Here is a 141,319-nt window from a genome sequence, read left to right as displayed (position 1 = left end):
GGCCAGTCTAAAACTTGAACATTTTCGCCCGACAACCACTGTTTTGTGTAGCGCGCAGTGTGTTTTGGGTCATTATCATGCTGGAAAATCCATTCATCTTCATACAATGTTTGTGCTGTCGGAAGAAGGTGACCATTTAGAATGTCAACGTATCTTTCTTTTGTCAAGTTTCCCGTGAAAACACACAATGGCGTCACTCCGCGAGCCGATATGCCACCCCACATGTGAAACTTCGGACTATGTTTTGGTTGCTGGTAGATAGGTTTGACAGTATCTTTGGTCCAAATTTTCACACAATCAGGGAAAAGCCAAACAGAACTTTCATCCGAAAAGAAAACATTGTCCCAATCTTGATTTTCATGAGCCCGACACCAGTTTAAATGTTTTTCCTTTTGTGCATCTTTCATCAACGGCGAGGGAATTCCACGTTTTTTCACCCAATTAAGTCTCTGTAATTCCTGCCTAACTGTTTCATTGCATACCTGAGAACTTCCTCTGCTAATCATTTCATTTCTGATGTTCTGAACGCTTTTCAATTTGCCCCTACTCACAATCTGCCCAAGTCTTCTGCGATCCACAACTCTGAATTTCCTAGGCCGACCTGCCCCTGCTTTGTGCTCTATCCCGGTTCCTGTTTGAATATTCTTCAAAGTTCTGTATATTGTAGACAGAGGAATACCATGTCTACAAGCTAACACTTTAGCATGAGCCTCACCCCTTTCAAAATCATCTAGAATGAGCTTTCTTTTCTCTCTTGCTGTAAATTCTGCCATGTCAACACAGGAAGCCGTCTGCTCAGACAAGGGAGATAACTCTTGACGTAATGAGCTGCCTTCTAAGCCTTCAGAGTTGTCTCCCTTATTTAGTATGCTTAGTGCATAGTGAAAGCCCTTTTTCCAATCTTAGCATCATTAGAAAAAAACAAAGATTTTCTCAATAATTTCTGGGAACACTGTAAGTGTAATACTATTCGAATATGTTTTAAACCAAACTTAATGAAAGTGTCTTTCTTAAACATTCATTTTGTTACACTACTATTTTTACATCTATATGTAGTTTTTTTAATATTTGTATGTTTGTATATGACTACTAGAGTAGGTATTGTCGAGGGCAAGCCTAGGTTAGTTTTACACCTGGGAATACACATTGCGTGGAGCCGAGTATTGACGTTGAACGTTGACACTTGGTATTCTTTGTCAATAACGTATTTTATACAGACACAACAAATAACTTTCACTTTTATTACACAATGCATTGTCAATATTTTTACAAAAAGAAAACAACTCGTGGCGTACAAAGGTATATAGCAGCATTGGCAAGAAAGATATGCAGTCTTCCAAAACACTGTCTATGATGCCTGGTAACACAGAGACCTAATATAGAACTTCATCCATCTGATAGCTACATTGTGAAGGACCCCCAGAGTGGCATCTGTGACACGACAGACTGGGGACCGGCGATGCTGGTACTGATGATGTCCTGTCCAAGAGCCAGTGAGGACAGGAGACTGAAAGTAGAAATGATTCAAACCGTCAACTCCAGCAACAGCTTCCTTTGTCTACGGACTACGATTCCAGAGGGCGTAAAAGGTATAAATGGTAAATATGTGTATAAATGGTAAATATGTGTATAAATGGTAAATATGTGTATAAATGGTAAATATGTGTATAAATGGAAAATCTTGGCATTTCCTGCTCTTCCTGTCTCACTCGCCATTCCTGCAGTTTCATTTAATCAGTGCCAGTGAATATATAGGTGATAAGACGTATATCATGAGATAGCATCACATAGCTTGATAAACAGCTACAGGTTTAACCGATAAATACCGCCGACTTCCAGGAATTAACCAGACTTTGATGGCTAAACCTTCATCGGTTCACTTATGTTTGTGGCGATTAATGTAACAGATACAGACGTTAGTCTCTGGAGCTGTGCTGACGAGACAATGCAAAATGTCCTCAGTGATTACGTAACTCAATGTTCTGAAATTCCACAAAATCTCAAAATTGTTCAAATTGAAGGAACTGAAACACATTGGACACAATCGTTCTACATATAGCACCTGTAGGTCTGTTTGGGTCGGACAAGGTGTTACAGTATGCACATGGTCTGTTATGTCTGGATTACCAGTAGTAATAATTTATAAAATAACACATCCTTCAGTAGAAACACATCGAAATGCAATGTTCATGTTCCCGGACGTGAAGCAGACTGATACTGTTGCATCGTGACTTACCAGACACTCAGCACACAGTCAAATCCTGCTGCGTTTACTTCTGCATCTTCTCTGTATCGTCTCTCACTTCCTTCAGGAAAGGTATGAGATCTGAAAGAAGACATGGCAATTAAAACACAGACATTTCTATAGTGGAAGACGAAATTAACTGCGATATGGACTAGAATACTATGGACTATATAATTATTTACGATTAACTACAGGTTTTGGTTTTCTGAAAACAAAGACCAGGGCAGGATCTCGCCGTGTATGCATTACTTGACAGAAAATATCGCAGGTGAACCTAACAACTAGTTATGCGATATGGACTAGAATACTATGGACTACATAATTATTGACGAGTAATTACAGGTTTTTGGTTTTCTGGAAACAAACACCAGGGCAGGACCGTGCTGTGTATGCATTACTTGAAAGAAAATATCGCAGGTGAACTTAACAACTAGTTTAGTACATAAACATCCACAACGGAGCCATAAAGGCAAACCGTTTATATCCGGTATTTTCCTATTCCTGGTTTTAGATACAGATTTGTATACGTTAATGATGACACAACGTGTCATATATCAACTAACTATATGGGACATCCCAACACTTACGTAAAAGCAGAAAATGGTAGCCTTTCATGCAGAATACAGACAAATATATACCTGATTTACCGGTGTCCTTATACGCGAGGCTCTTGGGTGCGTCTGATTTGGAAGCTGTCACGATGTACCTACAGGCACAGACGACGTCTTACAGAAAATCATCTTACAATGAGGGGTTTGGGACAATAAAACGAATAGTGTATATCATTCACACATTCATTTCTCACCACAGCATCACAGTGTGTCAATACGATTAGTTTGAGAAGATTTTGTGGAGATTGCAAGGATGTCCAATAGATCTGAGGTACTTCTTGTCGTTGTTTAATTCAAGAAGGTGTAACTGAATGCTGTTGTGCCGTGAATTGGTACATTGATCTTGTTGATATTTCGTAACTCATGTGGAGTTGATACTTGTCATGTCATTGTACAAGCAAATACGGCTGATGAAAAATATTAGTAACACTGTGAAATGCACAACGCTTTGTAGACTTGCTTCTGTTGGAGAGCGATTTATATCCTGCCTCAAAATATGAACCCGATCTTAAAGCAAGTTTAGGAAGATCCATTCCTATTCGCGTTGTTTTAGTTTTCGTGACTGCTATCACCACAAATCCATTCCAATGACAGATTTATGGTCTGTCTAGAAAATCTTATTAAGGAAGAACCATTTTTTTCACAAGTTGAGAGACAAACTGAATATTTTCAACACGGGTTGTCACACATCTATTTCTGACATTCGGGTATTGTCTCTGATGACAATGGTAGAACCTAGTTTTCTTTTTCTAGTTTATAAAGGAATCATACTCATTACACTATATCTACATGTGATAAGACACCATAAATGACCTATAAACGACCTACGATATACCTACTTGGTTACGACCTGTATGTGATAGGAACGGTACTGGGTGAGTGCGGAGACACAACCGCTGTATGCTTTGCTCAGATTGGCATCTTTGGCCTCTGCCACTGAAACGGGAAGCATAAGGAAATGCAGAAATATGTAACATGCAAAACATTTACTTCAAGACACAAAAGCAAAATATCAAATCACATCTTACCAATTTGCGGTACCTTGCGCGGCATTTTCGTCAGATCAACGAGCAGTTGCTTGTGGGCGGGGATCATGTAGTTGCTGATTTCATCCATGAAGGCCTGTTTGTCTGGAACATACAGGACACACCATGAGACTCTGTGACAGAGGTGTTCACGATCAACTGACAGTAGGCACACATCAATTACATGCTGGGAACACAAATGTACACATACGTTCCCACACACTGATCATCAGATCGATCTCAATAACATGTACCTGGAGTATATGTCTTCTGATAAGTGTTATACAAAGATGGCTGTTCACAGACAAATAAGCCTAGAAATACCTGTCTTCAAAATGAAATATAGTGTATGATATTAACAGACAATCTGTTTTAGGAATGGTTTCTGATGAGTAAACCATAACTAAGTGTCATATGTTGATGGGTGTTGACACCCAACTTACCTGTGGAGTGTGTCACTCCCAAGAGGTTGTCAAGGAGCTGCATTGCACTACTCTGGGCTGCACTACCACCGATCATCTGTCAATAAATATCATGTCGGTTATTCAAGATGGACACTTCCGGTTGCCACTTGATCTTACCTCACGTGACCTCGAGTGCTGTCAGTGTTCAAGACAGTTATGTATTCAGTAGATGCTACGGACGGGAAGTACTCAGTCGTCTGAAATGTCACCACCATATTTATCAACAGATATTATGGTCATAAGCCGTATCCTCTCCAGTCTTACAGAACCGCCCGACCAGCCTGCACAGACTGCGTCAATCGGTTTACAGATTTTGCATTTGAATATACTAGCTTTTAGATAACATGTAAATAATAAGATAGATGTATAGACAAAGGGACAATAATCATTCACAGATCTTGAACATACATTCATATATTGCAGTTCCTACCTTGATATTGATTACACTTTTACTTACCGTCACTGGTGCATCTGATACACCCTCATAGACAAGTCCACCGCTGATGGGGCTGGCTGGTCCACCAAATCTATGAGAAACAGTTGGTCATAATCATTTATCTTTGTTCCATATCACTATTTGTGTTATTGCTGTGATCATTAAAGATTATGTAATAGATGTGTTAAAGTTAACCTACCCCCCAAGGAATGGGCGCAGAACGTTGTAGAAATGTTCAGGCGTTAAATTATCTGAAAATAATTATAATAAAAGTTAATAGTATTTGCGACAGTCAAAGCAGTATATACACAGACAGGCAGTTTATTCATCATTTTAGGCCAAAAGACCCACAGTGCAGTTACATTTGTTCAAAATTTACATAACTGTCACGTTTTACATCTCTAAACAAACACACTTTTCAGAAAACGAGCAACAGAGGTAATAAGAGTATACGTTAATATTGATCAGAACTAACTCAGTGTGATGTCTGTATCCGTTATCCCTCAAACACCAGGACAACTTTACAGATTGTTCCAGAGAGGCAAAGCCATGCAAACCTTCTCCAAGCGAACAGAAAATGAAATACCAGTCCCAACAACAGAGGAAGACCTCACAGGCGCAGCTTACGGCGTAGTCTTTCTGTATGGTGAGTCGCATATCGTTGGAACTTCTAGGTCAGACCCAACAGAAGCTAATGAACACCAAATCTCCTAGAAGAATTAATGCTCCAAGTGCGCCATCTCTGACCACAACATCATTTGAGACGAAACCAATGTAACCACCAGCAATCAGACCCATTACAAGATCAGAAAACTCCAAAAAGCCATTCACATCAAACGTCTCCAACCAGCCCTAAACAAGACCAAGTATTATTACGTCCTTACCATCAATATATCACTCAACGATCTAATTCCTCTTCACGATGCCCCTTGTTACCACTTCGTACCATAAACGTCCATCTCATATTGTATTTACATCGACCATGTCTTTCATGAAAACACCTATCAACATTATCAGCCTGTACCTAACAAAATTATACACATGTATATAAATCCTTTATCTACAGAACTTGACATGAATTTGCACGAACCTGCTTTTAGCGTGCACACCCAAACGATATAATTACAGTAATAAAGAAGTTGAAAATCCCTAGAGCTGTTCCCTTGTTCCTTCTTCACACCAACTTGTAAATATCACGGTGAATTGACCGAAAGACGTTATGCACGGGTTAACTTGTGTTTATTATTGGGTCTGCTGTGTAAGTGGGTCGGTTTGGTTTTTTCTAAGTAACAGTAAATGTTTCAGAAACCTGTTTCATGACACAACGTTATCTCTTCGCACAATACTATGACTAAAAGCGCATTTGAGCAAAGGTTTGAAAACGTTATTATCAATATTATTGTTGCAGTTAGTGGTGGTATTCTAATGATCTTCGCAACTGACTCACCGTTCATCTTTGCCAAGGCAGCCTGCATGTTTCCGATGGTGGTCGTCAGTTCCGTCAAGCCGGACGTCAGCTTGGCCTTGTCGTTTGCCTTAGCACCATCCAGTACATTCTGCACTGACTGGAACACACAAATATCTCAGGATGTTAATGTAAGTACCGTACAGAGGTACTTCTAGAATGCCAGTCAAACGGTTAATAAGTGATCCAGCTAACAACAAGTGATCAAGTTAACAACAAGTGATACAATTAACAACAAGTGATCCAGTTAACTACAAGTGATCCAGTTAACAAGGGATACAGTTAACAAAGAGATACAGTTAACAACAAGTGATGCAGTTATGCCACACGTTCCAGCCCTGTGTGGGAGAAATATCAGAAGTAAACATGGCATAATGTGGTGAGAAACCTAATGTCATAGTTCAGGGAAGCCACCAATCTTGGCGGGTGAGAACGTCTCACTCAAATGGACAATGGTCACCTTACCACCTTGTCTAATTTGAGCTAGACACAACAAGTATTTGCTTTAAGATTAAAGAATATATGAATACATGCCATCCATGGTTGCTTAAACTCACCTGGGCACCTTTACCAAGAGCAAGCTCCACGAGTCCGCACACCTTCAAGAACCACTCAGTGCCGGCACCGCCAGGAAGATTATACATGACTTGGATGTCCCTAGCAGAGACAGAGATACACGCTGTATATATACATTCTTGGTTAATATGTACAGTTAACGCTGGTTAGTTCGAGCATGTTTAATGAGGTAGATCCCACCTTCTGGACAGTTATTGCTGGGGAGGTTAACATGCATACAAGTTGACAGAATCCGTGCGCATAGTTTGTTCAACAGACATTTGACATCTAGGATGTTTTGAAATGGGTCCCATTCGGGATTCGAACCCTGCTCTCACATTTAGGCACCTAATCATCGGCACACTCAATCCAACTAGAGTCTGCGCCCTACTGAGATGGTGTCATCCCAAATACTGCAATGTTGCTTTTGACAACTTTCTAAAATTGCTTCTTAGTTTCGATGACATGAGACGTGCCATTAGCAGATTTCATAGGCCAAACTGTGTAACTATAATATGTAGAAATTACAAAGTGTCCACACATTCTGAAGTGTATACCTACATAAGGTAGGGATGATACTGCATTAAGTTAGTCCTGTGGAAACTGCAGACATGGGATGGCACAACCATATCGAGTTTGAATTTCAAACTCAATTCTTTCGTATTTCAGCACCGACACACACTGGTTTCGCTTGAACGGCAAACGTTTACATTATAGATTATCCAGTTCACTCACTTGAACCTAAAGTATAGTTCAAAGCTACGTTAGACTCAAATCGTCCAATTAATCGCGCGACGTTTAACTCACCCGTTCTTAACTTTGCAGTTTGTAAGACAAACATCGCCATAAGTCAGGACAGGTTTGAGACCCAGGTCGTTTGACACGTTCCACAACGGCTTGGCAACACATTCCGGCAGCCGCTGGATACACATCAAATGTGTCATAATAGTATCCCAGCACACTCAAATACAAAATATACAAGTCAGATGCGGGTAGACACCAAATATATACGCAATGTATCAATGTGTAGCCACACCAGATTCCAACAGACACTACATACACCAGCAATATATCGCTGAGGACATGCAACAGCTTCAGATAGACTCTAAATATGTAAGCAGTGTATCACCTTGGAGCCAGAACAGATTTAGGTAGACACATATATAACACTAATTTATCACTGTGGAGCCACAACAGATTTAAGAAGACACATATATAAAAACAATTTATCGGTGTGGAGCCACACCAGATACCGACACCAAACACACAAGCAATGTATCACCGTGGAGCTACAACAGATTTAGGTAGACACCAAATAATCAAGCAATTTATCACTGTAGAGGCATAACAGATTCAAGTACACACGAAATACACAAGCAATGTATCACCGTGGAGCTACAACAGATTTAGGTAGACACCAAATAATCAAGCAATTTATCACTGTAGAGGCATAACAGATTCAAGTACACACGAAATACACAAGCAATGTATCGCCGTGGAGCTACAACAGATTTAGGTAGACACCAAATAATCAAGCAATTTATCACTGTAGAGGCATAACAGATTCAAGTACACACGAAATACACAAGCATTTCAGTGGACTCATACATAGCCATATATTAACCAGAAATACTAACAGTATGGCGAAATCACATCATTTGATTTACATTTCATATGTAAGCATGCATATACATTTTCATATGTAAACAGTAGCACAATGTAATATTGTAGAGATCCTGGACATACAGTTAGCACGATGTGTTTAGACAGTCTTATACTTGAAACAACCTAGCAACAAACTATTTCAATAATGTATGACATCAATGTGATGGATTCTCATCCAATTCTCTGACCAGTGAAAGGTCTGATTAATCCATTTAACTCAGATATTGTATAAATCCAGCACCGGAACCATTTCCTCAAATGGAAGAATTTCTTCATTTCTCGATTCCGACCGAAAATGTCGAATGAATCACAATAAGATTATATCTATGTTCCAGGGGTACAGATGAAGGTATCCTGGCACACTGGTGTAATAATGGTTTTGCAGCCATGGTTATAAGGTCGTAACCCTTTATCTTCTGATTCAAAGCTTACAAGATGTGTGATCATTAAGTGCCGATTCGCACCTGAAGTCTAAGCTTTGTAATGCCTTGTGCAAAGATGAGGCACTGGCAATTACGAGAATCGTTCAGCTCTATGTTATTCTTTGTAAGATCATAAAATATATGAATATAAGAATGAAACTAAAAATCAGCGTTGACACCAGCTGTTCACGAAAAGTTCCTCGTTAATATTGTTATAAGTAAGCCATTAGCTATGGAGCTCTGAGATAATGTCGCCCAAACTATGAAAGTATTTGATATAAAGATGTTAAAATATATTTACAGATGTCTTACCTGAACTGCCCCACCTTCCCCCTCCTGCCACAGGTACCCGGATGTGATGAGCACCAGCTGCAGATGCGCCAAACGCTTTTGACGGTACCCGGCCAACTTGGAGGAATCCAAAAGGGGCATCTGTAACACGAGACTGACTGTAGAACAATTGCTCAATTTGGATTTCTGAAAATTGACTTCAACGTTTACTTAATCCTCAAAATCTGTGAAAACATGAAAAAGTTTGTCAGGTTAGATTGAGTGGTTAAACTGGGGCTAGACTTGATGATTAAAATACAAGTTAAAATATACTGGCTAATATATACAATTAGATACTCCTACATGGACACGTTCAATGATAGTGTTTAGAAATGGAAACTTACTGACAGCATTTAATATGCAAGATGTCAGACACTGATCACTACAAGCGGAGTCTTGATGTGAGCTCATCGTCACATTCAAAATTTGCCAGTTTCATGAAGCAAAATCTCGAAAGTTGGATTCTGTTTAAGACTGTTACGTTTAGTTATATGATCTGTTTCAAGTAATTTAAGGCAACGAAACACATTTCCATGATAAGAACACATAAAACGTCAGGGCCAGAGAACGACTAGACTTGATTATCGGCAGAAATATATCTCACGCATCACAAGGGTCATGTCGACCAGAAGACTTGACCACCGAAATCAGTGATTGTCAAGGAACCCGCTTAAAGGTAAATCTCTACTTACAAAGTCTACTGCGACTATATCACGGGGATCTGTTTTTGAATCCCAGTGGCAATTAGTGATGACACCAGGAGTTCGCCCACACTTACAATAATGTTACAAAACAACCCACCTCTTTCACGGCATCTCTGAACTTGTGACTGACTACAAGGTCTGGCAATGACTTCGCCAGGCGGTTCCAGGGCTCGAAATAATCAGGCAAAACATCCTGAAAACCAAATAATGTTTCTGTGCAATAAGCAGTGAAAATAGTTGATACCTAACTTCACATTTCCACCGTTTTCTGTGACAAAATCCCCTAACCACCAAAATTGAAAAAGCTTCGAATGATTTCTTAATAAAATGTAATTAATTATTGTATCTAAATATATGACACTTAACAGAGACTTAAAAGTTCTTATAATGTTCTTACCTGCAAAGGCTCCAGTAGAAATCCGATGTCCTTAGACACATGGTACTTGCTGAGCTGAATGTCTGCCATCCTCTCTGTTCCGTTGTCTGGTGCTAACTGATGTTCCTGAGAGTCGCCTCTTCATAAGAGACTCGGGTCACCTTGACTCAAGTTGTGGTGTGAAGGTTGAACATCACGCGGATCGGACCACCGTGGTGTTAGTTGTTATTTTCAACGATTCACAGCAGTTTTTAATAGAAGAAATCCTCTGCCTGGGGTTGGCCTTTACCAGGTTAATTGTACTTCTTAACAAACTGTTTGTTTGTCCTGAGTGAGTAAGATGGGTTTTAATGGCGTTGAGTGCTCTTCTCTGACAAGTCCGCTGTCTACTGTAGAAAGGGACGGTGGGGCGTAAGCCTCACTTTTCTTGAACACGTCATCAATAATTATATAATTCACACAGGTAGGGCAATGAAAATTGAACATTTTGAATATTTTTTACTATTTCCATCTTTCTATGTCCATCTTTCTATGTCCGGCACATTTAGATTTCCACCTTTTGATGTTGGTCAGCATGCATGTTTACCTGTGAGTGAGAGAACATGGATTAACGCCAAGTACATTACAAGTAATCCCAAGATGACAGACCTCGAAGATGGTACCTACTCTGGTGATATCCACGATGAGTATATAGTGAGTGTTATATCTTGTAAATATATAACAGCAGCTGCAGAGAATCAGTATATTATATTATAACGTGATTACTTATGCATGAAAGGAAAAGGTGTGATAGAATTACATTAAGAGAATAAACAAACATTTTAACAGACAAATGTATATGATTTCAGTCTCTTGAGTTCAGTGTAGTTTATACCAAATATCTTACGGTTGTTAATTGACACACATGAAAAATTACGTTCTTCCAATTATCTGGAGAAAAACGGACTTGATTTCAAGGTTGCCCTTTACATAGCCAAACACTGACTACATTACGACTGCATTAGACTTATCAGCTGATAGGGATATATATTGTCAACAGTCAACAGATTGTGGCTAGATGTTTGAAAGAGTACTCAGAGATGATTCTTTAATTATAAATTAGTTTTTGACATGCAATGAAGTATGCGATATAAACATAATAGTTCTTTTTACTTTGTTTTGCTACATTGTTTATTAAATGGTTGTAATACTAAAGCAAACAATATGAAAGTGTGGAATGGCTTCTGGTAACATATCTAATTGAAACTTTAAGTTCATGTAAAACTATTGTCGTTCTTCACGCCAACTGAGCTAACAAGCCACCCCACACCATAAGGCTATTGTATGAGTTATCCTTAAGAACCCCTTCGCTCTTTTATCATCATGCGACACGGATAATGCAGTATGTTGGAGGAAAATATTCATTCTTTATTCCATAGAAAACTAAAGAAATTATATATGAAGTTTCGTTGGAAGACCCTTCTGGTTATCATTGTCCAAAGGACCTGTATGCTATCTATCTCCGATACATATATGTGCAGGGAGAGGATTGACTCAGGTGAATGGTGCCACAGGAATATCCTGTGTATGTGTATGATATGTAGACTCTACCCAGATCTCAACATTTTAGTTTCAGACTGTGTCTCTCTACATGTCTCGACATTCAGTACATGCAGATCTTATAAGCATCTCCAAATATTTACAAAAAAAAAACAGAGCATCTAAACGTGCCATCCCTGTTACTACTCACTGACTATATTTTACACTCAGTCACTCACTTACTCAAGCAATTTTTCAATCACTTACCCACTCTCTCATTCATTAATCACTTACTTAATCATTCATGAACTCTTTCAACCACTTACTAAACCACTGAAACACTCATTAAGTCTTACTCGGCCTCTCACTAAAGTCCTGCGATGTCACTCGATGTCTAATCCACGCACTAAGTCTTACTCATTCATTTACTAAGACTCAACCACTCACTAGATCTCACTCAACCACTCACGAAGTCTTACTCATCTACTCACTAAATCCTTCTCACTGACTTTTTGCTCACTTATCCATTCGACCACGGACTCAAGCAGCCATTCAACCTCACACTTTACACCGACTCACTCATCCGCTCGCTAAAGCACTCGTGGACTCAACCGTTGAAGCATCAACTCATTCACACAAAGACTCACTCACAGACTCACCGGCTCAAACATATACCCTCTCGGCCAAACAGTTAACCCAGGCACTCATTCAGTGACACTCACTGTAGTGTAAGAGTGTCTCCACATACAGTAGAACCTCGGTAATCCGGACACTGCCGTACTTAGTGAAATAACTGGAGAAACAAACTTGCTGATTAAAAAGTCATGAAAAAGGATTAATCTCTCTTTGATGAAGAGCATTTATTTTTGTTGTGTCCGGAAGACAGGGTTTCCCAATTAGCTAAGTTTCACTGTAACAGTACCTATAACCAAATATGCATACGGTGTATTTACGCTCCGCGTGTATCAGTTTCACGAGACGTGAACTAAGGTCGGGGTGAGAGTGAGGAGGGGCGGGGAGGGGACGTGGAACAGTTGACGGCATGCACCTGCAGGAATCTGCACGTAGACGCGCACGTGAAATAATGTTCCTCTCTTCCTCGGTTTTAGATGTCTGGTGAAAGATCAGTGGCGCCTGTTTCCAATATTTGCACGACTGTCATGCGGACCCTGCGACCAGTACGGCTGGGAAATGCCGTCAGAGGCGGAGGAATTGCTGTCTAAAGTTTATGATATCCTACAATGCTGAAATAAAAATACAGTTATGTTTAGCTCAAAATAAAATGTCCGAGATGTGTCCTTGATAATAAAGAACAATAACACAGAAACAGAAGTAAGAATTCCAGAGAAGTAAATGGCTTTAAGCGTAACCGGTTGTGAAAAGAAACATTGTACGTTTTTTTATGGATAAATATACGGATTTACATCCTACACTCTCTATCACTGATGATACCGACACAAAGTGACATTTACTCGAGGATTTTGGTTCTCCAGCTAAGAGATTTCTGTATATTTTTTCTAAATTTATCATCGAAGAACTTGATTATTGTATTTCAGTGAAATTAAATCATTTCCTTGAATCATGACTATCGCAAACGCAACTATGAACAAAACCGACAGAAATTCATGGTTCAGTTCAGAGCTATCAAGAATGCAGCATCGAAAAATACCGACTAGTGGAAATATTGATAAAGAAAATAATAAATTAATATATACTATTCTATTTCAAATATACATTTATAAAACAATGATCATAGAACTTGTCCAGTTATGAACTGTAATCCAAAGCTGTACACTGCCCTATAACACGTGAAGCTATGTCCCGGCACTTTGTTATCCATTGCTACATGCGCCAAGCCCGTTCTCTCAGTACCAACCACGCGGCTTTAAAACACTATCAAACAATGATGAGTTTACAAAATTATGTTGTCGAAAAAGTGAGAACAAAGTGACCACTGGCGGTACACGATACAAACACATGAAAACACAAGACAAGTATTCATCTAAACAAACCTATTGTACAAACCAAAATAAGGAATTAGTTTGGATAAGGTTCTTTTTCAGGATGTTTCGGATTTGAAACTTGGATCGTCTTGAATAGTGTCACCTTAATTAAACAGATCATTAGCATGGGCTGTGTGACGTTCTATACTGTAATATTGGCAGGAAGAGCATGATATTAAATGCTTCTCATGCTTAAGTTGTTGTCCACCCACTGCTAAAAAACATACTAGTATAATCCTTTTCCATAACATATGTGTGAATTTGATGAATGAATAAACATCCTTCAACATGACTGATTTTCATGTGTGTCCATATACATTTTGACGATGTAAATGGCTTCCAAAGATGTAGCTTCCACATTGTCCTGGACAAATGATGACGATGGGGTAACCTAGATGTTAAAGTGTTCGTTCGTTACGCCGACGTCCCAGGCTCCCTACATGGTGACAGTGGGTGAAGCCCATTTCTGGGGTCCCGGCTGTGAAATTTCTGGAATATTACTAAAACGGCGTGAAAACAAATTCACTCACTCACTCAATCCCTCCTGGACAATTGATGGCGTTATAATGGGCAACTGAATGAGCCCATGGGCGATTTGGTTTCACTGTCGGAAGAAAATATTTTGCTTGAAAATATGAATAACTCACGATTCCCTAAATATTATAGCATTCTATCGTATTCTATGGCGTGGATACACGGTTATGATCATCTGACTGTTTAGTCCTCGACGTTTCACAGATCGGTCTGAATTTGAAACATTGCTGAGAGTGGCGTTAAACAAACCATACTCATAAATAAAGATATCTTTAACCAAAACTGTAAAAAAAACCTTGGTTGCAAAACCTATTCTGTGGCATATCACACTACTGATTTGAAACAAGTGCAATAATAACCTTCCTCGATATTATCATCCAAATGTCCTTTTCGTGCTGAACCAGTTCCAGCAGTTATAAACCCTTCCTAACCTGTTACTATCACTTCTGGTTTTCTGAATGTTAATCACCAAGCCAGGATCCATCAACAGATATCACCCTCGGTATATTATACCCCTCAACAGAAGTTATATTCACATGCGTTGCTGCCCCTGTTTATATGCAGTCTAATATTAGTTAAACCACATATGCTTGCCAACCGCACAAGAATGCATATATTTTGGTTAAAATGCAAAATCAAAATGAAATATGTCCACATGTGTTTCTTGAGCCGATATGGCAGTGTTATTTGTGTAGCATTATGCTGTCCTGACGGGAATGTATGCGCTTTGTTGAAGGATAGAGGCGTCAGAGGAATGGCAGGACGTTTAAAGCCACTGCAGATGTCCATCGCTTGAATCACGATATGCTTTCTACTTTCATCATCTAGTACATGTAGGCAGGTCCGCTGTTGTTGCATCATATGTTGGCTGATCTATGCCGTTCCTCACGTAGACGTCAGGTTCGCTGCCCAGCAGACAACGTGTGTTTCCCGGCTGTTGTTTAATCTTTGTTGTTAAGACATGCTGTGAAATGTTGCCACTGCAAATTTGTCACTGTGAGAGAAGGAATGGGGCACACCCTGTTTGTGTACCTGTAGATATTAGTACGTGAAGCAAAGTTTTTAGCCTGATGATGCAAGTGTAGCCCATATAGCTCACTTGGACAATATGGGTCAAGGTTGTGAGATGGTAAATGAGACACCCAGAGAGTGTCGCTGTGTATTTGAATGGGCGAAGAATTGTTTCTGTTTACAAATGTGCAGTTGACACAATATCAGTTCTGCAAATGGCCTGTATGCTGGGTCCAATGGTTTTGTTTTGATTTGTTTGTCGCTTATGGCCGCACTCAGCAATATTACAGCTATATGGCGGCAGTCTGTAAATACTCAAGTCTGGACCAGACAATCCACTGATTTGCAGCATGAACATCAATCTACGCCCTTGGGATTTGGTGATATAGACTTTAGCCAGGCCTTGGACACTTTTTGGAGAGATGGTTTATTATCTAAAATGGTTAAAGGTAATATAGGCAGCAGATGTTTTAGGATGACTAACAATATGTATCAACAAATTAAATCATGTGTAAAGCAAGATAATTCTTTTTCACCACTCTTCCATTCACTGTAATACTGGAGATAGACAGGGTGACAACATATCTCCTTTCTTATTTGCACTTTACCTTTAATGACATTGGAACCTTTCTATGTGAACACAATATGAAGGGACTCGGTACTGTAAATTACCCTACTGAGGAACAGCTTGACGTGTATGTAAAATTATTACCATTATTGTATTCAGACGACACAATCTTGTTATCTGAAAGTGCTGTAAAATTACAATTAAGCTTAGACAATTTCTCAACATGTTGCATATTGTTAAAGTTAAAGATATAGAACCAAGATTGTAATCTTTTCCAAAGACTATGTAAAGAACAAATACAGGTTTAAGCTTTGTCATGAGGACACTGACGTTGTCCGAGAATATAGATATTTGGGACTTCTACGTAATGGCAATGGTAAGTTTACTAAATTAATTAAGATACTTGAAGAACAAGCAACAAGAGCAATGTTTTCTGTTTTCAAAACCATTAGGGAGCTTGCAGTCCCAACTGACTGTCAGCTGAAACTTCTCGATCAATGCATTTTACCAGTTTTATGTTATGGGTCGGAAGTCAAGGGGCATGAAAATGCAACTTGTTTTTAGAAAGAACGCATTTACAATTTTGTAAATATATACTTAAGGTAAGACAATCTATTCAAAATGTTATGGTCTGTGGGGAGTTCGCAAGACACCCAATAAAAGTAATGATTAAAACAAGAATCGTAAGCTACTGGTGCAAAGTCATTACATCATCGCATAAGTTACATCATTTAGCGTATAGTGTAATGGCTAATGTGTCGATCTTTTAAATGTTGTGAAACGTATATTTCAAAATGTTGGGTTATTTTATCTAATGGCAGTCTCAAAGTTTTCCTTCCGTTTCCTGGCTGAAAAATGCTGTTAAATACTCACTTGTAGATCGGTATGCGCAATCATGGAATGCTGACCTTCAAAATTCATCAAACGGAAAATATTACTCCCTATATACGATTACTCTCAACTGAGAACCAAATTTAATCAGCCTCCCATTGAAACAAAACTGCGAACATGCAATCACAGATTACCGATTGAAACCGACAGACGGTGTAATATAAAAAACAGAAAATAGACTATGTACAATCTGTAACCACAATGTTATATGTGACGAATTTCATATCATCTTATCATGCACAACTCTAGATAATGTAAGAAGATGTATTCTCCCTAGATATTTTTGCAATAGTCCCAATATTGATAAATATATTTTCCTTATGAAATCTGTCTATTATCCTTTGGTAACAAATTGTCTTGTTTAACGAAAATTGTATTACCCCTGATTTAGCTACACATCTGTATTACATTCATATGCATAGGAGCCATAATGGCACATTGTACCTATCAAAATATATGTATATTCTCTATATCGCTTTGTATGATTTATGGGAATAAAAATCCTGATTCCTGATTCTTGATTTCTGAGTCAGCGACCCTGACCACCCGATCCAGTTAGTCGCAGCCTTAGTCGGTTTCTTCCATTATATTTTGTACTGGCGATTGGGTACATTTCTTTCACAGTGCAGTTTCGAATCCAAAATGTACCGGAATTTATACTTAAGTGAGAACACGTTTACTCAATGATGTAACATGCTACCAAATATACCTGCCATCAAAGTATTATTAGGACTTTTTAGACCAGTGTGCCAATCGGCATGTTCCAAATGTGATTAGTTTGTCATGTGTTAGTACTTAATGCTAAATGATAAGTTCACAATGCGTAAGCGGTAGGCTGAGATAGTGAGGCGACTTTTAACCTTCTAGTGCATCACACACCGCATGGGTTGTATGATCCCCAGGGTGCCGAGAACAGGGAGCACGTGCACAATGATCCATTGATCTGGGTAATACTAACGTAACGCTATGGGCATTAGCTTGATGAATGGAATAATGGCGCATTGTGACTGCACTTATTATCTTACAGAAAGGAGGAATAGTGGCAAACGGTGTAGAGCGTATCAGTATGTATTCTCCGGCCAACGGGCCTTTTGTGCACCTGTGAAAATCAGCAAGTGTAATTACATGTTTTGTGCGGAGTTTATCTGACCGGATGCTTTTATATAGACCATTGGTATGCAAGATTGCAGTATACGCTAGGATAGCCGTGTACGATTTATATTAATCTCTACCTCGGTATCGGTGGGGGTTACCAGCAGCTTATGTAAGGGGGCAACAAATGGATCGGTTGGTCAGGGGTGTTATCATGAATCGTTATGAATAGTTGATCAAAACATCAGTCATTGGATTGTCTGATCCAGACTTGATTATTTCTGCTGTATACCTGGGATATTGCTGAGTGCAAGGTGAAAATGCCTGTGCAGGGCTCAGTCGTCAAATGCGCCGAAAATGGCTGGGTTGAGTTGCGTCCCTTAGCCGTGCCAGAGCACTGTGGCCGTGGATTAGAAATCATACCTGGATATGCTTCTTTAATCATCAACTCAGTGCCCTTACTTGTGGGGATTTTCCGATGTCATAATCACCCAGGACTTGCATCACTCTGAGCTTTCCTCCAACAGCAAAGCTAACACGCAAAGAAAACACTCCAAGATACAATGGCATTCAGAGGCTGGATTCGGGTGATAGGGGAGGTTGGCGAGGAGGCAGATTACAAGGAGGACACCTGCCAATCACTCGGCCCACGCATGTCAGTGTGTACTAGTCGTTGTGCTGCTTCGTATAATATATACTCTTCAAAAAAAGTAGGGGAACTGTACTTTCAATGTACGATTGTCGAAATTGAGTGATATATGGGATTGAATCAATGTTGATACAATAATAATGGATCCTTTGAGAATGAATCACCACATGGATTTTATTCAAAGCAAAGCTGTTCGTTCAGTTATCCCCTTTGTTAGGTTACTGGAGTATGACATGACAGGTTTACAATTTTCAATCAGTGGTGTGTGATTTCACCCTGAAAACCGTGACCATGCACAGATACAAGAAAATTATGGGAACGATGGTCTACAGATGATTTCTAATCGTCTGCATAGATGGAACTGAACCTACAAACCCGACGTGCACGCGTTATCCCACGATTAACGAACAGAAACATTGCTGGCCGACGCCTTGTCAAGACCGCGACAGGACTGGGCCAGCCATCACAGAGCAGACATTTCGTTTTCAGCTGAATTAAGGTTTACTTTAGATCTCTCCGACAGAAGAAACGGCGTGACATGGATGGAATGAGAGTGGTTTTTCGCCGTGAAACGTTAGACAGAGGGTCGTTTTGGGAGTAGCTCAGTAATGGTTTGGGGTTGGATCATTCTGACTTGCATAACACGTTAACATGTTATTCAAGGTTGCACTACAGTGGCAACATCCTGGAGGCAAACATAGTCGCGTTTGGCTGCCGGCATGGACGTTGAGCTTCAGAACGCAAGAGCGCGAAGGGCTAGTATTGATATGGAGTACCTCCCACTGGAGAGACAAACCACCTTACTGTCGCAAGCGCTTTGTCTAGACTTGTCACCTATCACACATGTCTGGGGTATTCCTTGACGGCGTGTAAATGTTTGTGTCATACTAAATGTTAACAATTTTAAGGTGTCGCGTAACATCCTTCGCGGAATTCAAGAAGTGCTGCAATGTCCACACGCATCTACACAAATGTATTTAGTTTTTAGTCATTTCCAGGTTTTCATGTTGCACTATGAGATTGCCAGGCACTGACCAGTGAGACAGGTGGACGACAGTGTTGGTTGGTCGACTGATCTTTTTTTTTGAACGCCGCAATCAATCAGCAGTGTAACTTCAGCTATAACCGGCAGTTTGCGAAGTCACGAAGTGTGAAGTATGTGTTCCAGGTTGCTGATATGCATAATCAGTCACCTGTGTGTGGCTAGTCATGCAGGTAGGCTAGAAATCCTACATTGCGTTTATTGGGGTCAAACGTGTGAAAATGTAAAGATACGTAAACATACGCATATAACTGCATGCAAAGTTGCATATACTTTGAAATGCATACGACAATGTATGCAGAGAATCGTGCGTCTTAATATCCACGAGTGTAAATATGAGTGTCTATGTGTGTGAATGTGTAAGTATACACGTAAGCACCCTGTTGAGAAGAGTATGCACACAAATGGGGCTACACACAACGGAAGACATAGTCAGTGTATTAGCTGGTCTTACATTACGGATTACTTTCTTGACTCTGAATCCGCGGGCCACTGCTGATTCAGCTGGTCACATCATGTTCGGGTGTGTCTGGCGTAACGAGGCCTTCCTTGACGGCAGACAGTGAGAGAGTGACATTCAGATGGAACAACGAAACCGTGTGGTGCAAACTCTAGCCCTACACTTGTCGAATGAATCCAAGATTGGGCGGGCAGCAGTGAGAAAGGTTCCCCCAAACTATGATATAGAGAACTAAGGTGACCTGCGATTGTTTTCCTCATGAAAAACCATATATATTCACACACATGCAACTCGTACACCGCGATCAGTTTCACACATGCCATGAGGAATGTTTGAAGGATTTTAACGTATAATATGTGGGGAGGGAGTTCTTATTACTTACAGAAGCTTACGATACCTTACGATGGGTCACTTATGTTATAGACAATGCGATATTTTTCGCGTTTGCCTCATATTTGGAACATTGTCTTTGCCTGCTTATTACAGCACAGTAAAGCTGCTTTACGCATCTTACTTCTTAAGTTCTTCTTTCTATTACATAAATATTTACAGCAGCTTGAAAAAAAACCTCCAGATTTTGGCGTGTGACGTGCTTCGTCAACCTAGCATATGTACATCATTTAGTTGAACTACAGTCGAGTCTGTTTTGAAAAGCACAAATTTCTCATGGATGTAGAAAGAGTTTTGTCGTTTCCATTTGGTTTTGGCCGAAATAGTTATTGAAAGGGCATCGGGCTACCATGACATCTTAACAGTGACCACCTTGTACGGTTATATAACGTGTCGTGATATTTTACTGACAGTCAAACGCCGCACCAAGAGTATTTCAGTGATATAATGAACGACCAAGCCCCGCCCCCTACCAGAGTAGGTTGCAAGAATCCAATCATAATCACAATCAAGTTACTTACTTGGAAACATATTATGAGTTGAATGTCACCAATTACAGTACTCGGATTACGAAATTTTGCAATAGCAGGGCGACCTGAATTAGGACGTCTTCACTCCAAGAGTAAAGACTAGTAAATAAAGTCAAATAAGAAAGGTTCTGCATATTGTGCAAAATTCGTAACATGTTGCCTGCTCCAAAACATATCAGTGATATTTGCAAAGGCATAAACTCGCACACATGAGATGTACACATAAATCAAATACGCCAGCACAGCGTTCTTTCGTAGGAACCGAAATGTCAGCACTAGTTTGAAGTGAATGCCGTGCACCAGTCGGCAAACATTCAGCTTTACTCAAAAACAATCCTCACTGAAATCTCTCTTCATATTGTGATGCTCCACGAGCATAAAACTCAAGAGATTATTTTTCTTCGAAGATCAGTGTCAAGTTGTCGGGAGATGAATCAGGTTAATGGATTATTAATTCTAATTTCAAATTCAAATTCTGCCACTAAGCACTGAAACGACCTGACGGTGCTTTGTCCAGACAAGTTATTTGATAATGGTCAGATGGATCATATCATCATGACTACGATACTTTTCCATTCGTCAATAAACTGTCACCTAACTTTTGTTGGGGTGTACCTAACAGGATTGGCAAACCAAGGATTATCGGTATAAGACTCGTTGGTTAGCTGGTTTGTTATTTAATGCTGAGCTACCTGGCGGGGTCTGTATGTGGAGCCTGGGCAAAACAATCCATTGACCAACAACATGAGCACCGATCATTGCAATTAGAACACGATGACATATGTCAACCTAGTAAGCGAGTCTCACCATCCATAATAATCGCTGCCCTTTACGACAGGTGGATACCGAATACCAATTCTAACGCAGATTGCCACGGGTCCCCAACATAGAGAACCGAGTCATGCCGTCCTGACTTATTAATTCCTACAGCAACATCTACAGAGCCTAATGTGGTTGTGGCACAGCTGAAGCCAAATTGCACAAGTGGTTCCGTTGGTTCCGTTGCACTTACGCCAAAGGATGCTAACGCTTCGACAGAAATGCATTTGCACATTGACAAATTGGTCATTTTGGCTGCTGCGACTTCGTTATGAAAATAGTGAAAGGCTGCCGTGGAAGTGTTTTCCATCCTTGGTTGTCTAGTGTATGTACGTGTTTCTATCCAATTCATACATACAGAAAACACAATAAACCAACGTGCTTATAAGTGTGTATACTACGTCCTACTGGTCACATTGCCCGTTATGCAATGCAGATGGTTCAGGTACGTGATTCAGTGTTAGTCGAGATAAAGAAGTACAACCACAAAGTACCAAATGATTTCGGCATTCCCAGCAGGGTACATTGAGAATGTTACTGTAGGATAGCTGCCTTGCAAATAGTTTTGAGTCCCTCACAATCGGTCAACCCTGTCCCTTTCAGATATCGGTTGCTCACATCTATTCTGCCGTGGATACTACTGATATCAGGCCACCCCAACTAGTCTGCCTTTTCACACTACCGATAACAGACACTATGCCTCAGACCAACTTTTCATGTCTGATTTTACCCCAGTGGGTGCCAATCTGCCTTGTACACCCACTGCCTTGAACTGAGAGAGGCTGGGTCCTGCCTATCTCAAACCTGCCTGCTTTGAACACTACTGATATCAGCCTTTGTTCACCCAAGGGTTCAAACCAACTCAAAACTGACTGTCAAAATCAAACAAAGGTCATCTTGCCTTCATCTCTTGTCCTTTTCAGCAAAATATTACTGCTTTGGCTGTTGTAACATTATGTTAATGAGTCATAATGAGTATGAGTCATAATACTGAAATTCATGTCTAAACCATAGTGCTATCCAAAAGTGCTCAGCTGGTTTAACACAAAATGGTTTAAAACATTTAGAGAATGGATGCAAATAAACAGCATGTGCTAACTAAGACATCATAACATGGAAATAAAACATCATATTGTTTTATAAGAAATTTATCGTCATGTTCATTATCAAAATGTACAACAATGTATATATAACAATACTTTCCACAAATACAGGTCAGCAAGTTATTCTGACGTTGATTCTTTAGACGGCACCTTGAGTTTGAGTGTCAGTTTTGACTTTCTGAACTGGTTGTCAGAACCACTGCTCTCACCACCTGGGGAAGAGTATATATGTGAGGGAGTATACGTCACCTTAGTAGAATAATTGGGATCAGATTTTGCAAAGTCAAATGGGTCATGATCTTTGGGACTTTTCTGAGTCTTTCGTTTACGTTTATGCTTAGACTCTTTGTCCTTATGTTTTTCAACAGGTTTTTCCATATAACCTGGTTCTTCCCTGATAGACACTTTATCACGTTTAATTTGCAATTTAAGTCCTGGCTGCCTTTTAATTTTCAACTTAATTCCTTTATTAGCATCACTGATACTCGTGACTGCCATAGTCTGAGGTTCCTCGAAAGACTCCTCCTCTGACTTTTCCTCTGATTCCTCAGACTCCTCGTCCCACTTCCCTCGTTTCCCTGAACCACCTTCCTCTCCACTCAAACTATGCTCACTGTCTGCTTCACCATGCACTTCTTCCTCCTCCTCTTCCATCAAGAAGTCATCATCGTCTTCTTCATCTTCATTTGGGTAAGTCACAGGAGGCTGCCGAGGAGTCCTGCGTCGAGTGTCAGGAAACAAAATTCGCTGTGATTCCTCATACAACCTTGTTTGTTTTTCAATTTCTCTTCGCTGTTTTTCTTCATATATCCGCCTAATTTCATCCTGTCTACGCTGCTGTTCCTCTTCATACAGCTTCCTCTTTTTCTCTTCCTCCAGACGCAACCTCTCCTGAATCACTCGCTGTCTTCTTTCTTCCTCTTCTCGTTTCATTCTCTCAATCCGTTCTCGCTCTCTTCTCTCTCTTTCAATCTTCTCTCGTTCACGTCTTTCTTTCTCTTCTCGCTCTCTCCTTTCCTTCTCCAGCTTCTGTTGTATGCGCACCTGTTCCATGAAGTCTTCAAGAAGTTGCTCCCCACTTTTTGCTCCCTCTCCCTCAAATAACTTGACAATCTCCTCCTTCTTCTCTATCTTGAACATGTGTCTCTGCTTTGGTTCTGGCATCCTCCTGGACAGTGAGTCCCCAAAGTATTCATACAATTCTTTGTATATCTCACAAGGAGTCTTTTTACACACAAAACTTTCTGTCCCACTGTTGTCTGGTGTACCTGAGTCATCTGCATCAGATTGGAAGTATTGCTTTTCAAAGTCGTTGTTTCTACGCTTTAACACTAACTCTGCAGCAAGCTGAAAAGAACAAAAAACAACAACATAAGTGCTTCAGGGGTTAAAGCATTTTCTTCAGTCATTAAACCACGTAATAACAATAACTGCACAATAATCAGGAAAGATGAAATGTGGTTTAAGGTCAAGATCAAGATAACTGCACTTACAAATGTGGAGTGTGGCTTCACGTATTACTGAGGACTTCATCATGCTAGCCCACTGAATTAGCCTGCCATAGTTCTGCATGAATACCTGACTCAGACACTTGTGAAGATCAGGGGCTCCTTTTAAGAAGCAACCTTTACTACGGTTAAGCCAACTTCCATTCTTTTACACTGCACTAAGGTTACCTTAGTGACTTACAAGCACCTTAGCGCTTGGTGAAAGGAGGCCCAGTTTGAGAACTGATCCACAGCAGGATCCACAGCAATCAATGTCTGTTTGAAGAGGCTACTAAGGTGATCAGACTCAGTCACTTCATCATTGAACCCCCCACCAGTGATGAGATCAGTGATCATGATCGCCATCACTGCACTGTCAGATCCAGGCTCTATCATTTACAGACTGCCATCATATGTAACATGTCATACTTGGGATGACACTTTCACAATAAAGAGCAGATTCTCATACTTTCATAGTTTGAGATAATATAAGCCCAAATATGACATATGTTAAAATTGCTGAGCTTAGCCTTAAACAACAAACAAAGCATGCCAATCAGTCCTTGCTTCATCCCAATACTGGCAAGTGCCACTGTTTTATCTGTTTTGGTATGTATGGGATTCTTGTTGTTTTTCAACATCAGTGGAGTAATATCCTAGCTACTTGGCAGTATTCTGTATATGACCAAAGTCTGGACCAGACAATGTGCTGTTTGAACCTCAGACCTTCCACTCTACTGACTTGAGCATAGTCTGACCTGCACATGACAGATGTAACGATGGACATGATGACTTGATATCAATTTTGTAAACTGTCTCCATGACAAAATGACTTTATGAGTAAGTTTCAGTTTTATGCTGCTCTCAGCAATATTCCAGCAATACCACAGCCATACATTGTACCCACATGTGTCTTCAGCATGATGAGCAAACACTTTAACCACTAGGCCACCTGACCGCCAAACAATTGGTGACAAATATGATTGTGAAAGCCAGCCATGTGATACAAATTCACTGGGGTATCTACTATTCTGACATATTGAGTCAATGAGATATTGAGATCAGCATGTCGATGTGTCATTCTGTGACCAGCATATAGATGTATGTGCCATACTGTGATCTGCATGTTGATGTATGTGTCATACTTTTATCAGCATATCGATGTATGTGTCATACTTTGATCATTATATCGATGCATGTGTCGTTCTGTGACCAGTGTATCAAGACGATATGTTCCGTATCACTTCACCCTACACGTACCAGTAGTGCTCCATGCACCTTGAAGGCATCAGCCCTGCTGATTGCGTTGCTCACAGACAGGTCCTCCATGGTGGCACACAACCTCGGCATGAAGGACGACAAGTGGGGCAGGATTATCTCCTCTACTTGCTGTGAATGACAGAGAGAAGAACCTGTCACATTCAACAGATCAAACACAAAGCTATTTACAGTCAACTACTTTTAAGCCACAATAAAATATTTATTAGATTTGTATGAAATTTTTCTTTACAAATATGGCTGAGAGACGAAATCCATGTTCATGTTAGCAAGATGGAACATTTATCAGAAAAGGTAACACCGTGAAAAGCTATGCCACTATCACATTCCAACCATAGTAGCATTATATTTCCATTTTAGCATTTTCCCATGTTTTTGTCTGCACAAGATAAAACTGCAAATGAATCTGGATGGGAGGGCTTCTGAAACAATGGAATCTCAACCAACAAGGTCACACCATTACCAACATCACAACATGTTCTCGGAGTACATCTAGCTTCAGTAAGTTGGGCCTAATCAACTAATCACAAAGCCATCATAGCACTATGACTGTCTTAAGTGTATGTTAAAGTATGGGAGTATTATGATCACCCAATACTGGATTTACAATCGCCTTGGCGCTACAATCGTGAAACAGCGCCCAGAGCACAACTTAGCACTGGTGGGCTGTAATTATGAAACAGTTCTTGCATCTTTTAATTTGTTAACTAACAAATCCTGAATAAATCTGACAGAAAAAAACCACATTAAACAATTTCTTGTCTACTTTAATCAGTACCAGTTGCAAAGTCTGTAGACTAGGCTATTTTCATTGTCAAGATGTGCTCACCTTACAACCTAGAGACAACAGCCCCATGATAGCACCGTAATGTGAGCAGTGGGGCTTTGTGTGATCATGAATGGTCTCCTTAAGGTTCTTCTCTGTGTTGTAACGTAGATGGTTTAGGGGACTCGACCAGCGACTGAAAGTTGAACACAGACGGATGAACAGAGAGAGAGACAAGACCATTCCCCAATAACCTGCGACAATGTCCACATCAATGGAAGACAGGGTTTTTGTTAATCTCTCATACATAACACTATGGTATATATATAACTTTATTCAGTAGGAAGGCCACAGGCCCATGTACAATGTACGATACAATATAAGACGATTGATGTGCACAATATTAGTAACAAAAACAATTTTTGTATACATTTACAATAATAGTGTGTTGCGTCGCATCAAAGCTTCCTTAATATATTTTGCATACATGTATAAATAGTTGCTGTTTTCACATTGCAGAAGGCGGGTTAGAGAGTTGGAATCTTTACAGACAATATTTAACATATATCTTGTTTGTAAATCATTGTATTGTGGGCAAATAAGCATGAAATGAACCTTGTCTTCTAAAATATTTTTACAAAATGGACAAAATCTTAATTCTCTTGGGATATTATTCCTTCTGCCAGTATTCTTTGTAATGTTTAATTCACCTAATCTTAAAAGTGATAAAAAACTTCTTAAATCTCTATTATATAAAGTTGACATTTATGATTCCATGTTAAACACACTCTTTACACATGAATAGACCTATAAATTAGAATGTTCATTTAACATAGAAAATATACACTGGATGTTACAATCTTTGACTCGTTGAGAAAACTGTTTAACAAATTAGTCAGTGCTAACAATATTCTGAAAATTCCATGCACAGCTAAAACCATAAATATTCATCAATATCTTCACTTCAGTGACCCATGACGTGCGGTTATTATCGTCCATTCTTTTTAACATAATATAGGTATGTTTGGGATATCTAGTCCCTTCCATAATCAGTAGTTTACACCAGTATTTAACACATCTTACTGTAGAGTCACAGCAAATATAATGACGGCCGCATTCAGCTAAAACAGCTGCATTAGTTGTGTTATTACCAACACCAAGAACATATTTACAGTATTTCACATGAAATCTTTCGAGAATTAACCACTCTTGAAAACCCCATATTTGTCAGCAATACAATATGATAGGCTTAATTTGTGTATCAAACATCTGAAATAGGACAGTGGGAGAAAGGTTTTTTAATTTATGATGAAGCTGTTTGATAGGAAGGTGGGCTTTATGAGCTTTATGAGCAAGAGTCTGTATGGCTTTTGACCAAGATAGGTATATTCATTGAGGACTTGCAGCTTTCAGAAATAGCTATGAGTTCATAAAATGAAACAGGTACTAGCATGAGAAGATTGTGAAGCATTTGACTGTTTCATATTTATCTTGAATAAGTATATGCACGAATTTGTATTAAGTAGTTCCAAATGATGAGATAGCATTAATCATACCTAAAGATACACACAAAGATCTTGTATCCAGTGTCCACTGACTGACATGGAAGCTACTACTTAATAATGAATGTGGACTGTTGGGTACAGCCAAGGGAGGCAACTCTTCACAGCAAATTGCAATGACAAACTATACATGAAAATGAGCACACTGAAACCATCATACAGTATCACTAAAAACCCATTCAAACCTTCTGTAGTCTGTCAGTCATGCTTTGGGCACAGCTTTTAATAAATGCTATCATATGATTCATTGTTAGTGAGACATAAGTTGGTCACAGGCGGCATATAAAGAAAGAATCTTTGTAATTATGCATCATTAACTGTTATGCATCCATGAGGATTAAAATTATACAATGATGTTCCTGAAAGTGACCTATCTATAAGCCAACATGTTTAAACTAGTGGTACATATATCACATGGTGCACAGTATACCTCTACATGTTCAAAGATATCTTATGTGTCTATTCCAGGATGAGGGAGTAAGTGAAAAATGGACTACTCACGTCACAATCTGAGCCAGCAGCCTGGCAGCATAGTCTCTGAGTAGCCAGTGGTCATTGCGAGGGTAAATGGAGGCAGCCAGTGGCTCTAGGACACAATACAGCACAGCCTGCACCAGCAGATTCAACTGAAAAACAAGGATCCACTCTCTTAAAATGTGACTAGATCCCCTAATATTTCAACCACTATACAACAAAGCATGGGGAAACAAAACACCTCTGGTAGGAATTTCTCCTAAAGTAAAATGTCTCGGAAGTCAGTAACTCTCACCACTATTTACTCCTCAGAAAGGCTGAGCACAGTTTACCACATCAAAGGGATAAAAAGTGCCACCAAGACATTGCACAGATTAACACACATTCCACATTACTCTTTTCTGGGATTTACAAAGGTTCCAAATTTAGTGCCCTTAGCAGGAAAGTTTTAAAAAATATTTTGCTGATAACTGGTCACATTGAATCATTGAGTCACACTGAGTTGAATCGCTGGGGACCAAGTAGTAAGTTTGACTTAATGATGCATTTGAGATACAGATTTGCCTAATACATGAAATTATGAAAACAAATAGTATAAAAATATTTTTCTTATCTGTCCGCGTTATTATTGTTAGAGTTTCATAACATTTATTCCACATACAGAGCAGAATGGCTAAGAAGCAGGGGAGGTAACTCTGTAAGAATTCCATGTGGCGGACACGTAATTCAAGAAGTATAGATAACCCCCGTTCCTTCACTCTGTTGAACCAGAAGCTGGTACGGAGGCGAAGAATGACCTGACATACAAGTTGCACTTAAAATATTGAATAAAATATATTTCACGAGATTAATTATTAAATATGGGGTTTTAAATATGAGAGCACAACTAAGTGTACCTTTGATGATGGCGATACTTTATTTTGACATGAAAAATATTTTCCGAACCCATGCATGGGAAGTATGTTGCCAATCTTTGCTTGCTGGTCACTGAAGACTGGTCATATTCTTTATGCTGCGCAACCCCATTTGCGCTACAGTTTTCCTGTGATTTAATTGACAGTCATAAACCAGTTGAATAAGGACGACAGTGAGCGTTAGTTTCTTGTTCAGTTATCATTACCAACATGATACACCGTAACTATGTCATAACCACATGTTAGATGGACTCCTATAACACCATGGGGCACTTGGTACCTGGTCCTGTCCCATAAGTCTCTGCATGGAAACCAATAATTTGTTTCAAATGACAAATTTCTCAGCATGATCCCCATTCTCTTAAAGTGCATATACTAAATAGTCCAAATACAAAGTATGAAAATGATGAACAGCTTGTTAGTTACATCCATGAAAATTGTTGCCTTGAAAATGCAATAAATAAATATTGTAAACAATCCAGATCACATATGTCACAAGTTAAGTTCATGTCTGGAAAACGTTTACAAAAAGAAATGTCCTACTTTTTATCAATTATGCTCCAGAATAGGACCCCACATCTTGAAATCTAAAACACTGCCTTGGGAATGTAAAAGGACTAAACATTTAACAATTCACCAGTTTATTGTAGGCTTGATGGACAAATGATGTTCAGAACATCTCACTAAGAAACATTCAGGGTTCCTGAGTTATCAGTGGAAGAAACAGCATGTAGGACAGAAGCAAGTGTCTAGGGGCATACTTACATATGGCTGTGGTTCCAGGTAGACATTAGGGTTGTGGACAAGAGCCTTCACGGTATGCAGTAGCTTGGTCAGCTGACACAAGTCATGACTCACAGTCTTCACCTGCAGTCAAGGAATACCGTATGAACACTGATGTATAAACCACAGAGCAATATTCCAGTTGTATTACAGAAACAAAGGGGTTGATGTTATGAGCAACATCCAGTGCTCTCTGACACCACATGATTCATGTGAGTGAGTGAGGTTTTACTCCATTTGTAGCAATATTCCAGCAATGGCGGGGGGACACCAACAATAGGCTTCAACAATGTGCCCATGTGGGTGTGAGTGTAGAAGTGAATGACTAAACGAACCCAGAACCCCACAACCTCATTTCAAACAGTGCTAATGTTCATCGCTGCAATTAAAACTTGCTCTCTCTGTGTGTCAAAAAGAGTCAACAAACAGTGAGAAAGAAAAAACCCCAAAACATCACAGTAGTGAAGAAGCATGCTGTAGGAGGTGATCTAGAAAAAGGCACAGCTGACTTACCCCATTGGATACAAAGTTGACAAAGTACGGCAATAAAGGCACTATGTTGGGATTTGACTGAAGATCACTGAGGGCAGTCTGCAAGAGAGAGACAGAACTTGAAACAAGCTGACAACTACTGACAACATAATTCTTCACCAAATCTGATCTATTGCAGCCTACAAACAATGATACTGGCAACATATTAACAGTATGATCCAGGGTACACATGGTCAAGATCCCATAATACTTATACACCTCCTACTTTCATTGTATCAACATCACAAGCAAAGTCCGACAGAATTGTTCATGTTCCCATAGTACAAATAATACACCCATATAATTTCATTGTATTGACATCCCAACAAAAGAGAGAAGTGGTATTTTTCCCATGGTAATTATACGTCCTTGTACCTTTGTAGTACTAACATTACAGGAAAAGACTGTGTTGGACCTGTTTTCATAGTATTCATACAGCCTCCTAAAGACAATGTATCAAAATCATGGCCTCGGCCATGTTCTATCTATCTTCATGTTCTATCAGTGGTTATACACACTCCTACCTTCAATGGGTCCACATCAAAGCCTAAGATAGGCTTGGTCATGTTCTATCAGTATTTATACACACTCCTACCTTCATTGTGTCGACATCACAGCCTAGGATAGCCTTGGTCATGTTCTCATAGTACTTCAACAAATCATCGGAGACCTCCTTCTTTACATTCAGCTTTCCTACAATGTAAATGTCAAAACATCCATATCCATTAAATGTCCTGTTTAGAATAAGCAGGAAGTATAGAACATCTGACAACATTTAAATAAGACATACTGATACGGTTATTATGCTCAGCTGTTCAATCCTCTTTTTCATATTTCTAATGGTTATCAGAACACTCATAGGATGAAATGAGAGACAAAATTGAGACATCTGAAGATGTGAGAAGCAAAGCTGTGGAAATGGCTGATTGTATTAATGTTAAGTGACTTCTTACCTGCAGCAGGTTGACTTGAAGAGGCGGTTTTCTGGACTCCCTCCACGACAAGCCAGTGAGCTGAACAGACAAATGTGTTGTAACAAACTTATACCATGTTTCATATTAAAGAATGAGACCTAGAACAGGATGTCCAATATAAAAATATTATGCCAGTCACTGAGTAAGTGTGCATTCTCAATCTCATCCTCACCTCCCTGGTGAGCTAAACCTCACATTACCAACTCCACGTTTCTGATGGTTATCCATTTACAAGGTATGGCAACAGGAAAAGGTGTTTTCAGCCGGAAAACGTAGTGTTAAAGGATTGGGTGGGAGGTGGGCCGAGAGCATTTGATAGAGGAGATGAGTTTGCCAATGACACAATTTATAAACCAATTTAGATATAAATTTGGCACCAATTGGTGGGAAAAAGTCATCCATGATCTACTGCTGGCTGAACATGGTAGGTCAACAGAGGCTAATTATGAACATGGGTATTTGTCTCAGGCTACACATGAGCAACCTGTGCTCCAAGTGCCCAAGACCCTCACCCTTCAACAAATCTCATGACCAATGTTGCCTAACATCACTAGATTGATGATCAATATTGCTAACAGGCAAATTCTTAAATTATAGTTGGATCCTACGGACCAGAGTCAAAATTATTGAGTTGTTTACTGGACACAGAATCCTTAACATATTATATAAAAATGGAATGCACAAAGAAAATTATTACATCCAATAGGAATGTCATGATCTTGTACCAACTGAAAGTAATTCAATACAGAGTCATTTCAAATTTGCCATAGACAGGCTTCACAGTCTTGTCCAAACACATTAAAGAACCATTTCATCAACTAACAGTTACTGTACATGCACAAGTTTAACCACTAGAGGTCGAGCACTGTATTCAGTACTGTATTGCGGACATTTCCCTTCCCATTTCTTAACCTGAGTCTCCCACAAGTTACAGTTAGAAACTTTCAATCCCCTGATTATTTTTATAATAAATTGCTCAGGTAAATTCATGCTGACAATAATTTTGATTTTGTTCATTTCACTTTGTGGATTATTCACTTAGGACACATTTAGCTCATGTTCAGTATTATAATAATAATAATAATAATAATGGATAGCATTTATAGAGCGCTAATCTCCGAAAGGACTCTTTGTGTATTTCTCTCACAAAAATTGAATGGAAAAGTACACATTAAGGGAAAGCCTGTTTAAATAAGAATGTTTTTAAACCAGTCTTGAATGAACTTAGAGAAGGGGAATTGCGCAGTTCATTTGGAAGAGCATTCCAGACTGAAGGGCGCACTGTATTTGAAAGAGCGCTGTCCTGCTGACTTTAAGTTGTATTTTGGGACTTTTAACAGTTTCTCACTGGAAGAACGGAGAGTTCGTGGAGCCTTGTATGTAGAAAGTTCTCTGGACAGATATGGCGGCAGTGAACCATCAAAATGGCAAAACACAAGTGTTGCAATCTTGTATTTGCATTGAAATGTGATAGGCAGCCAATGCAGATGCTGCAGCATGGGAGTTACATGATCATGCTTCCTTCTCTTCATCACGAGACGAGCTGCACTGTGCTGTATTCGTTTGAGTCGAGCGATCTCGTCAAGAGGGAGACCAAAGAAAACTGAATTGCAATAGTCCAACCTCAAAGTGATAAAGCAACTTACAAGTCTGGTTGCTGCATCTTCAGTGAGATATGGTCTAATGAAAGCAAGTCGGCACATCTCAAAGAAGCAAGCACCTGATACACTGGTGATGTGGTTGTGGAGAGTTAGTGATTGATCTAGGTGCACTTTTAGATACTTCACACAAGGTTGGAAGGGAATATCACTCTCCCCTACCACAGCTGACTCATCTTCAATGAGTTTTAAATGGTTTGGTGCACCAACTGGCATAAGTTCTCTTTTTGTTCATTATCACATCTGATATTTGTTTCATCACGCTTTAGAGCAATTTACGACAACAGATATTGGATATTCAAATACTGTGTTCATAATTTATACCTGGACCACTGTGATACCGTACCATATCAAAGACCGTACACTCTCAAGTCATGAATCACAGTTTGCTTTTAATCTTCATAAAGATGATGGTTATTGTCATTCTCACATACCTTTAATGGTTGTTTCTCCAATGTGTTTTGGAATGTGAGTGTTAAAGGCAATATTGGCCAAATTGACATCCATGTCTTCCACAAAGTGAAGGTCACCATCTCGGGTTTGCCGGAAACTGGCAGGTTCCATCGATCCATGACCTAACAAAGGCTGAAAACACAGAGTCAAGGTAGCCAATTTGTAGCATGTATCATACAAATACTAACTAAGATCTGTCACACAGGTGAACAAATGGTCACATTTGATCTCAAAGTTATGTTCATCATGCACATAGACCTAATGATGAGTGAGTTGGTTTAATCACCAATGTAAGTCCACCCATTACTGTTAGTTGCACTGACAAGCATGTGATGCTGAAGGTCAATTCTAACCTGAACTTTCATCTCTCTACATCTTGATGAAAACCACGGGCAGGTGCAAAAATGGGGATCTAGCACAATGAACGATCAAAACTTCAGAGCAACAACAAAAATGTCTGGATCGTATAAAAGCATTGCAACATGAATATTTTCACTTTTGAACTAAGCACTTAGTGTGCATGGTGAAAGAAGTATTTTCTCTACATACTTGAACATCACTTTGCCGAAGAGCTTTGTTGAAGTCTTCTGTTGTCATTCGTTTCCTCTTAGCATGCCGCATAAATTGGGTACAATTCTGCAACACAATACAAACTTGACTGAAATCAACAGAATTCTGAATTCTAGAATCGGTTTTCACTATATTCTATTTTCTGCAATATTTTACATGAATGGTCATGAAATTATTCTGCATATTTGCATGTACAGAGGAAGCTTTGACTTAACTTACACAATAATGAGAGTATAAGGACAATAACAAGGACTGTTTGACAAGATAACATTAAGTGAAATTAACAGGTGCTTACCATGGTAACTTCTCTCAGTCGGTAGCTGACATCCTCACCAAGCAGCGCAGCAGCAGCATCAGGGAGGTCAGCATGACCTGCGGCTTCTGCCATCATCTTCACTGTTTCCTTCGTGATGATGGCATACTTCTTTTCATCAAATGGCTTCTTCTCCTCAGAGGGAGAAGTCACCATGGACTCTGCATTCATGGTGTAGACTGAGGTTGGCTTCTGAATATTTCAAACATTAAGTATCAACATTTCATGGAAATAGTACTTCAGTCAAGACTTCAGTCAAACTAACAAGCTCACCAAAATCAGCTCAGTGACTAAATGTTAAATTTTGACTGGTGGAGTTGAATGTTTTGAGTATGTATGTGAACGTGAATGTGTAAAGTTCTTTAAGAAAGATAGCTGTGGCATTGTATGTACAAAGGGCTGTCGATATGGGTGAATTAAGACGAGCTGTCGTTTTACTGATACATGGCACTAGTTCAGCTAGATAAAATAACATGGCACATGAACAGGCATATGCATGGCTTTCCTAATTATTGCCTCTGAACACTGTCCATAATTTCTGCGCCCGGCTTAATGATAATGGACTAGAATATATGACGACGTTCTTGAAAGGACATATCCACTAGAGTTGGCATTAATACAAAGAGTAAATGCCTACATTCTCAGGAGACGTTCAGTCAAAGACGGACGTAGAAATCACAGAGTTCAACTATCATGTCAGTGTTAGTCGGAAGATTACGAACTTTGAGAATGGTATTTTACCTTGCTATATTTCCTTGCAATATTCTACATCTTTCTGCAACCACATAACCCTATTTATCTCCTGGATGTGAAATTAATCTTCAATTTTTAATTGACAGTTCCTGGGCACGCCAAACTGCCGCCATTGTTGCAAAGTGTCGACTTCCGGTTATGATAAAATCCGGACAAGGTAGTCTTGGGAATTCTCATCTCACGAATATATGATCTGAGTAAACCTCTGTTGGAAGAGAATGAGATCAAGTGACTAAGCACAGCTTAACCTTTTCGAAATCCATCGATTTAGTTTATTTGTGGAGTCTCACTTTCATATCATGTTTAAAAGTTTTCGATCAAACAGACTCAAACATGTTTTCGTCTAAAACCTTAATGATAACACGAATGTCATTGCAACCATTTGTTGCCTCAGTAGGTCCACTGCATCGACGCCAAAACTGGACACATAACGGATGAAAGCCTATTTATGGAATCGCGTCGGTGCCACAGGATAAAGAAATATAATCTTGGGTACTTATACTGGGGTACTACCTGAACTTGAAAATTATGTATTTTATATGAACATATAATAGGGGAACGTTTCGTAATTTGTGATGATTTCAGTAATATTTGAAAGTACAAAAAGGCCAAATTGAAATATAACATGATGAAAGACATTTATATAAACGCATCTTCCTATGTGCCGTTGCTGCTCCTGAATCTTCTCGATTGTTCTCTTTTGTTCAGTCTCAGACGATTCCACCCACAGCACACCTTCTCACTCACCCACAGGCTCGCGCGCTCGCGCGCATTCTTAAGCACTTACTTACTCTCTCTCTCTCTCTCTCTCTCTCTCTCTCGCTCGCTCTCTTCAATACCTTTAAAGTGCACTGTTCAAAAACAAAACAAAAAAGAGAAAAGAAATAAATGATCCGTTTTTATCATTTTTAGAGGAATTTATTCATTTAGTGAAATTTCATATATTTACAGTGGTGAAAGAGATGAAACATTCGTATGTCTACATAGGCAAAGAGTTCACCAACTCAACAGCAGCCATTGTTATTGTGTTTCCGTTTATTTGAGTCCACCAGATGGCGTCAAAGTCAGTACTTTGCGTGGCCACAATCAGTATCGATTACTGCTCGGCACCGTCTCGGAACAGACTGGTTAAATCGGAGAAGTGACTCTTTTCGGAATTCTCCCCAGCTCGATCGTCGTCGAATCCATCCCACAAAGTTGCGCCGCTGCCATATAGCTGTAATATTTCTGAGTGAGGTGTAAAACTAAGCTCATTCACCTGCTCACTCTTTGAAGTGTGTATAGGCATTGTACGGTTCAAAGAAAGACAATTGTTCAAAATATTTTCCGTATGTGTGTTCTGGTCCGTTTGGCCATCAAAATGCCACCAGGAAAGATTACTTGGAACATGTGGATGCAGGAAAACCTTTTACGACCACCGCTGATGAATCGACAGGGTAAGGTATAAATTGTATCTTTTGTACTGATATGATGCTCAAAAGTTATTCGACATCTGCAAATTAACCACGCTAAACAATGATTTTATTCGTTATAGAGACACTTGTTTCAAAGTGTACTGCGTTTTACTAAGTCTGTAGATAGTACGGCGGTTCGTTTTTCACGATGTACTAGTTTTTCACTTTTACTTTATTTTACTAAATTTGAGCATGTGTTAACATTCAGAAAATACATTTCTCCACGCCGTACATAGCCTGTCCTCTGGACTGACTGGATCAAAGAAGCTGATACATCACAAACTAAAAAAACAAATTGAAAGAAATTTCTCAGAATTTTTTCGTCAGTTAATTTCAGAATGTGGAGCGCAGTTTATTTATTCACGCTTTTGATGGTTGCCATATTTGGATACTCTGCTTCAGTATAAGCTGTAATCCCTGAGATTCAGTAGAGTATACCATAAACAAATTGTATTCTTGTGGGACTCAGTGTTGCAAAATGTCTCAAAACGATCATGCCTTTCTCTTACAATGCACATTTTGACTCTTTACACCTCTCATTTGGTGTGACTGATGAAGAGGACTGAACTGTAACATATATGTTAGGATAGTTTAATAACTATTTATATGACTCACTGTGTGTGAAGACAGCTTTAACAGTGCACATTCAAGCGAGCTACAGTGACCCGGAAGTATATTAATCACCCAAAACTTTGTTCCAGAGGATACATAGCTTTATTTGTGTGAGCTTTACAGACATCGGGCGAAAATATCGGCGTTCATATTTTTCATACGATGCTCTTGGGAAAAATACCACTTTTCTATGGTGACATGACGTCATGCACAATGCTATCTATATATAGACGGTTACATCAAAGATGAATTTCTCCACTAACTTGGGGAAAACAACTGCAAAATGTATGCAGATGGATTGCACGAGTATTATGCATCTAATTGCCCATAGAGCATGTGCATATACCTTTCACATGAACAGGTGCGTCTTGCTAAGAATTCGCCAATTTTCACCGTTTTTGAACTCATGACAATAATCTACACACACACACACACACACACACACACACACACACACACACACACACACACACACATACTATTACACATGTGCAAAACCGCTAGACATATGACACATTTGTGGCGTCACAATGCTAATACCTCTGTCTCCAGTGATATTAGACTTTGCTGGACTGGCAGTTTCTATCTAACTATGTTGGAGAGTAATGATCAGAATATTCGCTTCCTTGAAATGGCATTTTTATTAAACTCGTGAAAGACTTGGTATCAAACTCGTTTACTAGTATTTGATATGAAATCATTAAATTGTTTAATAAAATTGGTATTACACTGAAGGTCGTTCAGCATCCTCTATGTATGACATTGGCACTTATATAAATAGAGAATACTAAACTACGTCCCGTGCAATAAGTAGAGGATACTAAACTACGATCCGTGTAATACTACTTTTGTTAAACGATTGAATGATTTGATACTAAATCTTTCACGAGTTTAATGAAAATGTTATTTCACGGAAGCGAGTTTAGGATTCTGTTTATTACTTCCAACACAAATTGATATAAACTACGGCTACAGTGCGAGGACTCGCAGTTTTCTTATTCAAACAAGGTCCTGGCCAGTATTTTCGAAGCTCTCTTAGCGCGAAGATAACCGTATGCTAATGTTAATGTATGGCACTTACGACTGTCTTCGGGCTGAGAGAGCCTCGAAAATATCGGCCCAGTACCACTTCGACAGCGGCATCACCATTGTGACGTCATACATCTATCGGTATTACACTAGTGTAATATTGCCGTAAAATATTACACTGCAGTATCTTCCACGGGCGAGTAATAAACAGAGGATACTAAACTCGCTTCCGTGTAATACCATTTTTATTAAACGAGTTAATGATTTGGTATCAAACGAGCGAAAGCGTTTTGTTAGACGAGTGAATGATTTGATACTTAATCTTTCACGAGTTTAATAAAAATGATGTTTCACGAAAGCGAGTTTAGTATTCTGTTGATTACTCGCCAACATAAATTGACAGAAACTGTCGCGAAATTTCGTACAGTGTGATCACTCTCAGCTTTCCACGAGTCAAGCAAGGGCTAGTAAAATTGCGACATTAGCATTAGCATTAGCATCGGCATTAGCATTGTGACGTCACAACTTTGAACCATTTTGACGTCATACGTCAAATACTCAATAACACCCGGAAATTGGTCAACACATGATGTTTATCGACATTGTAAACAAAAAGGTGAACCAAAGGGGTTTTACTGTCTGCACTCATTTACATCGAGTATGAGTACAGCAGTGAAGTGTCATCAACTGGTCGTTTCAGCTAGTTCCCATGGTAGCATCTGGAGTTGCTCATTTGTGACGTCATTCTAACTTTACGTCACAATATGATTTGAATGACGTCACCACTGTTGATGACACAACAAAACAATTGTTTACGTGTCAATACGTAGTGAATAGTCTTGCAGTTTCCGGGAATCTAATACCATTTGATCATGTTTTTCAACCAATCAGATTACAGAACAAAGTGACTTTTGGTTATGCCGTTGGTTCCAAATGCATTCCCGTGCTTCAAATACTCAATAACACCTGGAAATTGGCCAACACATGATGTTTATCTCCCAAGTATCTTCAACGGGCGAGTAATAATATCCTCTATGGCTGCATATTTTGTACAATATGCCTAGACAATGCTATGACACTGCTGCACTGCAAAACTAATAACAGCGTATTGATGCCCAACACTCAGTACGTTCAGTCACTACAACAACATATTTAGTTTAACCCCCTGGATGCCACAGGGACATATATGTCCTTCCTCTACATACCTCACTTGGAAGTCCAATAAAATTCTAAATATACCACGCATATATAAATACTACACAGTTTTGAATTCTGCGGAAACTTCCCAGTTTATTGATACCATCCACTATCATCTCAGACCAAGCTAAAGTGCTGAAAATCGCCTTTCAAAATAGGCTTCATCGTAAATGTCGCCATTTTTCAAACTGTACAAAATCGAGATTAACAGCGTTATTTGCAGTATGTTTTGAAATGTGAAAATCGGATAATTACTGGGAGTAATGAATTTCAAAAATAGCATATTAATGATCACTGATATCAAGTTTTCATGTAACCAGGAATGATAATTCTGAAACGTCACCGATGTACCCAGAATCGGTTGGGATGTTTTCGAAAATACACTTACACGAACGCCGAAGTGCGCTTTCCGCCATATTGGATAGTGTTTACAAAATGACGTTTCGAGAAGGCCGGTATTGAGAAGCCCATTACATCATGTATACTTCATAGTTAGCTGCGACAAATGCATCATTGAATTCCCCATATATCTTAGAATCAAATTACAAATGGTCTTTGTCACCAATACCAACTGTCTAGACAAAACGAAACGAAATATATTTAGTATGAAAACGAACGCTGTGCTCGAAAGACAGTGCTTGACTGAAATGTAAACAAAGAAAAATTCCAATTTTACACTGCGTAGCATTTTCGGAAATTTCCCAACATCCAGCTCTCTAATCATTGCTTACAATGGCTCAATACGCTTAGTATATTCAGGGGAAGAGTATCGTGGCAAAAAATAGCAAATTGAAAATAGATACAATGAAATAATTTGGTAATTCATAAGAAACTGTCAAACTTTCAGTGCAGCGTGACGCCATGACTGACGCAAAATCACGCAGAACGACAACGGTACTTATCGGCATTTCTGGCTTGTTCCGTCATTTACAATGTAAACGATAAGAACATATCACAATACACAAATAGTCAGAATAATTCTGATTACTTACATCTCACATTTATATACAAAAGATCCCTGAATCAAGCAAAAAGTCGTCGCAAAATCCCGTGTACCCTTCTCAGCGAAGCCGCCATTTTGAAAGAAATCGGTCATCGGTAGTGATGTCATACGTCAACATTGTTGCACATATTAGGCAATTTCTTTGAGGTGAAGGTCGGTTGAACAAGAGTAAACACAAGGCCCATACCATTCCGATTGCACTTACAGTATTGTGATGTATATTTTGCGCATCGTTCAGATATTTTTTCATGAAACTGATTTCAGTATCTACATATATCCATGTTCAACACCATATCATGTGTGGATATAAGGTATCCGTTTTTATTCTTTGAAAGCTTTTGATTGTTTGAATAATATCTACATGGGAAATTGACTCAGTAAGTGTATTATACCACATTTTAAGCCTCTACACAAGTGTTGGAAGATCACACGTAGCCATTACTGCAACATGTGCTTTAGTTCACGTGATGTGCAATATTCAATACGTTGGGACAAATATTGCAGTTACATATGAACAGGTTAATAAACAGCGATTTAATTCCAACTTAAAAGTAAAACGGATAATATTAATGAAAATGATTTGTACATTTTATCAAATGTAGGGGCACACATACTACTGTTTAAAGGAATTGTCTTGTTCATTGTATTGGTTTGTGTCGTTTTTATAGACAAAACTATTATGAATATTAATTGACCAGGTGCGAGTTTGTCAAAACGTTTCATGATTCATTATCATTGTTTTTCGATAATAAAGTCAATTCAAATGCGATTAAAATATATCTGATAGCAGAATGTCTAACTCAAACAATATTTATACGGAAATTGTTAAAAATATATACATCAGGTCAAGTCTTAATTTCGACAAGCATTACGTCCATTTTCTAATACTTCTTTACAGAAAAAGCGATCTCTTTGTACCTTTCATTGCATACTTATGAAGGGAATTGATTTCATAATCATGAGAAGAAAAGTCTTTTTCCTAAATGAATACTCAATGAATATTCAGGTGTTGTGAAATTTTCATTTAAGCTAAATTGATGCTAGGCAGGTGCGCGTGTTGCTCACAATAAGATATGTAGTAAAACCGTGTAATTGTTGATATATTCAGGACACTATTTCAGTGATAAAACCATTCATTTTATATTTTGGCTAAAAAGTGTTGAATTCTGACACAGAAGCCGATATCTTTTACACATTGAATGGAAATTAGGTTAGATATATACTAATCAGCAACCAGAGTAGTCTTTTTCCGACGTCACAAAATGCACAAAAATGCTGTGACGTCAACTAAAATGTCGCATTATTTTCAGTTATTTCATTACGTTTGAAAATGTGGCTGTTACTCTGTTAATAATGATGGAAAACTAATAAAAATACATATACACAAACAGGAGAATATGGGAATCTAAGAACTAAAATATGTATCGGATAGGGACATCCAAATCGCTATTGCCTGATTTTTGATGTCGTACACTTGTATCTTTTCTTACAAATTGTGAAACTACCAAAAGGTATCCTCTCACATTGGGGAAATTTGTATTGGAATAGTTTGGTTCACTGTGAACAAAACATCACGAAAATATACTGTCCATATCCACAGCAAATTCTCTCCATGTGATCGGAGTTACATTGACCTAATGTAAACCATAACTGAGTTATGCCCCCTTATCTTTATACGTGCATGACCTCTCTGTCGACGTTTGACGTCATAGTAGAAAATCGATTTTTGACATTTATTGCGGGTCATTTTTGATTTTGTGAGTATGACGTTATGCATTAACACATACATCCATTTCATATACACTCATGTCGTTCAGATATCAAGCTGTATTTTCTTCGCTCACACTTTCCGTAAAGATGCCAAATTAAAAAAAATCGTAGCAGAGTGCTTTTATTGGTGCACGATAAAAAACTGAGAAATTTACTGTTTTTTAACACACACAAAAGTTTTGAACAACTTTTAGCAGTGTCTATTTCTCAAACCCCTGAGGTAGCCGCAATCATATTTATACCAACGGATAGGAAATCAAATATTCTACATGTCTGTGCAATTTCATAGCCGTACGCAGAACCTGGGCCACGCGATCGCAAATCTCGCTCACGTTCACTAATCAAACTTTATGAAAATGTGCGCCTGAAAAAAAACTCGGCATCCAGGGGGTTAAGCAACTAAGAAAAAATGCCTGCCTATGTTTTCAAAGTGGAACAACATCTCCTTTTGTAAAATGAGTGAACGGTCACTTGGGCAAAATGTTTGTTTTTTTTTGTTTTTTTCAATTTCACCTCTAGTTAGCCGAGTATCGTACAAGGGCATACCCCTACACATAGAGATCATTGGAAAATCACGTAATATATGATAACTTTGTAACAAGCAAACGACATAGCGAGGACTGTGAGGAGCTTTAAGTGCAGGCCTATGTCTCGTTATAACGTGTGTGGGCTGAAGGGATCCATAATACATATTTTTGATTATCGATATGAAAATTGTGTCATTGATGTCATCGTACATAAACTTTGTGATGAAAAAAACCCCTACAATACCCAGAGTGGGGTCGTTATTCACTTTAACGCCTACAGTACGGTGTTTAGTTAGCATTCTGTACATCTCCACTCACCAGTGATGTGAAACGTGTGGATTTCTTTTGGAACTATTTGGCATTTGTGCTCAAAGTAATTAAATAATCATCGAACATCAACTGATATTTAGCTAACGACTTTCGATCCCTGTTCTCTTTTCCGTCAGTGAACCCTATACATGTACCTATATAGTTCCGGATAAAAGCAAGTTCATAAGCTGAAAAAAGAAGCCAAATGAATGAATCGGGTAGTATGACCAATGAATGAATCGCGTAGTATGACCAATGAATGAATCGTGTAGTATGACCATTGAATGAATCGTGTAGTATGACCAATGAATGAATCGTGTAGTATGACCAATGAATGAACTGACAGAAAAATACGGATTAGAAGAAGCAATACCAGTGCGTAACTGACAAAATGAATCGAAAGGAAAATGTGTAAAGTATGTTTCTTAGTGGATCCTGACACAGGAATAGGACCTCATATTTCCCATACATACGTACATAACTGTTCAAACACTCTTTAAATCGAATTACATTGTGCTTTATGTACAAAATGTACAATGAAGCAAATATATATGCGTGCTGCTTTGCACCATTTTCATAGACATCGTCAACGAAGGTGCTGAAAACCTTCTTTGGTTATGGCAGAGTGACGAGGTGCAATTTGTGTGTGGTTCCATGTCGGATGGGTGATCTCAAGAGAGAGGAGAAATGTCATATCAATTACGCTATGACACCATGCACCATGCTTGTGGGATTCTACAGAAATTCATGTTTCTTGCAGTTCGTCTAGCCAGGCTGTCAAGCTTGGCTCGGAGATCAAGGTCGAGGTCAATGACCGGCTAAGTTAGACCTCTGCCTGACCATTGTGATTATTGTCATGAATAGTGCCTTCTGTAATTCACGCCCTTATCCAGAGGCGTAGACAGGATTTTGACAAGGGGTACTTGGACACTTAGACTACCGAAGCAAAACAGGAGTCCCAGTGAGGTGAATGAGGAATGTCCAAACTTGCTTCAGCTATAGATTTCGCATTACAGTAAGGGCTGGGTGGAATTGACTGGGTGATCGACGGACTGATACACGTTTCATCCTCTCAGTCTGAATGCCTCGCAAACCTAGCTAGAGTGTAGGTTTACTGCTAGCCTTGAAGACACAGGGTTGATTTACTGCATGTAAGACGATAAGAGCTGACGCATGCTAATTCGGGGTGTCGAGGGAGGCAATATGCCGTTTGAGGTTAGTGTGCGCAGAGACCATATAATAGGTCTCTGGTGTGCGTTGTATGATTGAATACATATACATGTAGTGTATACAAACAATATACGTGTGTGATGGAGTATATATAGTCTATACAAACAATATACGTGTATGATGGAGTATATATAGTCTATACAAACAGTATAAGTATATGATGGAGGATATATAGTCTATACAAACAATATACGTGTGTGATGGAGTATATATAGTCTCTACAAACAGTATATGATGGAGTAAATAATTATAGTCTATACGAGCAATATATGTATGTAATGGAGTATATATAGTCTATACAAACAATATACGTGTATGATGGAGTAAATATAGTCTATACAAACAATATGTTCATATGATGGAGTATATATAGTCTTCATTATCACACGCGGACTAACAAAAACATATTATATACTCATAACAAACATTCATGAGTCGTACAATATGCAGTAGTTAATGACACGTGACAAGCACTACGACCAATGAGCACGTGCAGCTGGTGCAGATTAAGGGGAGTGTCGCTTCAGCAAAAGAATTCTAAGCACAAGCAGTCAAGCATGCAGATGTGTACTGGCACAGAGCCATATTTAGTTTGCTTCTTACAAGTTTACAAATGGGCTGAATCGTCTTATATTGCATGGGAAATAGTAGTTTAATCACGATCGAAGTACATGTCTGTTGTGTGGATTCGGTCTGCTGTTGTGTTGGTGAAGTCTTTGTCTATGCAGATATGTGAATTTTCCACCTTTTAGATGAATGAAATTACATGAAATGTAACAATAAATTCTTCTAAAATGGCCCAATTGTTTCTGTATTAAAAGAGAGTAGTTTTAGGCCAAAGTCATCGAGAAGTGAATTATTAAGACAGACAGACAGAGAGAGAGCGAGAGCGAGAGAGAGAGAGAGAGAGAGAGAGAGAGAGAGAGAGAGAGAGAAACAGAGAGAGAGAGAGAGAGCTGCACTTAAGGGCACCACACCACACGTGCGTCCTTAAGCGTGTGTGTGTGTGTGTGTGTGTGTGTGTGTGTGTGTGTGTGTGTAGGGCTGTCTAGTTACTTAAACGTATTTTGTGTTTTTTGTATTTTGAAAATAAAGGAACATTTTACATCCATCCGATACCCCCTACCCCTCACCTTCACACAACAGCACCCTTATTTCAGTTTATAAAATGTAACATATGTGCTCTTGATTGGGCAAGGACGCGGTACGTGGTCACTCTACCATGAACGCCATCTCATTGTGAAGGTCAAGGTCGGTGGGGGCACGTGATAGGCAATCTATATTTACAACGGGACTGTCACTGATGCATTCGAGCCGGTCGACTGAGGAGGCGTGAGGAGGTTGTGGGTACACATCTCGTCTGGACAAAGGCAAGTGCACCTCCGCTAACACCATTAGATTAATCTCTCTGTACAGATCATATGTTGATGCAGTACTAAGCGCGTGTTGATGCATTTTTATACACATGTTGCCGCGTGTAAGATCACGATTTAGCACTGAGACACGCATGAAATCCACCATATCTTTCATCCTTTGCAAGGCAAGTAAATTCACCATTATGAAAGAAGCTTGTAATTCGACTGTGCAACGGTTTATTTGTAAAGCGATCACTGAATACATTATCATATTGTGCCAACAGAAATGCCATTTTAAATAACAGTAAATTATTATTCTTGCCTCTCGGATTTACCTGGTGAGAGTTACCTCCCTTATTGTGCGCTGGCTTCATCTGTTCAGAACAGACAGAATCAACATGTAATTTGGGAACCGTAATTTGTTCTATGGAAATGGTTCCTGTCATGTGTGTATTCCTAAGTTTAGGTTGTTTACAACATTCTGTTGCCTTAGAAGATGCATTTTGCTATACAAAGCTAAAAGTTTGGATTTTCTTCTAACTGAAAAAAATATATTAAAACAAAAAACCACTCACAAAAACTCACAATGTATAGCTGTTTAGCTTTTGTACTGAAACTCATAGCTGAATGCCTAAAGGGATGCTGTGTATGTAGCCAGCTATATATATACCCAGCTCTGCAAATGAAAAGTATTTTTCTTAAAATACAAAGGGCAGCAGGGTACACTAATGGGTAAAGTGTTAGCTTGTCACGCCAAAGACCTGGGTTTGATTCCCTATATAGGCACAATGTGTGAGCCTAGCCCAGTTTTGGTGTTCCCTGCCATGATATTGCTGGAATATTGCTAAAAGCGGCTTAGAAACCAGCAGACTGACTCACATTGAAAATATAAAAACTTGGAAGAAGATAAAAAAATTCTCTGACAAATTACTTGACATTGTTTGATGAACTGTTAAAAGCTGCTCACTTGAATACAGACATCTCTTATAACCTTTGAGATGTACCCTTTATTAAGCATGAAATGTTTGCCAGCTGTTGTTAAATTATATAACTGACAAGCACTGGGAATGTTTATGCCCTACAACCTGTTCTATGGAAGTAAATTAAAATGTTAAAATTAAATATACCTTCCTACTTTTTCTCTAGAATTACAATCTTATTATCATGATTAGTCTCTCAGTCATATGGATATTCATGATTAAGGCAAGTTGTTTCAGTATGACTTTGTTCAACAAGACGTTTTTAAGTGTTGAGCAGATTGTGTAGACATTTCTGAAAATCTACATAAGGAGTATGCCAGTTGATAATGTTGTTTAATATGTATCTGTTAATGCAGGCATACTTGATTGTGCTTTCTTTGGGTCAGCTAAAATTTGTGTTAATGGGTCTTCCAGTTTGTGAACTCGTCAGCCAATATGGACAGCGGAAAATCATTTTGCAACAGGAAATCTGTGTGGACGAGATATTATCTAGAATCAGATTCATGACAGAGACAGGTTTCCTGAAGGTTCTATAGAATCAGCTACACCTGTCACACTTGACATCTACTGACTTTGTGTCACTGTCAGTGCTGTCTGTATGTCAGCATTGAATTACACTTTTACAGATGATCCGCCATGTCTGCATGTATTCAGTTCTATGTATGGATGGAATTGCTGCAAGAAGAGGATGGGAATCTGTGATGATGTTCATATATTGCTTCAAGTTATTTTGGACACATATTGTATCCAGTACATACGAAGTTCAAGAACTGACACAAACATGATATTAATAATTAACATGTGGGGTTGATGTTGTAGCCTAGTCATTATGCATTCAGTGGTCACCCCAAAGACCGATGCTCGATTCCCTACATAGGCACAATGTGTGAAGCCCTTTTCTGGTGTTGCTCGCTGTGATATTGCTGGGATGTTGCTAAAAGGGGCATAAACTACCTCACTCACTTCCTATTTTACATGTCAGTCCTTTCACAGCTCCTTGAAAACAGTAACACCACAAGCAACGTTTTATGCAAGTCAGCAATCTTCATGTGGTTCCATCATGTTTTGGTGGATGTCTGACAGGGTTTGTGGTGTACGTCTGTTCTCATTGTTGTCATGGTAACAGTTAAAGAAGACACAACTGTTTATATCTGAATACATGGATGTACTGGGGGAAAGGTTGTTATTGTTTTACATGCAGGATTGACACCTATTGTTCATGATCATCAGTGCACAGTATTGTGATGATCATCAGTGTACGGTATTGTGAGTGATGTTCAGTTTACAGTATTGTTGATGGTCTTTGATGTACAATTTTGTTGATGATCTTCAGTGAACAGTATTGTTGATGGTCTTTGATGTACGGTTGTGTTGATGATCCTCAGTGCACTCCACTACTGTTTATAACAGAACAGCCTCACTGTGTCATAAAGCTGCACAAGTGATGTCTTCTAGGTAAGTTGTGTTGATCACATCAGAAACTGGGTCACTTATGTCAGCAGTGAAATGTTGCACTGACAAATATGATAGCAGAATTTGTTTTCATTGTTGGTATAGGTTGGGTAGTCAACAGGTTTCCCTCTTATGAAATCAGTCAAGTGATAAGAGGAGCAGAGTTAAGGTGAAGCGATGTGAACTTTGAGTCATTTAACTGTCTGAGAATATATGGGTCCAAAGTTCACACCCTTGCTCTCTTTGACCAAGATAAAAGGTATTGACCAACTGGCATCATCACCTGTGTACCGTAGTGTCTCTCATATATGTCCCTTCAATCAGTGATAAATATGTGTATAAAGGACTAGTTTAACTCGGGAGTAAGCTCAGCATGATTTTTTCAGGTGATGTTAGTTATTCTGTCATGTCATGAACAATTATCAGTAGCTATGAAATGGAGGATTCTTTGACATCGTTTGTGTGATGCAGCAATATTGATGGAATATGTATATGGCTTTCATCCTACATATGGCATTTGTTGCCTGTAGTATTTGAGTAGTCACTTTATATGCCTCCAAACACACATCAGCAGACACTGGGTACCTGGTAGTATTGTATGGCAATATCCTGTGAACCTTTGAGGCAACTTGGTCAGTGTACTCCACAGGAAGCTGATACTGACTTATCAACACTTCGATCTATGGACCAGTGTACTTGAGTAGGCCTATTATCCTGCACTAGTGTATATAATCAGGTGCATTATATAAGATGGGTGCTATTTCTAAAGATGGTAAGCTCTTCTGTAATACTGAATCTAGTAAAAGACCTTCTGAAAAACATTTTTTTAACTGATACCTAGTTACTTGTGTTATGAAATGGGAGTACCAAGAAAGTAATGGTTATTGTCTGTGTTGTAACACTACAGTCTGGCCTCGATACATGTGGAGTTGAGTCTAGCTGAAGCATACACGTTATGCAATCTTACCTAACAGATGGCCCTCAAGCTGTTGTCAATGAGGATCATTTAACGCTATTCGTTGTATGTCTTGTTTCATGTGAGAAGGTATAAGTACAGTGAGCACACCTGGTTGTTGAATCAAGTCGTTCAGTGTTGACTGATGCCATCAATTGGTCCACACCAGCATGTTGTCAATGTTACGTAATGGTGTTGATATTTGATCCTTGCTTCTGCATTTCCTAAACAACAATGGCAAATATATATCATTGATATATAGCCCTGTTCATAACTAGGAATTACTGGTAAAGTGTCAGACCTATCCTGTTCCTTCAATAAGTCTTGCATCATCCTGCATTGGCAACAGGCATAGGTAATTGTAGCTTGAAAAACTTCATCTGGGAAAGACATTTTATTTTTTGCACTAGTAGCATTTTGGAATCTGGGCAGAAGAGTCATTTGGTTGTTAATTCCACACTCACAGCAGTGTGATGACAGTCTATAAATATTTGAGTCTGGACCAGACAATCCAGTGATTGACGTCACAAGTGGAATAGGCCATGTAATAGGGACAGATGGCATAAAGTCTTCCAACTTGACCGTCGAGTCCGAAACGTCACTGGAGACCTGTAAGTATGTTTCACAGAATCTCTACATTTTCCCCCCGAGGTCCTTGTTGGGAGTTGTTGTAGTCCATTTAAACCAGACTAACAAATATCAGGTATGAAGGGGTGTTGACTGGCTGAGTTTGACATCTCACTCACTCACTCTCTCATCCTTTGTTTTAGTGAACTTTTATTTTCTTGAGAACACACAATTCTGTCACATTGCTTGTGTTTGGTAAGAATGAATTTAGCTGAGACTGATATTTTCCATGAATGAATTGTACTGTACATCGGGAGTGCAGCCACCATTGAAAATGAAATAACATGTCAATAACACCTGAACATGCTGAGTCCCACATGCATGGCAGAAGTACGTACGGACCCATGCAAATGTCTTCGGACACTTGACGTAATTTCCATAGACTTAATTTAGTGTAGTATAAATGAAATTTTCATAAGACCCAAGTCAAATTTTGCACATTTGTGGGGAATCATCTTACCTACAATCACAAAAGTTAAGTTTAATTTTCCATTGCTTATTTATCCAATGGCAATAATTTAATGAACATGTGTACAATAGTGTGAACTTCAGCATGGCGGCCTATAGGATTGTGCATTGTCAAACGTCTGAATACTTTTTGCTCGGGTCTGTACATGATTGCCACAGAACATTATTTTGTGCACCATTGTCCCAGGCACTACTTTCCAGCTGATATTAATTTCATACATGGAAATCAAGCATTGACTGGACGCAGTCAGCATGGCTCTGCTCAGTGGGGAACATATTATCATAATCATGATAATATTCATGATAGTCAGTATGGTCAGTGTCATATTGATATCAGACAGTTGCTTTCATGTAATTAATAATTAGCCCCTCTATGAGGTAATGGGGGTAAACAACGTTCATTGCATCCATCCATCTTTCTGTCCCGTCCTTCTGTCCCGAAACTTCATCCAAAGCATATCCCTTAAAGTTCACATGCAAGGTTCACCAAACTTCACACACACTTTTGCCGAACCAGTAGACACATATAGAGGAGAAGACGTTAATGCTTTGGTTTGAATGCGAGTTTAAGTTTGAAAAGATAACTTGAGATACTTTGACATTGGATTGGTGAACAAAGCTAGCATTTTCTGTGGTTATTCAAACTTGCCCCATTCTGCCATGACTTGATTTCTTTACTATGCTAAATGGCTGATGATAGCATTCTATTTTGTACTATCATCTACAGTTGTTGGGTCAATAATGGGGTAGTCTAGTGGTTAAAACATTTGCTCATCACATCAAAGACATCATTTCCCATATGGATACTGTGTGTCTCCTGCTGTGATATTGCTGACCTATTGCTAAAAGTGGTACCAAACTAAACCCACTCACTCACTCACTCTACAATTGTTTGCTTGTTAATGATTGATTAAGCAGTCAGTGAATGAAGTTACTGTTGTTGACCTGTATATTGACGAGTATTGACATGTGTTTTTGATTCATGTCCATTAACAGGAGCTCTAATTGGGGAAAGTACAGTCTCATTCCCTGACTGGTTCTGTGACCTGCATGTTTAATACATCATTTATGGTAGTGGTTTTTGCGTGTTTACGAAACTCGCCACTGTCTTATATGTAACAGTCCAACTGGTATCAGAGAGAGGAGCGAACGTCTGGAGAAACATGTCTATCATAATCCCTGAGAGGCTCCGTTGAAGGTAATGGAAGAATTGCAAGGAGTAATTTAATTACTTTGGTTGGGTCTATTGATTATTTGTGCTTGTGTGTGCTTCTGAATGACCTGGTTTGAGAAAATCTTTATTTCATTTGATTAATTGATGATGATGGGTGGGAGTAGGTGTTTAGAGGAACTGGGTCTGTTGAACACAATGGGGATAATTATAGTGAACCCTACAATCATGTAGCAATGATATGTTTTCTCAGTAATCTCTTGTAGTAGTATTAATTTGTCAAATCTATCTAGAACAAAGTTTGGTTTTGGTATAGAAACCAACATTTTACTTTGTGATTTACAGATTTTTACTGATAAATACCTTCTTTCATATTTTTTTTTACCTGCATTCTGTTAGTAGGTCAATAATAATCCTTTCACCATTTTAAAGCTGACAGTAGCTTAAAAACAGTGCCAGCATCTAAACTGAAACTCACTCTGTGCAATAAATAAGAATGTTGTCCGTAATATTATATGCTTCAATGCATATCATTCATAATTAAATATTTTTAAGTTGCATAGAAAAAAAGAATGTTTGTGTTAATGTATTAAATTATGTTAAACCAAAATGAACAGCACACTTTCAGTTGCCTCTCAACAGTATATATTTGCAAGGTATATTTCAGGTAGTTGTGTTTATGCACTGGAAACCAGTCATGCATGACCTCACAGTGAGGCAGGCCATGATGGTCAAGGTCGCCAGGTCTTTTAGTGAGAGGTGGTATGATTGTGTTTTAGCAGCTGTTTGGAGACACACAGTACATAGCAAGTAGCCAAACCAGTCAGTTTTTTATTGCCACACAACATTTCAGGACTCGATTTAGTGCTTTATAACATGTACTGGTAACATGCACAATAATACATTTCTTTCATTACATACTGCAGTAAAACTACTGTAACTGGAATTTGGCTGGTGCAACTAAGTTTATATGTTTGGTTGCACTTGGTGCAAGTATTGTAACTTCTCTTAAATTTAGCCCTGCATTTGTTTGATGGCATTAAGTCACAGCATGTATTTGCACTGTACTGGTTAAAAGTGAAGCTAACCTTGAAGAGGACATCTGTATTGTTATACAACCAGTCATATTGTTGAGAATATACATAAATAAGTGTATTTTAAGTGAATTAAGATCTCCCTGTTCAGCTAATCTTTGATAGATATTGCTTTTTGTACTTGTTTGTACTCTGTGTACTCTGTGTTTTGTACTCAAGGGTACAATTTGTGAGCTCATTTTTGGAGTCCCCTGCTGTGATATTGGTGGAATATTGCTGAAAGCAGGGTAAAACCTTGCTCAATCATGAAGATGTATACCAGTTACCATCAAGACTGTATTTTGCTAGTCAGCTGTTGGTACAGAGGTTTGTGCTTAGCTCAGGTAACAGAATTATTGTATATAAACTTATGTAATCTACAAAAACAAATATCCAAAGAGCACAAGAAAAATATTAATTTGTTCAAATAATCTGGTTGCTCATGGTCATGGTGACCAGTCACATGTCTGACTAATAACTGCGCAGGGTATGAGATAAATACAGTCCAATGTCTGACTATTAATTACATGGGGTATGAGATAAATACAGTCCAATGTCTGACTATTAACTACATGGGGTATGAGATAAATACAGTCCAATGTCTGACTATTAACTACATGGGGTATGAGATAAATACAGTCCAATGTCTGACTATTAACTACATGAGGTATGAGATAAATACAGTCCAATGTCTGACTATTAACTGCATGGGGTAGGAGATAAATACAGCCAAATGCATGTAACCATAATAGAAAGAAGGTTTTGACGGCTACAGATAGAACACCAAGGATATATGAGTGAGTGAGTGAGTTTGGTTTTATGCTGCTCTTAGCAATATCCCAGCTATGTCACAGCTGGGACACCAGAAATGGGCTTCACTACGATAAATGAGGCAGTTGAAATATATAATTTTATATATACAGAAGTCACAGTAATGCGAGTATGGTGAGAATAATATGAGAAAATCATTTGCAGTCTGGGCTAATATATGAGTGTTGCCACCTGTTGGCAGTGTTGCAGGTGAAATTCTTGTTTGTGACAGCTTGTTAAATTCCATATTTAGAATATGTTACCCACATGCAGTTGTTTCAGTATATGAAACAGGGCCGGGTAGTGTACTGGTGTTGTTCAGGACAAGGACAGAGGTATACTTTGGTGTTGTGGCCACTGTGCACTGCTTGTATCTGTCTAGACATCTGAGATGTTGCTTTATACTCATGTCATGTTCCTTGAATCATGTTGTGTGAGGCACCACACTTTGCAGACTTGTATCACCATACTTCTCATGCTGGAAACTGAAGGTCAATCTGTGGGTCGGTGGGTCGGTTGGTCGTTCGCTCACTCACTCACCATGTGTGGTGTGGACTTGTGGTGTGGACGCCAGTAGTGGAGGTGCACTGCACACATAGACTGATAGGCAGAAGTAGTTTATCATGTTATGGCTAGACTCCAAATGTCTATTGTCAGCAGAGGGTGAGGTCAGTGACCTCATGGACCAACATGCGCTGATAAGTCCAGTCAATAGGAGACCTTCCAACATGGATAGTGAATGTATAAAAGGTGGTCAGTGGATACAAATATCTTGTGAGACTCTTTTTGGTAAAAATTCTTAAAAGTTTAATTAGTGGAAAAAATTCAAAACAACACTGTCATCCTTATAAGTGTGATCTTCAAGGTGTCAGCTTAATCTTTATAAGTGTTATCCTCAACTAGTCAACTTTTTTTTTTTTTTTCACTTTTAGTCAGGGTACAGGTCACATGTTATATGTTGTTATCGACAAAACGGAAGAGTATACAGGGCTGGATTCAAATATTGCTATCCTGCTTGCACCAGGCGGGTGTAGCCTATGACAAGATCTCAGCCGCACCATCCAAATTTCAAAACTACATACTTATAATGTTCGACTTAATGCTGATGTATTTCTCAAAGATTGACTTGCACCTTGTGCAGGTTAGATTCATAAGTAGGTTCGTTAGGTAAAATTAGTGCTAGTGCAAGCAACAAAGCATTAAATCAAGCCCTGATATGTATTCACAGGTATGTGATGGTGTTAATGTCATAAACATACAAGAATATTGCTCTACAGTCTTTGCTTAGGTTCAGCTTTAGATGTGGACTATATCCAAGCAGGTAGTGCATTACTAGGCAAATACAGTATGCAATGATGACAAAAATTTTGTAAACTTATCATATGAACAAGTTGTAAATGCTATACATTTTGAAACATGATAGTACTGGCAGCAGATTCTAAAGATATTCTTTTGGTATGGTATTATTCCATATTTTCGGTTGCGAAAGATTGTTTGTTTAGTAAGAAGCAGAATTATATTCAAAGGATCATTTCGATTTGCCTTTAATCCAAATAGTATGGTTTGTGGGGTTAGTTTAATTCTTATTCCAGCATCAGACATGAGCCACTCTTCAATTTTCTTCCAAAGTCTATTTATCACATGGCAGTCCCAAGAAAGAAAGGTGTAAAATAGTTTCATTGGAAATTTTACAATAGCTACACACTGGGGTGAGTCACTGGCTTTTATTTTATGTTGATAATAGTTCGTGCCTAAGATATTGTTAATAATTTTCATTTGGAACCATCTTAATTCTGTACTTTGTGTACATCTAAATGGAATAATATTGTAAGTTTTCCAATCTGATTCATCAATGTTAGATGCAAGTATGGTTTCCCATTTTAAATTTGAGGCTGATTTCTTGAATTTTGACGGGATAAGAGTGATATAAAGCAACTTGCTTCCCTCAGACTGTAGCAGTTTATGAATGTAGTAAGGTGCTATAGGCAGTTCTAATGTTATGTGGTCTGAATTAAGGGTGGCAAGATTGTAATATTTTTGTAGGAGTTTAACACAGCTGATCATACTTTGATAATATAAGAAATTGGCATTGCAATGAAATTTAGTTACAAATTCATTAAAATCTAAATATTTTCCATCTTTATCCAGTAGATCTTTTCTTGTACCAATCTGCATCATTAGTTTGTTGTTGAACCACAAAGGAAATGTCAGAAATTCCTCAACACATGGTGATTGTTCCAATAAGGTTTCAGTGTAATCTGCCCAAGCCAAAAGTACATCACTCCAAAATGGATTGTTGATGTTATCTGCATATTCTCTTATTTTGCTTGGACCGATTTCAAAGAAACGTACAGGTGGTGAACAGAGATTTATGGAGAAATATTTTGTAGGTTTGAGTCTTTTAACAAGATTCTTTTTATCCAAGAAAGTTTTTGTGATTGGATTGTTCTAAAGATATGCGATACTTTAATTCCTCCATCTTTATGTGTGTACAATACATTTTCACTCAACTAGTCAACTTAATCTTCATATTTGTTATTCTACAAAAGCCAATTTAATTGTTGAATTTGTTATTCTCCACTACACAACTTAATTTTTATGTATACATGTTATTCTCAACTTATTAATGTATTTTTTGTTATCGTCCACAAGACGACCGAACTGCTGTACCTGTTATTCTCCACTAGTGAGCTTAGTCTTTATACTTGTTATTAATATTATCTACTGGTATAACATCCACAAATAGGCCAACAAAATGCTTTTCGTTCCTGTTACAGGACATAGTGACATGCTGAAAACAGGCAAAGTATAGCATAGCCATGTGCATGATGTGAGAACAACCAAACTTTTGCAGAAGAAATCAGAAGTGTTTTCACCATTTTGAATCTTTACAGGAGGTTCAAGACTATGAATTTGAGTTAGGTCAGGGTGATCATAGCAAGTATTTTCAGCTGACTCGGTATGCACTGTTGCACAGCAGTATTGCAACTCAATGCATATTTCAGCCTGTACCTGTGACCTTGACCGACTTCCTTGTTGAATGTATGAACATGTACAGCGTCAAGTCTCGCTGCCCACATTACATAATAAAACAGGGGTGCTCTCTCTCTCTATTTTTCTTCCTCTCTGCACCACTCTCTCTCCCTCCACCTTTCTCTTCCTCTCTGTCTCTCCAATTTCTAATTAAGACTGCATGTTGGTTTCAATTTAACATGTTATGTATGCAGCACTGTAGACATTCCACATAATGGAACATCTGTTTATTGTATCAGGTCACTGTTCAACTTCAGCAGATATCTCTTGCACATCATTTAACAAATGCTCCACAGTGAGATGTAATTATTGCTTGATCACTGTGGAAATGAACATTAGGTGTTTTGCCTTATGCTGTTCGAAATACAATAACTTCACCTTAATTAATAATTTGATCAGTCAACAGTGGCAATTGTAGATTCAGCCAAATATCAACATTTCTTGTTTATTTCAGTGTCAGCCATTTCTGATTAGTATTGGGACATTAATTTTCGTCCTAACGTTTTGGAAAGTTTTGTCAAGCTATTTCTGTCAACATTGCAGACATTATTCTCTGCACAGTTTTACACAATGGAAAAATCAGCTTTTACTAGTAAGATCTGCAGAGTGGTTCTAGCCGCAAACCTCAAGTATATAACCTTGATAAAGTGACACAATAGGACAGAGTTGACTCAACAGGACAGTAATATCAGTGCATGTTTGGGTGAGATAAACACACAATGTCACAGGAAAGGAACTGTCATAGATGAGTGTCCTATCATGTTTTCAATGGGCCAACACAGAATTTTGATTCCATTGTTTCTTGTTTTTTCGCATAACATCCATGCAGGTTTCTAATGCCAGTGGATAACCCCCTTGTGTGTTTGTTTCTGTATTCTGTGAAGCACTACTGGGGGAGTTCTGTGTACTTTGTATTGCGTCATCAAATTGGCACTTGGCTTATAGTACTCATCTATTGTTTTCAAAGTGTTTTATGTACTTTTGTCTATTACCTAGAAATGTTGAAACAGTTATTAGCGAAGGATCATGTTGGTGTCATTGAGGTGTCATTTTGCTATCTCTGTTGGAAACATTTTCAGTCTTGTTATCTTTGAGTTTGAAACAACAATGATACACAAGTTCTCACAGTAAGGTGCAAAATATCTGATTCAAAGCATACATGCTTGCACTGAATTTAACTAAAGCACTAACTCATTGCAAAAAGTTTGAAGTAGACAGTCATTCATGAGATACATTTGAAAATAAAAGTCAGATGGTCAGAGAAGGCTCTTTCCAGAGCAGAAGTCTGCTAGTTCAGAACACATTTCATTCAGGGTTTCATATTTTGCATTTCCCCTAGGCCTTCCAATGAAAATGATCCACTTCCCTGACCTCCCTGCGATGCAGGGTTAGGGGTGTACACCTATTCAGTGCTGACATCAACATACCGAACATTTCATTCACCCTTGAGGGTGTGATATTGTCCAGTAAGTATGTTGTCATAGTCATCAGTTAAATTTAGTTCTTCAGAATGTGTTACAAATTATGTGAAAAGGTTGCAAGGGTTGTTGGATAATTACTGTAAGGCACATGTTTATTCTAGTAGTAAAATCAAGGGTTAATCTTTGACATCTCCAGGTACCTATAGTCTCACGGCACTGTCACTCATGGGCAGATAACATCTACACTGATAAGGAGTAGCCAATGGGAGATTAATTGAAAACTCATGGTCTTTTTTCAAGTTTGCACTCTGTCAGTGAAACATGAAGGGAACTGACTACCTGCTCTGAAGTCCTTTGATGACCTGCATCCAGGTGGGACCCACCCAACCAAGTATCTGAATTTCACGCATTAGCCTAATTCTCTTTCCTCCATGCTTCGAAAGTACTCACAGCCCAGTCAGCTGAGATAACATACAACACATGTATGTTGTAGTGTCATCCCACAGATTACACCCTTACCTTGTCAGTCTGCTCTTGTGGACAAGGATTCCTTGTTCAGGCCAAAAGGTCCTTGGTTCAAATCCCAGTTGGATGTCTTACGGTTGCTACAATGCTGAAATGTCCACTTGATAATGTATATTGGATGATTCCAAGCATTGCTACGTATGTGCTATGATGTAGACATTTTATATAAAAAGTTATTTTAGACAAAAAGAATATGACATTTCATTTATTGAAATTTATTTAAAGGTCACATGCAACGTAAAACACAACTTTGCAGATTCTGGTACCTTTCGGTATGCACTTACAGAAACAAATCATAAAAAATGCCAATTCAACCTATAAAGTTGAAAAAAAACTCGATGAAAACAAGCCCGCGAAATCGGAGTTCAAACGTTTCACTAAATTCCCCCCAGCGCTGGGGGGAAAACTGGTTTCACCAGCTGTGCTGCGCTGCGTCCATAACGCATGCGCAGTGAATAGATTCGCGGAGCTTGAAACAGCATGCATGCCCAGCGTCTTAGGTCGTGAGCAGTAGTCTAATCTTGGTTGTGTACACAAACAAGTAAATAATCTACTCGTTACGTAAAACAAGTTGTTGATTGTGGTAAGCAGTCTTTGTCACAGAGAAAGCTCAGTGTCTGGCTTATTCACACCTGTATGTCTGTCTGCCTGCTAAAGACAAAATGCAATACACAGCTTCAATCACTGACTACGTGCAATTTGAACTTAACACCTATCAGACTATACGACATAAACAAAATAAGTTGAATTATGACTCGTGCACCCGAGTCCCGTGTCTGCCCCATTATGTAATTAGGCACGTGTTATACACATGACATGTTTTTATGTCTGTGGGTTGCAAACAAACTACATTCATTTTTTTCGGATGACTGGATCTGACAGAAACTGGTGCAAACTCTTGTCAGTTTCAAGTCCTGCTTTGTACTTGGACGAATGACAAATTCCAGCCACGAAGTAGTTTACCATCTCTACTGACATGATTAATTATTGGATCGAGCGCAAATTCAGAGAACATGTATTTTCAAAACCCAACATCTCTATATACATTCTTCATGGATAGCGACTTCTTTTCGTGTATATGATTTTGTTTGACAACAGTATATGAATCCATACTGAAACGACACATCAACTACACAAAAAGAAGTTGTTATCCATAAAGAATCTTACTTTCTTGTGATTCGCCGTACTTCTAAAATGCCCATCAAACAGATCATCTTTCTGTACACACAATGAACCCTCAGCATATCAGCAAATGAAACAGCCAATCGGAAGCCGTTGTTACACTTGAGTGCATATCCACCCGGTATGACTGGGTTCGGTCTCCCGAGGGCTTCGTTTCGGGGGTTGTAAGCCCAAGTACAAAATATTGCACTTTTGAATCGCGATTGTACGCTTATAATTGTTTTTATTTGTATTTTAAAAAGCAGCAATGTATATTATATGTCATGAATAAGTGATAAATGTGTTTTAATTATGTTTGATTTTTTGGTTGCATGTGACCTTTAACAAAGTGTGTCCATGTGTTTACTTTACACTTTAATACTGAAAACAATGAAACTTTTTCTAGACTGATTTCAGTTTGGAATCACTTTAGTTTCTTCACATTGCTAACTTTCTGACACATTTTCTCCTGAACTATTTACATGATTTAGCAAGAAATGGAATATTGCATCGACACGATCCCAATATTCACTGGGATTTCTGAAGAAACTATTTTTTCATGTTTCCATGGCAGCAAGTTTGACTTCCACTGAAAGTGGTGGTCATACTCTTTTCTCGGGCAGACGTTTAAAACCGTTCACTGTAAACTTGATAAACAGAAAGTAAAGACAGATTCTCTCCACTATGGAAGTTAAATAGAACTGAAGACCCATGTCACCTCACAGGTCCACATTTTCTGTTGTCTGAGAAATATGTATCCACAAAACATTGTGATGTTATTTGTTGTGATATCTCCAGCTATATCTCCTGTTGAGATAAATTTTGGATGATAAATATAATTAAGAGCTGTTTATACATAAAACAATGATTGATAAATACTGAACAGCAGAAGAAACACTACGTTTCTATTTATTTTAGTCAAGTTCTTTAATAGATGACAGGAACGCTTACTTCTATGTGGTTTCATGTTTTCAAAACTTGCGTTTCTTTTGATGTTCAGTATACGTAGTCTGAATGTGTAAATAAACAGACTAATCTGTCTTAGATGTTGAACGTGTTAATCCATACTCACATAACATGTGATGCTAACTTCAGGTACAGTCTGCATACTAACTCACGATGCTGCGGCTCAAGGCCCGAGCTGGTCAGATATGCCAGGCAGCTGGTCAGCTGACCCGTGTGGTCCAATCAAGTCCTCTCAAGGCCACCCAGCCCCAGGCCCTCCGATATTACTCAGCAGAGGAATCAACCACAGTACAGCCCATCAAGAAACTCCTTGTGGCTAATAGAGGTGAGTTTTGACCCGTTCACAATGTGTCATCCCGGGCCATAGGTGGTCCAATAGTCTATCATAGCACTTTGCTGATCTTCTGAAAGTAGATTTCACTTACGTATTTGCCATGATTAGAAACATTGGTTTGTCAGCCCGATGGCTGTCAAGTTTGTATCCAAGAGGTGTAGAATGTAGTGAAAGTGTGTTTGAACCAACTGCGCCTTTCGTTTGTCAGCCCGATGGCTGTCAGGTTTGTATCCAAAAGCTGTAGGATGCAGTGAAAGTGGGTTTGAATCAACTGCAACCTCATGAGCAGCATACCATGCTGGATAGTTCAGTGGATCCGGTGCAAGTATGGTCAAGTCCCAAGTACAGGTTTGTGTATTGGTTTCACTGATGTTGTAAACATGGTATCCATGTAAAACCTGCATCTCTTTAAATTCCCATCAAACAACTTGGATGTGTGAAAGTGAAATTCTGAAATTGTGTTGTGCTGACATGGTGAAGCTGATGTGAAATTCAGCTCAAATACTTCGCATGATAAATAACTATTTCTTCTTCTTCAATGGGGACGGTGGGGTAGGTTAGTGCTTAAAGCATTTCCTTGTTCTTACGTGGGTACAACATGTGAAGTCCATTCATGGTATCCCCACCATGATATTGCTGGAATATTGCTAAAACAAAAAGCGATGCAGAGCCATACTCACTCACTCTTCTGAAGTGACACAGATTTGTAAGCATTCTTACTAACACTTTTGATTTAGTTTATACCTATATTGGTGATGTGAATACAAATTTTAACTCACTCAATAGTTTATACCTATTTATATAAACTTAAAGTGTGCTTCTCACTATACATTAGGTCTTCTCATGTTTTCCAGAATAACCGCATTTGAGGTTTTTTTTGGGAGTAAGACTGCTTCCCAGGTTTTACTTTTCGTTAGTAAGACTGCTTCCCAGGGCTTACTTTTCCTAACTTTATATGAACAACAAGATTCAAATGATCCATGAGTGTTTGAAATCAACTGAAAAATATCGTTCAAGATTATGGTCAGAATTAATAAGTTTTCCGACGCGGGATTGGAACTGCAATTCTCTCATCCATAGGCTGACGCTCTACCGCACGGCCACCGGGCCAATGAAGGTGGACGAAATGGTGGAAGAGTTAAATTATCTAATTATAGTTACTGTCATTACATTGATTTTATGTGCGCTTCAGTTATTGTTAAGGAGCTTCATTAAATGATCATCTACATCTGTCATGCTCGAAGGATTATACTTCGCTGTTTTTTTTCAAGGTGAGATTGCCATCCGAGTGTTCCGAGCATGCACAGAAATGAACATCCGTACAGTGGCCATCTACTCCGAGCAGGACAAGATGCACATGCACCGACAGAAGGCAGACGAGTCCTATTTCATTGGCAAGGGTCTTCCTCCAGTAGCTGCCTACCTCAATATTCCAGAAATCATCACTGTCGCTCAGGTTGGTTCATCTCCCAGATCTCTTTATGACCTTGACCCAAGTTAGTGCATTATGACCACACAGGCGAGTTCATCATCATCATCACTCAGGTTAGTTCATCATCACTCAGATTAGTCCATCATCATCTCTCAGGTTAGTTCATCACCGTCTCTCAGATTAGTTCATCATCACTCAAGATAGTTCATCATCATCACTCATGTTAGTTCACCACCATATCTTAGGTTAGTACATCACCATTGCTCATGATAGTACATCGCCATCACTCAGGTTAGTTCATCATCACTCAGGTTTGTTCATCATCATCACTCATGTTAGTTCACCACCATATCTTAGGTTAGTACATCACCATTGCTCATGATAGTACATCGCCATCACTCAGATTAGTTCATCATCACTCAAGATAGTTCATCATCATCACTCATGTTAGTTCACCACCATATCTTAGGTTAGTACATCACCATTGCTCATGATAGTACATCGCCATCACTCAGGTTAGTTCATCATCACTCAGGTTTGTTCATCACCATTGCTCATGACAGTACATCACCATCTCTCAGATTAGTTCATCGTCATCACTCAGATTAGTTCATCGTCATCACTCAGGTTAGTTCATCATCACTCAGGTTAGTTCATCATCATTCAGGTAAGTTCATCATTTGTGATCTCCTTAGAGTATTATGCTCATTATGCTCCAGTCGACTAGCTCCATTAAACTAATTATGTAGTAAAACCCAAGTCACTGCCACTTAGGATTAATGTATATATTTCATACATTTAGTTGTTTTCCTTGTTTAAGCATGTATGTATATACATCAGTTCTGTGTGTCCTCAACAGGAGAATGATGTAGATGCCATACATCCTGGCTATGGGTTTCTGTCAGAGAGATCTGACTTTGCCAAGGCATGTACTGATGTTGGGATCAAGTTTGTTGGACCCTCTTCAGAAGTGGTGAGGAAAATGGGAGATAAGGTGGAAGCTAGACAAGCTGCCATTGAAGCAGGTGAGTCATCCTCTTGGGTTCCTGTTAGTAACATGACAGGGGATTGTATTTTTTCAGTGAAAAAAATATTGGTAGCCATCATGAATTTGCTAGTTATGCTTCAGAGCCAGGTTGATCCTGTCCGAGGCAATGCTGGGAAAGAAAAGAAGCTGGATAAGCTTATCATGCTTAATTCTTTGTGTCCATCGATATCAGATACATGAGTAAAGGTTACAACTGTACAGGTTTCTGCACAGGAGAAGGGGTAGGGTAAGGCGCATAGAGTCCATGGGGATTCTGTGTCAGAGGAGATGGCTTACAATCAGTTTACAAGATGGCCATTGGAAATTACAACTTTTCTAGTTTGGAAAACCTTATATGATATATTTAAATTACTCTCGCCATACCTATTCTTTCTTCAACATACGAGCATGGACTTCTTGATAAATGATTTTAACAAGATCAGGGGAATATTTAGCTAGGGGGATAATGTTTTACTGTATGTTAATGTTGTCTGTCTCATGCATATCATTTTTAATGTGAGAACAGTCAGTTGCCATCTATACATATTTCGGTCAGTCAGAGAGCTTCAGTCGTTATGATGTTAGTCAGTTAATGGTATATCTCGTGTAGGTGTCCAGGTAGTGCCAGGAACACCAGGCCCGGTGTCGTCAGCAAAAGAGGCTCTCGAGTTCTGTGAGCAGTATGGACTTCCTGTCATCTTCAAGGCAGCCTATGGCGGTGGTGGGCGTGGAATGAGGGTCGTCAAGAATATTGAGGTGTGTTGTGTTCTGATGGATGTGTGTGGTTTCTGGTGTATCTTGTACGTTAATAAGTTTTGTAAATTGGTCTGATCAAAATTGTTTGACATTACGTAAATGAATTAGAACAATTGTGAACCAACTGAATATAAACTTATGGAACAAAATAAAGAAACACATGGCAGCACAAGTGTTCCTGTACATTTTTCCAGGTTTCTTCATGAGTGTGCGCTGTATGTGAAGAAATCTTGAGGAAAATGAAGCAACACTTGTGTTTTCATGTGTTCCCTTATTTATTTCCCTATGTATATTTGGGGATGTTTTATCTCTATATTTTCATTTGTTGCTATGCTGACAAGTTCCTGTTCTCATGGGTATGTGTTTGTGATAGGATGTTGAGGAGAGCTTTGACAGAGCGTACTCAGAGGCATTGTCAGCATTCGGAAATGGAGCCCTCTTCCTGGAGAAGTTTATCGAGAGACCAAGACACATAGAAGTCCAAATCTTAGGTATGTCCTGCATTAACCTGCCTATAGGGCACCTGCAGTATTGTGGTACACAAAAGAAGGCTGTATCTCAGTGTGCTGGTAAACCTTTAGCAAACTGCAGAAACTGTTAAGACCATGACTTCAAACAGTTGCCTCAAATCTAAACATGGATGAACTTTTATCAGTGAGAAAACATGTACAGTGAAATCGGTCTATATCATACACTGACTAATACAGATCTTTCTCTATACAGGACCAAATTACAATCCTGAATTTCTTCTTATTACCAAGTAGAATCTGCTTGTAATTATCACTTGCCATCCTGGATGAAGTTCTCACTGTCCCTCACACGTCTTGGTGGAGCATCAGTGTGCTTTATGTGATGGGGTACTGCCTGAGCATGGATTATGACTGAAAGAAAATATGTGTCTGAATAATTAACAGAATAAATCTGAATCTCAGGAATAACTATGACAGTCAGTCTCTTACTTGCACAATACAAGCGTGTTTTATTTGGTTGCAAAATTTATTTATTCTAAGATATTAATCAGATAATTCTTGAAAGGAAGTGAAGTATGAAATGACATGTTTTTAAAAAAATTGAGGATAATGATACACATGGAAGAACAGTAACATTCTTAGTATGAATTATCTAGAGCAAGGAAAAGGAACAAAGTATTTTCAACAGTATGTATTAGGTGTTAGATGATATTTTGATAGTGGTGAAATAAGTGTTCAAATTTTGGTCTACAGAATACTGAAATATATCATGTGATAGTTTAGTCCATTGCTATGTCCACAATTGCCTGTGGAATATATGGAAAGATAGATCTGCATATTCCACGCTTTGTTTTCAGGTGACGGTCATGGGAATGTCATCCACTTGTATGAGAGAGACTGCTCAGTGCAGCGGCGACATCAGAAGGTGGTCGAGATTGCTCCGGCACCCCACTTGCCTCAACACCTACGTGACAGCATGACTGCAGATGCTGTGAAACTGGCACGTCATGTTGGATACAAGAATGCAGGGACAGTAGAGTTTTTGCTGGACAAAAATGGCCATTACTACTTCATCGAAGTGAATGCTCGTCTGCAGGTGGAACACACAGTGACAGAGGAAGTTACAGGGTAGGTGAACATGTTTGTGATGAGATGGGATGCTCTTGTAGTGTATGTCAACAGCGTTCGAAACACAAGACATCTTCTCATGGGTTTACTGCTGTGTTTCAGGGGTATTGTGTGTGCAGCCAACCAAAACTCTTCTCTTATTACATGATGTGGACATGCACCAATTAGAACTCTTCTCTTTTGTCTAAATTAAAACTGAAAAATAATCTGACTGTGCGTATAATCTTCTACAGTTACATTGAGACATTGATGGCTGAGTCAACTCAGAGTTGCCATGATGTTACTGTTAAAAGGTGTCATTGGAGACAAAATGTTTGAATATACTGTTGTTATATACAAACTCTTTCAGTCACTCTCTTTTAAGGCTTTATACATCTTTTACCAAAGGCTTGATTGTCATCAAATTCTGTAAATTCTTATAGTTTATGGATGTGACTCACGGTCAGTTCTATCCCTTAGGATTGACCTCGTTCAGTCTCAGATCCGTATCGCAGAGGGCAAGTCTCTCCCAGAGCTTGGTCTCCGCCAAGAGGACATCCGGCTCAATGGAGCAGCCATTCAGTGTCGGATGACTACAGAAGACCCTGCTCGTGGGTTCCAGCCGGACACAGGCAGGATTGAGGTGGGTGTATGAGTGTGTTCAGTATGTAGAGATTCCCTGACTGGAAGAACACCCATGGAGATACAGGGTTGAGATAAATCCCCAGCATCCAGCATGGACTAATAAAACAGGATTCATTCCCCTTGCTAAGTTCTTCTTTCTGGAATGATATACCTAGGTTGTTGTTTTTTTCCTGAAGAAGATGATCCTAGTGTACACGTTATAGTATACACACCTAGCATATACTTTCCCATCTGTAAACATTTAGAGGTGAGTTGAATTCTCCTTTACATCTGCATGGCAGACAGGTGAATCGGGTGAATCAATCACTGGTTGGTTGATTGTCATTGCACTTAAATGAATGAGACATTCCTCATGCTATCATTCACAGTATTTACAGGTCAAGGTCATATATGTTGAGAGTGAGATTATGCAGTAAAAACACTTTGAACGTTGTTGAGAAATTAAGTGTGTTCCTTAACACTTGCTTTTATTTACAAATTTAATAATGTAAGAGATAACTTCAAGGCTGCTTACTGGAAGGGAAGTAAGCTCGTACTTGGCGACAGCATTGTCCCAAATGTGTATCATTATTACTACTGACTGTTGTTTTCTGTATCCGTGTGTGAATATTTTACTGACAGAGTGATATCAATTATGGCAGCTGTATGAAATCAGTAAAATGTGGCCAAGTTAAAGTGTCAGGTGAGATCTTGTGCCAAGCACTTCTGTGTTTGTTTCCCTAATAGAGAAGAAACTGGAACATGAACTGTGTGTCCAAAATACCCAGAGGCATTACCCATTATATAGTGATGTTGGAACAAGTTTTCTTCAGGCCAGAAACAATACCTATGCTGGAGTGTTGTTCATAGTTTAAATACAAGTTGGTGTAGGTGCCTGGTTTCATCTTGTCATATCTCTCTATAGGTATTTCGTAGTGGAGAAGGTATGGGAATCCGCCTTGACAGTGCGTCTGCCTTTGCAGGGGCAATTATCTCCCCCTACTATGACTCTCTGCTGGTCAAGGTCATTGCTCAGGCCCGTGACCATCCATCTGCATGTTCCAAGATGTTACGAGCTCTCAAAGAGTTCCGTATTCGAGGTGTCAAGGTGAGATTTCTTTCTGACAGTCGAACTGTAAGGAATTCTTTCATTTAGAAGACAACTGGAGATCAAGGAACAATTTATTTACATGACAGTACTGAGAATCATATGTGTTGCTCATTCAGTATAATACGGAAAATATTAAAACTACTTAAGGAAAGTTTGTGAGGATATTTTCTGATCATTCCGGAATGTATACTAGTTCATTAAATGATAATATTTTCTTATGATCACAGGCTAGAAATGTTACTCATATTCCTTGTGAATGAGAATTGTTTTATATTAGAATTTTGAATTCATGATATTAAATTGTATGTTTAATGATGATTACATTCATGAATAAATGTGACTGTCTTGAAAACTTGAATTAAATATTGTAGGGAAAAGCTGATTTATTTCTGTTTTAGACAGAGCATCACTGGCATGTTTAAGACCAAGCAGTCTGTAAATTTCCCTTCTCACTGGGCAAATGATCTGTTGGCAAAGTGCATGCCAGATTGGATGAAAAATATTATCTCTGCTGTATTCTTTTTCAGACTAACATTCCATTCCTCCTGAATGTGTTGGAGAATGAGGAATTCCTCACAGGCGTTCTTGACACATACTTTATTGATGAAAACCCGCAGCTGTTCAGCTTCTTCCCGAGCCAGAACCGGGCCCAGAAGCTCCTGTATTACCTGGGTCAGGTGATCGTCAACGGGGCCTCCACCCCGCTAGCTACCAATCTGAAGCCATCAGAAATCAACCCATCTGTACCTGAGACTCCTGTTGGTAAGTTGAGCCATTCTGTATTGGAATGAATGCTTTCATGGTTCAAAGGTATGTTAGATTGCAGTGAGTGGTTTTGGAAACCTTATTTAGAGGTGATTTAGAGCTGATTTAGAGGTGATTTAGTATTGATGTGTGGTTCTCTTGAGTCATAGAAACATCTAGATAGGTTTGGTGACCTTTCTTTAATAATCATTGTGATGATGTTACCATGGTTACCTTGCAGTATAATCCAAAAAGACTTCTAGTTTACTTTTAAGTCAGCAGTTAATTTAGTTTTTATCCAGTTTTCATTTTCATTTCCTATCCGATAACCAACATAGAATGAGCGTAATTATGTAAAACAGTAGAACTTTTCTATTCTTCCATTCATGGTATGAGTTCTATGAATGTAAATCTGAAAATATCTGTACAACTTTCATCACTGCCAAATTTATTGAACTTATTTGTCAAAGCTATTAGTTGAAGGAACTGTATTTAATATTTGATGAATTTATAATGTAATATCTTAACAGGAATATAAATTTAAAAAAAAAGAAATATTTGATGAATTAATGTGATATTCTGCAATGTTTACAGGCTTCCAAGGTAAGTGTGGAATTTATGAGGCAGTCTCTGTCAGCATGTTTTTGAAATATGTTGAACTTTTTTAAATCCGAAATTACAATATAGATGTGCTTCATTAACTGTGTTTTTGCATTAGAAAGATTTAGTTATCCACCAATGATACATTACCCAATAACAATAAACTTTAATTTGCTGCAATAAGCCTCATGGTTTCTCTCATTGTCAGTTTGCATGGTTTCTTTTGTATTGTCTGTATAGCGTCTGGTATTTAGGGAACAGTGGTGCCTTTTGATGTTCAGAATCTTTCCTATTGTCTATGATAACACAGTGAAACCTTGTTTCATGAAGTTAGATAAACCCACAGTTGACGACAAGTTTTGGGGTAAAGTAGGTCTGCTTGGACAGAGCCAGCATAATTAAATGTATGTTGTTGTTGTCCATTCCTGCTGATTCCAGGTTACAAAGATTTGTACGTAGTTGTAATGGGCACAATGTTCTGTCTCCAAAACAATAACAGTCATGTACACACTTTACATCAGATATGAGTGGCAGACTCTGACTGTGTCTTAATGTTCAGTGCAGATTAGAACTTGTTTCCTGATCCCTGTGTGGATTCTGTTATAGAATGGCTCCCTAATGACCTATGCTTGTTGTAAAGTTTGCCAAAGGGATATGATGAGTGGGTAGGCCACATACTGCACGTTTAATCAGTCAGTGACTTTAGGAGGATTTAACTCTTTACCGGCTTCCATCACATGGCTATTCTCCTAACAAATGCTTCCCAGTGAATACATGAATAGTAATAACTTGAGTACTAGTCCTTATTACTTATTCATGCTTACAGATCTAATAACTATGACACAGTTTTATATAAGGGAAGTCTGCCGGTCTGTTAAGGCTTCAGTTTCATTGAAATCAAATGTTTGACACTGCTTGCAGATCTGAGGACAGCTCCACATTTTCCTAACGTGATGAATTAATTTCTAGTTACAACGTTTCACATTATAATGTAAAACTAAGTGTAAAACCATATTGCATGTTTTCATCTATGATGGCTCTACGTATTTACAACATGTCACAACTATCACTACGTGTCTGAAATGTATGCATAAATTTTGTGTCAGTTTGCAAAGTTAGCAGGCTAACATATATTATGACATTTACTTGTAGATAATGTTTCAAATGTGCTGTATTCTGTTATGTCAAATTGACAACATTGTTAATGATTTCCCTGGATGTTTCTCGAAAGGTACAATTTTCACAGAATATGGATAACCCAATAGACTGCTCACTGACCCCTTTTTATACCTATAGGGGGCTGTGGAGTAGCCTAGTGGTTAAGTGGTCGCTTGTCACACTGAAGACCTGGGTTCAATTCTCTGTATGGGTGCAGTGTGTGAAGCCCATTGCTGGTGTTCCCCACTGAGATATTACTGGAATATTGCACAAAGTGGTGTAAAACTAAATTCACTCACTCTCTAGCAATGACCAGTTACATTACAATCCGTTTTAAATTTAAGAACAATGACAATACAGACCTGCAGACCTTCCTAGCTTGAAAAATGAATTAAATGCTTTATCTAACAAGGTTTCACTGCTCCACTGAGTCATGAATAGGGAATCAGATTTTTCATCTTGAAAGTGATCAGTGCATACAGAAGGTAAATAGAGTATAAGCATTTTGAAAGTTATTTCTGAAATGTTAAAAATACCAGTTGACCTACTGCCCTGTTGGTAGTTCATTGTATCCTAGCATCTGTTAGTTTGTCCTGCTTTGAACTTTGATGTCACCTCTTTACCTGATCTCAACCAAGGTCAAGATGAAGATATGTAATGGCATACAAGTTTACAACCTAACTGGCTCAATCAAACTTATTTTCATTGATGAAACAAGTTAATGAAACTGCCAACAGAAATCAAATCTGATTTGAGATAGGATTTTTTTTTCTTCCAACCACATGGGAGGAGGAGATCAGTCATTAGGATTCTAGTATGATGATCAGTCGAAAGATAGGTGATATTTTAATCATGACATGTTCAGCAACTACTAGGATGAGAAAGTGGGTTCTATTCTAGGTCCAGAGGAAGACAGCAGGTGTTCAAACCAGTGAATGTTTACATCACATAAAACCACATTGTTAACTTTATCTATAGCAATAATGTATTCCTTTCTTCCTCTCAAGGTGCTGGAAGGGTTTGTTAACTGTTGCAGCCATATTGGAATACATTCAGATATTCATATAAATATTACTGGTTTTAATGTGATTCAAAATGTTCATGCTGAAAATATAACTTAGTGTTTCATATGTTGACAGAATTTGCTGTCAGAGTTTGTCATTTCTTGCTGTCGGAGTCTCTAACTTCCATAATCATATTCTACCTGTACAACATCATCTCATCTTCATGGTGGTCCTCAACTTTGCCTCATTAAGTTGTGTTTTTGTTGGGTCATCTTATGTACAAGACATCATGCCATTATTTTAAAAAATCCATGGTATTCCTTGTCTGTCTGTAACAAAATATCCCAGCAGTGTAGCTTTTTCTGATGCTTGGAGGGTATAGTGACTGATCCAGTTTGATCCTATTTCTGTGTGGTTTTTACCTTAATATTCAATCATGTCATGTGAAAATATGATGTCTACAGGCACGCAACAAACCGTTTGATTCATATAAGTCTGAAACATCGCAAAGCCCTATATTTAGATAGTTTTGCGGGTTGGCCAGCTGTCAAAGTAAAAATCATACATACATTTTGGTAGCTATGGTAACCACCCGGGTTCATTATCTATGATGATAAAAACACACAGTTGATTTATTTGAATTTGTAAGCTAAAAACAACAGCTTTGCCATTGGTAGAGACATCTGAAAAATTTCTTACGTAAAAAAACCTGATTACACCTATTTACTCAAGTACAAAACAAATGAATGTATGTATTTCTTATGTAACAACAAAGTTGGTATCCTGAAAACAGTTTCAGCCCATCTTCCTTGCTGTAACTCGTGTTTGATAGTATAAACCTACACGTGTTATTTGTCATCATTCACTTGATGGTCAGTTAATCATTATAATGAATTTATAACAGGTTTAATTAGTGGTGACACCACTGAGATTACTCGACAAAGGTTCCAATTTGGCATTTCTCCTGACTGATTGTTTGCTCATTATTGGTTAACTAAATTACTTAGAATGGCAGACATCATACAATAAGTTGCCAGGTGTGCTATCTTGAGTGACCAATGAGAGGTTTATCAGTTTTTCACCAATGTGAAAGACCTGAAATCATGTGTCACTTTTTCGCAAATTAGACTGTTGTAAGACACACGACATAGAGCAGGATTATTTACCAGCTGCAGATGAATGGAATATCGTTCTTTTATATGGATATTGATGGATACATTCCTGAACAAGGTAGTAGCCTGATATTGTTGCTATAACATTAGTCTGTTTTAAATTCATTATGTGCATTTTGTTTAAATTTAATTGTTGTTGCATTCAGCAGAATCTATATGATAGAAAACACACAATAAATCATGCATAGGGCGTGTGTGAAGTAGGATCCACATTGGCAGAGGTCAGGAACCAGTCTTGAATTCTGGGATATGATCCGGCTACTCATGGGAGAAAAACAATAACAAAAGGAACAACCAGTCCACGGAAATTGGTCTGCATCAGTGCCCCTGTAAAGCTCTGGTGCTGAAATACAGTTGGTTTCCCAGAGATGTGCAAGAACTTAAAGTTATAAGGAAACCCCTGAGCTTTGACTTTATTGTTGGCTCTGTCGGCTCTGTTGACAGATGTAGTAACCTAGGTCTCTGTTATGATAGTGTGCATGTCTCTACTGTGTCATCAAAACATGTCCTATTTTCATGATTAGAAGATTGATCTCTAAACAGGCTAAATGGTTATATGATGGCTGTTACTTTTCATCTATTGAATGGTAAAAGTGCAGTAAACTTTAACAAATTCAAGGGTACATCAACCCATGGGACCAGTGAACAGCATATCTATCTTACTGAACTCCTCAATGTTCATTTTGAACTGTTTGAAGCATGGGTATCGGATCATACACTTCAGGCAACATGTGTGAATCAGTCGATTAGAATCTTGCATTTTGCTGATTTTCCTGCAGACACTGTGTCAGTAAAGTCGCTGTAACTCCCCTTCTTAATATTCACAGGGACTACATTTGAATGTTTTGTCAGCATTTATTTATTGGAATTTGATGTAAATCTTTTTGTAGCCATTGCCAGATTTTGCAGATGAAAGCAGATTTAGAGTAATCACTCTTCCATTGATTTGTATTTGCAAAACATCTCATTTCTGTGCATCATGTGTAATTCAGTGTCATTCGAGGTAGAGATGTACTACCATGAATGGGTTGCCATTGGCAGCAGGGTACTTTGAAATGTACCTCACTTGTAAGTGGGGTACATTGAAAAAACTAGAAGAGCGCTTAGTGTATCAGAAAACAACATTTATGTGTGAAGTAAGATCATTGATAATTGTAATTTCTCACTGTCTCAGTGACGTTAGGCTTCTGATGCATTTGAGTCCAGTACTTGGCCACATCTTATCCATGTGAGGAGATCAATATTGGAAGATGTTAGTTTTCCATATCTTACACAATAATTTCTTCTGTATTAATATCAATTAATTTGTTAAGTATCCAGAGTAGATAATACTAGAAATGGAATACGTCACTAACATACATCACTAACAGCACCAAGATGTACTGTGTTAGGTTGCATTTGTCTGTGAGAGATGTGCACCACAACTCATATTTGTAGAACCTGTTTGGGTTATAGCTAAAATTGCATCACAGCAAATTTGTTTGGTGAAAATGACTACCGATTTCTGAGGTGAAATGGCACCATAAGATTTATAGCTGTTTTTCAGTTCAGGTAAGTTCAGTTTTGTCCAAATGGTGATGGTTTTGCCTGGTGAAGTTTTGTTGTGGTTACATTTTAGCCTGAACCCAACTGTTGTAGGTAAGCTGGTGTGTGTGTGGGGAGGGGGGGATTTGGCACCTCATCTGATAATTTCTTTTGCTACATATGTAGTGGTATGTTCGTTATTACCGAACTTTATGTGGATTTGGTTTACTTCATTTCATATATTTGATCATCTAGGTGGAAAAACTCTTCAAGCATGCTTACTTTTAGTTCATGTGGAGAAATATGATTTCAGTTTAATGGAGTGATAATGTCCTCAACTGGTTTACTGTTATATGCCAATGAGTAAGTTCATGAGTGCCAAGAATGTTGTGTAGTCAGTATGTAAGGGAAAATCAATCATATTTTGTGGTAGATGCACACCAAACATTATAAAACTTTGTCTGACATGGCGCTGCTTAACTTTCATTTCTGCAACATGCCAGGCAGATTGACCATCAAGTCATTCAGTACTATGGTCAGCTGGTTGATGGGTTCTTTAGTATCTGTCAGAAAACTCTGAAGTGCCTTTAGATAAACAGTGATGGAAAGAAGTGAAGGAGGAACAGGCATTAACAGCCACACCAGACTCTAGGTGAGTTCAGACAAAGATGTAAATGTATTTGGGAGACATCTTCAGGCTTGTTCCTGTGTTTGCAGCCACTAAACCACCCCAGGGATGGAGGGACATCCTGTTGAAGGAAGGACCAGAAGGCTTTGCCAAGAAAGTCCGGGAACACAAAGGGCTGTTGCTGATGGATACCACCTTCAGAGATGCCCACCAGTCACTGCTGGCAACACGTGTCCGCACACATGACCTCAAGCGCATCTCACCCTACGTTGCCCACAACTTCAACAACCTATTTAGCTCAGAAAATTGGGGAGGTAGGAATTACAACTTTCTGAAAATAAACCTGATTACATGAATGTTTTCTGAGGAATCCTTGTAATCTTGATTTGTCATTTAACATGTAATAGTCTCTTACTTAATATGAAGAAACCTTATTGAAGAGGACAAATTTATAGTTTCCTTGTTAACAATTATCAATAGTTCGATTAAGGGAAAATGAAATTTGACTGATTCCAGTATTTATTCATTTTACAGTTGAAACATCCATAATACTCAGATAACATTGAGCTTTGATCAGGTAGATTCCTTGGAAGCAGCTGTGACAGACCAAAAGTATCTGCTGGGAATTGAGTTGAAGATAATGTGTTGTTAAAATCTCTTCTGGTGCCGGTAGCTGTGATGATTAACATTTACCTGTGTCTCAACATGCTCACAGAGTGATAAGATGATGAATATGGCTGCAAGCATTATGAAAATGTTGTTGGACTTAAACTCATCACGAAAATCTTTAATGCACCCATTAATCCAAATTTCATATACAATATGAAACGTAATATGCAGAAAGGACAACACGACTGGCTACCTTTACTTGTAGGAATCTAACTTTGTAGGAATTTAACACAATTATTCCCCAGGGATGATTAGCTGTGCCTGTTCTGTGTATGTTACCTTGTTTGTTCAGGTGCTACCTTTGATGTTGCCCTGCGGTTCTTACATGAATGTCCATGGGACCGGCTGGCAGAGCTCCGCAAGCTGATGCCAAATATCCCCTTCCAGATGTTGCTGAGAGGTGCCAATGCTGTTGGCTACACCAACTACCCAGACAATGTGGTCTTCAAGTGAGCGCAGGCATTACAAATTAATGATAGTAGCATTACATCCATTTTATACAGATCACATCCCATTTAAGCATTTAGGATTGTGTGCATTCAGATTTCACTCTCAGCTGCTAGAGAAGTAACTGGCATATACTGCCAGTGTCTTGTTAGAAGTATTGACATTGCCTTCTCATCTTACTGAGTACCCATATACTGTGACAATCTGGAACATGAATCTTATTCAGTCATCCTGTTTTAGGTTCTGTGACCAAGCTGTCAAGCATGGAATGGACATTTTCCGTATCTTTGACTCTCTCAACTATTTACCGAACATAGTGGTGGGAATGGATGCTGTCGGACAAGCAGGTCAGTTTCCATAGCATCAGGATTTGTTGTAGCCATGGCAACATGCTCATTAAACTGGGTAAAATAGGATTATGTTTTCATTTGTCTAGCTGGGACAATTATTTTCTGTTGGTGTATGACATTTCCTAGTGAATGGTAAAAAAGTCCAGAAAATCTTTCTATTTTACTTTGCTTTAGAAATATATTGGTATGGGGACATGTTTGAAAGTTAGTGATATTTTACAGCAAATCAGTGGAAACACTGCATTGACATCAATCCAATTCATAACTCTCGTGATGTTTTTGTAACATGTCTAAGAATTGAGCTGAAAGAACAAGTAAGAATTTAATTCCAAAATTTCAACTACTATAAGCATAATTTGTACATTTAATTCACTGTTCCACTGTGGTTTTTGTGCTACAGTTTTTGGCACCTTATCCTTTACCACATTTATATGATAATCATAATCGAGACCCCATTCTTGTAATGTTCTAATGATGGTCGTAGTACCATAATTATTGTAACCACAACACACCATGTTACATGGACTTCCGCGGGAACATGCTTATTGTGACTGTCAAGGTGGCAAGATAATTTGTCGTGGTCGTTGGCATATATGAAGGCCTTGTGCAAGCTGATCCATTCTGGCATCACTCTTAATAGCCCACACCAGCTGTATCAAGCTGTGATCTACCAAAGGAGATCTCTGTTGTAAAGCATGTAATTTGTACATTCGTTGATTATCTGTTTTACATATGCTATGATCCCATGCTACCAGGTGGTGTGATTGAGGCAGCTATCTCCTACACTGGTGACGTGTCCGACCCCACCAGGACCAAGTACAACCTCGACTACTACGTCGACCTGGCGTCAGAGCTTGTCAAGGCTGGGACACACATCCTCGGAATTAAGGTAAGGCAGTCACTGGCTGTGAGTTTATGTCAGGCAACGACACGACGTTGCTAACTCTTGCCCTGAAGGGATGCAGGGCAGAGAAGGGTAAGGATTCAAGGCACAATAGGACCTCAGTATCTCTTGCTCTGTAAGGATGAAGAGCAGAATATGACCTGAGTAACAATCGGAACACATGTTTTATTTGGTGTTACATGTTCTTAGTAAAGTGCAGATTCTTGTACTGGGTCGTGTCCCATGTGGGATTCCAACCAACACCATCGAAGTCACACACCTAACCTGCTTAACCAACATGACTCCCATTCCATAATTCTCACTCTGTATTTTGATTGAGTGTGGTTCGTCTGTAGACAGGTGATCCATTATGTTGTCATACCTTGACAATGTGAGTAGATTGTCCGGTGTTGAGTACTTCTTCTCTCACCCAAGTAGGGTTCCATTGTTGGACGTAGAGCTAAAGCTGACACACCAGTATTGCAATCCACTGTAAGCCATTCAGTAGTGACAAGACTACATGTTGTGTATGGTGGATCTCACATGGTGGAAATATTGCTCATTTGTTTCTTTACATGAGCAGACAAATGAACATATAGTTTGAGTATGCTGATGATACCTTGACCTTGACCTTCCAGGACATGGCAGGTCTGCTCAAACCCCAAGCTGCCGAGCTTCTAATCAGTACCCTCCGAGATAAATTCCCTGATATTCCCATCCACGTGCACACCCATGACACTGCAGGTGCAGGAGTTGCATCCATGTTGGCTGCAGCTAGAGCAGGAGCAGATGCTGTAGATGTTGCAGTAGACTCCATGTCGGGAATGACGTCACAGCCGAGTATGGGTGCCATTGTTGCCGCCACAGAGAGGACAGATCTTGACACAGGTGAGTGGGCCCAGGATGCTGTTGACTTACCATCACCATATTTTAAGTAGCCCGTAGCCCTATGAGAGTTCTTAACATACTTGCCTACACTTTATTTACTCTGAATGTCTTGTTGAGGTGACATATGAAGTTTCTTGGTGTGTTTCAGTGCACACACTGAACCCCTGTTCGTAGTTCTACCCTCCCAACTCCTTCATTGCTTTTGAACAAGCTTCATTCACATTACTTCCTTTATATCAGGTACAGTTAGATAGTCAAGAAGTTATAGTATTAGTGGATAGGGTTTGATTCTTCATATGTGACACATTGAGATAAGCCCCTTTTCCACTACTGCCAAGGTCAATCGGATCCATGCTCTCTCCACAGGCTTTCGACTGTAGGTGCTAAGCTAGGACCAAGGGCTGAGAACAGTTGTTATAACTGTGTCTGTGTTATATGTTCCCATCTCTAGGTGTGAAGCTTGAGGATGTATCAACATACTCCGCATACTGGGAACAAACCAGAAATCTGTATGCCCCCTTCGAGTGCTGCGTCACCATGAAGAGCGGCAATGCTGACATCTACGTCAATGAGATCCCAGGTGGGTGCTGACAGTGTTATTGTTGTTAACTATATATATCTACAGGCTGGTTATAACTATCAGTGGCATGAAGCAAGGATACAGTAAGCTGCATTCCATTTCTTGATGTCAGCATTGTGTTATATATCAAGTGGTGGAGGTGTACCTAGGACCATGATGCCTGTATTTACCTGTGTGTCCACTGAGTGCCAGCACTGAAGGATGCTGTTGTTTGTTTCAGGTGGTCAGTACACCAACCTGCAGTTCCAGGCCTTCAGTCTGGGGCTGGCTGACCAGTTCGAGGAGGTCAAGAAAATGTACTCTGTAGCCAACAAACTCTTGGGAGATATCCCCAAGGTAGGTGGACCGTATGGCTGGTGTGACAACTTAGCTAGATGTGGGGTGAGGTAAATGCCTCAGGAAGTCGTCGTTGGATTAGCAGGGCAACATAGGTAGATGTGGGGTGGGGAAAATGCATTGGGAAGTCGTCATTGGATTAGGAGGACAACATCACCACATGTGGGATGAGGTAAATGCCTTAGGAAATCATCATTGGTAAAACAGGGCAACATGGCTAGATGTTGGGGTGGGGAAAATGCCTTAAGAAGTCCTTGTTGTATTAGCAGAGAACATGGCTTATGTGCAGCTTAGTGGGGAAAATGCCTTAGGAAATCCCCATTGGAGTAGTAGGGCAACATGGCTAGATGTTGGGATGGGGAAACTGGCTTAGGATGTCATTAGTGGTGAAGAAGGGCAACATGGCTAGATCAAGCAGTTGTGTAATAGTACCCATCTTCGAATGTGCATACCACACAACATTCGATTGTTTGCAGTGGACGGTCAGGTGTGTAATAGAACTTGTCTTTGAATGGGCGTACCAAGTAGGTGTGTAACAGAGCCTGTCTTCAAATGTATGGACCAAGCAAAGGATGTCCATAGCGCGACCCTCGATACTTCTACTTGGTGCTGGGAGGTGTGGATCAAATAATACCCCTTAGAAGGGGGAATGCAGTAGATTGATTATACAGTCGTCTGTTGCAATAACACGCTTCGCGATACCGAGGATTCGGTTAAACCGCAGGATAATGCATGGCTCCCAAAAGTTCATGTCTCATACACATTGCGTAATGAGAGAAAAGCAATGGCCTAGTAATATATCTCCGGGTGTTCTCCATATCTAATTGAGGTCGTAAATTACTCCTTTAGCTGTTGCTCGATTATCTGTTGTTTGAGTAAATTAATGAGATTAGCCCTTTGAACTGTCAAAACTAATTTGAACATCAATCTGAAATTTCCCTTTATTTGGAAAAAAATGACAGCGCCAGTTTGACAGCGACAGGTAAAACTACTGACCATATCATACCACATTAGCAGATTTGGATATTAAAGTTCGGTCTTACCGAAAGAAAACACAGAAACACTTTTGTAAGTTTTATTTTCTCTGTCACACGCTAGTTTTGTAACCATTCACAGATGCACATACTGTATGTTTTGTATGTACACACGCACACGTGTACCAAATGCAATGTATATATACGCTCTTGTTGCTGGGTCTTTCACTTGACCTATATTCATGTGAGCAATAACGTGGGTGTCTAATAACGCGGGGGGTTGTCCATGGACCCCGAGATCCGCGTTATTGCGAGGGACGACTGTACCTACTACTTATGTGCAGGTTGGTAATACAGGAATTCCTCCATCAGACATTAGTGTTCAGTTAATCTTTGAAGAGGAAGTGTTTGATGTATTACTTTCCCCATAGATGACAGGAAAGAAGAAAGATCTAAGGGACACGTTTTTGTTTCAGGTGACTCCCTCATCCAAGGTGGTGGGAGACATGGCACAGTTCATGGTCCAGAACAAGCTGACTGCTGAGATGGTTGAGGACAGGGCAGAAGAGTTGTCTTTCCCCAGCTCTGTTGTGGAGTATTTCCAGGGTTACCTTGGCAAGCCACCAGGTGGCTACCCAGAACCACTAAGAACCAAGGTGAAAACATGACCATATAAACCTGCTCTCCATCAGTTGACCTTGCTTCTGGTCAGTCTTTTGATTTCATGCACAGGTTGTTGTCTGGTGACTCCAGGAACTTTCTGGGCGAAGACGTAACCTAATAGTTAAAGCATTGCTCATTACAGTGAAGATCAGAGGTCGATTCCCTGCATGGGTTCAATGTGTGGAGCCCATTTCTTGTGTTCCCCGCTTCAATATTGATAAAAGCGGCGTTAAACTGTAATTGCTCACTCAGGAACATCTTATTATACAGATTTGGTATTTGGGAAATACATTTTTTATATTGTAGACCTAATGTTGATTTTGCTTTGTAATAGATTCTGAAAGGTGCCAAGACATTTGATGGTCGCCCAGGAACGACTCTCCCTCCTTTAGACTTCGGCAAGCTAAAGGAGGAGCTCATAGAGAAACATGGCCCTGTGGTGCGAGATGTGGATGTCATGAGTTCAGCGCTCTACCCAAAAGTCCTCGATGACTTCATGGAATTCCGTAATAAATATGGACCAGTTGACACGCTGGATACCAGACTGTTCCTAATGGGACCCAAAATCCCAGAGGAATGTGAGGTAAGATATGTGCAAACCCACGAAGGTACATTTTTAGGGTTGGTTTTAAGCTGTGTGAAGTGAAAGGTGTGTGAGGTTAGAAGAGAGTTCACTTAGTTGAAAAGTATGAGGTGAGACATAGACTCAGCCAAGTGAGATGTATTTGAGATATGTGTGAAGTGAAATTTGTTTGAAGTGTAGTTGAAGTGATTTATGTGAGTTGAGAAGCGTTTAAGATGTGTGTGAAGTGAGATGTCTGCAAATTGAGATGTGTGTTCAGTGAGGCAAAAAGTGACAGGTGAGATATAATCTCATCCAAGTAAGATGTATTTGAGATGTGTGTGAGTTGAGATGAGTATGAAGTAAGATGTATTTGAGAAGTATGTTTGTTTAGAGGTGTTTGAGATGTGTGTCAGTTGAGATGTGTATGAAGAGAGATGTATTTGAGATGTATGTAAATCTACATTGAACATTGTCAAAATGTAGATAATAATTGGTTCAGATATTTTCCTGACAATATGGCAAGTACGAAAAAAATAAACTGCATAACCTGTATTGTCTTCAATATCTCCAGGGTATATGTTCCGATGTATCTCCACTTTACCTGATATATCTCCACTATATCTCCACTATACAAAGTGCAACTCAGATCTGGGGGAAATCATGGAGACAAATTGACAGGTCCAAAACTTTTAAGAAATATGCAAGACGTCCTACCTCTTTCAGAGTACCTTGGCATGATCGTGTTGTGAAGTTTAATTGGTAATTTAAGAAAGTGATTGGTATGCTCAACTTCCCAACGTAGACACCTGGTATACCCAGGAGATATTGGTGTTGAATCTATATGGATTGGTTAAGTCAGGTGGTAGTGTTGAGTCAGGTGGTGGTGTTGAGTCAGGTGGTGGTGTTGAGACAGGTGGTGGTGTTGAGACAGGTGGTGGTGTTGAGTCAGGTGGTGGTGTTGAGACAGGTGGTGGTGTTGAGTCAGGTGGTGGTGTTGAGACAGGTGGTGGTGTTGAGTCAGGTGGTGGTGTTGAGACAGGTGGTGGTGTTGAGACAGGTGGTGGTGTTGAGTCAGGTGGTGGTGTTGAGACAGGTGGTGGTGTTGAGTCAGGTGGTGGTGTTGAGTCAGGTGGTGGTGTTGAGACAGGTGGTGGTGTTGAGTCAGGTGGTGGTGTTGAGTCAGGTGGTGGTGTTGAGACAGGTGGTGGTGTTGAGACAGGTGGTGGTGTTGAGACAGGTGGTGGTGTTGAGTCAGGTGGTGGTGTTGAGACAGGTGGTGGTGTTGAGTCAGGTGGTGGTGTTGAGACAGGTGGTGGTGTTGAGACAGGTGGTGGTGTTGAGACAGGTGGTGGTGTTGAGACAGGTGGTGGTGTTGAGTCAGGTGGTGGTGTTGAGTCAGGTGGTGGTGTTGAGACAGGTGGTGGTGTTGAGACAGGTGGTGGTGTTGAGACAGGTGGTGGTGTTGAGTCAGGTGGTGGTGTTGAGTCAGGTGGTGGTGTTGAGTCAGGTGGTGGTGTTGAGTCAGGTGGTGGTGTTGAGACAGGTGGTAGTGTTGAGTCAGGTGGTGGTGTTGAGTCAGATGGTGGTGTTTCTTGAGTTCCTCAGTCAGTATTAACAGCTAGTGACAGATTGTTATGTAGTGTTTCTGCATGCAGGTTGAGATCGAGCGGGGCAAGACTCTTTCCATCAAGACACTGGCGGTAGGGGATCTGAACAAGAACGGTGAGAGGGAGGTGTTCTTCGAGCTGAATGGTCAGCTACGGTCGGTTCTTATCAAGGATGAAGAAGCCATGAAGGTCAGTAGGCAGATCCTCATCAGACATTAGAAATCAGCCATACAAATGGAACTTGTAAACCTGTACAGACACATTTTAATGGCTTAGAACTCAGTTTCCTCAAAGGTTGGTCCAAATGGAGGAATTTGTCGTCCCCAAAGTGTTCTGCCATTGGTTTCTTGATTTGTCTGTTGCTCAGGCATAATTTTATGTTGGTAAGAACAAGACATCTTCTGTGGGTGAGTGACTTTAGTTTTACACCGGACTCAGCAATATTCCAGCTATATGGCGGCGGCCTGTAAATAATCGAGTCTTAACCAGACAATCCAGTGACCAATAACATGAGCATCGATCTGCGCAATTGGGAACTGATGACATGTGTCAACCAAGTCAGTGAACCCGATTCCGTTAGTCGCCTCTTACGACATGCATAGTCACCTTTTATGGCAAGCATGGGTTGCTGAAGGCCTATTCTAGCCGGGGCCTTCATGGGTCTCATCCTCTGTAGAAATGATAGTCCGTGTACACATAATCACTTGGTGACGCACACTCTCACTTACACTTACTCTCATACACATGTATAGGAGCTTTGCTTTGTCTTGTCTGTAGGAAATGCACTTCCACCCTAAGGCTCTCAAGGGAGTGAAAGGCAGTGTGGGGGCCCCAATGCCAGGGTCAGTCATAGACATCAAGGTGAAGGTTGGTGACAAGGTCGAGAAAGGACAGCCAGTGCTGGTGTTGAGTGCGATGAAGATGGAGATGGTTGTCAGTGCACCTGTTGATGGTGAGGTCAAGAGTATTGCTGTTACTGATGGCATGAAGCTTGAAGGGGACGACTTGTTGATGGACATCGAGTGATTGGTTGGTCTTGGATGACCGACAAAAGAAACACTGACCAACAGAACTGACCTGACCATAGGTTCTTAATGTATGAGGAATATTATCATGATGATGGTGTTGGGAGACTGGCCCAATTCAGCTGGAAACTGTCATGGCCTTCATAAAGTGATGGGTGAAAGACTGTTGGTCATCAGATGGCATTGTTGTGACAGATGTTTTAACACGGTCAATGATTAGAATCATGGCAGACTAACCTGAAAAGGAACACAAGTTTAACAGATTTTCATTCTTTTACAATGCTTAATCAGTTCATTGTGTATTGCTAGATATCAGTTGTATCGTATGACAAAGGAAGTTAATGTACAAGTGTTCGTGTGCTAACAGTGTGCATCGTAGACAACATTAGAGCTCTAATGGCAGTGAGGAGTGCCGTGAATTTAGTATGCAGGCAGTCAGAGGATTTGTCCCTGGTTATATCCAGCCTCTCTTGAGGTAGACCTATTGGTGTACTGATCGATATTATGTCCAAAATCACGAACCCAATGAGTGTTTCTCTGACTAGTTCTGTCAGCTAGCGACAGTCTGGTTATAGCTACCAATGTAGCAGGATTCCAATGTGTGGAACTGACCTGATATTACCAACAGTCTCTTGACAGTCATTTACAGCAAATATAGGAAATATTCATATACACATACAAGCCATTATGACTATTTTTGTATGTCTGTACAATACAAATACAAACAGACCTTGGCGAGAGGTTCACAAGTCATAAGTAGTCTTGTGCTGGAATAAAGTGAAAATGAATGTGATAAAGTAATGGAAGTTTTGGTGAGTGAAATGCTATTTATCTCTCAGTGGGTGCAGTTTTTACACCATGTTCCTGAAGCCAACTATTGCATGGCATGTGATCTTGTTTACATTATATTTTATATAGACTCCGTTAAATGGAAATAGTTCTTAAGGGAGTGCAGTGTTGCAAGATACTTCTTGAAAGTTGTTTGGTTTTTGACAGATATGTTTTAAGCTTGTTACCTATTTGTTGTTTCCAGGGACAGTTGTGGGCACTATATTCACATCTTGGTGACACTTACTGGAGTTGTGTCGTTAGATACTGTGTGACAGTAGAGAACGTGGGAATGTGTGCTGCACATACCTTCCTCCACAGAATTTATGTATTCACAACATGGCCAGCTTAATGGTGATTGGATGGTTGTTGAATGATTGACACATGGAGTGTTTGAGTGACAGATATGGACGTGTGTGTGATGTATCGGACCAGCTGAGTTGTTGAACGCAAGTGGTTGCAGCAAGTGCAATGTATATTGATGATCTACAGAAATCCATGGTGTTCACCAAGATATTGTTCAGATGATATCTTCATGTCATGTTCATCGAAACATTCACAGCCTGTAATGCACTTTATGCTATTCATCCTCAGCTCAGACGTTATTAGAATATTTTCATGAAAACATTGTTACTTAGTATGAATTCATTTGTGAGATAAAGTATTCACTGAATATAAATTTTGATATACTGTTACAACACAAGTTAAAGAACACCTATGAATTTAATCAGCCGTACCAGATGAACCTCGGCTGAATGAAAAAGGGAGGAGTTCATTAATTTCTTCTGGGCAGAATGTGTGTATTCTATCACTGTGTCAAGGTGTATTTGCTTTTTAAAGGGTAAAGCATCTCTCCTTCCTTTCATCCATATTTTCCGAACGTAGTATATGTCAATATGTGCATGTGTACGACGTCATTGAATGATGTCAACAGTACAACTAAACCTTGCTTAAGGATTGGAACAGTGTGTTTCCTTCATGGCTGCTAATTGTGGTTGTGTACTTCAGAGGAAGCATTTGAAACTGTTGCAAATGAGACTGACATGGAGTTAGTCCAGACTATGTCATGATATTGTCATGGAAACAAATAAAGAGACACATGAAAAAACAAGTGTTCTTTATTCTCTTCCAGGTTTCTTCACAAGTTTTGCACTGTTTGTGAAATTCTAGACAGAATACTTGCACTTTCATGTGTTCTCTTATTTGTTTCTATGAGTATATATCACTCCAGTAGAGGTGAAGAAGATTCAGTTTGTTTTACTGTAAGTTATCTGTCATGGCATAACTACTAAACAGGGTTGCCGTGGAAATATGGAACATTGGGTGTTCCTTAATTTCTTGTGAGTAGTATGTAATATATTTCAGTATAGATTTACTGTATGTCATTGTGTAAACAGATCAGAAAATAAATTTAGGATATAGTCTTGTGTAATTGTTATTTCATATGGAAATATTAGTGAGTGCTGTATGAGACTCCACTATACTTGAACCACATACTATCCACATAGTCAATGTGATCAACAGTTCCAACATCTGGATAATTGACAGTCTAGTTTCTATTCACTGACAGTATATAACTATATATATAGGCATATGTTTTGATTACCCATTCCATTTTTTTAAATTATCTTTATTGTTTGGAAACATGGAAATGAGTATTAATATTTCTCTAATATAACAACAGTACCCAAATCAAGACTGATTTAAGCAATCCATCAGAGAAAATCTTTAGCAGGATATTAGACATATACTATACATATATCAGACATTTTGATAGCACAACTAGATCGTTATTTTGCTTTATACAGCATATAGATGGTATAGTGTTGTATATATATTACCAGCTATCAACTCAAGATCAGAAGGGTATTAATATTAATTGTTAAAAGCTTACATGTAATCACTAAATTATGACAAAATTATGGGACACGGAAAAGTCTTCATGATATATCACAGCACGCCCCAAGGTGTAAAATGACTTCCTGGTATCAAGAGTAGGAGTCATGGATGTGTCCACTTCAAGCTGTGTGTGCCCTTGGCATGAAAAGTTGTTAGTCAACAAGCCTCCTTGGCATTGTGGTAAGGAGTCATGGATGTGTTTTGGGGAGTCAAATAGGCAGGTTTTCTGCATCAGGGGAAACACTGTCACCGTCTCAGTAGCTGTTGAAGCTAAAATTATCTCCCTTCATTGACTGTCACGTGCTGCTAGGGGTCACAGTCAGCTAATTCTGAATTTTATAAGGACAAGGTGACACTGTATGTATTTTAGTGTTATTTTGTGATGCCAAATATCCCAAAATATCATCTGATAAATGCTACACATTCTGTTGTTGCTTCTGTGGAACCAAATTACCTTTAGAAGTTAAAGACAAATTATCAGACTTGACATGGAACATTTCACACAAAACCACTGCAAAGTAAGCACGATATGTGCTGTATAGTCCCGTCAGCATCACAAACTCTGTTGATGTGTGTTGTAGGCATATTATGATTCCCCAGCAAATAGCTGTGTTTTCTGAAACAGTAAACCTTTTAACCTCACTACTCCTGAAATCCATTATCTCAGACACGTCTATATTCTGATATGGTCTTGTCCATGGTTTGTTGGATGGGATACTATGATAACAGTGGAATATGATAGTATATGAATACTCGATCATATGAATTACTTCTCAGTGTTACAGTCAAAGCATTGGTTCCAACTAATTTCCTGTGTGTATTTCAGGATTATTTAAGGACTGACTTCAACATGTTTTTGCACTTAAACTAAAGTACAAGCAGCTGCTCTGGGCTACCCAATCAAATCGATTAGAATCCATTGTTATTGAAGTGATGTTTGTTGATTAAAAGTTCCCCTTTCATCTGTGTCAACAGCCTATGCCAAAATGACATACTTGTTTGACAGGCATTCAAGAAGCTGGTGAGTCAGTGATGTAGACCGTAGAGATAAGATCATCTTGTATACTGTTATTCAGTTACATGGTGCTGTTAATGCCAAAACACACTATGTATACACACTTTTTTGTTGTTACTTTGATTATGGTGTAAGAGTATACATGTACACCGAAACGTTGCTTTGTGCAGTAAACAAGAAGTTGTCTTGCTTAGTCATTTGCTGTTATAGATGACTTACTGTCAATAACATCCTAGACATTCTGTTCAATATTCATGAAATTTCAAAATATTCACAAAATATTCATGGAATATATTTATTGATTAAAACTCATGCCTTTTCCCATACTGAGAAAGAAAGGGATTGACATTTACACAAGCATGGGTATGTTTACTTGATGAGTGACTTGTGTAACACTTAGCAAGAAAGGGATTGACATTTATACAAGCATGAGTATGTTTACTTGATGAGTGACTTGTGTAACACTGAGCAAGACCTTGAAATAGTTATGATGTATTTTAATTTGGTGCTATATTTGAGTGAATGAATATTGTTAAAAATGTCTTAAACAGCAGTGTGTCTTTAAACCATGATAAGTTCAGCCAACACACTACCAATAAAAACACATAAAATTGGGCCGAACAGATCGATGTTTATGTTCAGTGTAAATTCTGCCATAAATTTATCAAACAGTTTACTTTATGATTGAATGTATTCATGTTTTGAATATCAGTTTGGTTGGATTTTTCTAAATCATGGTGTTTTTTTTTCATTATTGTGGTTAGAAATATATAACTGGTATGCATGTAAAGTGTCAAAAGAGTTTCCCATGAGGGAGACAGTATTAACTGGAGTGACCAGACAGTTTATGGTCATTCCTGCTAGAATAGACATATGTAAAACTATAGGACAAGAAGAGTGAGGGCAGTTTGAATTGTGGTGAGTTTGGCATAACATAATGAAAACACTGTTTACTCCTGTAGGTGAAGCTCAATGAGGAGCAGTCATAACACCCGCATGTTACAGCTTTGGCTCCTAATATCTCAGCACCAGCACCAGCTGTATAACAGGTCTTGGAGTAGTAGTATTCAAGCACAGCTCGGAACTCACTTGCCTTCAAGTGGTCCTTGTTCACCAAACTAGAAGGCAACCCTTTTGTGGAGTTGTGTCCCTTGAGTGTGTCCAAAAGATGTGACTGTGAGTTTGTATCAGATTGTTATGTTCTTGGTTGTGAGCAACTTCCACATGTAGTATTTTGTGGTGCAGAGTTGTTTGCAAATATTGAAAACCTTCTGTTACAATTATACTTGTCTCAAGACAGTATTAGTTAACATTAATGACATTACACTTCAGGAAATGTGAGGTATCAATACTGTCGTCTCATCAGATCAGGATACTGTTACATGGATCAGTATGAAATCAGACAGTATTTAATTCAAAGTATTATGTGTTAGACTGCTTAATCTCAATAAAGTATGTAGAACAATGTCCTGTCTGTTCTTTGGTGTGATATTACTACCTGGGACCAGTTCCCCAAAGTGATGTTTCTGTTAAGACAATCTTCACACTGGCTTCTTTTGTGGAAATATGATTGTAAATTCCAAAATACAGCATAAGCTTCTTGAAGCTGTAGCGCTAAGATTTCTTTGTGGAGTGGGGCCATGTTTTCTAGCAAGGATACTACTTACCATTGTTTTGTATGTCGGTTTCATGTATAATACAGCTGTAATCTGGCTAATATTTGCATAATGACTTGTAAATACCCAAGGCTGGACAAAGCAGCTCAGTGATATTATCAAATGTTGCCAAGCATTCAGGGAAGGATGAGACATGATCACACTAAAAGACTTTCACAGGGTGTAATTTCTTCACCTTGTCATTTTCAGAACCTACGAGGAGATGTCAAAAAGTTTTGAGCCTTGCCCTGAAAAAGCAAGATTTTGGAATTCATACTGATTTATTTTTCAACATAGTCCCCTTCCAACTTCACACACTTCTCCCATCTGGTTTGCCAATTGCTGATTCCTGATCTGAAGAACTCCACATTTTGGTCCCCTAAACATCCCTCCACAGCAGCGATATCTCATCATCATCCTGAAATTTCTGGCCCCGGATGTGTTTTTTCAGTCGAGGAAAGAGGTGGAAGTCACTAGGGGCTAGGTCTGGAGAATGGGGACGGTGAGGTAAAAGTTCGTACATGCCCTCGCGCGCATTTTCCATTGCAGCTCGACTGGTGTGGACTGGCGCATTGTCCTGGTGAAGAAGAATCCCTCGCCGCTCCTCTTTAATGGACTGGCGTACCTGCTTCAGAAGGTTAGCAGAGTGCTCTCCATTCATTGTCGTACCATGAGGCAAGTAGTCGATGTGGATAACACCTTTACTGTTCCAAAAAATAGTTGCCATAACCTTCTTTGGGGACCTGGTCGATTTGAACTTCTTTGTCCTTGGAGAGGTGACATGTTTCCATTCCACTGACTCCTGCTTGCTCTCAGGGTCATAATGATGAAGCCAGGTTTCATCACAGGTTACAATTCTAAAGTGAAAATCTTCTGGGTTGGCATGGTAACCCAAGAAAGCTTCATGTCATCAGAAAGCATTCTTGGGACCCATCTTGCACACACCTTGAACATGTGGAGAATGTCATGGAGTATGCTGTGAATGGATCCATATGAGAGCCCGGTTGCATCTTCTAACTCGTGCAGGGTGATACGATGATTTCCCAACACTAGTTGATGCACAGTGTCAATGTTTGCTTGGGTGGTACTGGTTGAGGGTCGTCCTGGACGGGGGTCATCATCTCAGCTCTCTCTTCCTCGGTGAAACTCTTTCACCCAACATTTGATGGTTGCAGTAGAAGGGGAAGACTCCTTGTAGACAGCAGCGAGTCGCTCTTCAACCTGCTGGTCGTGTTGCCCTCCAGGACAAGAGACTTTATTACTGCTCTATATTCAACCTTGTCCATTTTTCACATTCACTAGGGGGTATATCCTTTCTACAAGGCACTGCCATTGAAGAAATGCATCCAGCTATGTGATCCTACTTGGACTATGTAGCTAGGACACTAATATACGTTAGGTGCCCTACCTATTACAATTTGTCAAGTATAAATATGCAAGGCTCAAAACTTTTTGATATCCCTTCATACATCAAGCACCACCTGGCGTAAGGTTAGGCTGCCCCACTGAATGTTTAGTTGTTCATAAAATGATGAATGATTCTGTCTCAATTTTGCATTACCTTTATTAATAAATTTCAGTTATGTGGTTACTGCTATGTTACCGACTTATGAGTACAACAAGTCATACGAGAGAAACATATTACTCACAGTCACTTACTTCCCATTTGAACACATGATGACAGCTGGATTGAATGTTAAGGATTTATTGTTACCTGCACCGGGTGCTACCTGTCATACCTAATCACATTCTGTGTCACCTTCTGTCACCGGCATTTGTGTACAATGATGCATCATGGGTAAACATGGGTGATCTAGTTTATTGAGAACTAATAACTTTGTTTAGTCATATATGTATTTATATAAAACAAAACAAGTCATGAACTTCAAGGATGTGCATTGTATAGGGAAATGGCCTCCGTATCTGATTGTAAATTTAACCAGCCATGCTCCAACGACCTACGTCTGAACATTCTGACCAGCAAGTATCGCTTTCAAGGTTGCCCGAAGTGGAGTGTTGGAATCTCTCTTCTGTCTAACCATTCTCATCTGAGATGGGATCTTGTTTAGATACAGACTTTCCTCCTGTGGAAGTCTAAAGTGTCGCAATTAGGTTTGATAGTGAGGTTTTCAACAAAGTATCTGTGATCTTTTGATCACTGGCACTTGTTGCATCACCATTTGGGGCTGACCATGACCCTTACCTGTATGTCAGAAGAAGAAAAAAATCCCCAACAACTTGTAAACCCAATTTCCGAGGGTTTAGTTGTTCTAGACCTGTTCAATAACTCCTTGTCTCCTATAACCCCCATCACTTAGTTACAGCTCTCCTTGGATTTTGGTATTTTTAACCAATACCTTGGAGCTGTGTTTTAACTACAATTTGACATCTGGTTAAGGCACATTCAAATGAACTTTATGTATATGTATTTCAAAGGGACTTTACTTCCATTAATTTATGTTCAATTCATTACTGAATTCTTATAAGACATTTTGCCATGAATGGAATATTCTAAACATAATAAGATAGAAAATATATTAATACCTGATGGCACTTTATTATTTGAACTGCGAGACCAAGGTTGGACAGTTGAATTTTATCAACTGCATTTTAATATGAAACAAGTGATTTTTAAATTTTTTGAAGCCATTGTGTTTTGAATCATGAATTGAACTTGCAAAGTTACATATTTTTGTAGCATTGCCACAAACTGTGGTAAGGAGACTACATAGGGCCAGATCGCTGTGGAGTGTAAGAAAAAGGTCTCTCGAATCAAGGTGGATTTCAAGGACTCAATGATAGGATTGTAGGCTGGATTGTATCCCTATAGCCTTTTTCCTGTTTTCATACCGAGTCAATGCATCCACCTGGAGATGGGTTCAGCACCTTGTTGGTCTCTGCCTGCCACTGGGCAGTGATGGGTAAAATAAGGACTGGTTGGTTCGGAGTCCGTACTATAACATGTCTGAGTGGAGTATTCGTGCTTAGCTGCCGCATGATATCTAAGTGAACTAGCACTATTATTTCAGTCTGTGCTAGTACAAGCAGCCACACTTACACACGCATGCACAGTCATACGAGGGACATACTTTTCAGCATGACACTGGATACCATTTCACATATCTGCATATTATGCATGTACCTGGCTATAAGTTAGTTACAGTTCTATATTTTGGACCTGTGTCTTAACTTCAATTTCACATCTGGACAGTCACATTCCACTGTACTTGTAAGCATGCATAGTCATGTAAGGCTTCGTTCACAAAGAAATCTGCTGATGACGTGCAACACTAACGAAAAACATCACAACAGTAATATATAGATATTTTATTAACAATTAGTCAAAAATATACATTCAGTGTAATATACGAATAAAAGTTACCGGTATGTCACAGTCAGTGCACTGGATAGAGCATTAGTTAGATTCATGATTCTAGTGTTCACTGAACCAAAGGAATCATGGATGTTAGAAGACAGGAGAGAGATATGGCTGTCACACATGATATGGCAAGAAGGGGAAACATCCACTAGTTGGTGCGCTTGGAGGAAATATGCGTGCATTTGTTAAGCTTACCTACAGAAAAAAGCATCCGTCTTTTCTCTCTTAGACCGGTCTTTTCACTCATCAGTTCCACGCTGTTTTTACAACTGTCACAAATGTTATCATTAGGTCATACTAGTTTTTCCCTTTCTGTCAATTTCAAGGTGTAAATTAATATCCCTTTCAAAGGAAAATCGAACTAAAACTGTCAAACTATATTCATTGTGGAGATACACAGATAATTGTTACTTCTTTTCACCAACATCTGACAAGCAGTTGGGCAATCCACAAAACATGACTGAAACTTGACTAAACTTACCATTCTAAATATTTTAGCTTTCCTTCAGCATTTAGTTTGCAAATACACTTTTCACATGTCAAACAGAAATGAAAGATCCTTCTACTCTAAATTTATACATCTAATCGCATTAGGTAAACTGGTTCACATTTAGCAGTGAAAGCAGGCCAAGAATGGTTACTTGACACAGTAAGCTCTAGAACAGCCATGGAGTCAGCTGTGTGGGTGCCAGGGATAGAAAGCAAAGCCACTAACATCAACAACTGGCCAAACCACCAATCAGCCTTTCAACAACTGACACAAGTATTGTAGTAGGTTGGCTAACACAGAACCTCTGAAATGAAACCATCTTTTCATAGGAAATGCAATCCTAAAAGTATCATATATACAGTAATACAACAGAGAGTTTCTTCTGATCAAATTATTGCTGGGAATTTCACAAGTTAAGATTCATATTGCCAATCAGAGAAACAAGCTTGAGAGTGTGTCGGGAACATTTATTGCCCATATCACCTTTCTCTTGATACACACCCTTCCATTATCACTTCATCAATGTTACTATTCAGTTTTACACGTAACTGAAACAATGTCCGAGTATATTGTATGTCACATGTTCAACACAGTTATCACAGTGTAAAAGCCGGAGACAGTGGAGGGGCAGGATGTCTGGACCTTGTGATGGTAGGAAAGGCTCACCAAATGCCACTACTGAACACACTTGAATGGATGCTGAAACTGAAGTGATGTATAACTGATATGCACAGAAGAGTTTCAGATGGTGAGACGAGAGTGTTTGCTTCAAGCCACTAAGACCACTATATACTGATATTAAGCCAACGTGATTAAGCCCTGTGGTCCAAGTGAGATCCCAAGAATAGTGATGGTGATGACAAACCTTGCACATAATTAAGGAGAATCAAACCCACATTCACTGTGCAGTGTTATGGCCCCTGCAAAACACAAACTTATGTTTTGTGTCACTCATTACCCATGACAGCTATAATGAAACATGCTTCTGGTCAGCCATTACTGTGACTGGGATGCCATGAATAAGGAAACCCAAGCAGGAATACCTGCCATGATATGATGTGATATGTCCTCAAACATTACAACGTAACTGAAAAGGCCACACATATTGGTTGCCTGGAAAATATATTGGATACCAAACAATGACATCCTAACCCATTTTAGTGTCCCTTATAACTGCATATGTCACAAGTGAATGCTAAATATCACAAGCATGCTGCAGAATAGCACCATAACATGCATTATTAGCTGAAGGCAAGTTGCATTTTCAACACACACACACACACAGTACATAGCATGTGCATTACTTCCTTATAGTACCATCCACATATCAGCATAAACCAGGACCCCATGACAAAGACAACAGTATTACAAGCAGCTGGTGTAAAGATGCTGGCACTGCAAACATCTAACATATGACATATATCAATTATCGTGGACTTCTTAAGTGCAGAACATCGAAAACTATAACAGGCAATGTCATTATCGCAATCACAATCCTAAACCACAAAGCGGTCAAATACCAAAAACTGTCATAAGTTGTGATAAAATAGGGTGATTATGACTGCTTTAGCGCTAAGATTACTTTGTTAAACTAACTGATCTTAGCCCTATGCCAATCGTAAAACCCAATCTTAGCGTGATGTTATGATCGGCATACCGTTCCACTTACAGATCTTACCAAAGTCAACCGTAATGTTAGGATCCAAAATTAAACTTGCTCATGAAACAACTTAGGATTGCTAAAATCAGTTGTAGAGAAACCCAAATGACAGCTTTCATTCTTCTGTAGGAAGAAGAGAAGTTACTGGAATGGTACCCATGACCCTGATGCTCTTGTACATCACTACACCAAAAGTGGTATTTCACATTTTATGGGATGACAGTATTAAGCCTGTGGTCTCATTCAAACACTTAACTGATCTGTTCCACTGAATCTCTTGCTAACTGTAATAAGTTAGCAAGTGATTTATCCACGTTTGATAACACATGTCATTGTGTCTTAGCTCCACTTTGGCAGAAAAGCCAGAAATAACATTGGTCTCAGCAGGTTTATCACTCAAAACCTACAAACATGAGCAAGGAGCAGTCCCGCTTAGGATCATAAACAGTGTGAATCTGTGGGTGATTCGAACCCATGTATCACAGCATGATGGCCACCACAGGGGAGAACTAGAACTAATTTGTTCATTTACCGATTGCATCTAGGTTTGGTGGTACTGATAAAAATGGAAAAAATAAAACATGAAGGGACAGAACTCATGGATACATTCTCTGCCTTAGGGGAATCAGCTTATACTGCCATTCAAAGACATAAAAAATGAAGTCAAAATATACAGAACGTAGGAAAAAGGTATCCCATAAACATCAAACATTCTACTCTAAGTGTAATGGTTAAAAACAGTAAATCTTTAAAAGGAGACAATGTTGACTGGCATCTTATTCTTTGTCCTACAGATCTTGAATCCAGCATAACTACATCCTACATGCTTTTGCTTGACCTAAATGTACAGCAAGACACATACATCATAATAGGAAAACAGTATATTTTCTTCTTCTTCTATCAAACCTAAAAGATCCATATGAAAAGAAAATGAAAAGAAACAAAAACCCTAAAATCAACTGCAGTCATGGCAAAACGTTTTTGTATGCGAAGGTTGATTTTCATATTTTGATAAAGTGTACTTTCATGGATGAGAATTAACAGTACCCCTTTTTTCTGTAATATCCTGCTTGCATGTAGGGAGTTGACTGAGGATAAACATGCATGCTTTATACTTTGAAGATCAAATTATCATGACCACTGCCATTATGAAAAGAAATTTGACCAAAAAGCAGCTCAAATGGAATGTTGTGAAATGTAGGACTCAACTGCTGGTTCTTCCGTTACTGACCAATGTATTTTGTCTGCAAATGCCCAGATAGTAAGACTTTTACAGACCAAATTTGCTGACAACATATTTCTCAGTAAGTGCTTAAGTGGAATTACTAATCCATTTCAGTTGAAGTGTACCACAAGGATGAACTGTAAAATCCTTCATATACTATTATCCGTTATTCCTTGACAATAAATAACTTACACACCTGACTGCCAACATTAACACTGTCTTGCTTGCGTTTGGTCATTACAAATATCTGCTAAGATATCACAAGTTAGTTGTGTTAGTATCGTATTATCAGTTCATAACTGGTTCACGAAAGAACAGAGTCTCTGAATTAGTCAACAATATAATATTCTTAAGTCCAATATGGCTGTTGTCATGCTAACTGTCATCTTCTTGTTTGCATCCATTTCTGCATCGGTTCTGTCAGTTAATGAAGAAACCGGATGCTCATCTTCTGTTCCACATCAACACGCTCCATTGCCTGCAAGTCAAGGAACATGTTTGAGCATTGTTTACATGATACTGTGGTAACTGTGCTCATTAGGATAATAGTTTAAGTGCAAAACGTCTTCTTAATCAAAACTTCAAATTTATTCCTAAAATAACTGGTTCAATATGAAATATAAACATAAAACTGATTTCATGAACATGTCTTCACATTTGGACACATATGAAAACAATGGTACCTGACCGTAAACAGATGTGTCTCATGAGCATTTAACCCAGCGATTTTCAGTAAGCATTTCCCTGAAAATAAGTAACATCCCATGCCAGCAGGGTATGGCCAGCTGGGTATAGCCACCAGAAAACCAACAATCAACCAAGTTAGTGAACCATTCCCTGCTGCTCCACAAAGCATTTGTAGTATTAAGATGACCATAACTCCCATGCTTAACATAGGCATACAACAGTCCTAGCGCTACGATCGCCATGATGAATAGGGCCCTGTTCTACAATGTACGTCTCATGACAAGCAGGAGAGACACAGGCTCAATATAGAAGACAAACAATGATCCACACACATGCCCAGTAAATATCTGACCCTCATTTCAGTATATTTAACTAGAGACCTGTACTCTTCTTAGAGACTCAAAAAGGTATCACTGGTTGGATCAGGCCCTGATCTACTCAGTGTAGCAGTCCTAAGAGACACACTTGACCATACGCCACACCACATTCCTGCAGATGTATCCCCAGTAAGTATGATGGCAATATTCTAGTTTCTGGCTGTATCATAAAAACCTCAGGACCAAATTACTTTCTAACAACACAAGGCTGACACGGACCATCTGATTTTCATGCTAAACTGAACACTACACCAGGCATATATAAAATAATACCAACATCAGTCACTCTACTGATCCTCTGTATTTAACTGTAGAAAACACAATCACGCCACTCAGAATCACATCTAACAACGTCATGTTCTGATGGTAACATTACTACTAGCGAGTTTGGGTTTATGCCATTTATAGAGGATACTAAATGATCTTCCGTATAATACCATTTTTATTAAACGAGTGAATGATTTGGTATCAAACGAGCGAAAGCGAGTTTGATGCTAAGTCTTTCACGAGTTTTAATGAAAATGGTATTTCATGGAAGTGAGTTTAGTATTCTGTTTACTACTTCCACACAAATTGATAGAAACTGTGGCTACAGTGTGAGGACTTCCAGTTTTCCTCGAGTCAGACAAGGTCCAGAACCACTGCAACAGAGGCGTTAGCATTGTGACATCATAACTCTGACATCATGCATCTAGTGGTATACAGTATTCCCAGAAATTATTGAGAAAATCTTTGTTTTTTTTTCTAATGATGATAAGATTGGAAAAAGGGCTTTCACTATGCACTAAGCATACTAAATAAGGGAGACAACTCTTGAAGGCTTAGAAGGCAACTCATTAGGTCAAGAGTTATCTCCCTTGTCTGAGCAGACGGCTTCCTGTGTTGACATGGCAGAATTTACAGCAAGAGAGAAAAGAAAGCTCATTCTAGATGATTTTGAAAGGGGTGAGGCTGATGCTAAAGTGTTAGCTTGTAGACATGGTATTCCTCTGTCTACAGTATACAGAACTTTATTCAAACAGAAGAATATTCAAACAGGAACCGGGATAGAGCACAAAGCAGGGGCAGGTCGGCCTAGGAAATTTAGTGTTGTGGATCGCCGAAGACTTGGGCAGATTGTGAGTAGGGGCAAATTGAAAAGTGTTGAGAACATCAGAAATGAAATGATTAGCAGAGGAAGTCCTCAGGTACGCAATGAAACAGTTAGGCAGGAATTACAGAGACTTAATTGGGTGAAAAAACGTGGAATTCCCTCGCCGTTGATGAAAGATGCACAGAGGGAAAAACGTTTAAACTGGTGTCGGGCTCATGAAAATCAAGATTGGGATAATGTTTTCTTTTCGGATGAAAGTTCTGTTTGGCTTTTCCCTAATTGTGTGAAAATTTGGACCAAAGATACTGTCAAACCTATCTACCAGCGACCAAAACATAGCCCGAAGTTTCACATGTGGGGTAGCATATCGGCTCGCGGAGTGACGCCATTGTGTGTTTTCACGGGAAACTTGACAAAAGAAAGATACGTTGACATTCTAAATGGTCACCTTCTTCCGACAGCACAAACATTGTATGAAGATGATTGGATTTTCCAGCATGATAATGACCCAAAACACACTGCGCGCTACACAAAACAGTGGTTGTCGGGCGAAAATGTTCAGGTCTTAGACTGGCCCAGTTACAGCCCAGACCTAAACCCAATTGAGAATGTGTGGGGAGTCATGAAGGACAGAATAAACCAAAAGGGACTGAGAAATATTGAAGATATGAAGGCCGAGGTGGTCCAATATTGGGATACCCTGTCACACGATTACCTACAAACTTTGATGGGTAGTGTGCCTAGGCGTATTCAGGCATGCATTGCTGAGCGAGGAGGTCTAACAATGTACTAAAACAAGACTGAGACTGTAAAAGGATGATGTTTTAACATGTTTATGTAAGTAAAACGCCAGAAGTTAATAAACGTAATGAGTTACATGACGCAACATGATTCTCAATAATTTCTGGGAATACTATAAATATTACACTGCAGTGTCTTCCACGGGCGAGTAATAATCAGCAATATTACTGCAATATCATGGAAGGGAAGACAAGAAATGGGTTTCACACCATACCCATGACAGGAACTGAATCGCGGCCTTTGGCGTGACGAGCAAATGCTTGAACTACTGGCCTAACCCACCACCCTCTGACAATGACCTTGGACAACCTTACCTTCACAAACTCCTGGAAAGATATCATGGTGTCTTTGTCCTCATCCACCTCCACGATTGTTCGGTCAGCAATGCTGCTTAACTAGAAGGCAGAAATATAACATTCAACTTACAAAAAACATAAATACTAAAACTCCAATAGCTTATCAACAAACAGTCCATCTAATCACAAACTGAACAGAGGTAAAACAGGATTGAGGTGGGACTTCTCTAACATTTATGCAGGTGCACCATGACTACAGTAACATTTATGTAGGCGTCCCATGACTACAGTAACATTTATGTAGGTGTCCCATGACTACAGTTACATTTATGTAGGTGTCCCAGTCCATCGAATCACAAACTGAACAGAGGTAAAATAGGATTGAGGTGGGACTTCTCTAACATTTATGCAGGTGTTCCATGACTACAGTAACATTTATGTAGGTGCCCCATGACTACAGTAACATTTATGTAGTTTTCCCATGACTACAGCAACATTTATGTAGGTGTCCATGACTACAGCAACATTTATGTAGGTGTCCCATGATTACAGTAACATTTATGTAGGCATCCTATGACTACAGTAACATTTATGTAGGCATCCCATGACTACAGCAACATTTATGTAGGTGTCCCATGACTACAGTAACATTTATGTAGGTGTCCATGACTACAGCAATATTTATGTTGGTGTACATGACTACAGCAACATTTATGTAGGCATCCCATGACTACAGTAACATTTATGTAGGTGCCCCATGACTACAGTAACATTTATGTAGGCATCCCATGACTACAGTAACATTTATGTAGGTGTCCCATGACTACAGTAACATTTATGTAGGTGTCCATGACTACAGCAACATTTATGTAGGTGTACATGACTACAGCAACATTTATGTAGGTGTTCCATGACTACAGCAACATTTATGTAGGTGTCCCATGATTACAGTAACATTTATGTAGGTGTCCCATGACTACAGTAACATTTATGTAGGTGTCCCATGACTACAGTAACATTTATGTAGGCATCCCATGACTACAGCAACATTTATGTAGGTGTCCCATGACTACAGTAACATTTATGTAGGCATCCTATGACTACAGTAACATTTATTATACAACAAATGCTGTATGACAAAACAGATTTAGAATGTTATCTGAGATGTCAATTCTGTGTGTGACCTCACCTGTTCTTCTGAAATGTTGGCCCCTACCATCATGTGTAGGACAGACAGTAGCTCATCCTTGGAAATCCGGTCATCTCCATCAAGATCATACATCTTGAAAGCAACTGCAGACAAGTACGTAAGTTTAAATATAAAATACCCCATATATGGAATGATGTGAAAGTACTTATTGGGAGTAGATAACACACCCTTCTACAGCTAAAGACCATGTCTGTGTGAGGGTTATATCACACGTGTCCTGCATCAGCGAAGCATATATAACAATATTACCTTTATCCTTCTGTCAGCCAATAAGTATTTAAAATTTAAATAGGGAATTTGGATAGAGAATATGACTTCCTTGATATTGTATGACTGAAGTTGATCCAGTAATATTGGTTGCATATGAAAATTCCAAATTGAAAAACATTGAAGTTTGGTTTTCAATCTCACAAATGATTTTGAGTGAAAAATAATGTGTCGGGAAATTCTGAACTAAAGTACTGCCAGAAATAGTAAAAAAACCCAACAAACTTTTGTTTACATTTAGGTCTACAATTTATTAAATATCTGTTAAACTAACTTCAGCCTCACTAAAGTCTCGGAGACAGGAAACACAAAAAAACACAGACCATGGATCGATGCAAATTAATGTGATGATATCGTATTACAAAGCATAGCTACATCATAAACGAAAGCGGACATAAAAAATAATAACTTTAACACTGAAACTGTTTAGGATGTAGCTACCATGAAGTCTCACTTTCACTGTAAACACAAACAGGTACAAGGTGTCTTCTCCAAAGCAAACCAGGACAGGTGTTGCAGGTGGACACGGTTAGGCTGGTGGATAGAGATATCAGCTAAGATATCATAATCTTTTAGGGGAATTAAATGGGGAAGTAAATGGCATGTCATAACAATTTACAAACAATTTCTGCCGATCCTGTGGGTGGTGATGCCACCTATTTTGAGACATATAATATGATGGCTGATTGAAGTTTTTCTATGGCTATCATACTGATTTACATGTGAACATAAACTTTCTGAAAGATACACACGTAAGATGTCAATCAGCAGATGAGACATATTCAACACAAATGAAAAAGCATAAAAACTGTTTGAGAAGACCCGCTGTGCCTGTAGGCAGGGCATACATTTCATGCCAGGCAAGTCAATGGTTTGTCGTCATACCTGGCTGAGCGACCCAATTGCCATCTACAGTCTGACCTATTATTTTCAGTTGTTATCCGTATACTGGGTATGGCCCATTAAGCATCCCACTGAATGCCCAGTTAGGGAAAAGTAGGTTATTTTTTCATATGCTATTTGCAGTTGTGTAAACTTTAGGGACACTGAGTAACAACCAAAACAAATATTTTTTTCAATTCTGGACAGGGCTTCTCAGCATAACTCATTCCTGTGTTTTCTGTCTTCCAGTGGATGTACTCTATTTCCTGTTACACTAATACTTTAGCGTTGAACATTCAGGAGTAAGTGAGTTAACATTTAACGTCACATTGGCATTATTGCAGCCGCATTGTGACTGAACATTTAGGAAGCAACACTGGCATGATAAAGCTGTGTTTGAAAGAAAGCACTGAAGTCTGTTTAGAACACAGTGTACATGGGTTAACACACAGATGGGAGTATGGATGAATGGGCTTTCTGTACATGGCGGGACTATGTATGTGAGGGTTTTCAGTAGATGGGGACTGTATGGATGTGAGGGTTTTCTGTGGATGGGTTGGTCTATGGTTGTGGCTGTTAGACTGGTATTTGTGTGGGTTGAAGTAAGCATGGATGGATGTAAGCATGGATGGATGTTTTCCCTGGGATGGTTGTGTGAGTTGAAGTAAGCATGGATGGATGTGAGCATGGATGGATGTTTTCCCTGGGATGGTTGTGTGAGTTGAAGTAAGCATGGATGGATGTGAGCATGGATGGATGTTTTCCCTGGGATGGTTGTGTGAGTTGAAGTAAGCATGGATGGATGTGAGCATGGATGGATGTTTTCCCTGGGATGGTTGTGTGAGTTGAAGTAAGCATGGATGGATGTGAGCATGGATGGATGTTTTCCCTGGGATGGTTGTGTGAGTTGAAGTAAGCATGGATGGATGTGAGCATGGATGGATGTTTTCCCTGGGATGGTTGTGTGGGTTGGATGGAATGGAGGACTTACACATCAACTTTTCTTCCCTTGTGTTCAGGATGTTTCTCTCAGACTTTGCCTTCAATGGACGGAACCTGGCCAGGACATTCATGAACTGCCGGAAGTTGACCTCAGTCCTGTAACCATACAGGAACTTGGCATCAAGTATCAAAGAAAAATGAGACAGCAGTGAGTGAGTCAGCCATTATGGCAGAATTTCACTCTCACTGACTTTTGGTATAACAAGTTCACATCAAGTGGTTGTTACTGCATGTACCAACAACAACTGGGCAAAGGAAAGATATTAACAATATATGGATGAACGACTTCTTTATCACAGTGGAACAGACATTTCATTGTAGGTTGTAACACAATTGTCAAGCAAGTGAGGCTATAATATTTCCCCACTCATGAACTTGAAATACTTTTTGTATTATAATGCAAGCATTACATGGATATATATTTAAATTCACGATCAGGAACATGTGATCCATCACACAGGTGACAAAGAAGTCATGAAGGTAATCACTGATGTATTTAGGGCATAAACCAACAAGACAAGTTGAGTGCAGGTGACATCATCAGTATTTGGTCTAGATGACTCTCTTAAGCATTATGTCAATCAAACTGCATACCAACAACCTGTGACAGCAAATAATCCCTGGGCATACATCATTATACATTGGGTAAACAAGATGTTGAGCAAATGTTGAGTGACCACTGTGGCTTATGCCACTGTTCACCTGCAAACAGGATATGATTATGACCTTCCCTTAGAGAAAGTTGTTGCCAGCCATCAGGTCCATGACATTGCTACTAACCATGTACAAATATGTAAATGATTATTTTCACATCATGAAGATGTCTTACCACTGTTTAGCATTACAGTATTAAATAGCAGAGCTATCACTGAGTGCCTCACAGCAATACTGGTAATAACCACAACCATACAACTACAAAAACAAATATTCAAAAAATGTCATGCATAGCATACCTGTCTTGGAAGAAAGAATGCACAATTCTGTCTCCCAAAGGGTTTATGGCCAATTCTGGTATCCTCAAGAAATCCTCCCGGCTGCAAAAGTATGTTGGAAATCAAGTATATATGAAAATAGCATTTCATCCATAGTATTGCACTAAGTACCTCGATGAAGATGATTGATCTATATGTGATAGACAGATAGCACTGACAGCACATCAAGTGTAAACAATATAGGCCTAAAGGCTTGGACCATAACAAGTCACTATACAAGGTTTGGTAAACCGATGATTGCTTGATTTACCCAAAGGATTAGGCCATCATTAACTGAATACAGTTACAAATATTATGTCAATAGCATGTGTTATTACACTGTCCTTGGTAGTGAACAAAGCAGTCTGTCAAAGAAACATGCATGTAGCCATAACATAGGATATTTTACTATTAGGGTTCCTGGGTTTCATAATGTGAGTCAAATGAGGGTTCTGACTGACGGCTTCTTTGTTGTTTTGGTAACTTACCTAAGTACTCCATTATTGGACTTATCAAGGTTGGTAAATCTGCCATACAGTCTCACGATCTGGTTGTGGGAAACTGAAACAAATCAGTTACTGCATGTGATCCACAATGATTGTACAGGAGATCAATAAATGGTTATCATGTGATTAGCCATTAGAATCAATGAAGTGACCAAGTCAGCTAAACATTTACATTGATTTTAACACACACAGAATGAATATCAAACTAAACCTTTCACTGAATATGCTGAACATCCTATTATGTCATAAGCTGAACAAGATGAAATATTTAATAATGGATTATCCAATGTCAGAAAGTGCAATGGTGACGTGTCATTGTTATGGAAACATCTGCATAACAACAGTGTTTATCTCACCTCACACATAAATGTCACTCCTGATTGGCTGAGCCAATCAATGTACCCTGTACAAGCGAGTAACATTTTCTGTTAATGATTGGAAATGCTAAACTGTGCGAATTCATTTGGTACTTTGAGTTAGTAGTGTTTGGGCTGTTGCGTAACTGTGGTACATGTGTACTACTTATTATGATTCAATATGCGTGCTTCAAACTGCCATTCCCACATCAATATTTAACATGGCACACAGCACAGGTACAGTTGTGTTGTGTCGGAGCGTCCATAAATAAAGTCTGAAACGCATTACAAGTTTGTTTTCGCTTGGTAAATCAAGCAAAACTTAAGTATGTCATTGCTCTCTCTTGCTGACCTCACCTGGATTGCAAGTTTAATAAAGAAAGTGAATTCACTGAGTCATACTAGTAACTAGTAGTGCATGGGTAAGACGTAACAGCAATTTGACAGGTTCACTCTCACCTAGCCAGTGTCTACCCAAAAAGATTGCACTATGGCTTAGTGAGAGATGTGTGCCAGCCATAGCATTAGCCACTGAAGCATTAGCCTTTGTTCAAGATCTATAGTTTGATCTACAATGTGAGGCATTATAAGAGGCATGCAAGTGTGTGTGTGTGTGTGTGTGTGTGTGTGTGTGTGTGTGTGTGTTTGCAGTATCACAGCAAAAGAAACAACATTTCACATAAAATAGCATTTATTTACATGTTCAGCCATCATTTTTCATTATTTTCTTAATGCAATACATCTTTTGAATAAAGCATGAAATTACATTTCGTTTAAGTCATTCATGTAACATTGAGTCATGTCTAACAAAGGAATGAACAGAGGTGTCCTTGTAGAGAATGTCCAGGCCACATATCCCTTGGCTACACCACCATACACACTGCATGTAGTGGAAAAAACACCCCTTTATTTCAGATGTTGGAAACACTGATGTCTCAAAGTTCGTGAACACTGTTGTTGGTGACAAAGGAACAAGGGAATGGGTTCTGAGGAAGGAGAACAGATGTTCAAAGGTTATCTACTTCTTTTAGGCTACAAAGGCATATGCTAGAGGGAACATTTCAGTTGACCTGGGCATGATCTGTGTGATGAGCTTGCGGCCCAAACTTGAAATCCAACATCTCTGAAGACATTCTCGAGACCAAATATCATGTGGGAAGTAGTGGTGGTCTGATCAATTGGAAAAATTGAAGGTTGCTAGCAGTGACCTTATGACCAAGCAATTGAACATGTTTTCTAATCGAACATAAACAATTTGGGAAGACTTGGTCCCACTGCCCCCACCTACTCTTGTACATTTCCAATCATACAATCCCCTGTTCATCACCTGTAAACACCATCTAACTGTTAAATGTGGGCTCCTATTCAGTGCTAAGTAACAAATTAAGTGCTAAGTGTTGGCGTCCATTCAGCACTAATTAACCGATTCCAGTGCTGCCTTCCACTTGTCCTTTGCCAATCATGAATCAACACCATTCAGCTGTTTAGTCTTCCACTGTTTAGTCTGCATTTTTGTTGTCTTGTTACTTTAGTGTTGATACATGTGCATACTGTTAAAAAAAATTCTTTGAAATAGGTAAGTAACGCAACAATGTCGACATGGTTGACAGTTGACTATGGCAAAGATATCGAAAAAGACAGGGTGTAGGAGCATAAAGGGTAATTGAGAAGATCTGTGTGAAGTGAACCTCTACTATTTAACGTCAACATCTGAATGACATTTTTAGCATATTGCCAAAATGCATGTCTCAAGATCTGCATGTGCAGTTGTGATTTCTTCACTTGACGATGCTGATGGGTGGCTGTAAAATGCCATGAATCAAATCCAATTGACAGATCGAATTGTTACAGTGTATAGTGTTAAACATGTTTAGTATGTCAAACACAATGTCAAAATGCTAATGGCCACATGGAGGTGGGTGCAACACAGCAAGATTTTGCCAACAACTTAAGTGTTTCCAGACAAACCATCTCCTACCTGTGAAACCATTCAACGTCTTACTGCTTCTACATGCCACCGTTGTGAAGCAGTGATTCTGGCTCATGGTGGGCACACACTGTACTGCCTCCTCATTCTCAGACTTGTGAATGATGGAGATTTTTAAAGACCATCAATCTTCAGATTCATTTGTAAGCATGAATATCTTACCTTTCAGTGTACCAAAATAAATCAATCTATGCATGAATAAACACCAATGGTAAAAAAGAGCTTTTTAAGAACAGTACACCACCTTCTGCCTCATGCCACTCATTAACCTGATAAAGGAGTAAGGATGTACTTTGAAAGACAATTAAGAAGTTGACAGCCATAAAACTTTCTCAATAATATTACTATCATGATTATTACGCTAACATTTGTATGGCACCCATATTCAGTTCAGCTGCTCAACGGCGCCTTGTTGAGCACTGGATGTCCATCACAACGGCACATTGTATTTTCAATCTCAACTCGCTGTGGATCATACAACTCTTGCTGCATACCTGGCAAACTGAATTAATGAGGCTTTCTCATGTTTAAGAGGTATCTATACACAGCTGCAAGGACTGGGACCCACAGTCACAAGTTTGTGTACTGTACACTAGGGGTTGTGATTACACTGAAAGTGTCTGCACACAAAGCTGACTCAAGGTAGATTACACCCAGTCATGGGTGGGCTTGATATTGGCTTTTCCAAGCTTGACCACTGTGCCCCCACATATATCTTTCGCATATGTATCACTTCTAAATGCCATTTAAAGACATGGCCATTTTTGAGATACAAACTATGTTTCAACACATATATGGAAAACACTACCAACAGCATTTTGCAAAAGACCCCACACAACTGAAGGCTGGTAGGCCATGGGTTCATTTTTTTAAATGCTTGAATGAACACTGTAGCAATATCAGAAATACTTGAACGAACACAGTAACAATATAAGCCCAGATTTGACATTCCACAAGAATGCAATGTGTAATGGCTTTTCTGGTGATGATTAATGTAACCATTAATTGTGATAAATTCTGAACATTAAATATAATTTTCACAAACCATGGTCTGGTCCAGTGTAATGCTCAGGAGCAACATCATACAAACATATTATTGCTATCTGAATATAATTCAAGTAACCAATATATTAATGTGTATGATATTCATATTCACTTTTTCTATGTGTACATGCCATGGGATGAAAACATAGATTTAAGAAAAACCCAACAACACTTAAGTACCAAAGTTATCTCTCCCAGCTCAATCCGGATGGAAGCGAGAACCAATATATTAACGTGTATGCTATTCATACTCACTTTTTGTATGTGTACATGCCATTGGATGAAAACATAGATTTAAGAAAAACCCAACAACACGTAAGTACCAAAGTTATCTTTCCCAGCTTCATCCAGATGGAAACGGATGTCATTGATTGCCTGGGTATGTTCGCGCAAGTGCAAACAGTTGAAACGCATTCATAAAATGTTATTATTATATTATAAATAATCTACAAATATAAGTATTAAATGAATGGCCATAATTAATCTACTCTTATATTTTGCTTAAAAATTCATACCCAAAGGAAAAACTAAAGGAATTTAGATAGCCAGTCTAAAGAGGATGTCTTTTGAAATAACCTAAGCTAATTGATTCAGTATATTGATTGTCACACATTGTCACACTGCTGAACAGCAATGATTGTCACATGGGATCAAGGAACCAATGATATTATTTCTAAATAGTCTACTTCTAATGACGTATACCATACCCGTTTATCTTGACAACAACAACAACATTTCTACAACAATCTTATACATGGAGTATTCATCGTGTATACAACCCGTTCATGGCTATCGCGTCGGTTAACTTACTTTCAATTACTGTATTGAAAGATCGATCTTTTTACATTGTTCTCTGACGTTAGGAGGATATTGTTTACTGTAAGAATATCTGACCAGACGACCTTATACCCTGCGTGAATGCTTTCTACTTAGTGACACTTACATCCAGTTTCGCGTTGTATTTCCTCGATCTCTTCTTGTTGAAGCTGACGAGATGAACGAACACCCATGATGTCGGCACAACTATGACGAAGAAGGAAATGTGTCAGTATCCTTCCACGCGACAGCTGCTAAATAGGGGTCAAGGTCATATGGCGCACGATGCTCTAAACACACATTTTCTACACACTATATATTGGCAATATTGTGTGTTGATAGATTACAAATAGTACAGAGAAACATCACATTTTCGTATGATCATAAATGTTTTTTAATTGATATGATCAGAGACCATCTGTTATAAGGTCTCTGATATGATTACTAACGACAGGTCTTTAGGACATCACTGCAAATCGTGCGAATGAGAGAAGCGGACGTACAATTTCTAGCTAAATGCGGGATGCTACGCTCCTCTTCGTAATCGTACAATGTACATCGGGTCAACGGTACCTGTAAATACAAGGCCGGAAATAACTTTTCTTAATAAGGGTGATTGAAGAGCAAGGGGTACTAGGAGCGGTGGGGAAGCACCTATACATGTTCGAGGGCGCGAAGCATCTGAGGCAAAATGGCTCCATTTACGTAATCTCCAATTTTGTATAAAATATTTATGTATTGTTTCACCAGCCAGTGTTTGACTGTGTATTCATTGTTTTATTTGTAATTCTTCATTCTGTTCATCCTGTCTGTTGGAGCTATGTGGATTGAATGCAACCATTCTTCTAATTATGTCTGCTGTTTGTTAATTGACATCGCGATTGCAAAATATGCCTTCAATTTATAGGATTGTTACAGTCATAGGTAATTAGGTTTGTCATTCTAAGATAAGATAAGATAAGATAAGATAAAGTTTATTGTCCTGCAAGGGGAATTTGTCTTGCACCCAAAAGAGCAAAATCAAAGCAAACAACAACAAATAATTTAAAGTACATGTACACAATGTCAAGCTAATCAGAATATAATGCTGAATCATAACGGAGTCAAAGTACATAATATACTAATCACTCGTGCTTCATCATAGAGTTGTCTGTTACCAGTTTGTTTGTTTTTTTTCTGCTTCGGAAGTCAATTATCATTTCCTCTGTTTTCGTGTTTAAGGAGAGGAAATTCTCATTCTGGTACCCATGAGTTGTCAGATTTGTTGCTTGCAATCTTTGCGTCATTATTTATTAGTGTGTTGGTGTTTCAGGGCTGCAATGAAAGTATGTGACATTCAAAAGAGTGATACTTTGAACAAAAACTAATCTATGAAAATATATTACGGGACAGCGGAATTCTCTCCTGAAACAATTATTTGATTTCAAGGAACACAGACACGACGAGAATTTAACCCTCTTCAGTCTGCAAAACCTTTTCTACTTTGAAATCCAACGTGGTCAGGCGTAGGCGACTTTCAGCTGAAATCTAACATATCGGACTTCACGCTGGAACCTTCAGATATAACTGTGCCACAAGCTGTTATGTGCACCAGAACAAGGTCGTGGAATCAACCAAGTCATCGGGCAGTATCAACATACCCAAACGGGACAAGAATCACTGCTTAGATCAGGTATCATGCACTCAACACCACAGCTGTTTCTGACGGTACAACCAAGCAACAGGTCGCCCAGGCTCAACGTCTATCACAGATGCACTTAGTCCGGACATTGTTGATTATACAAGTCAGGTGGTGTAGCCCATGTACCAGAGAGGGCTTGTTTTGTGGTAACTGGTAGCTAAGGTCATCCATGTTTCCGGTTGTATTGAAAGGAGTCCTGCCAGTACCCACTGATGACAATAGTTGTCTGGTACCATGTCTTAGCTACAAAATTAACAGAAAGTCAGCAATTAAACCAGGGCAATAGGACCATAAATACTCCTCGTCGATTAAATGTGGATCAGTGTGTAACGTTGAGACAGCCCCCGACTTGCAAGATTCAGCAAACAGTCCACCCAGAGACGATATGCTTCAACGTCCCCGCAGTTTACTAGATTGCATCCCATCCTGTAAACGCCAACGAAAAGTTCCATCTTTTAGTCGCGTGGAACAATATCCCCCTCATTGTTCCCATTTCATCTCAAAAGATTCAAAATGGTGTTTGTGAACGTCCAGGTCCTACCTTAGAGAACATTAATGTTTACTCTCATTTGTTTGTCGACAATCGATTATATACAAGTTCATAATTGTTTCTCCAGGGGTGACTGTTTGACACCATCCCCACAGTTGAAGAGGTCATCATCAAGAACAGAGATTTATTTCAGGACCATTTTCCCCAGTGAGTAAGGAACAGTCTTGTGAGGTTCCACACGCGTACACGCGTGTTGTAGAAATATATACACCAAGCCACAAACAGAGGCTGCCGGAATTTATATCTACGCTCGTGTGACAAATTAAGACGACCTTTTGTCCGATGCTTGGCTGAGCTCTAGCTAAATGTTAATCTCTAAGCTGTTAATAGTCACATTTTCCCAACCTGTTCGATCTGCCAGCTCTTAACAGAATTTGTCCCATCCCGGAATAAACAGAAGCTGAGTTTTGAAAGTTCCCCAGAATACACCATAATGTCAGATCCCACAGGGTCGTTTGCTTACATAGAGACGTTAAACTAGACATCTCTCTTTACCTTCACGAGTTTCCAGTGCACCACGACGGAGAGTTAAGAAATCCAGTTGCCCTAAATGTTGTAATATCCGACATCATGCACCATAAGAATGGAAGTGATTGTTGTTCGTTCGCAGTAGCTAATTCTATTGGATTTTGATTTCCCCTTAATGCTAGCTGTAGACTTTAAAGTAGCTTATGACACACCTAAAATGCGACAGCATCTACACCAGTGCTTCCAGTGTGGCTACCTCATTCGCTTCCCCAAGGCGCAATGCAATCTTCCCACTAGACTACGATTGCTAAGGCAATAAGCTGGTATCCTCGCATAAAATACTTTGTTATCCAAGTAACCTCGGATCGCCAGTGAATACGTTGTTACATATGAACTGAAGTAGAACCCGTAAACTTTCAGATCTATCCAGTTGTACTGTAGCTGCAGTCTTCTTGTAGCGTGTGACACAGTCAATTGTTCAGTGTGCTGTAAGGGCTTGCATTACCGTTGCATTGAACTTGGCGTGAGTTGGTTGGGATGGGTTTGTTGTCTTTGCAAGGTGTAAGTAGAATCTAAGTATTCATATAAACCTGAAGCGTATTTCTCACTATATATTAGGTCATCTCTTCTTGTCCCAGAATAACCACATTTGAGGTTTTGGTTTTACTTTTCGCTACAAAGACCTCTTCCCAGGTTTTACTGTTCCTAACGTTATATGAACATCGACTTTCAGATGAAAGAAGAGTGCTTGAAATCAGATGAAAAATATCCCTCAAAATGAAATTCACAATACTAATGTTCGCCCAAGCGGGTTTGGAACCGCAAGTGTCCTATGCATAGGCAAACGCTCTGCCATACGGCCTTCGGGCCGAAGAAGGTTGTGGTGTTAAATTATCTACTTCTAGTTACCTTCATTGAATTGATTTTACGCACGCTTCAGTTATTGTTATGTAATTTCATTAAATGGTCATCCACATTGTAATTACCCATCATTGACGGTACATTTGTTAGAGAAAACACATCTCCTTGACTTTGGCAAACCATCAGAGTCGGACCCCACCCACCCACCCACCCCTGGTTTTACATTGTCTACCAAAACCTCGGAGGCGTGTTTTTATAACGTGGGCATGAGGCTTAATTCAGAAAGATAAGTTGAGAACTTAATTGAGAACATTTGGAAGATTAAAACCTGTTGACAACGGACAGTAAAAATATTAGAGAATCACAAACATTAAAATTTAACTAGCAGGCAAAACTGAAACATTCCAATTAAAGAAGACAATATCACCATACTATGAACCAGGGGGACTTCTGTTACTTTTGCTGCCTGCACGGATCCTTGTTGGATATACACCATCACTTCAGCTGTTGGCGACTGAAGAAAAATGTAGCCAACAGCTAAATTAACAAATATACTACATTTAAAATCGTAAATTTATAATTTACTTTGAAAGTTTGGGTACCCTCTCAGGAGGACAATACGTTTACAATACTTTAACCCCCTTTGAGGGTGCAGCCGCTGACAATCTTTGACATAAAACTATTTACAAAACATAGTGGATGTTTGTAAGGAGATTGTTTTATAGCCTGAAGGCAAGAAAGAGAATCTGAATACATATGTCTTTTTATTTTTGGATGTTTTTAAATATATTTAAGCACTGTTAATGTGGCCTTTTCCTGTGAAAATAGAACTAGCACCTGGTAATATAGAGGAGATAGGAAAAATCAGTAGAAACATTCCGTTGTATGGAATGCAAGACATTTAACTATGTATGGAAGAATGTTAATAAGAAAATCAAAAGGTTTATCTAGACTCATTCCACAAGTTTATCTCGTCCTCCAAGCATATTGTAAAGTCAATCAATGGAGGACTGTCTACCGTTATATGTAAACTGTAAATGTGAAGTCCTGAACACTGAAAACGACGTCTTATTGGCGAGAGATCTCCCTCAATACTACTCAGGATTTAATGGACATAATCTAATTCAGACAAGAAACGCCTCCATTCAAAGCCTACCAGAAGATGATAATTTAGTACTCACTGACCTTGATGTGATGTTAACACTTAGGAAGATTAATAATATTCCGAAATCAATTGTCCCCAATGGCCTGGCATTGCACTACGAAAATGTTATGAACAGTTGTGCCGAATATAGAGAGTTTCAAATGTCTATCGACGCCCACCTAGTCGCTCTTACTCCAGTAGTCATGAAATGCTTTCAGCGAATCGTCATCAAACGGATCTTTTTGCTTACAGTGCCGGGCGCGGGGTACAAGATGCACGCATTTCACTGCTACATGAGATCTATATTCATGTATGTCCTCTGCTTTCAACACAGTTTATCCAGATTTGATGATATGAAACTTATTCAACTTGGAATTAAATTTACAGTAACATCATCAGCTGGGTAGAGGCCTTCTTAAAGATCACATATACTCTAGTAGGGTACAAATACAAAATCACTTGCTGACATCGCTATAAATGAAACCCCGCCATTAAAACTACTCATTTCGACCTTTAATTAACTTAAATCGACCTCAACGTGTTCGGGTCAGTTCAATGCTTTCAGACGTTAATCTTTTGAGTAGAGCTATTCCTCAAGGCTGTGTCCTGTCCCCTGTCCTCTTCACATTCCACACTAATGACTGTATGTCTTATTTATCCACCAGTTTATATTTCAAATTTGCCGATGATGCCGCTTTGGTTGGGTGGGTTTATGGCGTGTAGGGAGAAACAAAGGACATTTTAATTGAACTCCGAGGCAAAAACAAATCGGAAACCACAAACTGGAACCGGTTTGTATTCAGGGACAGGAAGTAGTAACAGTAGAGGAGTATACATATATGGGTACTAGCACTGATAATGAACTTTAACTTTTTTTCTTTTCTTTCTGCGATAATTTGTATCATTTCATGTAGACACTAATATCTTAATTTTTCCACCAAACATTCATTAGCAGTATTATAATTTTCTGATTTCATGCCTGGCGCGGCAATCATCCTCTTATACGGAAAAACACACATAAATACAAACTGGACAAAACTGTGGACATATTTTTAAATGAATGTTATGAATTTCCGCCTACTGGCCTCCGTTTAAATATCATGTATTACAAAACTATTAGAACTTCAAATTATGTGTGCCATACAGTACAGAACTTTTAATTCTTCCTCTAAATTGTAACAGTGAAATCTGTGATGAGACACGAGTGATTATTAAATTATGTACTTTGATTTAGGTAAGATTCATCATTATATTCTGATTAGATTGTATAGCAGGGTCAATGTGGGGTAAAACAACTACCAACAACTCTGCTGGGTGTGAGGCTGTTTATTTCTGCCTGGATGATATGATTGGTAAGCGACACCCTGTAACAATGAATACATTAAGATAGTAATATGTCACACATAATTCATACACGACACATATAATTCCATGCACGGAGAAATACATAGGGATAAATACCGAGAATAAAGCAGTAATTTAAAGTATGAATACCGTTACTTATTACACATGAAGAGCATTATAATTATACATTAAATATTACATCATTACGCATGTCGTAATGATAATACATACAATGCAGTGCATTTAGGGTGCATCATTACGCATTAGTTAGGGTACATCATTACGCATTAGTTAGGGTACATCATTACGCGTTAGTTAGGGTACATCATTACGCATTAGTTAGGGTACATCATTACGCATTAGTTAGGGTACATCATTACGCATTAGTTAGGGTACATCATTACGCGTTAGTTAGGGTACATCATTACGCATTAGTTAGGGTACATCATTACGCATTAGTTAGGGTACATCATTACGCGTTAGTTATGATAATATAATAACAACGTATACATGAGTCGTCATCCATTACATGATCATATTATATGCAATAGCGGTATAGAATAAACATATACACATACCCTGTGGTTGGTACAAGGGTGTACACATCAGGCACAGCACCAGCATTACTGGTGAAATAATACAGCCAAAAAGGTGAGAAGGAGAATAATTAAGAGAATAATAGTAAAATAATATATTTACACTAAAATACGCCTGCCACACTTAGAACCTTAAATATATGCTTTAAATTATTTGTATTTATATGCTTTGTGTTGGCTGTTTGAATGCAAGGAAAGCCTAAAATCCTGGTACGTTTGAAATTTACTTTGAGAGTTGTGGGACTGGTTGTGATTGTGATTGTGAAGTGACAATAATGTTAAAGAATTCCTTGAATTGATTGTAATTGCATGTGTCAAGGTAAAAGTTCTGTATTCAGTGATGTTAAAGTTGCAGTTCGATGAAGTAATCTTTCTTCAGTATATATCAGACATTTATGTCACATGTTCCCAAGTTTGGATGTACGTTCTCTACAGTCATTACCAGAGACTGGATGATGTGGCGACGGAAGAAGTAGAAATGTCTTTATCCCTTGCCTGCTAAGTACATGTTTATTAATAAGTGACTTTTAGGCAGAAATTGGTTTATTTCTTCTTAAAGGGAGATGTCATAGTATCGCATGGAAACAAGAGTCCCCAGTGCACAATTTATGCTCCCTTATCAGGCAGTAAGACACGGGAAGAAGGACTGGCTAGCCGACCAACACGAGGCAGCGTCAGACGGCCATGTATAAACCGTACCAAGAAGCTCACTGGTTCACGTATTTTATGACAGTCAGTGTAATAGTTTATTAAGATAAATAAAGGGTTGGTTTGTCCACCCAAGCCATTAAGTCTAAAGCAAATGTAGACACAAGGAAGGGTGGAATGCTATACCTTCTAAAATCTTAGTTAATATGAAGTGGACGGAGTCCAAGATTCTGGCTCTTACACAGTGACGAGCATGATCGTGCGTGCGTACGTGCGTACGTGCGTACGTGCGTACGTGCGTGCATGTTCTTGCCCAAACTAACGTTGCTAATGTAAAATAATACACAGTCTTTACCACTCAGACACAGTGTGCTGATCCGGGCCGACCATGAACTTAATGCCAGGCGACATGCATCGCCACGGGATGAGATATACTGTGAATAAAAGCGTCTATGACACAGAGCAATCAGCCTGCGACGCCTTGCTCCACTTGGAATGTTTTAGGGGTTAAAATAATCAGGCAGATCCTACAAATATAGCTGAATACCAATCTTAATGTAACCCATTGAAAGCATCTATAGTCAACCCAGCAGGTACACAGACTAGCAAGGTATTTCAGATAACTTCGTATTTCCTGCAATACGAACATATGGCTTGGTTGTCATGAACCAGGGAGACTATAAGATTATAGACACTAGATTATCCCTGCATAAACAAACACCAATACAGACACTCCTGAATCACATGCTTCTGTTTATTACTTTGTTATACACAGACTCGCTGGCAAGAAATTTAGATTCGGATGCCAAATGGGGCACGGGCTACATCCTTACGTTGTTATTGTGAATGTAAGACGTTGACGATGACCTCACACAGAGACAGGTCATCTCCAGGACTTTTGACGTTCTTGGTGATCCTCAAATAACGGCCAGTCTGGGGCACGTCACAGGTCAAAGTCACAGCTTCACCTTGACCCACTGGTTTTTCACGAGATGTGCAGGGTTTTGGGATGATGATGCCTGTGTCATCAGGGCAGGACGATGGTAGTTCATCATAAAGATCAACCCGTATGTTGGAGAGCCACATGTCTGGATAGAAGTTCAGCATATATACGAAAATATTTATTGAGGAAAAAACAAATGGTACGTAATATTATATGATCTGAGAACGAAACTTTATTTCCACAAGCGAATGCTTGGCATAAGAGGTAACAAACTGGAACAGGTGTACTGACTGGGTCGCGGGTTTGGTTGATGTGTCTCATCGTATTCAAACTAAGTAAATGGGTATTGCCATTAAACATGGCGGCAGTTAGTACTAAAGTACTGTTCAAACTGAAACAACAAGTTAGTGGATCTAAGAACCTGAATTTATTGCATCTTACTGGAAACAAATAATATTCCTATGCTTTACAGTTAACGGTTTTAAGCATCCTTTTAAGTCTCAGCATTGTCAAGAATCTGTAAGACGATTAGTGGGTGAGTATGGTTTAACGGTGGGTGGGGGACACCAAAACTGGACACACGTTCCCATGTGGCAACTTGAATCCGGGTCTTCCGCGAAACGAGCAATTGCTCTAAACATAAGATTACCCAACGGGCCTTAAGCCGATAAAAGCGACATGGTTGGCAACATAAATCGGCGTTTAAACGAATAACTAATGATAATGGAGCGTTTACAAAATTGTGTTTAATTGGTTATGCCTAGCGCACTTACATTTGTCATCATTCCTATTTGTGATCTCCACACTAGCCACTGCAACTGCTCCATTAAGATCCATCTGCCACCAGGGACTGTCTCCAGCCTCGCTTCCAGTTACGGAACAAGTAGTGACGTCATCATCATTTGCCATGTTTGCATTGGTGGAGAAGGACGTCATAGAACTTTGAACAGCGAGACCTTTCCTTAATATTTCGACACCTGCACGTAACAAATGCACAGAACCGATCTTGATTAGCCAGTTTTGACAGTTGTTATTTCTAGTCTGATTTGTCTGACATTCTAGGAATGAATAACAAGATTAGAGTAGGTTTACGAGCGAACGAACGCTGCGGATAAACAGGATCGTTTTTTTCACAGCTTTGCTTTCACAGCACTATGTAAATGTTACCTCCTAGCGTAACCTCACACAAGGTCAAAGCCCCCTTGTTACCCAGGGAAATCTTCATGAAACGGGCAACAATGGGTCTGTCGCATGTAATAGTTTCTGTGCCTCTAACTTGACCAGAATGCATTTTGCATAAATGCGGATCGGCGTCGGGATTGTTGATGGGATCTTCCTCAAAGCCTTCAATTTTTACGTTTTTCAAACGAGAGGCTGAAAAAAGAAGACACACATGTATACATGCGCATAGGGACGGATGAATTTGGGCAGTTACAATGCGTTATCGTTATGCTAGGTATCGAATATATATATAATTAAAAATATATATATAAGGTGAAAAGCAAACCACACCACAGCAATCCTTTCTGTTCGTTAGTGTTATGTTGTGAATTTCACTCTTCACTCTTAGACGCCCTTGCCACCATGGAGAGGGATCTCTTATACTCGTGTGAGTACAAGAGCCTCTTGAATAAGTGGCATCTGTATTGCCATCAATAGCTAGTGCTGCAACTCCTCCATTGTTAGTCGAACTGGATGTTGCAGACATGAAGGTCGGAGTTCCTCCATCTATGCAAATGAAATTGAGAGTGTACCTTAATCACACGTACCTGTTAGGATCGCAGTGAGCTTTGTAACACCTGTAACACCTGTACATTTGTAACACCTACACATTTGTAACCGCTGCTAAGTTGATCCATCTGTGATCGGTTAATAATATTAGAAACACAAAGCAACATCATGTCATATCTTTATGAATATGCTTCAAATATAAGGGAGAACAAGACCTCTCCGTCTACTCATCTGATTCAAAGTTGGTAAAAGTCTTGTTTGCCAAACCTGATTGTGCTTGACCACGACTGTACTGCAGCTGATCCATGAGAAGGCACTGCTTCTTGATATTCCTTTGCAAGACCTTCAACGTTTCTTCGGACTCCTTCACAACATTCTGGAGATTCCCGTTTGTTGACAGTTGTTGCTTAAGCCTGTCTTCCAGCTTCTGCATCCTGCCTCTTGTGTCATTTAATTCCCCTTGCATTTCCTCCATTATTGAAGATGCCTGTTTTTCCTGTTGCTGAAACCTATCTTGAAGTTGCCGTAGCTGAACCTTTGTCTCCTCTAATTCGACTTGGACCTTATCCTTGCTAGTAGCAGTCGAGGTGGCTGTTACTTTGAAGTCCTTAATAGGGGCAGCTGGTTTGAATCCGAAACTGTGGCCTTTAAACACAGGTGCTTCAAATCCTTGAAACTGGGCTCCTGCCATTCCAGCAACACATACGAATACCACGCAGTAAAATCGTGTCATTCTTACAGACTGATTGTGTGGAATGTGTGACTTAGAAAATTTAAAGCAGCGGTTATATTTGTACTAATACAATGCCAAAACAGTCACTCATTATTTCATAACGAAAGGAGCAAACGAGGGAACAACATTAATTGGAGCTACTTATATAGATTGTATTCAGATTAGTGAATGTAATCAGTTGGAGGTCACGTTACCTGTGTTGTAAAATCATTTCTCTTTTGTTGACATTTGACGTTTATGAAGGAAAGTATCAAAGAACATCAAATTTTAAGCCAATACACGTTGAACAAAGCTTGAGTTAGAACACAAGGTACAGTCAAATTCTGCCCATCTGCTGAAATGGTCAAAGACAAAAGATCAACATGTTTGAAGAGGTAACCTCCATTGCTTGAGAAATACCGGTCGAGAGTTTGAACGTTAAGCAACACGTCCTATCACGATTGCGTAGATCGATATCATTATGTCAGATGAAGTCCTATCACGATAACGTAGATCGATATCATTATGTCAGATGAAGTCCTATCACGATAACGTAGATGGATATCATTATGTCAGATGAAGTCCTATCACGATAACGTAGATCGATATCATGATGTCAGTGCTCAAAATGACTTATTGCAGACTGCGACGTTAAACAAATAAACAAACAAAAACAACAGAACAGCTACACTTAAAGATCCTGATACCAAGTGTAATTTGCTTCTTTCGCTCTGATGTTCTATATTTGAAATTGACTGTTCACTTACAAAACAAGATACTGCAATTGATTGACAAACTGACAGACAGTTTTGTTCAGTTAAAGGCCACTGGCCAATATTACAGTAAAACGCATGATCACACATCACATGAATGGTACACACTTAGTTTATAAATGGTCTGCTTTTAATTCTAGCTTGTATATAATGTAGTAATTAGAAAACAAATCTCAAGGGCATCGATATCAGCAGATTGCATAAAATGTATCACGCTGTTTCAATTCGACGGATGACTTTAAACTGAAAGGTCACATGCAAAGTAAAACACAACTTTGCAGATTCTGGTACCTTTCGCTATGCACTTACCAAAACAAATAATAACAAATGCCAATTCAACCTATAAAGTTGAAAAAAAAACGCGATGAAAAAAAGCCCGCGAAATCGGAGTTCAAACGTTTCACTAAATTTCCCCCAGGGCTGGTTGGGTGGGAACTGGTTTCAACAGCTGTGCTGCGCTGCGTCCACAACGCTTGCGCAGTGAATAGGTTCGCGAAGCTTGAAACAGTATGCATGCCCAGAGTCTGAGGTCATGGGCAGAGGTTTTAATCTTGGTTGTGTACACAAACAAGTAAATAATCTACTCGTTACGTAAAAAAACTTGTTGATTCTGGTAAGCATTCTCTGTCACAAAGAAAGCTCAGTGTCAGTTTACTCACACCTATATGTCTGCCTGTCTGTCTGCTAAAGACAACATGCAGTACACAACTTCAATCGTTGACCACGTGCAATTTGAACTTCACACTTATCAGACTATACGACATAAAGAAAATAAATTGATTATGACTCGTGCACCCGAGTCCCGTATCCGCCACATTATGTAATTAGGCACGTGTAATACACATGACATGTTTTTATGTGGGTTGCAAACAAACTACATTCATTATTTTCGGATGACTGGATCTGACGGAAACTGGTGCAACCTCTTGTCAGTTTCAAGTCCTACTTTGACAGAGTGACAGATTCCAGCCATGCAGTAGTTTACCATCTCTGCTGAGATCATTTTTGATTGGATCGAGCGCAAATTCAGAGAACATGTATTTTCAAAACTTAACATCTCTATATACATTCTTCGTGGAAACCGACTTCTTGTATTGTATATGATTTTGTTTGACAACAGTATATGAATCCATACTGAAACGACGCATTAAGTACACAAAAAGTTGTTATCCATAACGAATCTCACTTTCTTGTGACTCGCCATACTTCTAAAATGCCATCAAACAGATCATCTTTCTGTATGCACAATGAACCCTCAGCATATCAGCAAATGAAACAGCCATTCGGAAGCCGTCGTTACACTTGAGTGCACAGCCACCCGCTAGGACTGGGTTCGGTCTCCCGAGGGCTTCGTTTCGGGGGAAGTAAGCCCAAGTACAAAATATTGCACTTTTGAGTCGCGATTGTACGCTTATAATTTTGTTTATTTGGCTTTTTTTAAAGCAGCAATGTATATTATATGTCATGAATAAGTGATAAATGTGTTTTAATAACGTTTGATTTTTTGGTTGTATGTGACCTTGAACAGAAAAAAGTTAAGAATTGTTGACAAGTCTTTGAATGTCATTTAGAAGTGAAAATACATAAGAATGAAGATTTTTATGGATATCAACTTCTTTATGAGAGAACACAACGTTTCGGAGTTAATGCTTACTGATGAAGGAGTAAGCATTAACTCCGAAACGTTGTGTTCTCTCATAAAGAAGTTGATATCCATAAAAATCTTCATTCTAATTGTTGACAAGATATACAGGCAGATATATCACTAGACATCTGATACTGTTTGAGTAATTTCCAAACCTTTCTATCATTATTGATGGGTTCAACAAACGTCTGTCTCTGTATATGTAATTATCTCTCTTGACACTAAATGTCTTCTTGAACAAATTGCAGAGTTGTCTCACTATAAATCAAGATCTTCATTATTACCTTTATGAGCTCTAAGTGCAGAATATTTATCATGTTACCATTGTTCATCCCATCAAGGAGGTTAAGATTTATCACTATAGAACTAGAACAAATTCTCAGACAACCTCTACATCTCAGTGTGTGGGTACGAATCCCGAATGTTCGCACAGTGCTAGAATTTTTGGTCTGTTTCATATATTCGATGCGTAGAAACTGAAAACTGATACTCGTTGCATGTGTTAACACCACCATATACCAGTAGATAGGAAAATGTATCGGCAGCTAATCCATAGTTCAATTAACTTACAATATGGATAAACTGACCATCAAGATATAACCAAATGGAAAGTTTGAATGCAAAATGCTGTAGTCTATTCATGCAACCTAACATGGCAACACTGACATTTTTACGATGCTGATAAACGGCCATTTAGAATCGCTGTCATTTTCAGTTGTTTGCATATAATCCTGGAGAAATCAACCGGACACAGTGTCAGTATACCGTGGAACTGCACTGACATTTCTGTGGTATATTGCCCCATAATGCCCCATACATGGGAATCCTGGTGGATCAGGACTGAGGTGCTGAATATGATCCTGAGCGTTATCACAGGTTATCACAAGTTTCTTGTTAACTCAGGTTATGTGATATTGTGGAAATACAATACAATTTTTTACTTTTCTTTTACATGAGCGTTACACATACAACCTGTTAATAGCTGATGCCTATGCAACGACAGATATGACTTGTACAATCTGCAATCTTGATAGTTTGCTGAAGTAATACATACAATCTGTATAACTAGCTCTGTGAGCAGCAAAACATTAGCTCGAATCACAACAGGCTTAAACATGCGATTTAAACATGGAAAGGACACAAACTCTTGAGAGTGAGATTTGGGAAACAAAACAGTGAGTAAACAATACCTGTTGCCTGAAAGATTGTGTTTAGATAAGTATAATAACAGATTAAGTATAATCACAGATTAAGTGTAATAACAACTTGGATATCCAAGGACAATCAAACAGCCGTACACGCAAGTGCACGCACACTTTCAACATTATGCTGAAGTATTCCCATATACTATTCCATATTCTACATTCACATATCCCCACTGGCATTCCATCCTCTACTCCAGTCTCCTCCATCCCCACTGCCATTCCATCCTCTACTCCAGTCTGTCCTATCCCCACTGCCATTCCATCCTCTACTCCAGTCTCCTCCATCCCCACTGCCATTCCATCCTCTACTCCAGTCTCCTCCATCCCCACTGCCATTCCATCCTCTACTCCAGTCTCCTCCATCCCCACTGCCATTCCATCCTCTACTCCAGTCTCCTCCATCCCCACTGCCATTCCATCCTCTACTCCAGTCTCCTCCATCCCCACTGCCATTCCATCCTCTACTCCAGTCTCCTCCATCCCCACTGACATTCCATCCTCTACTCCAGTCTCCTCCATCCCCACTGCCATTCCATCCTCTACTCCAGTCTCCTCCATCCCCACTGCCATTCCATCCTCTACTCCAGTCTGTCCTATCCCCACTGCCATTCCATCCTCTACTCCAGTCTGTCCTATCCCCACTGCCATTCCATCCTCTACTCCAGTCTCCTCCATCCCCACTGCCATTCCATCCTCTACTCCAGTCTCCTCCATCCCCACTGCCATTCCATCCTCTACTCCAGTCTCCTCCATCCCCACTGCCATTCCATCCTCTACTCCAGTCTCCTCCATCCCCACTGCCATTCCATCCTCTACTCCAGTCTCCTCCATCCCCACTGACATTCCATCCTCTACTCCAGTCTCCTCCATCCCCACTGACATTCCATCCTCTACTCCAGTCTCCTCCATCCCCACTGCCATTCCATCCTCTACTCCAGTCTGTCCTATCCCCACTGCCATTCCATCCTCTACTCCAGTCTGTCCTATCCCCACTGCCATTCCATCCTCTACTCCAGTCTCCTCCATCCCCACTGCCACTCCATCCTCTACTCCAGTCTCCTCCTTCCTCCATTACACCCTCTACTCCAGTCTCCTTCCCCCATTATACCTTCTACTCCAGTCTCCTCATCCCCCATCACACCGTTTACACTAGTCTCTCCATCCCCACAGATCCTCCAGTACACCCACTACTGCAGCCTGTGTTCCCCCGTGCCCATGCCTGTAACTTACCGCCATTATCCCGCTATTTCTTTCTTTAGGACCCCCGCCACACACGCACGCACGCACGCACGCACGCACGCACGCACGCACACACACATATCCAGGGTTTCCCATGTACCCTTCCCCTGCTGTAACCCAGCAGCTGTAATTCCACGTGGTGCCGTCACTGATTTTCAGTAATTTATTTCAGTGATTTATTGATGTAACTGTCACACCAATTTATTTCTTTACACCAATCGGTATATATTTCCAAGATGATCGATATATGTCAATATGCATTAATTCGAAATGTTAGACGTAAATCCCCAGACGCGCAAACAATCTCCTGTTTCACTGTTTCAGTCACTGTTAGAGTCTACTATTATGTGTTTCACTTACTATAAGAGTCTACTGTTTCCTTCACCATTAGAGTCATATGGGCAAGTGATTGTTGCACATTAGTGCCATGTGTTGGACCGACTGTTGTACTCAATGCTTCGCGTCTACTTTGCTCTATTGTTTGCTCAGTAAGTTACATGTACATGTTACATGTTGCACTTCGTTGCACTTCACTGTTATGTGTTGGATATATTTCAGAGGTCGTTGCACATAATCCGCTTGCACAAACGCGTCTAAGATCATCGGTGGCAATCTACTTATTCACTTATTCTTGTACAGACAATCTATTGCCCTTTTGAATTTTGTATTGTTTTACGCCCACTCAAACTTTTTTCACCCCAGACAAGTTAACTTGTAAACAATCACGAGGAAACAAATCGCAAACGAGCGTTGTATCCAAATCCAACCTAGTCCCATCTGAAGACAAGCAAAAAACTCAGGACGTGCTATAACCAGAATTTCATATCAGTACCCATTCTCTTCCCACAGAGGTTACTTGTCATATCTTCCTACGAACCTCTGTTCTAATACGGCCATAATTCGCGGTTCTCATAAAATCCCCTAGCGGCAAAAAATGGCAGCAGACTTTTTTCCCTTTTTTTCTGTCCAATCAGAACACGTGTTACATCGACCTAGATTCAACTTGACAAATGCAAGCAATGTGGAGAAACATGACTGAGTTCTGTCTAGAAGAAACATGACTGAGTTCTGTCTAGAAGAAACATTTGAGTATCGCGCTCGGGAAGAGGTTCTAGTTTTCACGATGCATCCGGAAATTACCGAGATCTTGCGAACGATCACTTTTGAAACAAGGTCGCTGACTGCATTACTAAATCTGATTGCCTCCAATCACGAGTCTTGAACACTCGCACCATGAAAGGGTCGTATTAGAACAGAGGTTCCGTGGGAAGATATGACAAGTAACCACTGTGGGAAGAGAATGATCAGTACTTTGCCCTACCCCAACTCCCTTTGTCTTTGTGTGTGGGTGAGTGTGCGTGCGTGCGTGCGTGCTTGCGTGCGTGTGTGTGTGTCTGAATACCCAAATCTTCCCTAACTGCAATTAGATCAAGGTCCACGTCACCCTAACCCTAACACACACAATAACACTGCATAGTAACACTGTGTTAATGTCATGTGTACTATCTAACCTCCTGCATAACCAAGCACTTCTCAACTCAATAACCATACTTCATAATCCTAGCCTTAAAAGGGATACATTAACTCGTACATAGAGATAGTGTTTCCTACGTAAGAGATACTAAGTCCTACATAGGAGATGCTAGGAGATACTAAGTCCTTCATAGGAGATGCTAGGAGATACTAAGTCCTACATAGGAGATGCTAGGAGATATTAAGTGCTAATGAGATAGTATCGCCTATGTAGGAGTCAATAAGATAAATATAATGTAATATAAATAATTTTCACCTTGGCGCTACTATGCTTCCATAACAAACGATATCGAAGTAGTAAAAAAACTGAATGAACTCGTGTGAATTTTATGAATAGATAGGTAATTCCGGGTCAGCGTGACCTAGTGATTATCCAGCCAGAGAGCTCAAATCGGGTCAACAGATGCCATCCTTGTACGTCACAAATGTGTCCTACGAGTCTTGTATCTTACCATCTGTTCGTTCACCCAGTGTGTCTATACATTCTGCATGAGTTCTCAGTGCATACCAAACGTCTTATGGTATCTCCCAGGTAAGTACTTCAGGTTTGAAAAACCTTCTTGATATGAATGTTGTTACATTTTCGCACAAAAGTAACGTTCTACGAACACAGCACCGTAGTTTAGCAAGAGTATCGCAGCAATTCTGCCAAATTCAGGAAGTCCAGGTCACGTTCCTCTGACTCTACCTCTCCGAGGATGTTGAGTAGGAGGGCGGGTGTTATATATATTTATAAAATTAACGTCACGTTCCTGTTTCTGTTTCAGGACACAATATGGTACTAGCATTGCTCCCACTGTTAGTGTTGCCAGGTGTGTACCTTTGTACATCACGCACATCGAAGACACTGTAGAATCTTCATTCAAAGCAACTAATATAATAAATGCGTATACGGTATTAAATGTAAAGTTGATGTACGCCCGATCAGTACAAAAATGTATTGATGCAAAACCACATACAAGTTAAAATTTACCAAGGGTGTTAGCTTATCGTGGCTTCATGGAACCTTGCTCATAACATCACTCACTTGTTTGCCTGTTAGAAATTCAGTTGTTGCAAGACATATAGGTGTATGTTCCTGGAACGAGAGAAAACAAGAACGAAAATACGTTCGTGTTCGCAATGAAATATTGGCCAACAATATGTTTATGGAAGATGTGTGGTGATGAATTTCTGCCATAATATATTGTTGGATATTGCGTTGTAGAGGATTGTGAAAATTGTTGAACATACAGTGACACGTATATATGCCATAAATACCCCAATTTCACACTGTCACTGCCAAATGAACACAGCGCAGGAGAAATATTATGTGTGTTTCATTTTTGCTCACCCCTCAGAGCAATCTGTGTGAACCAAGTTTTAACTAGGTCTTAATAAGCTGTAAATTGTTGTTTTGAATAGTATTATATATACTGTGCTCTGCTAGCATTCCTAACAAGGGTCTTGTGTTGTTCTAAAGCTTCATGTGCTATCAGTTAGACGTGAGAGTTAGATATAGTGACAGGAGAGGCCCCAAATGATATGAGGTGTGTCTGTGAACAATACCGCGCTAATTTCAAATTGAGAAAGTTTTTAATTTGAAGTCAGAGATCGGTCATATTAATTTTATGAATATTATAATTGTCATGTATACGTGTACATGTATGTATACATCTTATTTTAGGATGTTAGGTGGAACTAGATGAGGAAGTCATTATTACACTGCTCCTTTCAATTCGGGGACTGACGAAGACAACAATTGAGAGAATTCGACAATACGTGTAACGAATAACCAGTCCCTAATCCCACGTATCTACATAATTATCATTATGTATTATGTACAATGACTGCACTTGACGGCAACTTGTTTTAGCCGTGGAATGCGGTCGCCTTCAAGTCAGCGGTGATTATTTTGTGAAAGACGGAAACCGCGTCTTTCTGTCAGGCGTCAACCTGGGCTGGATTAAACTTGCCTATGACTTTGGGAACAACCAATTTGCTGCACGAAAATCCAGCTATGAGCGATTCTTCAAGGACCTTCACGACTCAGGCGGGAACTCCATCCGTAAGTGAAGAGGTCATGATTGAGGACACAACATATACAAATATCTTGGTTTGTAAGCGTTGTAATCTTGGTTTGACAGGCTCCATATTAGCGTATGCGACTAAGAAAGAATTTAGAGTGCCATTTGTGTAGAGCATCATTAGAGCTTTCCAGAAGTGGCTCAGTCTCTGCTTGGTTTTACTACAAGGGCTACTAAAGTGAGGTATAATGATATTAGACAGAGACAGTAGGGAGGAAGGTCTTCTAAACATAAAGTCCATATGGGTTTATATCACAATTACTAGGATCCATTAGTGAAGACAACCGGTGTTTTCCAAACACAATGTATGCTACCCGACCTGTGTAATCCAGCAAAACCAGTCAGACGAAGTCATAGTCAGTTCCCACGGCGATATCTTTTCCTTGCCTGCCCTTTTCACAATACTTTAGGTATTGTCAGGTGTATTATCATTACCTCAGATGTGTCCTTATGTCCACGGTGCTGATATTGCCTGTGTATTGATGTTACTGTGTGTGTATTCATGTTGTGTACGTAAAGCACTTCAAAGCATACAGTAGCACTTCAAAGCATACAGTAGCACTTCAAAGCATACAGTAGCGGGACATACAGTGACTGCTCACAATACCGACACTAAACGCGTGTTTCCGCAAGTACGTTCGTATTGTTGTAGGTATATGGGTACATATGCAGGGTGACAGCAGTCCCGAATTTGACTCAAACGGCTACGTGATCGGTACAGATAGTTCTGGAACATTTCTCAGTGACATCAAAGAGGTACTTGACCTGGGCCAGAAATACAACATCCTCGTGTTCTTCTGCCTATGGAACGCCGCTGTCAAGTTTAAATATGAATACCGGATGGATGGTCTGATTCGGGATACAGGGAAACTCACGTCCTACCTCGAACACGCCCTCATCCCCTGGGTCAAATCTGTAAAAGACCACCCTTCAATGGGAGGCTGGGACATTATGAATGAACCCGAGGGTCTCATCGACACGGGCAGAATCAGTAGTAATCCTTGCTTGAATGCAACCCATCTCATACCGGATGGAGCTGGCTGGTCGGGAAAGCTTTACAACTACGAAGATGTTCTCAGGTTTGTTCTAACAGATGTTACAGATGCTAAGTTGGGTCGCTTGTTTGTAATTATATACAAAGAACTTAATTAAGCAGCTCCCAATATATGTTTTAAATGAAATATTTTCAGAACATGCATAACACTTCTCGCGGTGACCACAATGGACAAACATGGGTTTTTCTGACACGCATGATCCTTTGACTCATAAAAACGACAAAATGGTTGAAGATTTTCAAATAATAATTTCTTATTTAGAAAATACACACTGACTTTCATGCAAAACCATATCCGTACAAGTATGGCGCTGGAATGTTTACTGTTGAATTTAGAATATGAACATTCAAAATGTCATTTTGCGTGTCTTACACGATTCAAAATCAATACCGAATGTAACCTCCATGTGATTAATGACAACCAGAACTCTCCTCCCCATACCCTGGTCAGCCTCATGATCCCCCGAAGAGACGGTATTGTGTAATGCACCGTCCATTTGGGTCAGGCTCTGCACAAGAGGTCCCTTGGTTGCACACGACGACCAAACATGTTCTAGCAACGATCCAAGGGTTACCATCGGGGACTGTTGAGTCGTAAGCTCTTTGTGGCGGTTGTCTAACGCCAGAATCAGTAGTAGCCCAGACAATCCAGTGATAAGTCTTGAACATCGATTCCTGCAAAAGAGATTTACTGACATAAGTCAACCAAATATGAGAGCATGAGTACACGATCCAATTATTGAACAAACACGGGTTTCTGAAGATCTTCTCCCAGTCGACTTGTGGGAGGGATAGGTGAGTGCATGTTGAGTATTTGTACATATACTAACGTCGTGTGGATATGAGCAGGTTCATCAACTGGCAGGTGGACGCCATCAGACAAACAGATCCCGGTGCTCTCGTGACGGTGGGATCATGGAAGCCACAGGCAAATACGGACGAGTACGGCTCACACAACCACTACTCGGACCATTGTCTGATTCAGTCTGGAGGCAAGCCTCAGGTTAGACATACATGTACTGTTGTGGTTAGGTGCACGCTGTCCAGTCATGGGTCCTCGCAGCATCACATCCGGGGACCAACCTTGGGTGAATACAGTCTCGGCCTGTTGTAGATACTGGTTGGTTGTTTAACGGCGCCAGCTACAATATCTGTAAATCCAGCCAGTGGCGTAATTGATGTAACGAACTGAAACTGAGCTGAACTGTCAAACGCCTCATTGAACCTGACCAGGGGTTTTAGTTTGGTGGCCTTGCTAACTTCTCAAGGATACCACTGCACTATGCTGAAACCAGAAACACGGCCAAACAACCACTAGACCTGAGTGTATGACATATTGAAGGTGACGTGACAGCACCTACAACAACCTCTAGACCTGAGTGTAAGACCTATTGATAGTGACGTGGCTGCACCTACAACAACCTCTAGACCTGAGTTTATGACATATTGAAGGTGACGTGACTGCACCTACAACAACCTCTAGACCTGCACTACAAAAATGACTTGGTTTCCAGAAACCTGGAAACCATCCGTAATGTGGGTAATTGCGGAATCCAGTTGGTTTCCATTCCCTGAAACTCACTAACTGAGTTTCTAACTAGATTCCATTTTAGAAATGTGATTTTGGTATTTCTGTAAATGGAAACCAAAATGAAACTAAGTTCGGGGGTTTCTTGTTGGTTTCCATACCTGGAATTTGCAAATCTCAGATCTCACTAAATGGAAAGCAACATAAAAGTAGAAAATGTAGTTTCATGTTGGTTTCCATTGCGCTGTTTTGAACTATGTAACATAACATGTGTAATTGTTTACCATCCTGACATTCAGTTGGTATCCATTCAATCCGAATGTGCCTGGGGAAGGAATAGTAGATTCGTATCATTGCTTAGATGAACAAGACAACAAAAGTAAATTGTTGACGCATCATTCTGTGGATATCACAATGTTAAATGTGGCTTCAAACTGATGATCCACGAACAAACTATACACTTTTTCCCTTCACATTCTTGTTTATTCGTAATGTAATGAAGCATCATATTCCAACTACCATGCACACAAAATTAACAATAACCGTACTAAACATGCAAATGGTGAAAGGACGAATGGCTATAAATGGCCTTTGCCCAGCTATGTGCGCGAGGCACAGTTAGTTCCGTTTCTCTAGATTGGGATGAAGGGGGCAAGTCCAGGTTTTCGTTGTCTGCTTTGTCAAATTGAGGATCAGACGCTTTCTTTATCTGAAAAGAAATAATAAAACAGTGATATCTATATACAAGAATAACAGGTGAGTTGACTCTGCATAGAAACATTTATTATATAATTATTAATTATAACTTATTGGATCATTGAGTTGTGTACGGGCTTGTATTCCTTTCAGTAAATATATTGCATAAAAATAAATAAAATTAAAGCCACGGGTTTTAGTTTGGTGGCCTTGCTAACTTCTCAAGGATACCACTGCACTATGCTGAAACCAGAAACACGGCCAAACAACCACTAGACCTGAGTGTATGACATATTGAAGGTGACGTGACAGCACCTACAACAACCTCTAGACCTGAGTGTAAGACCTATTGATAGTGACGTGGCTGCACCTACAACAACCTCTAGACCTGAGTTTATGACATATTGAAGGAGACGTGACTGCACCTACAACAACCTCTAGACCTGCAGCTGAGTTTATGACCTATTGAAGGTAACGTGCCTACCTACAACAACCATTACACCTAGGTTTTATTGTTTCAGGGAGTACTGCAGTTCTACGAGATGCACTCGTATAGTTCCCGCGGACAGTTTGACTACCTCTCACCATTCAAGGTAACGCCTTCTCGTGTTCAAACTCAGGTACCATGTCGAAAGTCACTCTCATTGAAATAATTGCAGCTGATGTGCAAAGCCTTAAGCCAGCCTTTAGTACAACTCAACATCTTCCTATGCACTTGTGCCCTTTTCCCTGACAAACTGGATGTTTGCATGATATATTTTATGTACGCTACAAGTACGTGCGCATCGCATACGATTAACTAGATGTGGTGAAGCTGACTAGTGGCGTCCGTCTCGACTGAACATCAACAAAAACTGGAACTTGGGCGTTTACGGGGTATAAATGTGCGTGTTCCCCATTGTTATCTTTTAATTGTGGTAAGCACAGTTATGGCAGGGTAGACAAACGTTTAGCCTGTGAAACCATTTACATTTAAAAGAAAGTCCCATGGCCAATGCGATGTGAAATTCACAACCGGCGTAAATTTAGACTTGATTCATTTAGGGGGCTTTGCAGGGAGGACTAGGCAGGAGGGTAAATAACAGATTAATGATGTAGTTACCATTGTTTCCGCTACGGATGGGGTGATCATCGTTATCCGCTAATGATGGGTTGATCATTGTTATTCGCGTATGACAAGGTGACCATTGGTGCCTGTTGGTAATGTAAAGCAAGGTCCAACACAGTTTACAGTCACGAACACATTTTGGATATCATGCCTTGTCAAATTTAATTTCTCTCTAAAAGCAAAACGAATTCAATTCATTTTGGGGTTTCAAACATCCAGTCATTCTTACAATACTATTTGTTAATCTTTGCGTGTTCCTCGTTGCGTTAATCACAGTGTTCATTGTGTTCATGTCAGTATTCATTTATGATTGTGTTCAGCCTTGTGATCTTCTGTGTGTCCATCTTAAAGTACACTGTGTCCTATCTCCAACAGCACGAAAAAAGAGAGTACAAGCTGAACAAGCCAGTGATAGTGGGTGAGTTTGCCGCCAAGTCTGGAGGCGGGATGACCATCGAGGCCCTGTTCCAGTACGCGTATGACCATGGCTACCGTGGGGCGTGGAGTTGGTCTGCTACTGACAGCTATTATGGCGATTTGTGGACGATCCAGAGACAAGGGGTGGCGTCCATTAGATACAGGAATGACACATCCACGGGAACGGTTCAGCTCACTGTGTAATGTGAAGAATAAAATCAAATTTGACCGCTGCAGCTATATTTGTTGTCTTATTGGCGGTTCTGACATATACCACTTGGGAAAATACTGGGATGTGTGCATTTCGCATGGGGAATGTGTTTCCTGGCAGCTTGTGTTGCTGTGACGACAGAAAATGTGTCCCATAGTAGAATGAAAATGCTGCCTTGTAGAACATTTGGTTGAACGTTTTCCACTGCAGAATGATGGAAGTGCATGTTTTTACCTTCAAAACGACGGAAGTGAATGTTTTCTCCCAGTGAAACAATGAGTTATATGTGCTGCAGAACGTCCACAGTGAGTGTGTTCCCCAGTAGAACGCCGTAAATGAAAATGTTCCCACGCTGAATGTCAACTCATGACAGTCGTAAGAGGCAGTTGACGAGATCGGGCCTTCAGACTCTCTGACTTGGTTAGTATCGTATCCCAGGTGCGCAGACCGATATTCGTGCTGGTAGCCACTGGATAAAATATTGATTTCATTGATATACAAATGCATTGTTAAGAAACATATGTAGCTATTTCAATTGCGTATAAAGTATCTTAAACTAAAACATAGATAGCCAGCTAGACACGACTACTCAGTCTACAAACACACACCTTTGTGGATTTGAATGTGTCATTGTGCATGATCAAGCCTACATCAACAACAACAATAACGATGATTACACATCTAGGCTGACCTCGTGACCTGGCGATTAGGCACATGGCGGATGGGACTCAACCAAAAAAGTACAAGAATTTGTACTTGACCAAGAAAGTGTAATCCCAAATATGACATAATTATGTTACAACAACAATAACAACAACTACAGCAGGGCGGCATTGTTTCAGTGTGTCGAAACGATTGTATAGATTTTCCATGACTATTTAACGACCCCATATGACATTTTAAGTACTACTTAGATAATTTTTAGCAAAGTGTCTAAATTCTGCAGCCATTCTAGTTGGTTTGTCCTGATGTCTCACATAACACCCGTCGATCGGGATCAAGTCTGCTGCCACAAAGGGGCAAGTTTTGTCGAATCCGGATAACCGCCTTTGTTCGGATGTTTCCGGATGTGATCGAGACACGTGATCAACGTACCCGCCAAATCTGACAGGTGTTAGATCAAGACTGAGCACAGAAAGACGCTGTCTTAACCACCTGAATCCCCTACGGTCAAGGTACGCTAAATGGTAAGCACGTGTCGCTTGGCTTGCATAAGAATGGTGTTGTACAGGACGAAGTCTAGTTTGCTAGTCACAAGACACATTTCACATGATAAGGAGATAGAGCTTTTGAATGTGACGTGTCATATGTTAATAAACAGTGGGGAGGGGTGAGCGTTTTCGGCGGTCAAGAGAGAAGTACTCCACTTTCTGCCATAAACCAACCATCTTAATGTGACGATTACATTAATGTGAAGGGTGGTGTGTTGTGTCCTCTCGCTACGTGCTCGGGCCGGACTTGTTTGTAATCTAACATCCGGATGCCTCGCACCCGGCGTACACCCATGTACATTTCATGGTGTTGATTGCAGTGTGATGGTTCACCAAGCCACCAATCACTGTCGCTGGTTGCATGGTAACACTAAAGCGTTTGATTGTTTATAGTTCACATATATTCATTCAGCTTATTTATAAATGTGTTCAGCTATCATTATGCATACATTTGTACTCATTTATTTTGTTTACATAAACACACACTTTAAAATAAATCGAAAGAGTTTCCGTTCCCCCATATTCTTCTTTCTGCAGATTAACAGATGTAACACTAAATACATGTAGTTCAACCCTATATATTACACTCAATTGAGTCCTCTAGTAATTGTTGTGTTAGGTTTTGTTCATAATTCTAAGATATATCAATGGATAAATATTATTTGAGAAAGGGAACGGTTAGGAACTCTTACCAAATAAATACACCATGCCATTTAGAAAATGGTCAACTGTTCTATTTATTGGATTACACTTTCTCAGTAAAAGACTGACTGGAAGTCGCGATGACCAAGCAGGTCAGGTAGCTGACCTTGTGTGCTGGCGATCATGTACCTGTCTCCGAGGATGTGGATTCGGATCCTGAATGAGACTCTATCCAAGAAAAGCACTAGAATCTGTACTTTGCTGATAAAGTATAATCCGAAGGTAACGCGCTGCACATTAAAATGGTTGTACATTGCGGAGGCTTTATCATCAGTGCAAGGTTTGTAGGTATGTATTCACCATGCATTATTGTTGAATGTAAGGCTTCAGCCTGTTATGTCTGTACGTACAGGCCATATAAGCCACGTACAGTTGAGATTATGTGTCCGTACTCTACCCCTCTGTGCTGTGTAACAAAGCATCATTTTGCCTTAGATTTGGCAGTCACGTACGAGGACGTTCGCGCCATGTCACATTGGGAAAAATAAGACTGATCTTGTATTTTGCCAAACATGGGTTTAAAATCCAAGTGAAACTTGTAAGAAGCGGTGCAGGTTGTTCCCCCTGCATGACTTTGTTCCCGGTGTCATAGAGGCTGACCTGCCTCATCCGAATCACATCATGAATACTGAACGACATTGACAGTCTACAGACCTCCCCAAATCCCGTCATTAATAGTGCTTGATCTCCCATTGCCAACATTTCGCTGAGGTTTGGGCACCTTCCATTAGTTACTGAGCGCAATATCAAAGACCACAAGCATGAAGATATTTGCATCACAATATCAGTCCTGCCACGACACTGGTAAGTCCCAGCAACCCGAGAAACGTCTAAACTGCGTTAGATTTCTCACGTAACTGCACTGGTTATCATGTCATTCTGTTCCCTGCAGACTGACAATCATGATTCCGTTCCCTGCAGACTGACAATCATGATTCCGTTCCCTGCAGACTGACAATCATGATTCCGTTCCCTGCACTCTAACAATCATGATTCCATTCCCAGTAGAATGACGGACTTGGTTCCATTCCTTGTATCCCCAGTAGACTAACGGACTAGACAGCATTCTCAGCAGACTGACAGACGTGATTCCGGTCCCTGCAGAATGACGAACTTGATTCCGTTCTCTGTAGACTGACGGACTTGATTTCGCTCCTTGCAGACTAACAGACTAGACAGCATTCCCAGCAGAGTAGCGGACTTGATTCTGTTCCCTGCGGACTGACGGGCGTAATTGCGTTGCGTCCACTGTAGCCTGACGGACTGGATTTTTTAGCAGAATGAATTATTTGATTACGTCCACTTGTTTTAAGGTAAATGTCGGCGTGTTCAAGGGTGTGATGTGTAATAAGACAGGAGTTGACATCGTCTCCTTTTGAGTGGTAAAGAATGCATATCGTGTGTATTAATAAGGTGGAACTGGTGCGAAGTTCTGAGTTGCAAACGTTCGCCTGACAACACGGAATCAGTTCAGTTTCGACTCCGTGCTCAATTTTAACGTGATCCACGAAAACCCCATTTTATTTCACTGGTCCAGTTGAGCTCTTGTTGAGAACGTGGCAGCGGAGCTGATATAACCGGTTTGTTTTATTTATTTGCATAGAATTAAACATGTAAAGGGCGAATTGTAATTTGTCGCTACGTGCATGGATTAAACTTAACTAGGCATTCCATCCACTGCGTTCATACATATACCATGTTCAAACTCCTGAGAGTTGACATACCTGACAGCCTTGATTTCGCCATACCTAACAGACCCGTGAAGATCCGGGCCAAAACTGGTATTCAATAGCCCATGCTTGTCGTAAGAGGTAACCGTTGGGGTCGGTTGGTCAGGCCCGCTGACTTGGTTGTCCTACTTGCGTTGATCGATGTTCATGTTGTTGATCACTGAATTGTCCGATACGGCCTGGGATTTTTTACAGACCGCCGCCATGTAGCTGGACTATCGGTGAGTGCAGCATTAAACAACCAACCAACCAACAATACCCAATATGTTTTTATTAGACATCCAATTTAGTTACAATGTCGGAATACGTCACCCAAAACGAGGTGATTGACTCACTCTTCTGTTTTGGGAATATTAGTGTATTAGAAATACGTTTCTTTTCGTTTAGATTTCCTGCTAATACTGCAGTTACCGGTAGTAATATCATTTTAATATCGTTCGTATTTTCACTTTCAGAAGTACTGTGCATGGACTATTTACAATTCAACTCGGAAACATTTTGCCAGTGTGCGAGGTGGCAGTCGGATTGCATCCTCGAGTCAAGATGTCAAATGGAACGTATCCCGAGGCGAATATTTCTGCTATTTTAGAAAGGTTAAACGCTGAATATGCTGACAAAATAGCGTGGCCCATAACGTTCTTGTCGCTGGTGATGTGCACAGGCGCCTGTGGGAATCTCGTGGTCATCAGCGTGTATTTCTCTGCTCGAACGAAGAGTGTAATCAACCTGTTGATCGCAACACTTGCTGTCCTTGACTTCATCAACAACGTATGCAGTATTCCTGCCGAGATTGTACATCTGCGCTTTAAGTACACCTTTGGTAGTTATGTGTACTGGTGTAAAGGTAGTCGAGTGCTAATTGCCTTTACAACCCTTGCCCCATGTGGCATTTTGATCGTAATTGCAATAGACCGTTACAAACAGATATGTACACCGTTCAAACACAAAACAACTGCAGCACTAGCTAGAACGACTCTCGGCATATGTTGCTTATTGGCCATGTGTATTGCAATGCCGGCTTGGTTCCTCAACGGGAAGAGGACAGTTGTTATGAACGCGATTCCAAGATCGGAGTGCACCATCTCAGACGAGCATAAAGACGGACTATTTGCGATTCTTTACAATTCCGTGTTGTTTTCTCTCTATATATGTGGATGTACAGTGTTAATTGTACTGTACACACTAATATGGAAACGCCTCCAAATTCAGCAGAAGTTCAGAAGAGCCCTCGGAAGAAGTTTCCGGCGTATGAGATACTCTAGGGCGACAGGGATTCTCTCAGCGAAGCCGACCGAAGTGAAAATGGATTCATCATCTTCGCCACCGCCACCACCGCCGCCGCAATCAACACCCGTGACGAACACATCATCATCGGCGTCAACGTCGGCCTCTTCATCGTCGATTAGCTGTGTAGATCCTATTGTAAGTCTTAGATATGTCTTTAATACGTACCTACCACGATGCTACAAACCATGTAATACCACTAAAACTAAACAGCCCAGTCCTCAGTAAAACCTGCAAAACATGGATAATGAAGTAGGCATGGAGTATGTAATGGGTGTTGATTATTGTTACGGTTAAAAATTTGTCGGGCGAAAATGTATAAGAAATCCCCTCAGAACCAGCAAAATATGACACTGAGAATTCAAAAGTTTTCAGTATGTTGTATTAAGCAAAACCAAAAGCAAGATACAAAGATTCACAATAGAGGTTTCATGTACAATGCAACTGAGTCAAATCTAAAGTAATGGGTCAAAATATGATATCAACTCACAACGTCTTGGTCTGAGCGTGAGAAACAGTAATACTTAATGCAACACGGCCAGCGGTCACGCAACTGTCATGTAGGTCGAGCGTTGACAGAGACAGGCAGCTTGGTGTACCCCAGTTGTACGTGTGTGTGTCCGTGTCCAACACAATAACCATCATTTATATACACAGTCATTGATTCCTGAATATTCCTGCGAAGTATGGAACCGTCGCGAACGGGCTTGTGTTTACCAAGACAAAGCACACCAAAGGGAGGCAACTCTAATACGCTACCTTAAAGGCCTGACGTTAAAATACTAATATCACTGAACACTTATCATACGAAATGTGACTCATAATAACTCCCGCAAAACACTGGACATTGTGACCCAAATAATAATTACCAATTCAATTTACGAAATATACACTCTCGTAACAGTATGTAGAAGGCATCAAGAAATGTAGTCTGCGTGGAGAATGTAGTGACCGTTGTGTGTGTAATGGACGTGAAGAATGTAGTGGCCGTTGTGTGTGTAATGGACGTGAAGAATGTAGTGGTCGTTGTGTGTGTTATGGGCGTGAAGAATGTAGTGACCGTTGTGTGTGTAATGGGCGTGAAGAATGTAGTGGTCGTTGTGTGTGTAATGGACGTGAAGAATGTAGTGGCCGTTTGTGTGTAATGGGCGTGAAGAATGTAGTGGCCGTTGTGTGTGTAATGGACGTGAAGAATGTAGTGGCCGTTTGTGTGTAATGGGCGTGAAGAATGTAGTGGCCGTTGTGTGTGTAATGGACGTGAAGAATGTAGTGGCCGTTGTGTGTGTAATGGACGTGAAGAATGTAGTGGCCGTTGTGTGTGTAATGGGCGTGAAGAATGTAGTGGCCGTTGTGTGTGTAATGGACGTGAAGAATGTAGTGGCCGTTTGTGTGTAATGGACGTGAAGAATGTAGTGGCCGTTTGTGTGTAATGGGCGTGAAGAATGTAGTGGCCGTTGTGTGTGTAATGGACGTGAAGAATGTAGTGGCCGTTGTGTGTGTAATGGACGTGAAGAATGTAGTGGCCGTTGTGTGTGTAATGGACGTGAAGAATGTAGTGGCCGTTGTGTGTGTAATGGACGTGAAGAATGTAGTGGCCGTTTGTGTGTAATGGGCGTGAAGAATGTAGTGGCCGTTGTGTGTGTAATGGACGTGAAGAATGTAGTGGCCGTTGTGTGTGTAAAGGACGTGAAGAATGTAGTGGCCGTTGTGTGTGTAATGGACGTGAAGAATGTAGTGGCCGTTGTGTGTGTAATGGACGTGAAGAATGTAGTGGCCGTTGTGTGTGTAATGGGCGTGAAGAATGTAGTGGTCGTTGTGTGTGTAATGGACGTGAAGAATGTAGTGGCCGTTGTGTGTGTAATGGACGTGAAGAATGTAGTGGCCGTTGTGTGTGTAATGGGCGTGAAGAATGTAGTGGCCGTTGTGTGTGCAATGGGCGTAGGAAATGAAGTGGCCAGTGTGTAGGGTAGGGTGTAGGGTATGTAATGAGCGTGAAGAATGCGGTGGGCATGGAGTATGTAATGGGTGTAGGGTATGTAATGGGTGTAGGGTATGTAATGGGTGTAGGGTATGTAATGAGCGTGAAGAATGCGGTGGGCATGGAGTATGTAATGGGTGTAGGGTATGTAATGGGTGTAGGGTATGTAATGGGTGTAGGGTATGTAATGGGTGTAGGGTATGTAATTAGCGTGAAGAATGCGGTGGGCATGGAGTATGTAATGGGTGTAGGGTATGTAATGGGTGTAGGGTATGTAATGAGCGTGAAGAATGCAGTGGGCATGGAGTATGTAATGGGTGTAGGGTATGTAATGGGTGTAGGGTATGTAATGAGCGTGAAGAATGCCGTGGGCATGGAGTATGTAATGGGTGTAGGGTATGTAATGGGTGTAGGGTATGTAATTAGCGTGAAGAATGCGGTGGGCATGGAGTATGTAATGGGTGTAGGGTATGTAATGGGTGTAGGGTATGTAATGGGTGTAGGGTATGTAATGAGCGTGAAGAATGCGGTGGGCATGGAGTATGTAATGGGTGTAGGGTATGTAATGGGTGTAGGGTATGTAATGAGCGTGAAGAATGCGGTGGGCATGGAGTATGTAATGGGTGTAGGGTATGTAATGGGTGTAGGGTATGTAATGAGCGTGAAGAATGCGGTGGGCATGGAGTATGTAATGGGTGTAGGGTATGTAATGGGTGTAGGGTATGTAATGGGTGTAGGGTATGTAATGGGTGTAGGGTATGTAATGAGCGTGAAGAATGCGGTGGGCATGGAGTATGTAATGGGTGTAGGGTATGTAATGGGTGTAGGGTATGTAATGGGTGTAGGGTATGTAATTAGCGTGAAGAATGCGGTGGGCATGGAGTATGTAATGGGTGTAGGGTATGTAATGGGTGTAGGGTATGTAATGAGCGTGAGGAATGCGGTGGGCATGGAGTATGTAATGGGTGTAGGGTATGTAATGGGTGTAGGGTATGTAATGGGTGTAGGGTATGTAATGAGCGTGAAGAATGCGGTGGGCATGGACAAGGTAATGGGCGTAATGGTCGTTGAGTATGTACTGGTTTTAGAATATGGAATGGGTGTGGAGAATGTAAATGGCACTGAGTAGGCAGTGGACCTAGAGAATGCAGTGGGCATGTAATGTGTCTTGGGTGTGGAGAATGTAGTGCGCATGGAGTATACAATGGCCGTGGACAATGTAATGGGCGTGAATAATACGGTGGGCATTGAGTAATTGAGTATGTAGTGAGCATGGAGCATGTAACTGGCGTGAAGAATGTAATGACTGTGGTGTATGTAATGGGCGACAAGAAACGTTACCCAGTACTATCGTCACGCCACCTTCACACCATCATCACACCGCCATGATATGACATGCGATTCGTTGACAATACAACCAGGACAGTGTGGCGCATAACTGATCAAATTCTAAGAAAAGTGTACTCGTAAAGTCATCGGCTATGTTACTTCATTAGTCAATGGTTCTTGTTGCAGACTGAGGAATCACTGGACTGTCAAAGTGAAACAGTCCCCAAACCAAAGGTCCAGGAGAAGATGAAGGCTGGGTCAAGTACTGTTACCAAGGCAACGCTGGTAATGTTCCTCGTAACGGTCATCTTCATCCTAAGTTTCTTGCCGTATCTGACAATCGCCATGCTGAAATACTTTAATAGACGCCCCTTGCGCCATGTTGACGGTGTGAGGACTGTGGTCTATCAATTCTTCTTGAAGTTTCATCACGTGAACAGTGCCTGTAATCCCATTGTGTATAGCTTCTGTGGGCGGCAGTTCAGACAGGACTTGAGACAGTTTCGTACAGAAATGACTTATAAAGTGCGGAGTTGCATAAAGCGGTGGTGAGAGTTTGACATCACCAGTGGTATCGTCACTGGTGTGTGAGATCGTTTGTGGAGAACAAAGGGATTATCCCGCTACATCGTTCCTGTGTAGACCGTCATGAAATTCACAGCATTACAAGTAGTCAACGTGTTACACCGTCATGAAACTCACAGCTGTACAAGAGGTCAACGTGTTAGATTCTCCGGGTACTGTGTCATGTAACAGACAATGTTTCAGGACTATAATGTGTGCTTGCCTCGATACATTGACTAATTGTACACATCTTGCGATGGACAGTGAGTGATTTTAGTTTTATGCCGCTTTTAGCAATAGTCGAGAAATATCATGGCGACTTCTAAACAGAGTTTCTTGAGGACCGTATGTAATCATTCCCAGGCGCATAGCAAGCCAATTTATTTTTAACTTACCTTACCATAGGTCTTATGCATATTACCTCAAGCTTCGCTGAACGAGATCAGGCAATCGTTGATTCGCCATTCCCTCGATGGCTACCTCATGTAATCTGCGAATGTAGTCAGGAAAAGTGACGTGATCGTGTTGGTTCGCTGTGTACCTACCTTTGTGTAGTTTCAATAAAGTTGCTACTGCTTGGTAGACATGGTTTGTATCCCTTTGTTGTGCATGTCAAGTTAAACAAGTATTTAACTGCACTTACCTTGCTACCTTGTGTTATCCTTTTCTCATTCAGGCACGGGTTTGTCTGT

At 39.7% G+C, this 141,319-nt stretch overlaps 7 protein-coding genes across 8 annotated transcripts; 2 read left to right on the top strand and 5 right to left on the bottom strand.

Annotated features, from left to right (window-relative positions):
• Positions 1-2,270: 2,270 nt before the first annotated feature.
• LOC137294771 (myoglobin) lies at positions 2,271-10,388 on the bottom strand. The gene is made up of 13 exons (XM_067825880.1): positions 10,320-10,388; positions 10,020-10,115; positions 9,201-9,320; positions 7,609-7,721; positions 6,804-6,903; positions 6,229-6,346; positions 4,981-5,032; positions 4,803-4,872; positions 4,325-4,400; positions 3,885-3,986; positions 3,696-3,792; positions 2,884-2,951; positions 2,271-2,326 (listed from the first exon to the last, which is right to left on the bottom strand). Exons 1-13 carry the CDS (start codon positions 10,386-10,388, stop codon positions 2,271-2,273), a joined length of 1,137 nt encoding a protein of 378 aa, XP_067681981.1.
• A 12,549-nt stretch (positions 10,389-22,937) lies between these two features.
• LOC137294024 (TAF6-like RNA polymerase II p300/CBP-associated factor-associated factor 65 kDa subunit 6L) lies at positions 22,938-35,564 on the bottom strand. Its single transcript, XM_067824943.1, has 12 exons — positions 35,413-35,564; positions 34,654-34,863; positions 34,338-34,424; positions 33,770-33,920; positions 31,657-31,716; positions 31,299-31,396; positions 30,686-30,763; positions 30,155-30,256; positions 28,503-28,627; positions 26,503-26,635; positions 25,656-25,784; positions 22,938-24,255 (listed from the first exon to the last, which is right to left on the bottom strand). Exons 2-12 carry the CDS (start codon positions 34,840-34,842, stop codon positions 23,029-23,031), a joined length of 2,379 nt encoding a protein of 792 aa, XP_067681044.1. The 5' UTR covers positions 34,843-34,863; positions 35,413-35,564; the 3' UTR covers positions 22,938-23,028.
• Positions 35,565-45,838: 10,274 nt separating this feature from the next.
• On the top strand, positions 45,839-85,481 carry LOC137293437 (pyruvate carboxylase, mitochondrial-like). Of its 2 annotated transcripts, none has more exons than XM_067823975.1 (21): positions 45,839-45,925; positions 60,682-60,877; positions 62,158-62,342; positions 63,178-63,343; positions 63,956-64,101; positions 64,475-64,592; positions 65,429-65,699; positions 66,159-66,321; positions 67,228-67,410; positions 67,941-68,175; positions 74,333-74,557; positions 75,205-75,361; positions 75,600-75,706; positions 76,465-76,598; positions 77,231-77,480; positions 77,932-78,060; positions 78,281-78,396; positions 79,847-80,026; positions 80,368-80,616; positions 82,254-82,394; positions 82,983-85,481. In XM_067823975.1, the coding sequence occupies exons 2-21, from the start codon at positions 60,706-60,708 to the stop codon at positions 83,229-83,231; spliced, it is 3,576 nt and encodes a 1,191-aa protein (XP_067680076.1). In that variant the 5' UTR covers positions 45,839-45,925; positions 60,682-60,705; the 3' UTR covers positions 83,232-85,481. The 2 variants fall into 2 exon arrangements, with proteins under 2 accessions (XP_067680076.1, XP_067680077.1); XM_067823976.1 differs by lacking the exon at positions 45,839-45,925 and adding an exon at positions 51,513-51,590.
• A 6,458-nt stretch (positions 85,482-91,939) lies between these two features.
• Positions 91,940-107,958, bottom strand: LOC137294196 (calcineurin B homologous protein 1-like). Its single transcript, XM_067825196.1, has 7 exons — positions 107,804-107,958; positions 103,456-103,528; positions 102,950-103,030; positions 101,986-102,092; positions 99,825-99,928; positions 98,654-98,734; positions 91,940-95,859 (listed from the first exon to the last, which is right to left on the bottom strand). Exons 1-7 carry the CDS (start codon positions 107,868-107,870, stop codon positions 95,806-95,808), a joined length of 567 nt encoding a protein of 188 aa, XP_067681297.1. The 5' UTR covers positions 107,871-107,958; the 3' UTR covers positions 91,940-95,805.
• A 7,847-nt stretch (positions 107,959-115,805) lies between these two features.
• On the bottom strand, positions 115,806-118,375 carry LOC137294340 (uncharacterized). The gene is made up of 5 exons (XM_067825342.1): positions 117,910-118,375; positions 117,424-117,633; positions 117,079-117,285; positions 116,685-116,888; positions 115,806-116,056 (listed from the first exon to the last, which is right to left on the bottom strand). Exons 1-5 carry the CDS (start codon positions 118,373-118,375, stop codon positions 115,806-115,808), a joined length of 1,338 nt encoding a protein of 445 aa, XP_067681443.1.
• Positions 118,376-119,337: 962 nt separating this feature from the next.
• Positions 119,338-123,003, bottom strand: LOC137294339 (uncharacterized). Its single transcript, XM_067825341.1, has 2 exons — positions 122,152-123,003; positions 119,338-119,370 (listed from the first exon to the last, which is right to left on the bottom strand). Exons 1-2 carry the CDS (start codon positions 123,001-123,003, stop codon positions 119,338-119,340), a joined length of 885 nt encoding a protein of 294 aa, XP_067681442.1.
• Positions 123,004-125,126: 2,123 nt separating this feature from the next.
• LOC137294178 (mannan endo-1,4-beta-mannosidase-like) lies at positions 125,127-131,855 on the top strand. The gene is made up of 7 exons (XM_067825168.1): positions 125,127-125,281; positions 125,517-125,561; positions 126,605-126,796; positions 127,468-127,894; positions 128,719-128,872; positions 130,615-130,686; positions 131,577-131,855. Exons 1-7 carry the CDS (start codon positions 125,239-125,241, stop codon positions 131,820-131,822), a joined length of 1,179 nt encoding a protein of 392 aa, XP_067681269.1. The 5' UTR covers positions 125,127-125,238; the 3' UTR covers positions 131,823-131,855.
• Positions 131,856-141,319: the final 9,464 nt, after the last annotated feature.

This window comes from Haliotis asinina, chromosome 8, assembly GCF_037392515.1.
Source record: "Haliotis asinina isolate JCU_RB_2024 chromosome 8, JCU_Hal_asi_v2, whole genome shotgun sequence".
Taxonomy (NCBI): domain Eukaryota; kingdom Metazoa; phylum Mollusca; class Gastropoda; order Lepetellida; family Haliotidae; genus Haliotis; species Haliotis asinina.
This window is presented reverse-complemented; position numbering and strand designations above follow the sequence as displayed.

Bases quoted from the DNA above. Each gene is read 5' to 3' on its own strand.
- LOC137294771 (XM_067825880.1), bottom strand. From the start codon at position 10,388: ATGGCAGACATTCAGCTCAGCAAGTACCATGTGTCTAAGGACATCGGA. The intron at 6,904-7,608 runs GTGAGTTAAACG...TGTCTCTGCTAG, and splicing joins AACTGCAAAGTTAAGAACGG to GGACATCCAAGTCATGTATA. The intron at 2,952-3,695 runs GTAGGTATATCG...CTGTGCCTGTAG, and splicing joins CACATACAGGTCGTAACCAA to GTACATCGTGACAGCTTCCA.
- LOC137294024 (XM_067824943.1), bottom strand. From the start codon at position 34,842: ATGAATGCAGAGTCCATGGTGACTTCTCCCTCTGAGGAGAAGAAGCCA. The intron at 31,397-31,656 runs GTAAGAAGTCAC...TTTACATTGTAG, and splicing joins TTCAAGTCAACCTGCTGCAG to GAAAGCTGAATGTAAAGAAG. The intron at 30,257-30,685 runs GTAAGTCAGCTG...CCTTGACTGCAG, and splicing joins TCAACTTTGTATCCAATGGG to GTGAAGACTGTGAGTCATGA.
- LOC137293437 (XM_067823975.1), top strand. From the start codon at position 60,706: ATGCTGCGGCTCAAGGCCCGAGCTGGTCAGATATGCCAGGCAGCTGGT. The intron at 64,593-65,428 runs GTATGTCCTGCA...CTTTGTTTTCAG, and splicing joins CATAGAAGTCCAAATCTTAG to GTGACGGTCATGGGAATGTC. The intron at 78,061-78,280 runs GTGGGTGCTGAC...TGTTTGTTTCAG, and splicing joins CTACGTCAATGAGATCCCAG to GTGGTCAGTACACCAACCTG.
- LOC137294196 (XM_067825196.1), bottom strand. From the start codon at position 107,870: ATGGGTGTTCGTTCATCTCGTCAGCTTCAACAAGAAGAGATCGAGGAA. The intron at 99,929-101,985 runs GTAAGTCCTCCA...ACTTGTCTGCAG, and splicing joins AAGGGAAGAAAAGTTGATGT to TTGCTTTCAAGATGTATGAT. The intron at 98,735-99,824 runs GTGAGGTCACAC...TCTGCCTTCTAG, and splicing joins CCAACATTTCAGAAGAACAG to TTAAGCAGCATTGCTGACCG.
- LOC137294340 (XM_067825342.1), bottom strand. From the start codon at position 118,375: ATGACACGATTTTACTGCGTGGTATTCGTATGTGTTGCTGGAATGGCA. The intron at 117,634-117,909 runs GTTTGGCAAACA...GCATAGATGGAG, and splicing joins TCGTGGTCAAGCACAATCAG to GAACTCCGACCTTCATGTCT. The intron at 116,057-116,684 runs GTAAGTGCGCTA...ACTTCTATCCAG, and splicing joins AAATAGGAATGATGACAAAT to ACATGTGGCTCTCCAACATA.
- LOC137294339 (XM_067825341.1), bottom strand. From the start codon at position 123,003: ATGGAGGAGACTGGAGTAGAGGATGGAATGGCAGTGGGGATAGGACAG. The intron at 119,371-122,151 runs GTGGGGATATGT...GTGACCTTTCAG, and splicing joins GAGTAGAGGATGGAATGCCA to TTTAAAGTCATCCGTCGAAT.
- LOC137294178 (XM_067825168.1), top strand. From the start codon at position 125,239: ATGAGTTCTCAGTGCATACCAAACGTCTTATGGTATCTCCCAG. The intron at 126,797-127,467 runs GTAAGTGAAGAG...GTATTGTTGTAG, and splicing joins CTCAGGCGGGAACTCCATCC to GTATATGGGTACATATGCAG. The intron at 128,873-130,614 runs GTTAGACATACA...TTATTGTTTCAG, and splicing joins AGTCTGGAGGCAAGCCTCAG to GGAGTACTGCAGTTCTACGA.